Source organism: Choloepus didactylus, chromosome 8 (assembly GCF_015220235.1).
Source record: "Choloepus didactylus isolate mChoDid1 chromosome 8, mChoDid1.pri, whole genome shotgun sequence".
In the NCBI taxonomy this organism is placed as follows: domain Eukaryota; kingdom Metazoa; phylum Chordata; class Mammalia; order Pilosa; family Megalonychidae; genus Choloepus; species Choloepus didactylus.
This window is the reverse complement of record NC_051314.1, coordinates 129,819,999-129,923,635: the sequence shown is the minus strand read 5'-3', so window position 1 is coordinate 129,923,635 and position 103,637 is coordinate 129,819,999. Positions and strand designations below refer to the sequence as shown.

The 103,637-nt window shown below is 44.5% G+C and overlaps 2 protein-coding genes across 9 annotated transcripts; both read left to right on the top strand.

Moving 5' to 3' along the window:
* The first annotated feature begins 24,411 nt into the window (after positions 1 to 24,411).
* SLC6A13 (solute carrier family 6 member 13) lies at positions 24,412 to 71,424 on the top strand. Of its 2 annotated transcripts, none has more exons than XM_037845687.1 (15): positions 24,412 to 24,434; positions 26,862 to 27,068; positions 48,129 to 48,263; positions 51,056 to 51,196; positions 54,951 to 55,035; positions 55,735 to 55,867; positions 57,312 to 57,446; positions 64,346 to 64,449; positions 65,392 to 65,516; positions 67,830 to 67,942; positions 68,211 to 68,348; positions 69,058 to 69,160; positions 69,641 to 69,741; positions 70,721 to 70,891; positions 71,175 to 71,424. In XM_037845687.1, the coding sequence occupies exons 2-15, from the start codon at positions 26,867 to 26,869 to the stop codon at positions 71,295 to 71,297; spliced, it is 1,809 nt and encodes a 602-aa protein (XP_037701615.1). In that variant the 5' UTR covers positions 24,412 to 24,434; positions 26,862 to 26,866; the 3' UTR covers positions 71,298 to 71,424. The 2 variants fall into 2 exon arrangements, with proteins under 2 accessions (XP_037701615.1, XP_037701616.1); XM_037845688.1 differs by lacking the exon at positions 24,412 to 24,434 and having other exon boundaries at positions 26,898 to 26,991; positions 27,024 to 27,068.
* A 5,426-nt stretch (positions 71,425 to 76,850) lies between these two features.
* Positions 76,851 to 102,557, top strand: SLC6A12 (solute carrier family 6 member 12). Of its 7 annotated transcripts, none has more exons than XM_037845682.1 (16): positions 76,851 to 77,240; positions 79,132 to 79,215; positions 81,174 to 81,446; positions 85,253 to 85,411; positions 88,353 to 88,493; positions 89,413 to 89,500; positions 90,569 to 90,701; positions 91,993 to 92,127; positions 93,492 to 93,595; positions 93,992 to 94,116; positions 94,477 to 94,589; positions 95,066 to 95,203; positions 96,075 to 96,177; positions 99,033 to 99,133; positions 99,620 to 99,790; positions 101,252 to 102,557. In XM_037845682.1, exons 3-16 carry the CDS (start codon positions 81,233 to 81,235, stop codon positions 101,390 to 101,392), a joined length of 1,866 nt encoding a protein of 621 aa, XP_037701610.1. In that variant the 5' UTR covers positions 76,851 to 77,240; positions 79,132 to 79,215; positions 81,174 to 81,232; the 3' UTR covers positions 101,393 to 102,557. The 7 variants fall into 7 exon arrangements, with proteins under 7 accessions (XP_037701610.1, XP_037701608.1, XP_037701611.1 ...); XM_037845680.1 differs by having other exon boundaries at positions 76,851 to 77,310; XM_037845683.1 differs by lacking the exon at positions 79,132 to 79,215.
* Positions 102,558 to 103,637: the final 1,080 nt, after the last annotated feature.

Genomic DNA, 103,637 nt, shown 5'->3' with positions numbered 1-103,637 from the left:
TTTCCTTCCTTCTACTAACTTTGGGTTAAGTTGCTCTTGTTCTAGTTTATTTAGGTGTGAATTAGGTCATTGATTTGTGATCTTTCTTCTTTTTTAATTTAGGCATTTAGAACTATAAATTTCCATCTGAGTACTGCCTTTACTACATTCCGTAAGTTCTGGTATGTTGTTTTTTTGTTTGTTTCCATTTGTCTCAAGATATTGCCTAATTCCTGATTTCCCTTGTGATTTCTTCTTTGATACTTTGATTGTTTAATACTATATTGTTTAATTTCCACATATTTGCAAAATTTCCAGTTTTCCTTCTGTTATTGATTTATAGCTTTATTCCATTGCATTCCAAGAATATAACTTTATGATTTCAATATTTTAAAATTAATATTTTATTTGTGGCCTAACATATGGTCTATCCTAGAAAATGTCCCATGTGCACAGAAGAATAATGAGTAATCTACTGTTACTAGGTGGAGTGTTCTATATTTGTCCATTAGGTGTAATTGGTTAATAGTATTGTTCAACTCATCTATTTCCTTTTTTTTTTTTTAATTAAATTCAGTTTTATTGAAATATAATCACATACCATACAATCATCCATGGTGTACAATCAGCTGTTCACAGTACCATCATATAGTTATGCCTTATTTTTGAACAATTTCCCTACATCAGAAAGAATCAGAATAAGAATAAAAAAATAAAAGTAGAAAAGAACAGTCAAATTATCCCCCCCATCCCATCCTATTTTTCATTTAGTTTTTTTTTTCTTCATTTTTTTTATTGAATTTTTTTTTATTGAGATATATTCACATACCACGCAGTCATACAAAACAAATCGTACTTTCAATTGTTTACAGTACCATTACATAGTTGTACATTCATCACCTAAATCAATCCCTGACACCTTCATTAGCACACACACAAAAATAACAAGAATAATAATTAGAGTGAAAAAGAGCAATTGAAGTAAAAAAGAACACTGGGTACCTTTGTCTGTTTGTTTCCTTCCCCTATTTTTCTACTCATCCATCCATAAACTAGACAAAGTGGAGTGTGGTCCTTATGGCTTTCCCAATCCCACTGACACCCCTCATAAGCTACATTTTTATACAACTGTCTTCGAGATTCATGGGTTCTGGGTTGTAGTTTGATAGTTTCAGGTATCCACCACCAGCTACCCCAATTCTTTAGAACCTAAAAAGGGTTGTCTAAAGTGTGCATAAGAGTGCCCACCAGAGTGACCTCTCGGCTCCTTTTGGAATCTCTCTGCCACTGAAGCTTATTTCATTTCCTTTCACATCCCCCTTTTGGTCAAGAAGATGTTCTCCGTCCCACGATGCCGGGTCTACATTCCTCCCCGGGAGTCATATTCCACGTTGCCAGGGAGATTCACTCCCCTGGGTGTCTGACCCACGTAGGGGGGAGGGCAGTGATTTCACCTTTCAAGTTGGCTTACCCAGAGAGAGAGGGCCACATCTGAGCAACAAAAAGGCATTCAGGAGGAGACTCTTAGGCACAAATATAGGGAGGCCTAGCCTCTCCTTTGCAGCAACCGTCTTCCCAAGGGTAAAACTTACGGTAGAGGGCTCAACCCATCAAACCACCAGTCCCCTATGTCTGTGGTCATGTTAGCAACCATGGAGGTGGGGTAGGCGAATACCCCTGCATTCTCCACAGGCTCCTCAAGGGGGCACTACATCATTTTTTTTCCTTGTTTTTCTTTCTTTCTTTTTTTTTTTTTTTAACATTCCCTTCTTTTTTAAATCAACTGTATGAAAAAAAAAAGTTAAAAAGAAAACAAACATACAATAAAAGAACATTTCAAAGAGACCATAACAAGGGAGTAAGAAAAAGACAACTAACCTAAGATAACTGCTTAACTTCCAACATGTTCCTACTTTACCCCAAGAAAGTTACATAATATAGCAACCTTTCTGTGAACTTGTTCCTACTATATCCATCAGAAATTAACAGACCATAGTCATTTCTGGGCATCCCCAGAACGTTAAATAGCTTATCTGTTCTTCTTGGAATATTGTTCCCCCTTCCTTAATTGCTCTCTACTGCTAGTTCCCCTACATTCTACATTATAAACCATTTGTTTTACATTTTTCAAAGTTCACATTAGTGGTAGCATATAATATTTCTCTTTTTGTGCCTGGCTTATTTCACTCAGCATTATGTCTTCAAGGTTCATCCATGTTGTCATATGTTTCACGAGATCGTTCCTTCTTACTGCCGCGTAGTATTCCATCGTGTGTATATACCACATTTTATTTATCCACTCATCTGTTGAAGGACATTTGGGTTGTTTCCATCTCTTGGCAATTGTGAATAATGTTGCTATGAACACTGGCGTGCAGATATCTGTTCATGTCACTGCTTTCCGATCTTCCGGGTATATACCGAGAAGTGCAATCGCTGGATCGAATGGTAATTCTATATCTAGTTTTCTAAGGAACTGCCAGACTGACTTCCAGAGTGGCTGAACCATTATACAGTCCCACCAACAATGAATAAGAGTTCCAATTTCTCCACATCCCCTCCAGCATTTGTAGTTTCCTGTTTGTTTAATGGCAGCCATTCTAACCGGTGTTAGATGGTATCTCATTGTGGTTTTAATTTGCATCTCTCTAATAGCTAGTGAAGCTGAACATTTTTTCATGTGTTTCTTGGCCATTTGTATTTCCTCTTCAGAGAACTGTCTTTTCATATCTTTTCCCATTTTATAATTGGGCTGGCTGTACTATTGTCATTGAGTTGTAGGATTTCTTTGTATATGCAAGATATCAGTCTTTTGTCAGATACATGGTTTCCAAAAATTTTTTCCCATTGAGTTGGCTGCCTCTTTACCTTTTTGAGAAATTCCTTTGAGGTGCAGAAACTTCTAAGCTTGAGGAGTTCCCATTTATCTATTTTCTCTTTTGTTGCTTGTGCTTTGGGTGTAAAGTCTAGGAAGTGGCCGCCTAATACAAGGTCTTGAAGATGTTTTCCTACATTATCTTCTAGGAGTTTTATGGTACTTTCTTTTATATTGAGCTCTTTGGTCCATTTTGAGTTAATTTTTGTGTAGGGGGTGAGGTAGGGGTCCTCTTTCATTCTTTTGGATATGGATATCCAACTCTCCCAGCCCCATTTGTTGAAAAGACCATTATGACTCAGTTCAGTGACTTTGGGGGCCTTATCAAAGATCAGTCGGCCATAGATCTGAGGGTCTATCTCTGAATTCTCAATTCGATTCCATTGATCTATATGTCTATCTTTGTGCCAGTACCATGCTGTTTTGGCAACTGTGGCTTTATAATAAGCTTCAAAGTCAGGGAGTGTAAGTCCTCCCACTTCGTTTTTCTTTTTTAGAGTGTCTTTAGCAATTCGAGGCATCTTCCCTTTCCAAATAAATTTGATAACTAGCTTTTCCAAGTCTGCAAAGTAGGTTGTTGGAATTTTGATTGGGATTGCATTGAATCTGTAGATGAGTTTGGGTAGAATTGACATCTTAATGACATTTAGCCTTCCTATCCATGAACATGGAATATTTTTCCATCTTTTAAGGTCCCCTTCTATTTCTTTTAGTAGAGTTATGTAGTTTTCTTTGTATAGGTCTTTTACATCTTTGGTTAAGTTTATTCCTAGGTACTTGATTTTTTTAGTTGCTATTGAAAATGGTATCTTTTTCTTGAGTGTCTCTTCAGTTTGTTCATTTCTAGCATATAGAAACATTACTGATTTATGTGCATTAATCTTGTATCCCGCTACTTTGCTAAATTTGTTTATTAGCTCTAGTAGCTGTATCGTCGATTTCTCAGGGTTTTCTAGATATAAGATCATATCGTCTGCAAACAATGACAGTTTTACTTCTTCTTTTCCAATTTGGATGCCTTTTATTTCTTTGTCTTGCCGGATTGCCCTGGCTAGCACTTCCAGCACAATGTTGAATAACAGTGGTGACAGCGGGCATCCTTGTCTTGTTCCTGATCTTAGAGGGAAGGCTTTCAGTCTCTCACCATTGAGTACTATGCTGGCTGTGGGTTTTTCATATATGCTCTTTATCATGTTGAGGAAGTTTCCTTCAGTTCCTACCTTTTGAAGTGTTTTTATCAAAAACGGATGTTGGATTTTGTCAAATGCTTTTTCAGCATCTATTGAGATGATCAATTGATTTTTCCCTTTCGAGTTTTTAATGTGTTGTAATACATTGATTGATTTTCTTATGTTGAACCATCCTTGCATGCCTGGAATGAACCCCACTTGGTCATGGTGTATGATTTTTTTAATGTGTCTTTGGATTCGATTTGCAAGTATTTTGTTGAGGATTTTTGCATCTATATTCATTAGGGAGATTGGCCGGTAGTTTTCCTTTTTTGTAGCATCTTTGTCTGGTTTTGGTATTAGATTGATGTTAGCTTCATAAAATGAGTTAGGTAGTGTTCCATTTTCTTCAATGTTTTGAAAGAGTTTGAGTAAGATTGGTGTCAGTTCTTTCTGGAAAGTTTGGTAGAATTCCCCTGTGAAGCCATCTGGCCCTGGGCATTTATTTGTGGGAAGATTTTTGATGACTGATTGGATCTCTTTGCTTGTGATGGGTTGGTTGAGGTCTTCTATTTCTTCTCTGGTCCATCTAGGTTGTTCATATGTTTCCAGGAAATTGTCCATTTCTTCTACATTGTCCAGTTTGTTGCCATACAGTTGTTCATAATATCCTCTTATAATTTTTTTAATTTCTTCAGGATCTGCAGTTATGTCACCTTTTTCATTCATTATTTTGTTTATATGGGTCTTCTCTCTTTTTGATTTTGTCAGTCTAGCTAGGGGCTTGTCAATCTTGTTGATCTTCTCAAAGAACCAACTTTTGGTAATATTTATCCTCTCTATTGTTTTTTTGTTCTCTATGTCATTTATTTCTGCTTTAATCCTTGTTATTTCTTTTCTTCTACTTGGTTTAGGATTGGTTTGCTGTTCATTTTCTAGCTTCTTCAGTTGATCCATTAGTTCTTTGATTTTGGCTCTTTCTTCCTTTTTAATATATGCGTTTAGTGCTATAAATTTCCCCCTTAGCACTGCTTTTGCTGCATCCCATAGGTGTTGGTATGTTGTGTTCTCATTTTCATTCGTCTCTATATATTTAGCAATTTCTCTTGCTATTTCTTCTTTAACCCACTGATTGTTTAGGAGTGTGTTGTTTAACCTCCAGGTATTTGTGAATTTTCTAAGTCTCTGATGGTTATTGACTTCTAATTGTATTCCATTGTGGTCAGAGAATGTGCTTTGAATAATTTCAATCTTTTTAAATTTATTGAGGCTTGTTTTATGTCCCAGCATATGATCTATTCTGGAGAAAGTTCCGTGAGCACTAGAAAAGTATGTGTATCCTGGTGATTTGGGATGTAATGTCCTGTATATGTCTGTTAAATCTAATTCATTTATCAGATTGTTTAGGTTTTCAATTTCCTTATTGGTCTTCTGTCTGGTTGATCTATCTATAGGAGAGAGTGATGTGTTGAAGTCTCCCACAATTATTGTTGAAACATCAATTGCTTCCTTTAGTTTTGTCAGTGTTTCTCTCATGTATTTTGTGGCACCTTGATTGGGTGCATAGACATTTATGATTGTTATTTCTTCTTGCTGAATTGCCCCTTTTATTAGTATGTAGTGGCCTTCTTTGTCTCTCAAAACATCCCTGCATTTGAAGTCTATTTTATCTGAGATTAATATTGCTACACCTGCTTTCTTTTGGCTGTAGCTTGCATGAAATATTTTTTTCCATCCTTTCACTTTCAGTTTCTTAGTGTCCCTATGTCTAAGATGAGTCTCTTGTATGCAGCATATTGATGGTTCATTTTTTTTGATCCATTCTGTGAATCTATATCTTTTAATTGGGGAGTTTAATCCATTTACATTCAACGTTATAACTGTGAAGGCATTTCTTGAATCGGCCATCTTATCCTTTGGTTTATGTTTGCCATATTTTTCCCCTCTGTCTATTAATATCCTTTATTGTACCCATACCGAACCTCTTTAGTACTGAACCTTTCTCCAAGTCTCTCTGTCCTGTCTTTGTTTCTCTGTCTGTAGGGCTCCCTTTAGTATCTCCAGTAGGGCAGGTCTCTTGTTAGCAAATTCTCTCAGCATTTGTTTGTCTGTGAAAAATTTAAGCTCTCCCTCAAATTTGAAGGAGAGCTTTGCTGGATAAAGTATTCTTGGCTGGAAATTTTTCTCACTCAGAATTTAAAATATATCATGCCACTGCCTTTTTGCCTCCATGGTGGCTGCTGAGTAGTCACTACTTAGTCTTATGCTGTTTCCTTTGTATGTGGTGAATTGCTTTTCTCTTGCTGCTTTCAGAACTTGCTCCTTCTCTTCTGTGTTTGACAGTGTGATCAGTATATGTCTCAGAGTGGGTTTATTTGGATTTATTCTATTTGGAGTTCGCTGAGCATTTATGATTTGTGTATTTATGTTGTTTAGAAGATTTGGGAAGTTTTCCCCAACAATTTCTTTGAATACTCTTCCTAGACCTTTACCCTTTTCTTCCCCTTCTGGGACACCAATGAGTCTTATATTCGGACGTTTCATATTATCTATCATATCCCTGAGGTCCATTTCGATTTTTTCAATTTTTTTCCCCATTCTTTCTTTTATGCTTTCATTTTCCATTCTGTCATCTTCCAGGTCACTGATTCGTTGTTCAACTTCCTCTAGTCTTGTACTATGAGTGTCCAGAATCTTTTTAATTTGGTCAACAGTTTCTTTAATTTCCATAAGATCATCCATTTTTTTATTTAGTCTTGCAATGTCTTCTTTATGCTCTTCTAGAGTCTTCTTGATTTCCTTTATATCCCGTACTATGGTCTCATTGTTCATCTTTAGTTCTTTGAGTAGCTGCTCTAGGTGCTGTGTCTCTTCTGATCTTTTGATTTGGGTGCTTGGGCTTGGGTTATCCATGTCGTCTGGTTTTTTCATATGCTTTATAATTTTCTGTTGTTTTTGGCCTCGTGGCATTTGCTGAACTTGATAGGGTTCTTTTAGGGTTTGTAGACCTACTGAAGTCCTTATCTCTAATTTATCCGATCTACAGCTTCGTGGAGTACACTTTCTCTAACTAACCAGCAGGTGGCGTCCACGAGCCACCTGTTCTTCACAAGCCAGTTCTCCCCTGCTTAGCCTTTTTTTTTGAGTGGGGGAGTGAGTCTTGTGGGGCCCAATTGGTGTACCAAGCTTGCGTGTGTAGTTGGTGTTGCCTGCCCTGTATGTGGGGCGTGTTTCTGGGCAGTCAGGGAGGGGGGGTGGCGCTAACAATCAAATCTCCCTGGTGATCCTAGGGTTTTAAAGCTGCTGCAATAGTCTAATCCTTCAGTTCAGTCCTGCCACAGTTTGTCTCTGCCACTGACCCACAAGTCCTTGGTATTGGCGTATGGCTCCTGAGACTTGCAAGTGGGCCCCTCTTCCAGGTTGTGCACCCCGGGTCCTCTGTTGAGGGATGACTGTGCTATGTCACAGGTGAGTGCCGTCCCCCCAGGGCAGTTCTGGGCTGCTGGGCTGTGTAGGGAGGCTCCCAGTCTGCTCAAATGATGGCTGAATGGGGCTTTGTTAATTCACACTGCTCCACCTTCCCAACTCTGGGACAATCAGCTGAGGTTGCAGGGAAGGCTAATGTCCACGCCCAGTTTTGTGGTGTGTGCCTGTTATTTGAAGCACTTCTGTCACACTGGGTTGTCTGGGGCAGCTCTGGGCTATGGGGCTGGCGATGGGCAGGAGTGTTTCCTGTCCACCAGGATGGTGGCTGTGAGCGGACACCCCCCTTTTCTTGGGAAGTTGTGGTGTTTAGTGAATTTTCTCAGCCACTGAATTATTGCCTTTTGTCTCAGAGCTCTCTTAGTTCTGCTCTTGACTTGACGTGCCCAAATTGAAAGTCTCTGAAGCTTTCTGTATTGGGCTTCTTAGAGTAATTGTTTTAGAAAAAGAAAAAAGGATTAAAAAAAAAAAAAAAAAGGGCCCTCCTCAGAGATCTAATGGGTTATTGAAATGCTAATAGACAAAGCAACCAGGGTCATTAAGGAAAGGTCCACAGGGCAGAGAGATCGGCTTTTCTTCGGGATTTGCATATGCGCCTTAGGGCCTGAGCTCCGCCCTTCCCCCTTTCTGTGTTCACCAGAACTCCAAAAATCCTCTGCTTTTATATTTGGAGTTCGTGTTGTTTTTTTTTTTCTATGCCTGTCTCCTCTCTGCTGGGCTGGCTGCTCTCAGATTCTCTAGTGTCTGGTCTCAGTCTATCTATGGTTGGAGTCTGGATCAGTAGAATGAGTTTCCGATAAGAGCAGCCACTGCAGTTCTCCCTTCTCCTTCCCGGAGCTGACAGCCCCTCCTCCCACGGGACTGAGCCTGGCAGGGAGGGGCACGGGTCCCCTGGCCGCAAAAACTTACAGATTTCGCTGATCTCAGCAGTTCGACATTTTCATGAGTGTTGTATGAAGTATGCCCAAAGTCAGATTGCTCTGTGGTGTCCAGTCCACGCAGTTCCTGGCTTTCTACCTACTTTCCTGGAGGAGTAACTAAAACATACAGCTCACCAGTCCGCCATCTTGCCCCGCCTCCTCATCTATTTCCTTTTTATCTTCTCTTTAGATGTTCTGTTAATTATTGAAAGTGGTATACTGAAGTTTCCAACTATTATTGTTGAACTATGTATTTCTCCTTTCAGTTCTGTCAATTTTTGCTTCATATATTTTAAGGCTCTGTTGTGAGGTGCATACATGTTTATAATCATTATAGCTTCCTGCTGGATTAACCCTTTTAACAATATACAGTATTCTTCTTTGTCTCTTATAATCTTTTTTTACATAAGCTCTATTTTCTCTGATAATAATTTAGCCATTCCCACTCTTTTTTGATTGCTGTATGTATGGACTATTTTTTTTCTACCCTTTTTCTTTCAACTTCTTTGTACTTAAAGTGAGTCTCCCATAGACAGCATGTAGATGGATCATGTTTTTAATCCAATCTGCCAGCATCTGGCTTTTCCTAATGAAAGTTAGTCCATTGACTTTTTTTAAAATTAAATTCAGTTTTATGGAGATATATTCACATACCATACAATCATCCATGGTGTACAATCAACTGTTCATAGTACCATCATATAGTTGTACATTCATCATCCCAATCTATTTTTGAACATTTTCCATGCACCAGAAAGAATAAGAATAAAAAATCAAAGTAAAAAAGAATACCCAAATCACCCCCCCATCCCACTCCATTTTTTTCATTTTGTTTTTGTCCCCATTTTTCTACTCATCCATCCATACATTGGATAAAGGGAGTGCAATCCACAAGGTTTTCACAATCACACTGTCACCTTGTAAGCTACATTGTTATACAATCATCTTCAAGAGTCAAGGCTACTGGGTTGGAATTTGATAGTTTCAGTTATTTACTTCTAGCTATTCCAATACATTAAAACCCAAAAAGAGTTATCTATATAGAGCATGAGAATGTCCACCAGAGTTACCTCTTGACTCCATTTGGAATCTCTCAGCCAGTGAAACTTTATTTCATTTTGCATCCCCCTTTTGGTCAAGAAGATGTTCTCAATTGAAGATGATCTCAATCCCATGATGCTGGATCCAAATTTCATCCCTGGAAGTCATATCCTGCATTGCCAGGGAGATTTACACCCCTGGGAGTCAGATCCCACATGGTGGGGGGAAGGCAGTGAGTTCACCTGCCAAGTTAGCTTAGGTATAGAGAGAGGGCCACATCTGAGCAACAAAGAGGCACTCAGGGGGAGACTCTTATGTACAGTTATAAGCAGGTCTGGACTCTCCTTTGCAGTAACAAGTTTCATAAGGGCAAGCCTCAAGATTGAGTGCTCGGCATACCAAACTGTCAGTCCTCAACATTTATGAGAACATTAAAGTAATAACAGAAGAAAGAATTTACTTTTGTCATTCATTCAGCTGTTTGTTTTCTTATGTTTTGTCTGTGGTTTGTTCCTTTATTATTCCATTAGTACCTTTGCTTATATTTAGTTTTTTTTTTTTTGTAGTGCACCATTTGATTCCCTTCTTCTTTCCTTTTATCTATATTTATGTTATTCTTTGTAATTATAATTAACATCTTAAACTAATAACAACCTAGTTTACTAGTACCAACCTAGTTTCAGTAATATACAAACTCTCTACTCCTCTCCTATATATCTCCTTCTCTCCTCCTTTATATTGTTATTCTCTCAGACTGCATCTTTATGTATCATATGCCCATTAGCATTGATTTTTAAAATGTCATTTTACACATTTGCCTGTTAAGTCGTATGGGGGGGCAGTTACAAGGGAGCAGTTATAAGTCCAAAGTATAATATTACAGGATTCTCTATTGACCTTTTTGTTTACCTTTACCAATATTCTTTATTTCTTCTTATGGCTTTGAGTTTCTGTCTAGTGTCCTTTTATTTCAGCCTAAGGGACTCCCTTTAACATTTCTTATAGGGCGGATCTGGTAATGAACTTTTCCAGCTTTTATTTGTCTGTAAATGTCTTAATTTCTCCATTTTTGAAAGATAATTTTACCAGATATAGAATTCTTGGTTGACTTTTTATTTTCTTTGAGGATTTCCAATATGCCTTCTAGCCTCCATGGTTTTTAATGAGAAATCCACTGTTTATCTTATTGGGGATTCCTTGTATGTAACAAGTTGTTCTGTCTGCTTTCAAAATCCTCTCTTTGTCATTGGATTTTGACAATTTCACTCTAATGTGTTTTTTTTTTTCATTTTTATTGAGATTGTTCAGATACCATACAATTATCCAAAGATCCAAAGTGTACAATCACTTGCCCCTGGGTACCCTCATACAGCTGTGCATCCATCACACTTAATTTTTGTTCAATTTTTAGAAACTTTTCATTACTCCAGACAAGAAATAAAGTGAAAGATGAAAAAAGAAAAAAAGAAAAGGAAACTCTAAACCTCCCCTATCCCTAACCAACCCCCCTCAATTGTTGACTCCTAGTATTGATATAGTACGTTTGTTACTGTTTAGGAAAAAATGTTGAAATACTACTAACTGTAGTATATAGTTTGTAATAGGTATATAGTTCTTCCCTATATGCCCCTCTATTATTAACTTCTAATTGTATTGTCATACATTTGTTCTGGTTCATGAAGTGATTTCTAGTATTTGTACAGTTGATCATGGACATTGCCCACCATAGGATTCAGTTTTATACATTTCCATCTTTTGACCTCCAACTTTCCTTCTGGTGACATATATGACTCTGAGCTTCCCCTTTCCACCTCATTCACACACCATTCGGTGCTGTTAGTTATTCTCACATCTTGCTACCAACACCCCTGTTCATTTCCAAACATTTAAGTTCATCCTAATTGAACATTCTGCTCATACTAAGCAAGAGCATCTACATTTCTTCCACAAAGCAGGAGGGAGAGTCAAAGAAGGTAGAGAGGCAAAAGGAAGAGGAAACAAAAAAATGACAGCTAGGAAGCAGCAAAAGGAAAAATAACCTTAAATCAAAGTAGAATAAAGAATCAGACAATACCACCAATGTCAAGTGTCTAACATGCCTCCCCTATCCCCCCCTCTTATCTGCATTCACCTTGGTATATCACCTTTGTTACATTAAAGGAAGCAAAATACAATGATTCTATTAGTTACAGTCTCTAGTTTATGCTGATTGCATCCCTCCCCCAATGCCTCCCCATTTTTAACACCTTGCAAGGTTGACATTTGCTTGCTCTCCCTCGTAAAAGAACATATTTGTACATTTTATCACAATTTTTGAATACTCTAGATTTCACCAAGTTACACAGTCCCAGTCATTATCTTTCCTCCTTTCTTGTGGTGTCTCACATGCTCCCCATCTTCCTCTCTCAACCGTATTCATAGTTACCTTTGTTCAGTGTACTTACATTGTTGTGCTACCATCTCCCAAAATTGTGTTCCAAACCACACACTCCTGTCTTCTATCACCCTGTAGTGCTCCCTTTAGTATTTCCTGTAGGGCAGGTGTCTTGTTCACAAAGTCTCTCATTGTCTGTTTGTCAGAAAATATTTTGAGCTCCCCCTCATATTTGAAGGACAGCTTTGCTGGATACAGGATTCTTGGTTGGTGGTTTTTCTCTTTCAGTATCTTAAATATATCACACCACTTCCTTCTTGCCTCCATGGTTTCTGCTGAGAGATCCGCACATAGTCTTATTAAGCTTCCTTTGTATGTAATGGATCGCTTTTCTCTTGCTGCTTTCAGGATTCTCTTTGTCTTTGACATTTGATAATCTGATTATTAAGTGTCTTGGCGTAGGCCTATTCATATCTCTTCTGTTTGGAGTACGCTGAGCTTCTTGGATCTGTAATTTTATGTCTTTCATAAGAGATGGGAAATTTTCATTAATTATTTCCTCTATTATTGCTTCTGCTCCTTTCCCTTCTCTTCTCCTTCTGGGACACCAATGATATGTACATTATTGTACTTTGTTTCATCCTTGAGTTCCCGGAGACGTTGCTCATATTTTTTCATTCTTTTCTCCATCTGCTCCTTTGCGTGTAGGCTTTCAGGTGTTTTGTTCTCCAGTTCCTGAGTGTTTTCTTCTGCCTCTTGAGATCTGCTGTTGTATGTTTCCATTGTGTCTTTCATCTCTTGTGTTGTGCCTTTCATTTCCATAGATTCTACTAGTAGGTTTTTTGAACTTTTGATTTCTGCCGTATAGATGTCCAGTGCTTCCTTTACAGCCTCTATCTCTTTTGCAATATCTTCTCTAAACTTTTTGAATTGATTTAGCATTAGTTGTTTAAATTCCTGTATCTCAGTTGAAATGTACGTTTGTTCCTTTGACTGGGCCATAACTTTGTTTTTCTTAGTGTAGGTTGTAATTTTCTGTTGTCTAGGCATGGTTTCCTTGGTTATCCAAATCAGGTTTTCCCAGACCAGAACAGGTTCAGGTCCCAGAGGGAAGAAATATTCAGTATCTGGTTTCCCTGAGGGTGTGTCTTAGAAAATTGCTCCACCCTTTGATGCCTCGGGTCACTGTGCTTTTCTGCCCAGCAGGTGATGTCTGTTAGCCTGTAATTCTTGACTGGTGTGAGGAGGTATGGCCCTGTTCCCCCAGGCTCTGGGGTCTGGTTCTGAATGGAAAGGGCCCCACCCCTTTCCTCCTAGAGAAGACAGACCCCTCAGGTGGAGGTCATTAGCATTTCAATGGTCTCCCTCTCTGCTTGTGGTGTCTCCACCCTTCCCAGAGTCACAGCCCTGGAAACTGAAAATAACTGGGGCTTTCTCCACTGAGCCAAAAAAGAAACAGATAGTCCCCTTCAGACTCAGTCCGAGGCAACCCTCCGGCTCTCCCAGGTCAGTCGTCACCCAAAGCCTCTGTCTGTTTTTTGGGGCTGCATACCTGTAGTGAGCAGTTCACACTCGCTACTTAAAACCCCAGTTGGAGCTCAGCTGAGCTGTATTCGCTTGCTGGGAGAGAGCTTCTCTGTGGCACCACACAGCTCTGCAGCTCGGGCTATGGGGGAGGGGGTCTCCCGACCTGGTTCCACAGGTTTTACTTACAGATTTTATGCTGTGTTCTCGGGCATTCCTCCCAATTCAGGTTGGTGTATGATGAATGGATGGTCTCGTTTGTCCCCCCGCAGTTATTCTGGATTATTTACTAGTTGTTTCTGGTTTTTTGTAGTTGTTCCCAGGGGGACTACTTAGCTTCCACTCCTCTCTATGCCGCCATCTTGCCCGAGTCCTCTAATGTGTTTTGATGTGGATCTTTTATAGTCCCTCTTGCTTGTAGCTTGTTGAGATTCCTGGATGGGTATATTCATGTCTTTCATCAAATTTGGGAAGTTTTTAGACATTATTTCTTCAAATACATTTTCTGCCCCTTTATCACTCTTGTCCTTCTGGGACTCCAATGATGCCTATGTTGGTATGCTTGATAGTGTCCCATAATTTCCTCAGCTCTGTTCATTGTTCATTTTTTTTTTCTTTTCTGTACCTCACACTGGATAATTTCAGATGTCTTGTCTTCAAGTTCACTGATCCTTTCTTCTGCCTGTTCAAATGTGGTGTTGAATCCATCTAATGAGTTTTTCATTTCAATTTCTGTACTTTGCAGCTCCAAAATTCCTGTTTGCTTCTATATATATAAAATTCCTATCTCTTTATATTGTTCAGAAGATGTTTTCCTAATTTTCTTTAATTCTTTGTATATGGATTCCTTTAGCTCATTGAACATATTTAAAACACTTAATTTAAAGTCTTTGACTAATTGCTCTGATATATGAGTTTCCTCAGATTGGTTTCTGGCAAATATTTTTCCCTGTGAATGGCCCATACTTTTCTGTTTCTTTGTTGTGTAATTTGCTGTCAAGTACTGGAAATTCTGAATTTTATGTTGTTATTACTCTGGAAATCTGGTTCTCTATGCCTCTGGGATTTCTAGGTTGTTTTTTTTGTTTAAGTTTTTTTTTTTTTTTTATGTTCATCTGTTTGTTTGTTGTTGTTGTTGAGGGCTACAGCCATCAATCTATAACTTTTTCAAACTATTTTTTTTCTCCCAAATGGGAATGGAAACAGAAAGAAGAAAAAAATAGGATCTACCTCTTTAAGACTCCTCTGATGCTTTTCCCTGAAGGTGGTTGGTACAATGCACCCTCAGACCCTACGTCCAGCAGTATGAAGTAGCTGATCAAAAGCAATGAGTGACAATCAGACCACACACAGACTTTGGAGGACTAGGTCCTTGTAGCCCACCCTGGCAGTAGCAAGCAGGACCAGGAGCCCAGGCTGGAGTCCCCACTGCTGTCTACCATGCAGCTGGGAGTTGAGGGCTTGAGGATGGTAGCTGCTCTTGGAGGGTGAAATTCACCAGTATTTATGCAATTTACAACTCTCTTTTTCCAGCTCTTCCTTGGATGCTGTGCAGTGTTCCACTAGATTTCAGTATTTCAAAATAGTTAATTCAGACAGCTCCTGCCAGCTCAATAGTTGTTTTGGTGGAGGGACTGATTCCTGGACCTTCCTACTCTACCATCTTCCCACAATCCTTTCAAAATGATCTGGGTTTACCCTCTTATATTTTACACATAAAAAATAAAGGCCTAGAAAGGTAAAATGGATCATCCCAGGTTATGTGGCTGATTAGGGTCGGGTCGAAGACCAGAATCTTGGAGTTCTGCCTCCTAGGTTATCCATTTTTTTCCATCACATTAAAATTTGCTCTGGCCTCATTTTCTACTTACACCCTTTCTTTCTGCCTTATTTTCCCCACTTCATAGGTCACCTTGCAGAATTCTATGGAAGGCCACCACCCTATTCCAATAGTAGCTTCTTCCTCAGGCTTGCTAGTGTTATGTGACATCCTCTCAATCGCTGAATTTCTTGATTGTTGGAAACCAAGAACTAACTCAGCAATGCAGCACCATTGTTGAAATAAACATAAAACTAGTCAGTCAACAGAAATATAGTGTGGAGGAACCATAAGGACCCCAACTTAGCAAGAATGTTGAGAACCTGGAGTGCATCCAGAGGAGAGCAATGAAAACAATGGGTGGGGTGAGAAATAAGAATAGGAGAGATAAAAGGACTTGTGATTATTTATCTTGGAGATGAGAAGGCTTTGAAAAAGAGCTTCAAATATAAAATCAGCTGTTGTACATATTCCCTGAGGGTAGAATGAGAAATGAGCTAACAGCAGCAAGAGGATTTAGGCTACAGAGGTTCTCAAGTTTGACTGACCATAGAGTCATCCAGGGACCTCTAAAAGAAAAACCCGACATCCAAGCCACACCTCAGAGCAATTAAATTGGAATCTTTAGGGGTGAGAACCAAGCATCAGGGTTTTTGTTTTTGTTTTATGCTTCCCATTTTATTCTAATGGCAACTGTGTCAATTTGGATGTATTATGGCCCCCAAAACACCATTATCTTTGATGCAGTCTTGTGGGGGCTGATCTCTGATTGCATAATTTCCACGGAGGTGTTACCCCATCCATTCAGGGTGGGTCTGAATTAAATCACTGGAGCCATATAAAAAGCTGACAAACAGAAGGACCTCAGAGCAACTGAGAGTGACGTTTTGAAGAGGAGCTTCAGCTAAGAAAGGACAGAATGCCCCAAGGCAACATTTTGGAGAATGCCATTTTAAAATGCAACCTGGGAGCAAGCGGACGCCAGCCACATGCCTTCCCAGCTAACAGAAGTTTTCCAGAAGCCAATGGCCATTCTTCAGTGAAGGTACCCAATTGTTGATGGACACTTTATGGCCTTAAGACTGTAACTTTGTAACCAAATAAACCACCTTTATAAAAGCCAATCCATTTCTGGCAGCATTAGCAAACCAGAACAGCAACCAAGGTTGGCAACCATTGTGTTAAGTGTGATAACAAAAGCTTCTTAATTGCTGATGATTATATGATTTGGGAAGGGACACTGTGTGGGGTGTGCAATCTTCCTATCTTGGACACTCTTATCTTCCTGGGGTATTTAGGATAGACTCTTCTGGAGATAGGATTTGATGTAGTAACCTTCTTCAGATGCAGTGGTTCTCAACCCTGTCTGTGCATCAGGATCACCTGTGGGGCTTTAGAAAACCTTAGATGTCTAGGCCCCAACCCAGACATACTGAATCAAGATCTCCTAGGTGAGGTCCAGACTTGTGTAAATTTATATAGCTCCATAGGTGATTCTGATGCACGATGTTGAGAATCACTTTCTAGGGAAGAATCACATGTTCCTAATTTCCTTGTTGAGCTGCACTCATTAACATCCACTATGTGAAAGACATTGTGAGTTTTGATAGCATTCACTTTGCTTTGAAAATGTCATGAACTGTATACCTGGGGAGAAATGCATATTCACCTACTTCCCTCCTTTCCCAATATACACACCTATATGCTAAACTGAGGTAGAAGCTTGACACCAATCAATCTGCAAATACATATTAAACATCTACCTACTATGTGCTCAGCAGTATAGTATTCTTGGGAATAGCGAAAAGAAGTTATTTTTTCCCTTAAGGAGTTCACAAACTCCTGCACTGGAACCTATTATAGAAAAACATAAGATGGAATAACTGTTTTGTTTGATGGTACAGACTAGTTGCCACAGAATTTCAGTTGAGAGGGAGGTCAGCAAGGGCTGAAATAACTGGAGACAACTCCATGGAACGTATGGGATTTGGGCTGGGTCTCAGAGAGTAGGCAGGATTTGGAAAGAGAATAAATGAATGAGGACATGTCAAGTGAGGCGGCACAAACAGGACATCTTTTGGGGACTTTGGGAACAGTTTGCATAGAGCAGAGGACTCTGTTGGTCAATAGAGGAAAGTAAACTTGAGCAGGTGGATGGGGCCAGATCATCATGTGCATGGCCATCAGCCATAATTTAAAACTTAATGAAGCAAACAAACTGCTAGGACAGATGAGATATTAGTGTAAAAGAAGGGTTAACAACACCCTTTTAAGGACGAGATGCCCTTATAATTTTTTCTTTCGTAGTTGATGTGCCAGGCCCACTGAAACAGGGTTTCCTTCGGACTTTGTGATTTCTGATTCAGAAAATTCCACATTTTAGTTTTTTTGGAAGAATTGGTAGGAAAATGGTCAAATCTAGTCTAGAAAAAAATTTTAATGGAGGGATTTAAGGGTAAAATATAATAAGACTGAGGAAAGTTCGGATTGAGATTAGTTTGAAAGACAGGGAATATTGGGAATGGGAAGTGAAAACCCACAGCCAAGGCCTTGAGAATAAGTGTAGGTTCCTTCCTCTCCCCACCTTCCATTATCTCAGTTTTATCTCAGTGCACTTCTCTGTTTGAGTGTGTGTGGATATTATGGGTAAGAAAGAGAGAAGAAGACCCTGACAGCTAGAAACTGGACTGACACTGCCACTTAGGCGTCAGTGTTGCTAGGGGGTGACCTGACACTTACAGCTGGGCCTTGGTGTTCTTCTGTTGAACATAAACAATTCTACACACCAACATCAGATGAGGCCACTGTGTGTTCATGATAGATAAAGACAAAAACATCATGAACATTGTCTAAACCACAAAAATGACCAAACATCCCCCTATCCTGGCTAATATGAGCGACTGCTGCTTCTTCATGAATCACAGCTTTTATCTTCACTTCATTCTTCCTGCCTTCTAGGAAGGATTCTTTAAGAGACCCAGATATACAGACACAGACACACACACACACACACACACACACAGACACACACACACACACAAAACAAAGCAACAACAAAACAAACAACAAAAAAGAAGCCCAATCATAGCATTACCTGACAGCATCCAATCCAAAGCAAAGCCCTGCTTTCTGAACCCTCCTTAAAATCACCTAACACAAACTCATCCTACAATAAACCCCTTTTTAACACCCTCTTGCTGAGAAGGCCCATGGTTTCCCAGGGTTGACATTCTCCCTTGTTGCAATGAGCAATAAACTCAGCTTATTTATAGGTGGGTTCCTGGTGGTCTTTTATTGGAGGGCATTAGTACAACAAGTTTGAGTGGGCCCTGTATATTATTTTATTTATTTTTTTATTTTTTTCTGTGTTGGAGACCAGGATAGATGAGTACTATAGAGAGATGCTCCTTTCCGTGTCTCCTCACCCTCTCTGGACTGGGAAAAGCATCATCACTCAGATAGCATCTTGCATTCCACATCAGTCAGCTAAAGCTAAGTGATCAAGCCATCAGTATATAAATTTTGTCCCTCATATCACAATTAAGCTCCAGGGGTGGTGCTTAAAAATGTTTAAGGACAAAAGACTGTCCAAAGCCTGAAGTAGCTCTCTTTACATGTTGTCACTCTGCCATATCTCCCACCCTGTTTCTGAGCTATATGTCAAGGTATGGGAACTATGTTGAGGATTTCTTCTTTTACTCACAGCTCACTAACTGTTAATCAGCCCAGTGTTTCCTGCTGAGATTAGTTACAGAAATGTTGCACATTCTCCTCTCTCTGTACTCTGAGTCAGACAAGAAATCAGGGATACGGGGGTTGGAAGGACTTGGTTGCAATTGGGAAAGGACTACAATTAATTTCCTGGAATTAAAAAGAAAGGTATGATTTTTTTCCCTTGATACTACGGAAGAGGGCAGAGTAGTCAGGGAGGATTATAGAACATATTGGGATAGAAAAGAGAAACTTCTACTTATATTTTAAACATATTTCTCAGGTCTGATGAAATTTTCAGTGAAAGCAAATTTTTCTTGTCAATTTCATTACTCACCTGGCTCCTAAGAAAGGTGTTTAATCCCATCAGCCAGCAAGAGCCAAAATAAGTACCATACTGGAGTTTCCTTTTCCTGTTTATTTATTTATTTATTTATTTATTTATTTTTAGCCCCTTCTTCCTTTCCTGGAGTTAAAGTATAGCATGGTGGTTATAAATAACGGACTTTAGAATCCTACAAGCCTGAATTCAAATCCTGGCTCTACTATTTAGTAGTTATATGACCTTGAGCAAGACATTTAATTCTCTTCAAGCCTCTGTTTTCTCAAATTTAAATGGTTGTAATAGTAATCCCTGTTTCATAGGGCTATTCTGAGGATAAAATGAGTTGGTGCATGTATAGCACTTAGGACAGTGCCAGGCACATTGTAAAAGCCCAGTAAATGTTAGTAATGGTGAGGGTTGATGTTACTAATATTCTTTGCCATCGGTTTTATTTCTTTAAGACCGTAGGCTCATAGAATTTAGGCTAATTACCCTATTTAAAATCAAGCACAGCGCAAGAGAATAGTCACCAGCGCTGGTGGAAATGTAAAATGATGCAGCCACTCTGGAAAGCAATATGGTGGCTCCTCAACAAGTTAAATATAGAATTACCATACATATCCAAGGAAAGAGAAAACAGAGTCACTAACAAGATACTTTGTACACCAATATATATGGCAGCATTCACAATAGCCAAAAGCTGGAAACAACCCAAGCATCCATCAACAAATGAATGGATTAAAAAAATATATATATATGGTACATACACTCAGAATATTATTCAGCCATAAGAAGAAAAAATGAAGTTATGAGACATGTTGCATCATGGAAGAATCTTGAAAACATGCTCAGTGAAATAAGTAAGTCGCATAAGGCAAAAATTACAAGATTATCATTTAGATGAAAGAGAAAATTTGCAGTGATAGAAAGTAGATTAGAGGTTACCAGGGGAGGGAGGAATGGGGGCTGTCTGTAAAAAAACTTTTTTAAAAATTAAAATAAAACATGGGGAAAAACTATTTACAAAGATATGGGCAGGTTTGGGAAATCAACAAGGAACAGTACAGCCCCCAGTGCCAGTCCCACTGTGCCTGGAGGGTCAAGCGGAAGGAACGAGCAGAACCTGGAGAGAGTAGCTGTCTAGCAAGGGCTGCTTGAAAGGGGAGAACTGTGGCCTCCAGTTGAGGGCTCAGCCACCCTGTGGAGGTCTTGGGGTGGGGTGCAATAGGGGAGATAAATGGGTAAATACCTCTACCTCTCCCTTCTCCCATCCTCTGATCTTCTGAGGGTGCCTCCTCATTGGGAAAATCAGAAGTCAGAGGGCAAGTTGATGCTTTTGAGGCACACAGTAAGTTGGAAAGTGGATCTGGAGGGGCATTTAAATACTGTCCAGCACATTACGACTACGAATATTTATTTCACAATACTGCTCAAAAAAAAGCCACCAAAATTTTCAGTGACACCTCTAGTTCCTAAGTACAATATCCCAGAGCTTTTCATAGCAGGGTCAAGCTCCTGAACTGTGGAATAATCAAGGAGAAAACCATAATTAAAAAAAAAAACAACTTTTTATTTTAAACTAGTTTTGGACTTACAGAAAATTTGCATAGTTCAGAGAGTTTCCATATACCCCTCACCCAGTTTCCTCTAATGTAACATCTTCTGAAATCCTTGTGGAGTTGTCAGAACCAGGAAATTAACATTGGGACAATACTGTTGAACTAAACTAAAGACCTTATTCAAATATCACCAGTTTTACACTGACATCCTTTTTATGTACAGGATCCTATCCAGGATCCCATGTTGCATTTAGCTGTTATTTCCTTAGTCTCTAGCAGTTCCTTAGTCTTCCCTTGTTTTTCATTACCTTGGTACTTTTGAAGATCAATTATTTTGTCGAATGCCCCTCACTTTAGGTTTTTCTGATGTTTTTTCTCGTGATTGAACTCCTTATTTGACAAGAATACCATAGAAGTAATATTGAGTTCTTCTTAGCACTTCATATCACATCCATATCATGATATGGATATTGATATATCTTATTACTGTCTTATTACTGGTGATACTGACCTTGATCACTTGGTTGAGGTGGTGTCTGCCTTTACTGTAAAGTTACTATCTTTCCCTCTGTAGTTAATATATATCTTGGAGGAGAAACTTTGAGACTATTTAACTAGTCCTCAAACTTTCCTCCCTAGTGTAAAATTTTAGCTTTCATTGGATTTGTCTGCAACAGTTATTACTGTGGTGTTAACCTCACGGTGACTTTTTATTTCTCTCTTTCCTTCTACATTTATTAACTGGAGTTCTACTATAAGGAAGAGCTGTCCTTGCTCCCCCATTTATTTATTTAATTGATTATTTATACCAGCCTAGACTCATAAATGTATTTTATTCTTTGGGTTATAATCCAATACTGTCCTTATTTATTTTGCTAAAAATGTTCCAGCTTTAGAAAGCCATAATTTGTTGTCTAGTTTATTCCACTTGCTCCTTTCTTCACGTTCAGTGTGATATTTGAAAAGGGACTGAAAAGTCAACAGGTTCCTCATCCCTGTGGTTAAACAGAACTGTGCCTGTTAATTAAAAATATCCAGAGAAGAACCCACCACTTCCTTTACCAACCCATTCCAGTGTTGAAACTGATGTTACTTAGAGATGTTCTTTTGAAATGAATTGTGCTACTTTTAAAATTTATTTCTTCTTGTTCTGCTCCTGGTAGAGGAGAAAATTGGATGGGAGAATTAATCATGGCATATTGGCATTTAAATATGTTCAGGGTTAATTTAATGCAAACCAAGACCTCCTTGGCTTGCTTCTTTGTGGTTCACTTTGTTTTCCACATCCTGTTTGGGGGAGCACAGCCTGCAGTTATCCTCATTAGCAATCTCTAATTAGTCTTAAAACTTATGCAACTTCTTGAGTAAGAACTCTTTTTATATTGATTCTGTTCCAACTTTCTTGACTTTGTACCCAGGAGACCAAAAGATGATAGTGACATGTAGGTAGATGCAAGATCAAGTCTTGTCTGATTTGTGCTGAACCCCAGATTGGCAGTTGTGAGGAACTGTCACGAACACCCATCTACCAGTGGTTCTCAACCTTTTTTTACCCTTAGTCAACTACACAGGGCAAAAGACCCACCATATCCATTTCCACTTTATGGAGAAAAAAAAAAAAAGATAACAAAGATTTGGAGAGGAATAAAAAAATAATCAAAATGGTAATATTGCAGCAAATACTTAAAAAAAATTCAACAAGTAAAACCAAACATTCCTTAATACAAGAGCAGCAGCTCAAAATCAACTCAGAATAACCCGGATGATGCCCTGATGACTGAGAGTCTTTCCTGAAAACTGAGGATTCAAACTGTTGAATTGGAGTTCTCACTAAAAGTCAAAACTTACAATGCTTAGTAGCTCACTTAGTAGGCTGGTGGTAAGTTCCCCTCAATGGTAAGTAAAAATGGAAGCCAATGGCACTGCATTTGAAGATGGGCTTTTTTTGCATGAGTTTGCAGCCCCTCTCAGAAGGCCCTCTCAGTCTATTGCTTTAAGACCATTAGTTAAACTATCAGGTGGATGGTTAGAAGGGGAGAAGGAAAGGGGCAGCCAAGACATAAGGTTAATAATTTCCATGACGCTCCCTAGATGCAACATGATGTGCTTCCATGCCTTAGAGGCCAGGGAAGGATGAGAAACAGAAAGTACCTTGGAATCTCTAATTTACCTTCCTTTCCACTGCTATCTGTCCTTTCAGGCACATTTCTATTGCCTCAATCAGTCATCCACTCCCTCCCACTCATTCTTACAGTCTGGCCGGAGCCCACCTTTGCTCAGGGGTCTCTCGATCCCAACCCTTTCAAGACTTCCCTGCTCACTGTGAAGAATTCCTTAAGGATCAATAGCTACCTTTGGAAGGCTTGCTAGGGATTCAGCACTTTACATATATATATATATATACACACATACGTGTGTGTGTGTGTGTGTATATATATACACACACACACACACGTATATATATATACGTATATATATGCAGATATGTGTGTGTGTGTGTATATATATATATATATATATATATATATATACTTCTTATCTCTTGAAACTTCCCACAAACTTGCAAGTTAAGTAATAGTCTCCCCATTTTGTGGATGAGAAAACAAGACTCTCAGAGTTGAATACCTTGTTCAGTCACAAGCTAGAATGTGATAGAAGTAGGACTCAGTCCCTGGATTTTCTGGCTTCAAAGCCCAAGCAGTTTTCCACTGCACTTCAGCAAGTGGCTGAGCTGAGACTTTGACCCGGGTCCTGTAAGCTGAAGGAATGACCCTCTGCTCTCCACAGCCGCCCAGTGGGCTGTTCCTAAAAGCTGAGCTTGCCTCATGGTCTCTGCCTCCTCTTCACTTACGCAAACAAGTGTTAGGGTTTTGCTCTGTTTTAAACCCTAGCAGTTCTTTTCTTTACTGGTTTAAGAAAAATGTAAAAGTAATTCTAGCACATTATTTAATAATTCAAACAATCCTGCAGGTTAAAAAGCAGCAAGTGAAAAATCTCCCTTCCTGCCACCTCCTGACCCCAATCTTACTGTCCAAATGTAGCTACTATTAGCCATCTAGTAAATATTTTTTCAGACTTTTTCTATATGTATATAAATAGGTGTGTGTGTTTAAGAAGTTTTTCTGACTCCCTGGAGTTCTGTAACCTGTGTATGTTTATTCTAAATCATTGTTGCCTATTTCAGATAGTAAACTACAAAAGAGTGAAGTAGATGTACTTTGAAATTAATCTGCACAGTACCTGACCAAAGAAACACCTATTCTTGATGGATTTATAGGAGTATTTGAGTTGGAGAAAGGGGTGGCAGGAAGGATCTCTGGAGAGAGACCCTAGCGTCCGCAAGAGGAGCAAGCACGTGAGCTCAGGGAAGACAGTGTGATGTTAATAAGCTCACAAGCAACTGGCCTGACCGCCAGGGTGTCCGCACCCTGCCCAGGCTGTGAGATCACTCATGTGTGGCTTGTCTGGTGGCCGAGGGGCGGGGGGAACCAGGGAGGCGGGAGCAGGAGGGCGGAATGTGGGCTGGGCCAAGTTTAGAATTACAAGTGCAGCAGAGGCGTTCTGGAACCACACTTTAAATAGCCAGCACCTCCCCCTTCCCCCTTAGATAATTCTTCTCCCCCCTGACTGGACCTCTGGCAGCAACTTCACCAAGGTTGGTAACATTTTCTCCTTTTTTTTCTCCCCTGTTTCTGGGTCTCAGACTGCAGGTTGGTGGGTTCCATAGTACCTAAACCAAAGGATTTTTTTATCTACTCCTAGAAAATACAGTCTTGACATTGATGTGTGCATATGAAAAGTCTGTATGCTATTTTCCTAACATTGTGTTTTCTTTGACTTTTTGGAACTATGGTGACTGTTGACTTAAGGACAATATGATTTGGAGAAAAAGAACCCTAGATTGAGAGGAAAGACATTTGGGTTTAATTCCCAAAAAAATGAGGGTTCCCTTCTCTGAAATGAGACAGGACTGGAGAGGACTGAAGGGAAATAAACGTTCGAGTTTCTAATATTCTAAGTGTGCTCATATACACAACCTCATTTAATCCTTATTTCACAGTATATACCATCATTCCCACTTTTACAGATGAGCAAAGCTCAGAGTCATTAATTAGCTTCCCTGAAGTCAGGAGTGGTATGGGACTAAGCTAAGATTTGAACCCAGGCTCTGTGACTCTCCAGCTCATATCTTTTCTGCACCATGCTAGCTCTGAGAAGCAACTATAATGAGGCTAAGGAAACCAGGAAAGGGCTGCTGTTTCTCCAAGGGTCTGAGAAGATGAAGAAGTAAAAGGAACTGACTATCCACCATTGGAAAATGGTAAGGGGAGGTCTAGAACCAGCACAAGACTTTAGACAACCGTCTCAAAAGGACAGAGAAACTCTCTTGGGTTTCTTTTTCTTAGCTCTCAAACAGACTTTGCAGCCCATTCCCCAATTTAGTAAATAAGTTAAGGTGCCTGTGGTTCCCTGACTTTCTCTCTGGGATTCTAAATCCCTTGTGTAGCCTTACTGGAAACGCAGAGCCAAAGTAAATTCTGTGTGGCCAGATGGGGCTCCGGCTGAGAAACTTCTGTTAACATGAACTCTTCCTGAGTTGTAGAAAAAAGTCCACCTGCCCACTTCTCCGGAAAAGAAGGCATTGTGTAAAATCAGGGAGAGGCATTACAAGATACTTCTATCAGACATGCTGATGAACCTAGGCAGCCAGTGTGATCAAAGTGAGGTGACTGAAAGAGCGGGGACAGAGCAGGTTCAAATCCTGGCTCTGAAATTTACTAGCTATATAGCAGCAGTCATGCTATTCAAACCCTCTGAGCTGCAACTTCCATATTTATAAAGTGGAAGCACTGCTACTTATCTCTCAGGGTTGTCATGAGGGTTGAAAGAAACAAATGTATGTAAAGTATGTATACAGTAGTTGCTCACTAAATGTGGGCCATGTCCAGTCTTACCCTCAATCCCAAGAGGAGTCCAGAAGGATTTGGGACTGGGGCTTTTTACCCTTTTATATTGTCTTCTCATGCTGTAACAGATTCCTATGTTTGTCATCAGCAAAAGATGAAAAAGAGCCCTTCGTTCATCATTCTCTTATGTTGATTTCAGAGAGAGATAAAGGGAGTATACCTGGAAAGATCTGCTCACTTTATTCAGATTCCCTGGTCCCACTCACCTTTTCTCATTCATTTGGAGGGATTTTTTAAAAACTGGCTTTTATTTTCATGTTACAAAAATAAAACACATTCTTTGAAGAAAATACAGATTAGGAAAATATTCTCATTTTCCAACGACTGAGAGAGATATTTTTGGTGAATATCCTAATCTTCCAATGCATAAAGTATAAACACTATATAAAATATTTTACAAGCATGCTCTTATCATATGTACTGTTTTACAGCTGTTTTCACTTCATATATTGTGAACCCCTTTTTGTTTAAATTTTTTCTGCAACACAACTTTCGATGATTATACAATAGCCCATTATATGTATGTGCCGTAATTTATTAACCTATCTACCATTGCTGAACATTTATGTACTTTCTAATTTTTTGCTGTTATAAACAATGTTTGGATGAACATCCTCATTGCAAAATATTTACCACAGTCACAGTTATTTCCTTAGGGTAAATTCCTACAAAGGGAAATTGCTGGCTTTAGGGATATGTGAAAATTCCCTCCTTTCTACTATCCCCAGCATACTGAGTAGAGAACTGGAAGCACACGCTCACCCAGACAAGGCTAGTTGTAGGGTGGCAGGGACAAAATGACAACCCAAGGCTATGTAAATTCCTCCATGTCCACAAGCTACAACCTAAGAGAACCTGTGCAGTGGAAGCAATATATATACTTCCATATCAATGCTTTCTTCCCAAAACAGGAAAGGAATATATATTCTCAGCAGCTGTCACCCCAATTTTTACCAGTAAGAGATGCTAAGGAAACCATGAGCCTACAGCCCAGGGAGGAGGAATTCACCCTCTTCCAGTGCATTTACTCTTCTGGGAATTTGTTGGTGAAGGGAGGGGAGGTCTTTCCTTCCTGGGTTCCCAGGAAGTAAAAGAGCATCCTGCTTGTTTTCCAGGTGGGATGGATAGCAGGGTCTCGGGTACAGCCAGTAATGCAGAGACAAAACCAGTGTACTCAGTCATGGAGAAGGCAGAGGAAGATGGCACCTTGGAGCGGGGGCACTGGAACAACAAGATGGAGTTTGTGCTCTCGGTGGCCGGGGAGATCATCGGCCTAGGCAACGTCTGGAGGTTTCCCTATCTCTGCTACAAAAATGGGGGAGGTGAGAGCAGCTGCCCCACCCCAGCTACCCCTGGAAGGAGTGTCATCCTTACCTCCTGCACCACTGCCCCTCTGGGGAGTCCCATAGATGCACAGAATGCTGAAGCTGGAAGGACCCCTAAAGATCACTGAGGACACTCTGCAGGTGACTGAAGCCTAGAAAAATTAAGCGACTTTCCTAGGCTCTGTCTGTTACAGCATGACATCACAGAAATGTGAGTCCAGGCCTTGGAACGAGTTGACTCAGGCTTTGGATTCTGGCTCTTTCTTTCTGCTTACTCTCTGAGTCATCTTGGGCAAGTTAGTAAACCCTCCGAGCCTTAATTGCTGCTCCTGTAAATTGGGATAACACCTGCCTTTCCGGGTTGTTGTAAGGATTAGAGATTATGTGTGTAAGTGCTTAATAAATGGCAGCTGTGCTGCTGCTGCTGCTGCTGCCAAACTGTTCTGTGGTCTTGAGACTCCCTAGCCTTGTCCTGCTGGCACCATGACATTCCCTAAGCCATCCGCTCCTTCACCCCACCAGATCATATCCTTTGACACTAGTGACTCGCCCTTTAAAAATTTCCCACTGCAAATGCATGTGGGGGCAGGAAGCATTGACCATAGCTCTGAACTGTATCTTCACTAGCTTCTCACGCCCCTACATTCTAGCCCTGGGGTCACTCTGCTACCCATTCCCACAGCAGGTGTAATTTTACTACCAACCGCCCCACTGTCAGAGAATCCCATTTCTCTGTGGGAAGTCCCAGGTGGCTTCCTGGACACTGAGGAAGGGATCTGGCTGACCAGTGGGTTAGGAGGATCGTCTCATAACTGAATAGAGCTGACAGGAGCCTCCCTGGTGTGGTACATGGTGAGGCTGTGGCCTGGGCTGGAGGGAGGGGGACTGACTGCTGGGGAAAACGCTGAGAAGAGTGGTAATTTCGTGGGTCATGGAAGTAGAAGGTCCTCCAATATGACATGTACCTTTTGCAGGGGAGTCAAAGGCCTCCAGACTCATGAAGCTCAAGTCTCACTATCATTCTATAGCCAATGGTTTTGGAGAGAGAGAAAGCATTTAACACACAGTGGAGGGGGAGAGAAGGGAAAGAACTCCAAGAGAGATGCTCTGGGCCCATAGAGCCTTGCTGCCAGGTTTGTGGCCATTGGGGATGGGTCCTGGGTTTGGAGGTTAACTTTTTTTTCCCCCAGAGGGATGGGAATGGGCTGATGTGTCCTTCCTTCCAAGGAATTTCTGGCCAGTGGCCTGAAATCACAGGACTTTATTCAGCCTGTATTGTGTGGGAACAAGGGAAGTCTTCCATTGCTTTCCTAGCCCTGAAGACGGGGCTGGTCCTGCATGAATCTGGAGGCCTAAGTCAGACAAGGGGACTCTTATCTGGAACCAAGTACCCAGCTTAGCTCCTCACATGGCTGGAAGATTAGGAGGTGAGCAGCTTTCCCCAAGCCTCTCCGGAATTGAGTAAAGCTTTGCCTGGGAATTAGTGGGAATGGCATGAAGAGGTGGGAGAAAGGAATTTCCACGTCTGTGTAAGACCACTGGGCTAAACAAGGGGAAATAGAGGGGGAAGTGACAGGAGCAGCTGGGGGATCTGTGGTTTACCCTGTTTCATTTCTCTGGCAATGTTTGGCTCCCAGCTCTGCCCCAGGGCTCTGTGGCAAGTTTGTGTGGGCCTGGGAATGTGCTAACTATGTCTTGGATGGAAATGCAGGCCCAAATGCAAGGTCTATAGCCCTCGGTGTTTCACATGGGTGCCTGTGGGGGAGTTGGCAGCAGTAGGGTGGCTCCTGTGGCTCCTTCCTCCCTGGATAGGGCCTGCCTTCCAGCATGCTGATCCCAATGGATAGTTGAGACTCTTTTAGGGGTCCTGAAATCCAGTCAGTTTCTCTTTATTTAACCTTACTCCACCATCCACACTCTCTTCCCTTCATCAAGCACAGGGCCTTAGAACCTCTCCTCTGTTCCTGATGGAGGACAGAAGCTGAAAGGGAGTGTCCTGAGGGGCTTCAGAGCTTGAGGCTGATGCCCAGGTAGGCTGTGAAGGGCAGGAGCCCCCAGGGCCTCTGAGTGGATTAATGGAAGGGAGGGAGACCGACCCAAGGACATGTATGGCCAGTGGAGGAACACAGACCTGTCGATATTTTCTGGTTTTTGGTGTTCCCAGTTCAACCTTTCTGTCATCAATTAACTCCCCTCACCTCCCAAGCAAAACAAGCTCCTACAGAGAATGGGCTGTAGCATTTCATCATGTTATCTCCCCTGAATCTGTCAAAGGAGAAACTAATGCTTCTGTTCTGAGAGGACACTTAGTTGCTGGTTTGGGGAAGGAGGGTAGGGAGAATGGAGATAATTTAGTCTGGTTCAAACCCTTTCCTCTTGGTTTAGTTGATTTTATTTAAACCCATGTTTCTCAGATTGGGGCTTGGGTTCCCAGGGGCTGATTGGGATGCTCTGTGAACAAGCCCTAGAGAAGGAAGCTGGGGTGTCGCAGGGTGCACCCAGCTCAAGTGACGTGATGGCACTCTATCAGGTGGCTTCTGGGCCCTTCGCTAACTTCCACGCTTCATACAGTCACACAGCCACTTTTGCGCTTGCAGGGAGATGAGCTAGGGACTTTACTTATTCAGTGGGGAGGTCAGGGATAAAAACATCCCCAAAGTTTAAGAGATATTTTCTCTGGTTCCTTCCAGATTTAATATTTGGTAAATCCAATTTGAAGTGAGTTCCAGAACAGAGAAGAGACTCAGGCAAGAATATGATAGAAGAACAGGCAAACAAATAGTTAAACCAGTAGTTGAAAACCAGGGAAGCCAAGAAGGTGGCATAAAGAAGCCCATCTAAAATCAGAAGCAACAGGTAGGCTTTTTAGGGAGATGAATGGGAGGGGCGTCTGCCTCAGTCATCCACTAGTAAACAGCCTCCCTGCTGTCCGGGACCTGAGGCCTATCTGTCAAGCACCTGCCTCATCCTAATGGCTTTCTGGAGACTCCAATCTCAGTAAGTTTACCCCAGTATGCAGCCAGCCAAGACTGGACCCTGACTGTGTCATTCAAAACAAGTACTTCCTGAGCACCTACCATATGCCTATTTATAAACAAACAGATCAATTCCCTGACTTTGTGGGGCTTATATTCTAGAGGAGGGAGCCAGGCAATAAACAATAAGCATACTAAATAAGTAAAGTATAAGTAGTATATCAGAAGTTAAGGAATGCTACAGAAAAAGAACAAGCAGAGCTGGGTAAAGGATGTGGGTGGGCAGTGGTTGCCATTTTAAAAACAGTGGTCAGGGTGGGCCTCATTGAGAACATTTGAGCAAAGGCTTGATGGGAGTGAGGAAGTTGGCCATGAGGATATTTGGGGCGGAGTTGGGGAAGTGCCCAAGGCAGAGGAAACAACTGGTTGAATGATCCTAATCAGGAGGCTGGTTGGCTTGTTGGAGGAGCAGCAAGGAGGCCAGTGAGCCTGGAGCAGTGAGTGAATAAGAGAAACAGACGAGTTCCAAGGCTTGCAGAAATCTAGGCAGGCAGTGAAGGTTGCTTATACTACAATGGTAGCAGTGGAGGGGATGAGAAGATGTTGTACATCTTACCTGGGAACTCCAGTCCCAGGAATTCTGGGTGCTGAGGAACTCAGGCTGCTGGAAGCCAGGGTCCAGGAGTGTGGAGAGCGCCCAGCTGAAGGCCCAGATTCTGAAGACTCCACAATCTGGATGTTCAGGTAGAGTCAACAGTTATGAGAGAAAGAAGGGAGACAAAGATGACTCCCAGGATTTTTAGCCTGAGATGGAGAAGACCATAAATGGAAACTCAGGGGCTGTATTTTTGGGATATTGTGTTTCAGATAATCTATTCGATATCCAAGTGGAGATGTCAGCTAGGCTGTAGAACACATGAGTTTGGAATTTGTAAGAGAGATCTGGGCTTGAGATGTAAATTTGAGGGTCATTAGCATTTCGATGGTATAAGGAAAGACAGCAAAGCTATTAAAGGGTCTTAGAGAAGAGCAGGAGCCAGTAAAGGAGACAGAAAAGGAGAAACCAGAAAAGTAGGATGAAAACCACGAGAAAGAAGTGTTCTGGAAGTCAAGCAAAGAAATTATATCAGGGAGAGGGAGAAGGGATAGCTTAATTACATCAGATGCTGCAGATAGGTTAAGAAAGTTAAGATATAAGAATTGGTTGCTGAGTTTAGCAATGGAGGTCATTGGTAACTTTGATAGAACTAATCCCAGTGGAGTGCCAGGGTCAAAGACTGATTGGAGTTCAAGATTTAAGATTGGGTTTAAAATAGTGGTGGCAGGGGTATGGGGAGAAGAATTTTTAAATAGTAAACATGGGGTGATTTGGGCAAAATGCAGGAGTGAGTGAACTCCCTTTCTTCTTTCTGTGTTCTCACTCCAGGGTGGAAATATGCCAGCAAGGGCTAGAGTCATAATAGAGTGTCCAGTATGTCCAGTGTGGTGGGGATGGCTCCCCTGAGCTGGCAGAGTTGCTGAAGAAGCTGCACAGTTGAACTGTTTCCCCAGCCTCACCCTCAGCTCCCTGGAGAAAAAAGCAAATATGGTCTTCCACCAGGGCCTGTCCAGCAAAACTTGGCCATGGGGATGAGGACAGTCTGGATAACCCAAGAGGAATTATATGGGGAGAAGGTGGCAAGAGAGGGTTTTGGCAATATGCCTCAACTCTGCAAGAGGGAATTTAAATCACTTGCCTGCTAATCTCAGGCCAGACAAAAACAGATTGTTGCCAGCCATTTTATTTCCAAGGCCAGGTTGCTGAAAACCAGGGGCAGAGGTCACCTGTCCTAAGAGCCTTGGGCTTTTGCTAGTCTCAGAACACAAGTTAGAGCCCACCTTGTATGAGGACAGTTACCTCCTTCTTCTCTGCCCAGCTCTGACCCCTCCTCTCTTCTGATCTTCAGTTCCCAAGCAGCTGGGACTTCAGCTGAGAACTTGCCAGCTTCCAGGACCCCCTGGCTGCCAGCAGACTGAGTTCCAGTAAACAAAATACCAGGGAGCACCCAAGAGAGGCCACAACAGAAGGTTCCACAGCTGGACCTCTCAGAAATTGGGATCCTAATGGGGAAGGGCAGAAACAAAGTTAACCTCACAGAGAGAGACAGAGACAGAGAGAAAATGGGGATTCCAATGCAAAGAGGATTAAATGGCATATGGTATCAAGGAAAACTGTAGCCTTAATGTTATTGGTAGATACTAAGAGAAACAAGAAAAACTTTTCTTTTCTTTGTATAAAAGTATTAGTTATTTTAGTAGTATGTGACAATTTGTTGCCACTTTTAGTTAATTACTCAATGCCCAGTATTTGTCAGGTTAACATTGATTATAGCATTTAACCATGTATATTCACTCTTTTGTTGCTTATGTGGAATAATTGTCAGTTGATAACTTTAAAATTGGCTGGAACACACCAGAGTTTGTTCCTTTTGGGAAGGGTGGCCAACAGAATGATTCCTCTCTAGGATGGGACTGTGGTCTCTCCCATCTCGTGGGGAAGACTACCAGAATGTTTTAAAACTTGGAGAAGGAGTCTGGCATGGGGACATGGAGCAGATAACTGTGAACCCCACCCTCATTCCGCCATCCCCAACTCCAGGACTTACTCCGTCTTTTTAGAGTGAATCTTAGAATCAGTTTGTCAATTTCTACAAAAAAAAAAAAAGAAAAGAAAAAGCCTGCTGGGATTTTGATGGGTGTATCGAATTTACAGATCAAATTGGAAGATTGGGTGGTGATTTGGGCTTGGGTGGGGAAAGAGGCTGGTGAGCCACAGAACTCCCTGTCCAGCACCTGGGTCCCTCTTGGGCTCCATTCCACCCTTGACCCCGGTGGCTCTGCCTGGCAGGTGTGGACCTTGTCCCTTGTGGCAGGCTGTGTAGGTGCCCGAAGAGGCAGAGGAGGAGGGGAGCAGAGCTGACCATGGGACCCGCCACAGTTAAACATTGGCTTGGTTTATTGGGGAAGAGCAGGCAGCATAAAGATGGGAGGGGCTTGGGCTGGGCTGATAACTCATTCTGGAATGTTTGTAGCTCTCAACAGTGACTGTTCATATCAGCTACTGGGTTCTCTCTGCCCTAATTTCCCACCCCCCTGTCCAACAAGTCTTGGATTGATTTATGGACATACTAGGCTGAATTGTCTATGACTTGCATTTCTTTGCCTTGAAGTAATCAACTGCTCCCCTCAGTGTCTCAATTATGGATATATAGGTTAAAGGCTAAAGGTTTGGAAGGTGAAGAACTGGAAAATGCTATTCCCCCATTAACTATTGTTTTTAACAGCTTTATTAAAGGATACTTGACTTACAATAAGCTGCACATATTTAAAAGTGTACGATTTGATAAGTTTAAAAAGTTTAAAAAGTTTAAAAAGTGTACGATTTGATAAGTTTTGACACATGCAAGATAATGAACATATCCATCATTACCCAATGTTTCCTCCTTTCCCTTACTAATCCCTTCCTCCCCACTCTACTCCCCCATCCCAAGGCAACCAGTGACCTATTTTCTATCACTATACATTAGTTGCACTTCTTAGAATTTTATATAAATGGAATCATGCAATGTGTACTCTTTATCTGACTTCTTTCACTCAGCATAATTTTTTTTTAAATTCACCCATATTTTTTGCATGTGTTAGTAGCTCATTCTTTGTTTTGGTCCAGTAGTATTCCATTGTGTGGATATACCACAGTTTGTTTATACATTCCCCCATTAAGGGACATATGGGTTGTTTCCAGGTTTTGGGTATTACAAGTAAAACCTCCATGAACATCTGTGTACAAGCCTTTGTATGACCATAAGCTTTCATTTCTGTTGGGTATATACCTTGGAGTAGAAGGACTAGAGGGCATGGTAGGTGCACTTCTAACTTCTTAAGGACAGCTAAACAGCTCTCCTAAGCTGTTGTACCATTTTGTATTCCTACCAGCGGTGTATGAGAGTGCCATCTCCTTCACATCCTTGCCAATACTTGGCTGGTCTTTTTAATTTAAGTTTTTCTAATCGGTATATAGAATTATCTCTTTGTGGTTTTAATCTGCATTTCCCTAGTGACAAATGATGTTGAGCATCTTTTTCATGTGCTTATTTGTTATCTCAATATCTTCTTTGATGAAATGTCTGTTCAAATCTTTTGCCAATTTTAAAAGTTAGGTTGTTTTCTTATGCTACGCATTTTGCAAATATTTTTCCCTGTCTATTTTTTGTCTTTTCCTTTCCTTAACAGTGTCTTTTGAAGAGCAGAAGTTTTAAATTTTAATGAAGTTCAGTTTTTCAGTTTGTTCTTTTATGAATTGTGTTTTTGATATCATATACTTTGCTTAAGTAAGGTCACAAAGATTTTCTCCTTTATTTTTCTAGAAGTTTTATAGTTTTAGGTTTTGCATTTAAATCTATGATCAATTATGAGTTAATTTTTGTATATAGTGCAAGGTATGGATCATCGTTCTTTTTCTTTTTTTCACGTATCGATGTCCATTTGTTCCAGCACCATTTGTTAAAAGAACTCTTCTTTATCCAATGAATTGTCTTTCTACCTTTGTCAAAAATCAGTTGTCCATATATGTGTGGGCCTATTGCTGGATTCTATTCTACCCATTGATTTATTTGTTTATTTCTTCACCAATACCACATTTTCTTGATTACTGTAGCTTTATAATAAATTTTGAAATCAAACAGTGTTAAGCCTAAAACTTAGTTCTTTTCTAAAGTTTTTGGCTCTTTTAGGTCCTTTGTGTTTTCATATGAATTTTAGAATCAGTTTGTCAATTTCTACAAAAAAAATAAAAAGCCTACTGGAGAATATGACTCCCAGGGATGAATCTGGACCCGGCATCATGAGATTGAGAACATCTTCTTGACCAAAAGGGGGATGCGAAATGAAACGAAATAAAGCTTCAGTGGCTGAGAGATTTCAAATGGAGTCGAGAGATCACTCTGGTGGACATTCTTATGCACTATATAGATAACACTTTTTAGGTTTTAATGTATTGGAATAGCTAGAAGTAAATACCTGAAACTGTCAAAGTCCAACCCAGTAGCCTTGACTCTTGAAAACAATTGTATAACAATGTAGCTTATGAGGGGGGACAGTGTTAATGTGAAAACCTTGTAGATCTCACTCCCTTCATCCAGTGTATGGATGGATGAGTAGAAAAATGGGGACAAAAACTAAATGAAAAATAGGGCGGGATGGGGAGGATGATTTGGGTGTTTTTTTTTTACATTTATTTTTATTCTTATTCTGATTATTTCTGGAGTAATGAAAATGTTCAAAAATAGATTGGGGTGATGAATGCATAAATATATGATGGTACTGTGAACAGCTGATTGTACACCATGGATGATTGTATGGTATGTGAATATATCTCAATAAAACTGAATTTAATTAAGAAAAAAAAAAGCCTGGTGGTGTTTTGATGGTTTGTATTGAATATACAGATCAATGTGGGAAGAATTGACATCTTAATACTATTGAGTCTTCTGATCATAAACATGCTCTGTCTCTCCATTTATTTAAATCTTATTTAATTTCTCTCAGCAATGTTTTGCAGTTGTGAGTGTACATATCTTTCACATCCTTAGTCAGATTTATTCCTAAGTATTTCATATTTTTAAATACTATTGTGAATTGTGTTGTTTTTAAAACTTCAATATCTGATTGTTGCTAGTATGCAGTAGCTTCATAGAATGATTTGATAAGCATTTCCTCGTTTTTAATTTTCTGGAAGAGTTTGTACAGAATTGGTATTAGTTACTCTTTAAATGTTTGGTAGAATTCACCATTGAAATCATTTGGGCCTGGAGTTTTCTTTGTGGGACAACCAACAATAAAATTTCTTTAATAGATATAGAGCTATTCAAGCTATTTATTTATTCTTGAGTGAGCTTTGGTAGTTTGTGGTTTTCAAAGAATTTGGCATAAAGTTTCTCATAATATTTCCTTATTATCCTTTTAATATCTGTAGAATCTATAATGGTGATACTTCTCTTGTGATATTGGTAATTTGTGTCTTCTCTCTTTTTTCCTAATCAGTTTGGCTAGAGGTTTATCAATTTTATTGATTGATTTTCTCTGTTGTTTTTCTGTTTCCTTTTTCATTGATTCCCACTCTGAACTTTATTATTTCCTTTGGCTTACTTTGGGATTCATTTGCTCTTATTTTTCTCATTTCCTAAGGTGGAAGTTAAGGTAATTCATTTGACACTTTTCTTCTTTTATAATAATAGATGTTTAGTGCTATCAGTCTCCCCCTAAGTACAGCTTTAGCAACATCCCACACACTGTAATATGTTGTGTTTTCATTTCACTCAGTTCAAAATACTTTTTAACTTCCTGTGATGGTTAGGTTCATGTGTCAACTTGGCCAGGTGGTACCCAGGCGTCTGGTCAAGCAAGCACTGGCCTAACCATTATTGCAAGGACATTTGTGGCAGGTTAATAAACCAGGAGGCTGGTTTATTAAATCATCAGTCAGTTGGCTGCAGCTGTGACTGATTACATCAATGAAGGGCATGTCTTTCACAGTAAGAGAATGCAAGCAGCTGGATTTAATCCAATCAGTTGAAGACTTTTAAGTGAGACAGATAGAGGACCTTCACCACTTCTTCGGCTGACCAGCAAAGCGTTTCCTAAGGAGCTTGTCAAAGTTGCCAGTTTGCTGCCTGAGGAGTTCATCAAATATCTTTATTGGAGTTACCAGTCTGCTGCCTACCCTACGGAATTTGGACTTGTGCATACCCACAGTTGCGTGAGACACTTTTATAAATCTTATATTTATGGATATCCCTTGTTGTTTCTGTTTCCCTAGAGAACCCTAACTAATACACTTCCCTTTTGATTTCTTCTTTGACCTATGGGTTATTTAATTTGGGAATTTCCCAAATATCTTTCTGTTATTGATTTATAATTTAGTCAGAGAACAACATTTTGAAACTTGAGATTTGTTTTATGGCCCAGCATATGGTATATCTTGGTAAATATTCCATGTGTACTTGAAAAGAATGTGTATTCTGTTGTTGTTGGATAGAGTGTCCTATAAATGTCAAGTAGGTCAAGTTGGTTGATTTAGTTGTTCAAATCTTTTTTATCCTTACTGATTTTCTGCCTATTTGTTCTATAAATTACAGAGAGAAAGATATTGAAATCTTTTACTGTAATTAGGATTTTATCTATTTATCTTTGCAATTCTATCAATTTTTGCTTCATATATTTTTTCTCTTTGTAAAATTTTAAACAGTTTTATTCACACACCATACATTCCTTCCTAAGTAAACAATCAAAGGTTCCCAGTGTAATCACATAATTATGCATTCACCACCACAATCTATATGAGGATATTTCCATTTATTCTGCAATGAAAGAGGAAGAGGAGAAAAAAAGAAGAAAGAAAAAAAGAAAAATTTAAAAAATGATGACTAAAAAAAAGAAAAAATAAAATAAAAATACAATACAGTACAATAAAAAAGTCAGACAACAACACCAATGCCAAGAATCCCATACCCCTCTCTTATATCACCCCTTATAGACATTTAACTTTGCTATATTGTCTTCATTACAATAAGTGGAAGCATATTACAATGTTACTGTTAACTGTAGACTCTAGTTTACATTGATTGTATTTTTTCCCAATACCATCCAATTTTCAACACCTTGCAAAATTGACATTCATTTGTTCTCCCTCATGCAAACAATTCTTATATTTGTATATTTAATCACAATCATTGACCACTCTAAGTTTCACTAAGTTATACAATCCCAGTCTTTCTCTTCTGTCTTTCCTTCTGGTGTCCTACATGCCCCAACCTTCCTCTTTCAACCATACTCACAGTCATCTTTGTTCAGTGTACTTACAATATTGTGTTACCATCACACAGTATTCTTTTTTAATACATTTTTATTGTGAACTTTAACTTATGTACCTAACAGTGATAACTTTCAAAGTATGATTCAACAAGTAGTTAGCAGATTTCAAAGAATGTTATGGTTACAGTTCCACAATTTCGGTTATTTTCATTATTGTAAAATATAGCATATATACAGAAAGGTGTCAACTTTCAAAATATGGCTCAACAAGCAGTTATATAGGTAATTTCAAAGAACGTTATGGGTTACAGTTCCACAGTTTCAGTTCTTTCCTTATTGTGAAATATAGGATATATATAGAAAGGTGCTAACTTCCAAAACACAATTCAACAAATAGCTATAGAGCAAATTTCAAAGAATGTTTTAGTTACCATTCCACCATTTCAGTTATTTCCTTCTAGCTACTCTAATACCCCAGCATCTAATATATATATGTTTTATATAAAGTTCCAGTGTTCTTAATCCTTTATTAAATCCTATCTTGTCTGTTGCTATCCCCTTCCTCTCGTTTAATCACTTTCTTGATCTTTAGGGGTTTTTAGGCAGTGACTACCCTGACTTTTTCATATTGAAAGGGGGTGTCAACACAAGACAAATCTGGTTATATTCTTAAATATAAGAGGCTGTTGCTGACCAAAAGGGGGATGTGAAAGGAAATGAAATAAGCTTCAGTGGCAGAGAGATTCCAAAACGAGCCGAGAGATCACTCTGGTGGGCACTCTTACGCACACTTTAGACAACCTTTTTTAGGTTCTAAAGAATTGGGGTAGCTGGTGGTGGATACCTGAAACTATTAAACTACAACCCAGAACCCATGAATCTCGAAGACAGTTGTATAAAAATGTAGCTTATGAGGGGTGACAGTGGGATTGGGAATGCCATAAGGACCAAACTCCACTTTGTCTAGTTTATGGATCGATGTGTAGAAAAGTAGGGGAAGCAAACAAACAGACAAAGGTACCTAGTGTTCTTTTTTACTTCAATTGCTCTTTTTCACTCTAATTATTATTCTTGTTATTTTTGTGTGTGTGCTAATGAAGGTGTCAGGGATTGATTTAGGTGATGAATGTACAACTATGTAATGGTACTGTAAACAATCGAAAGTACAATTTGTTTTGTATGACTGCGTGGTATGTGAATATATCTCAATAAAATGATGATAAAAAAAAAAAAAAAAAAAAAAAAAAAAAAAAAAAAAAAAAAAAAAAAAAAAAAAGAGGCTGTTGCCTCTGGGTTTTAGGACCTGTCTGGCATAGGAACGCTCTGGTGGATTTAAGTTTCTAAGAGATAAACTTGGTGAGAGAATCTTTATAGGGACCTAAGTATTTTGGAACTACTGTTGGTAAGAGCATGGCATACTGTGGCCATTTGGGATATCTACCTGGAGCTTACATAGGAGAAACCTCCAGGATTGCCTTTCGACTCTATTCGAGATCTCTTAGCCACTGTAACCTTATTTTGTTACCTTTCTTTTCCCCCTTTTAGTCAAGTAGACATTTTCAATCCCTTGATGCCAGGGCCAGGCTCACTCCTGGGAGATTCATTCCCCTGGGAGTCATGTCCCACATGGTGGGGTGGTTATTGAATTTATTTGCTGAGTTGGGCTCAGAGACTGAGGCCGCATCTGAGCAACAAAAGTCTGGAGGTGAGTCTTAGGCATAATTGTAGGAAAACTTAGCTTCTCATTTATAGCCCTAAGTTTCACAAGAGCAAGCCTCAAATCAAAGGCCTGATTTATTAAGTAGTGGGTTCCTAATTTCACATAGCATATATTCTGTCCCAAGACAAATGGTTTCCCACATTATTTTCACTTAGTTGTACAATCATTGTCACTCCCAATTTTAAACAATTATCATAATATGAAACATCCCAGAGCCTCTTATCAGCCACTAATTATTCATCCTTAGTATTAATGTAGTGCTGGTAAGATATCCCTATTAAATATTGTTTTGGCTTGCTAATGCTGCTAGAATGCAAAACATCAGAAATGGATTGGCTTCCATACAGGGGGTTTATTTGGTTACACAGTTACAGTCTTAAGGCCATAAAGTGTCTAAGGTAATGCATTAACAATCATGGGAGGATGGGCAATGGCATCCAGAAAACTTCTGTTAGCTGGGAAGCCATGTGGCTGGCATCTGCTCCAAGTTCAGGTTTCAAAATGGCTTTCTCCTAGGACATTCCTCTCTAGGCCACAGCTCCACTTCAAAATGTCACTCTTAGTTGCTCTTGGTATGTTTGTCCTCTCTTAGCTTCTCCGGAGCAAGAGTCAGCTTTCAACGGCCATCTTCAAACTGTCTCTCATCTGCAGCTACTCTCTCAGCTTCTGTGCATTCTTCAAAGTGTCCCTCTTGGCTGTAGCAAACTTGCTCCTTCTGTCTGAACTTATATAGTGCTCTAGTAAACTAATCAAGGGCTACGCTGAATGGATGGGGCCACACCACCATGGAAATGTTCTAATCAGAGTTATCACCTATAGTTGGGTGGATTGCATCTCCATGGAAACACTCAAAGAATTACAATCTAATCAACATTAATATGTCTGCCCACACAAGATTGCATCAAAGATAATGGCATTTTGGGGGACATAATACATTCAAACTGGCACAAATATAGTCTATGATACATAATGGGTAGTTTTTCCATATATATCAACTCTATTGTTAAGTCTTTGTACCAGTATCATACATTTCACGGAGTTCACATTAGTGGTAACATACAATATCTCTCTGTTTGTGTCTGGCTTATTTCACTTCGCATTATGTCTTCAAGGTTCATCCTTGTTGTCATATGTTTCAAGACCTTGTTCCTTCTTCCTACTGTGTAGTATTCCATCATATGTATACACCACATTTTGTTTATCCACTCATCTGTTGAAGGACACTTGGATTGTTTCCAACTCTTGGCAGTTGTGAACAATGCTGCTATGAATATGTGTGCAAATGTCTGTTTGTGTGCCTGCTGTCAAATCTTCTGGGTGTATACCAAGAAGTGAAATTGCCAGATTGTAGGGTAACTCGATATCTAGTTTTCTGAAGAACTGCCAAACTGTCTTCCACAGCAGCTGTATTATTATACAGTCTCACCAGCAATGAATAGGAGTTCCAATTTCTCCACATCCTCTCCAGTTTTTGTAGTTTCCTGTTTGTTTAATGGCAGCCATTCTTATTGGTGTGAAATGATATCTCATTGTGGTCTTGCTTTGCAGTTCCCCAATAGCTAGTGAATATGAACATTTTTAAATATGTTTTTAAGCCATTTGTATTTCCTCTTTGGAGAAATGTCTTTTCATATCTTGCCCATTTTATAATTGGACTGTTTGTACTCTTGTCATTGAGTTGTAGGATTTCTTTATATATGCAAGATATCAGTCTCTTATCAGATACATGGTTTCCAAATATTTTCTCCCATTGCATTGGCTGCCTCTTCACTTTTTTGACCAATTCCTGTGAGGTACAGAAGGTTTTGACTTTGAGGAGTTCCCATTTATCTATTTTTTTTCATTTCCCATGCTTTGGGTATAAGGTCCAAGAAGCTACCTCCCAATATTAGGTCTTGAAAATGTTTTCCCTACATTATCTACCCTCTTTCTATCTCCTGGTATCTTCATTTCTACACTCTTCTCCAAACCTCTCTCTCCTGTCTTTTCCTACCTGTCTGTAGCACTCCCTTTAGTATTTCTTGTAGAAGAGGTCTCTTGTTCATGAACTCTCTCAGTGTCTGTTTATGTGTAAATATTTTTAACTCTCCCTCATTTTGAAAGACAGTTTTGCTGGATATAAGAATCTTGGTTGGCAGTTTTTCTCTTTCAGTATCTTGAATGTATCATACCACTGCCTTCTTGCCTCCATGATTTCTGCTGAGAGATCTGCATTTAGTCTTATTGATCTTCCATTTTATGGTGGTGGATTGCTTTTCTCTTGTTGCTTTCAGAATTCTCTCTTTGTCTTTGGCATTTGAAAATCTGATTAGTAAGTCTCTTGAAGTAGATCTATTTGCATCAATCCTGTTTGGGGTACACTGTGCTTCTTGGACCTGTAATTTTATGTCTTTCATAAGAGTTGGGAAATTTTCATTGATTATTTCCTCTATTATTCTTTCTGCCCCTTTTACCTTCTCTTTTCCTTTTGGGATATCTATAACATGTGTGCTTCATGTTTTCATTCATTTTCCTGAGACACTGCTCATATTTTTCTATTCTTTTCTCTATCTGTTCTTTGTGTGTAAGATTTCAGATGTCCTGTCCTCTAGTTCACCTATCTTCTGCCTCTCCAAGTCTGCTGTTGTATGTCTCCATTGTGTTTTTCATCTCTTTTATTGTGCCTTTCATTCCCATAAGTTATGCCACTTGTTTTTTCAAGCTTACGAATTCTTCCTTATGGTCACCCAGTGTCTTCTTCTTTATATCCTTCATCTCACTTGTCACATTTTCTTTCAATTTGTTGATTTGATTTAGGAGATTTGTTTGAACACCTTTAATTAGTTGTTTTAACTCCTGAATCTCAGTTGAAGTGTTATTTTGTTCCTTTGTCTGGGCCATATCTCTGTGTTTCCCAGTGTGGCTCATGATTTTTTACTGTCTAGGAATCTGACTTTCTTGATTGGTTTATTCTGGAGGTTGTTTTCTCTCTTTGCCTAGGGTTTTCTTGTTGGTTGTCTTTGATCTCTATCTTATCTTTGTTTCTCTCACTGGTCAGTTGTCATATTGGCTCTGCCCCACCCCCAGTCTCACCCCCCAAATCAGGTGCCTACTGTGGTCTGCCACAGGGATTGGGAGGTAGGCACTGGACACCCCAGCAAGTTCACTATGTGTGGTAATACAAATCTACTGACTTCCTGTGGTGCTCTGTTTTTCACTGGCCAGCAAGTTCTGGGTTGTTTTAGAACACTGCTTCTGTATTTCTCAGCCAAAACAGGGCTGAGTTTCCATACAGGGCATGTAGACCAGCTCCTGTGGTCCTAAGAAAGGGTCTGGAGCATCTTTTTAAAAGTGTTTTAATTTCCTTACACCTTCTGGACTGTCCAGCAGATGGTGCTGTTTGTAACTTAATCATCCTCAGAAGCTACTTGGCCTCTGAGCACAGGCTGCATCTACAGAGTTGAGCTGAAATTGAGTGAGTGTACTCTCACTTTGTCAGCCAAAATCTGGCTCAATGTGGGGCTCCACCTGTGACAGAGGACTCCTCATCTGACCCAGTCATCCTAAAGACAAGGAAACAGTCACCAGCTGCTGCTTCCCTCAAGGGTAGGAGAAGGGCTTTCAGACCCAGGGTTGGAAACACAGTCTCTGTCTATATTTTCTCAGTCTCTTTGTTCCTCACTGACCTGGGCCTTGAGATGTACTCCCCTGTCCCCCAGGTCTTCAAACAGTGGGGATAGGTCTCATTGCTGTGAGAGATTTTATAGTCTGTGTCTGTGGTGGGAGGGGCCCTGTCTGCTGATTCTGTGCCTTTCCCACACTGAGACAGAGTGGGGAGGGGGAGAGGATCAGCTGGCCTGGGACAGAAGATTCCTACCTGATATTTCTTCTCTTTCTTCAATTCAGCATTTGCAGGATCCTTCACCAGTCTGTATCCTTCTCCAGAGTTTCAAACAATTCAGAATTGTCCCTTTATTTTTTTGAATCTCTGGAGAGAAGTTTTCAGTAACTGTTTATGTTGCCATGTTGATGTCATTACTCTGCTTCATATATTTTGAAGCTCTGTTGTTAGACGCATAAACATTTAGGATTGTTATATCCTCTTGTTGAAATGACTCATTTATCATTTTGAAATGACTTTTTATCCCTGGTAGTATTCTTTGCTCTGAAATCTACTTTGATACTAAGTATTCACTTAGATTCTTTTGAATATTATTAGCATAGTGTATCTTTTTCCATCCTTTTACTTTTAACCTATTTGTGTCTTTATATTTGAAGTGCATTTCTTTTAGACAGCATATGGTTGAACATTGCTTTTTATCTTTCTGTTTTTAGCCTACCTGACAATCTCTGCCTTTTAATTGGGTATTTCAACCATTTACATTTAATGCAGTCAGTTATCCATACAGTCAAATTGGAATCTAATATCTTATTATTTTTTCCTATTTTTCCTATCATATTTTTGTTCCCCTTCTTTTTCTGCCTTCTTTTGGGTTAAGTGGATTTTTTAAATTATTCCATTGTTGGCTTTGTTGGCTTTGTTCTTTTGTTGGCTTATTAGCCATAACTCTTTGTTATATTATTTTAGTGGTTGTTTTAGGTTTTATAGTATACATTTTTAACTTATCACAGTTTACCTTTAAGTGATATTATACCACTTCACAGATAAGAATCTTACAATAGTATAGTTCCATTTCTCTTCTCCTGACCTTTGTACTCTTGTTGTTATACATTTTACTTTTTCATATGTACATGTGTTAACATTAAATTATTATTATATTTGTTTAACCAGTCAGTTATCTTTTAAAGGTATTTGAATAATAAGAAAAACTCTTATATATTTACCTATGTAGTTACCATTTCTAGTGTTCTTCATTCCTTTGCATAGATCCATATTTCTATCTGGTATCATCATTTCCCTCTGCCTAAAGAATCCACTGGTGCTGAATTTTTTCTGGTTTTGTATGTCTTAAAAAGTTTTTAGTTCACTTTAATTTTTGAACAATATTTTTGTTAGTTATAGGTTGCCAGTTTTTTCCTTCAGTACTTTAACAAATGTGCTCCACTGTCACTGTCTTCTCGCTTGCATCATTTCCAATGAGAAATTTAATATCATCCTTATCTTTGTTCTTCTGTACATAATATGCCTTTTTTCTCTGGTTACTTTTAAGATTTCTGCTTAAAAACTTTTTATCCCTAGTTTTCTTCATTTTTCTTGTCTTGGGGCTTGTTAAGATCTGGATCTGTGGATTTATAGTTTTCATCACATTTGGAAAATTTTCAGCCATTATTTCTTCAAATGTTTTTTATAACCTCCTCCTCCATTTGTTTCTGCTTCGAGGACTCCAGTTACAAGTATATTAGACTGCTTGAAGTTGTCCCACAGCTCACTGACTCTTTGTTCTTTTGTTTAAATTCTCTTTTCTCTGTGTGTTTTGTTTTGAATAGTTTCTACTGCTATGGTTCAAGTTCACCTATCTTTTCTTCTACTATTTCTAATCTATCATTAATCCCATCCCATTTTTCATTTCACACATTGTAGTTATCATCTCTAGAAGTTTTATTTGAGTCTTTTAAAATATCTTCTATGTCTTTATATAACTTTCTGAACATATGGAATGCAGTTATAATAACCACTTTAATGTCCTCATCTGCTAATTCTAACACAGTGTCAGTTGTTGGTCATTTTCAATTGATTGATTTATCTTTTCATTGTGAGTCAGAGTTTCCTGCTTCTTTGCATACCTGGTCATTTTTAATTGGATGCCACATCTTTTGATTTTTGCCGTATTGGTTGTGGGATTTTTTTTTTTAATAGTTATTGTTCTCTTCAGGTTTTTATTTCTGAAACCATTTTTAATTCATTTTTATTGAGATATATTCACATACCATGCAGTCATACAAAGCATACATTCAGTTGTTCACAGTACCATTATATAGTTGTGCATTCATCACCAAAATTAATTTTTGAACATTTTCATTACCACACACACAAAAATAATAAGAACAAAAATTAAAGTGAAAAGAACAATTAAAGTAAAAAAGAACACTGGGTGCTTTTTTTTTTTTGTCCCCATTTTTCTATTCATCCATCCGTACACTGGACAAAGGGGAGTGTGGTCCATATGGCTTTCCCAATCGCATTGTCACCCCTCATAAGCTACATTCTTATACAATTGTCTTCAAGATCCATGGGTTCAGGATTGTAGTTGGATAGTTTGAGGTATTTACTGCTAGCTATTCCAATTCATTAGAATCTAAAAAGGGTTGTCTATATTGTGTGTAAGAGTGCCCACCAGAGTGACCTCTCGGCTCCTTTTGGAATCTCTCTGCCACTGAAGCTTATTTCATTTCCTTTCATATCCCCCTTTTGGTCAAGAAGGTGTTCTCCATCTCATGATGCTAGGTCTAGATTCCTCCCCAGGAGTCATATTCCATGTTGCCAGGGAGATTTACTCCCCTGGGTATCAGATCCCTTGTAGGGGGGAGGGCAGTGATTTTTACCTGCCAAGTTGGCTTAGATAGAGAGAGAGAGGGCCGCATCTAAGCAACAAAGAAGCATTTGGGAGGAGGCTCTTAGACACAATTATAGGCAGGCCTAGCCTCTCCTTTCCAGCCACAGTCTTGCCAAGGGCAAGTCCTGTGGTAGAGGGCTCAACCCATCAAACCACCAGTCCCCTATGTCTGTGAGCACAACAGCAACCATCAACGTGGGGAAGCCCAACACCCCTGCATTCTCCACCAGCTCCTCAAGGGGGCTCTGCATATTTTTTTCATTTTTTTTTTTAAATTAACACTTTTTTAAAAAATTAACTATGTCAAAAAAAAATTTTTTTATAACATACAATAAAAAAACCTTTCAAACAAACCATAACAAGGGAGTAAGAAAAAGACTACTAACCTAAAATAACTACTTTACTTCCAACATGTTCCTACTCTACTCCAAGAAAATAACCTAATATAGCAACATTTCTGTGAACTTGTTCCTACCATACCCACCAGAAATTAACAAACCATTGTCATTCCTGGGCATTCCCAGAATGTTAATTTAACATAAGCTACTGTTTATCTGTTCTTATTGGGTTATTGTTCCCCCTTCCTTAATTGCTCTCTATTGCTAGTTCCCCTACATTCTACATTATAAACCATTTATTTTACATTTTTCAATGTTCACATTAGTGGTAGCATATAATATTTCTCTTTTTGTGCCCGGTTTATTTTACTCAGCATTATGTCTTCAAGGCTCATCCATGTTGTCATATGTTTCACGACATTGTTCCTTCTTACTGCTGCATAGTATTCCATCATGTGTATATACCACATTTTATTTATCCATTCATCTTTTGAAGGATATTTGTGTTGTTTCCATCTCTTGGCAATTGTGAATAATGCTGCTATGAACATTGGCGTGCAGGTATCTGTTCGTGTCACTGCTTTCAGATCTTCCGGGTATATACCGAGAAGTGCAATTGCTGGATCGAAGGGTAACTCAATATCTAGTTTTCTAAGGAGCTGCCAGTCTGACTTCCAGTATGGCTGAACCATTATACAGTCAGTTGTGGGATATTTTTATATTTCTATAAGTTGTCCTGAGCTTTGTTCTGGGACCAGTGAAGTTACTTGATCCTTTTGAGTCTTTCTTTTAAGATTTGTCCTGTTAGGCAGAACCAGAGTGGTGCTCAGTCTTGGACTAATTATTTCCCACAATTGAGGAAATACCCTGTACTCTACCCATTGCATTGTGAATCTTGAGGTTATCCAATTTGGGTGGTGGGAAAGGCATACTTCCCAGTCCTGTGTGGGCATCGGCACCATAACTCAATCTTTTGTGGTGGTTCTTTCCCTTGCCTCAGGTATTTTCCTCACATGTATGTACTAACCCGTACTCAGCTGAGTGCTTGAGGGGCACCCTCTGCAGATGTCTGGAATTCCCTCTCTGTGAAGTTCTATCCTTTCTGGTGCTCTAGCCTATGAACTTCTCTGCCCCCTTAGCCAACAGATGAAGGCCCATGGTGGAGAAACTGCCAGTATTTCTGGCATCAGTAGACTTATCGCAGCCAATGACTGTGAAAACAGAAGCATAAAAGATTTCTAAGGGGAAATTTTGTTTCAGCCTGCTAGAAATCCCCATCTGACATTAAGAATAATCACTTCCTTGAAAAGAATTATAGACTGTGGGCTGTGTTCATGCTTCTGGATATCCATTATTCAATGATCCATTATTCAGCTTGCTATTGGCACAGTTATGTGTTATTTAGGCAATAACTGATGTTTGGTAGGGAGCAAACTTTGGTAGGTATAGACTGAAACTTCACAGTGAAAAAGGCATGGGACTGAATAGGTCCTAGGTAACCTGAAAACTCTTAATCCCTGCTATGGTTCCAGATATCCAGACAGATGTCCCCTGCAGTTTTGCATGTCCCCAACCCCCGGGATTCTGATTGGCAGTGGTAATGGTGTGGTAAAGGGAAAAGGTGAGTGTGGGTCATGAGAAGGATAGTTCCTGGTAATGGAAAACCTATTTTCTACCCACAGGTGCCTTCTTCATCCCCTACCTCATCTTCCTCTTTACCTGTGGCATTCCTGTCTTCCTTTTGGAGACAGCACTGGGTCAGTACACTAGCCAGGGAGGTGTCACAGCCTGGAGGAAGATCTGCCCCATCTTTGAGGGTGAGTAGTTCTGTGACTGAATGGTGGTTATAAACCTTATTTGGAATGACTAGCAGGAGATGAGCACCTGAGATTGAGATAAGACTTGTGTCTCTATGCTGAACCCTCTGGTTGTGGGCTACATAATCACCTGGTCCATCAGGAGATGAGGAGAAGTTATGGGGCAAAAAGCTTTAGGTTAAATATGTAATGTGCAAAGCTACTTTAGTATTATTTTAAAAATATATAACAATATTTTATATTTTTCAAAACATAAGTCATCAATTATAAAATATTTTAGAAGAGAATTTTAAATGAGAAAAAAGATTTCATTAATAGTTCTACCATCTTAACACAATAATTATTTGAAGGTTTGGATGTTTTGTTTCAATCTCTCTCTCTCTCTCTCTCTCTCTCTCTCTATATATATATATATATATATATATATATATACACACACATATATATATACACACATATACATGCACATACAGTTTTCTTTAACTTTTTAAAAACTTTTTATTTTGAAATAATTCCAAACTTACAAGGACAGTTGCAAAAATAATATAAACCCCATACGGAGAACTCCAATATACCCACCCCCAAAAATACTCAGACCCATCAATTTTAACATTTTGCCACCTTTGCCCTTTCTTTCTTTTCTTCCTCCCTCCCTTCCTTCTTTCCTTCCTTCTTTCCTTTCTCTCTCTCTCTTTCATCCATCTATCTGTCTCTATCTATGTCTCTATCTATGTCTCTATCTATCTATCCATCTATCATCACCTATCCTCTAAACATTTGAGAGCAGGTTACACACGTTATATTCCTTGAAATGTAGTACTTTCATGTACATTTCTTACTAACAAGGATATTCACTTATGTAATCACCTTAAGTGAAGTTATGAAGTTCAAGAAATTTAACATTGATATAAAGCTTACAGTCTATATTCTAATTTTTTCTTATGTCCTTCTTTAACTTTTTGTTTTGAAATAATTATAGATACAGGGAAAGTTCAAAAATAATACATAGGGGTCCCGTGTACACTTCACTCAGTTTTCCCCAATCCTAACATCTTGCATGACCATAGTACAATATCAAAACCTGGTCATTGACATTGGTACAAGCCACAGAACTAATTCAGAATTCAGCGGTTTTCCTTGCACTCTTTTGTGTGTGTGTATAATTCTGTGTAATGTTATTACATGTGTAGATTTGTATAACTACCACCACAATCAAGGTACAGAACTGTTCCATTATCGCAAAGATTTCCCTCTAGCCTCTCCTTTATAGTCACACTCACCTCTTTCCCCTCTCCCCTACCCCTAATTCCTGGCAATCACTAATCTGTTTTCTATATAATTTTGTCATTTCAAGAATGTTATATAAATGAAATCATACTCTATCCAACCTTTTAAAAATTGTGGTATCATATATATATAACAAAGTTTGCCATTTTAACCATTTTTAAGTGTGCAATTCAGTGGCATTACTTACCTTTACAGTGTTGTGCAATGATTGCTTCCATCAGTATGTAATCTTTTGAACATAATGACCTTGAGATCCATCCAGATTGTTGTGTGTATAAATAGTTCTTGGCTTTTTATTCCATGGTATGGATATACTACAGTTTGTTTAACCATTCACTCATCGAAGGACACTGGGTTGTTTCCAGTTTTTGGTATTTTATTTCAATATTTCTTTCTTTACCTGTATAATTTATATATCTATTAATATAGAATATGCACAGTTTATGTTCTCGGTTTTTCAGTTTATGTTATTTTCCATATTCTATGCAATAAGCATTTCATGATTACATAAAATTCCGTCAGGTGGATATAACTTAATTTACTCAGCAGGGCCTTGTTATTGGGCTTTGGCTTGCTTTCAATTACTTGTAAAGTTTTAAAATTCTACTATCATTTTTATTTATTCAGATACTTTTTCTTCATTTTTTGGAATGACTTCTTTGGGATACGTTCTCAGGATTAGGATCACTGGGTCAAATGGTATCATGTTAATGTCTATTGATCTGAGTTATCTGATCGTCCTGTGGGAGAGTAATGCTGACTCACAGTGTCTTTTTCTCATGCCTTCAACAACTCTGGGTTATATCAGAGGTTCTCAAACTTGTCTGCACATCAGAATCATCTTGGGAGCTTCAAACACCTTCTGTTGCCTGTGCCCCACACCCAAAAATTGTGATTTGATTGGTCAGGTCTGGCCTGGACTTTGGAAATTTTAATACCCCTAGGCAATATGCAGACAAATTTGGTAACCACTGTGTTACATCTGCCGTAAAAAATTTTGCTAGGGTTGTAGATGCAGATTGATACATCACTGTTGTTTCATTTTGCACACCTACAATTATTAGGGAGGATGAACATTTTTTAAGGATGTTCACTTACTATATTTTCTCCTATGTGAATTGTCTGTTCCGGTTCCTAACTTGTGTTTAGATAATTTCAGGACACATTAACTATTGGTGTCTTGGAGTTTGTCTTGCACATTTTTTTAAAAAAAGCAGTAAACTTTCAGAACCTAATAAAGATGCAAGTGCGCAGGAAGCAGGAGCGGTATAGCAGAAGACAGAGAGAAGAGGTCCCTTTCCTACTTGGGAAGAACTGTTGTAACATGAGCAGCCCACTCCTGGGGGCTGCAGAGGGAGAGGAGAGAGCCAGGAGCCTAGGCCCAGCACTTCTTGCTGTAGAACATTGACAGTGGATCACAAAGCTCTCTCTGAGATGGGAATTGCCAGTGTGTGAGCAGTCTGCCCACTGTTCCTAGCCCAACTATGCAGTTTTTTCCCCTACAGGCATTGGCTATGCCTCCCAGGTGATTGTCATGCTCCTCAACTTCTATTACATCATTGTCCTGGCCTGGGCCCTCTTCTACCTCTTTAGCAGCTTCACCACCAACCTTCCCTGGGGAAGCTGCCACCACGAGTGGAACACAGGTAAGGCCATCTCCAGAGTCCACCTCCTCTTCCTGCTCTGCCACATTAATCAGGAATGGGATTGTCCCCGTATCCCAAGCAACTTAATCCCCAATCTTAACTCAGGACACAGTATAAACCTGCCAGGTAGACCATGGAGAGGTGATTGTAACAAACTCAATCAAGGGTTAGAGTTAGAATTCACCAGCATTTCTTTTAAAAGAAATGTTCAATTCATGTATTGTACAAATAGAACTGACTTCTTTTTACTTAGAATAGCCATTTATTTCAATTTGAAATCTGCTTTGTTTGATATATGTATATATTGTTTATTGATTTGTTTCTTATGTCTTCTTACTGATTCTATTTTAGGTCTTTCAAAAAATCACAATTCATCTGGATGTAATAATTTGTTTTGTGAGTCATCAACATAATTCATATAGCAATTGATTTTCTCCTCTGTGACTCTCCTAAGAGCTACCTATGGCAATAGAGCCACTGAATCTAATGTATTGAAAGTAACATTAAAATAAAAACATCTAGGGCAATGCTATCCAAAAGAACTTTCTGTGATGAGAGAAACGCTCTCTGCTCTATTCAGTTCGGTAGCCACTAGCCACATGCAGCTATTGAGCACTTGAAATGTGGCTAGTGCACCCAAGGAAGTGAATTTTTAAATTTTAGTTCATTTTAATTAATTTAAATTTAAAGAGCCACATGTGACTAGTAGCTATCCTGTGGGACAGTGACGTTGAAGAGTACATTGAACATTGTTCCATTTGGATTCTCAGCACTACATCTTGCTTCCATTGTCCATAGATCTTTCAGTGCCTATCAGTGAGGCCCTACCCTTTAGAACTTGGATGTTGCCATATCCGTTCTCTCTTGCTCAGATAAGTTACTCAGTTCTGAACTGGAGTTTGAACCTTTAACATGCCAGGGAACATTTCTGAAACGTTTAGCATGGTATTCTAGGCCCTTACGACCTGGCCCCTGCTCATTCCTCCCACTTCATATTTTACCCCTCTTGCCCTCCTCCATCCCACGCTCATCTTTCAAATGGAGAGTTAAATCTTGGAGAGACCCTCTCCAGACACTCTAGATTGCTTTAGATTTTACTCACATTCATCTGGAAGTACCTGCTCTGAAGCCTGGTCCTACCATGACACTTACTCAACTTTGTGTATATTCATTGGTCTGATTCCCACCCCCCCACCCCCATCAGCAAGATCTTGAGGGGAAAATGTGTCTGTCTCTCTATAGCCTTTGTGCTTAGCACAGGGTCAGCTACATCCTGAGCACCCAAAAAATATTTGTTGAATGGATCAAGTTTAAAAATCAGTTTTATTCTATCATTTTCTTTACGGATATCTGTGTATGTTTGTGTGTGTATGAATATGTATGTATACATTATATCTGTGTGCACTGAAATCAGCCTTGACAACTAGCTTGTCAGATGGTGAAGATTTTATTCAGATCTCAGTGAAGTTTTGTTTGTAAAGACTTTGGGGATTTGGGGTGGCCCAGAGGCTTTTGCTTTAGGGCCTTGTTAGGCCTATGTGCCTTGGGTTGACTGGGAGTCTCTGAGACAATTCTGAGGCAAATTCAATACCTGAGTCTTTTGCTAGTGACATTTTTGACATCTCTCCTAGTGAGTCTGGTTTTGCTTAGAGCCTAGAATCTTGAATGGAGTAGGATATCCTCTCTTGTCATGGTGAAGTAATGCTTTCTCAGGTGTGGGGCAGCTTCAAGGAAAATGGCTTAATGAAAAGAATGCTTCACTGGTGTTCAGTTATTCAACAGATAGTTATCGAATTCCTCCTATATTCCAGGCTCTGTTCCCCACCCTCATGGAGCTTACATTCTAGTAGGGGGAGATAGACCATAAACAAAATAAATGAATAAGAAGTTTCATGTTAGAAGTTGATCAGTTGTTATGGAGAAAAATAAAACTGGGAGGGGGGTTTGGAAGTTTTAGGGGTGGGGATTGTAATTTTAAATAGGGTGATCAGGAAAGGCTGTACTGAGAAGGTGATATTTGAGTAATGGTCTGAAGGAGGGAAGGGAATGAGCCATTCAGACAGCAGGGGGACGAATGTCCTAGGTAGGAGGACACCAAGTTCAAAGGCCCTGAGGTGGGGCCATGCCTAAAGTATCCACGGAACAGCAAGGGGGCCGGCGTGGCTGGAGCGTGGAGAGTAGAGGGAGAGCTGTAGGAGATGAGGTCAGGGTGATGGGGGACACCTTGGATAGGGCCCTGGAGAGACTTTGTTTTTTTTTTTTCTGAGTGGGATAGGTAACCCACTGGAGGGTTTTGAGCTGGGGCATGATATAAAGTGACTTAAGTTGTAACAGAGTCACCCTGGATGCAGTCTTAAGAATAAAGTAGGGAGGCAAGAGTAGAAACTGAGGCCAGTTAGGAGCCATGAATGATGGTGACCCTGCATCAGGGAGGTAGATGGTAGAGATAATGACAAGGGTTGGACTCTAGATATTTTGAAGATAGGACCTTGTTTTAGTTTCTCAGCTGCTAAAACATAACCCTACAACAGGTTGGCTAAAATAATGGGAATTTATTGGCTTAAGGTTTTGAGGCTAGGAGAAGTCTAGAATCGAGGCCTCAGCAAGGCGATGTTTTCTCCCCAAAGACGGTGGCATTCTGGGGCTGGCTTCTGGTGATCCTTGGTCTTTGGCTTTTCTGTCACATGGTAATGCACATGGTGGCATCTTCTCCTTTTTCTTCTGGGTTCCACTGACATCCAGCTTCTGGCTGCTCCCTATGACTTTCTCCCTCTTTGTTTGAGTTTCATTTTGCTTATAAGGAACTCCAGTAATCTAAATTAAAGCTCAGCCTGATTCAGTTGGGCCACACCTTAACTGAAGTAACATCTTGAAGAGATCTTATTTATAATGGATCCACACCCACCACAATGTGGACCAAGACCACAGACATGTCCAAACTGGGGTACACAACTCAATCCGCCAAACAACTCAATCCACTGCATACCTACATAGTTTGCTGACCTGGACTGTAGCCCTCTCTTAGTTATTTAGAACTAATGACAAGCCATTTCTAAGAAGATTCATTTACTTCATGTATATGATGAGTAAACATTATCATTTTAATACCTCCCAGGATTATAGTATGAATAAAATGTAAAAAAGAATGGAAACAGTCGTGAAACTCCAAAACGATGTACAAATAATTGAGCCACCATTTACTGAACATTTTCCTTTCTTTTTTTCACTTAATCTTCCTATTAGTCCTATAAGATGGACATTATTATTATTCTCTACATTTTAGGGATGAGGGAAGCAAAGCTTTGAGAGCAGAGCTGTAACTTACCCAAGGCCATGCAATTGAGAACTGGAGGGTTAGGATTCAAACCAGAGCTTTCTGACCTTGTACCTGTGTACTTAGCAGCTATCCACTCTATCACTTCCCTAGAAAGCATTCTCCTTATTCATCAAAAGTTGTGAATTTATGCAGGACAGTTACCTAGAAGTATTCCTATACTTTGAAGCAGATGGCACGCAGAACGTCTTTTCTAATGCCGTCTGATCATGCTTAAATAAGAACATGTACCCAAGCATTTATAAACCCATAAAAGTGTGTGGGAGACAGGGAGGTCGGTGTGTTGAGGTTAAGATGCTTTGTCCAGCAACTTCAGTCTGGTTCCTTCCACCCTTCTAAATTTTCAACCCACTCTCTCTAGCCATGCCTAATGTTGGCTAATGATCTTTCTCTTTCTTCCTTCCCTGGGGCCATGAGTAGAATACTGTGTGGAGTTCCAGAGGACCAATGGCTCCCTGAATGTGACTTCTGAGAATGCCACCTCCCCTGTCATCGAGTTCTGGGAGTAAGTGAGACCCTCTCCCCCTCCCCAGGTGGGTCCTGTATTCCAAAGAAGGGCATGGGGCTGGATTCATACAGCAGTGACTCTAAACAGACAGCAAGGGAAGGACTTTTGTTTGTTTCTTGGTAGCTCTGTCACCTAATTGTTTTTTTTTGTTTGTTTGTTTGTTTTCCTGGTGTGCCTATATTTGTGGTTATTGCATCTCTGGTCTCAGAGATGAGAATTTTGCAACTCTTCTAGGCTTTGCCTGCCCTTTCCTCCCACACATGCCCACCCCCATGTTAGGTGGTGCACATTTGTATATCATAACCACACTCCCAACTGCCCTTCTCTCTTCAACTGCAGATGCATTGCCTCCTAACCCCCAGACACTGATACCTACCCAGGGCTTGATTCCTCATATCAAAGCCTCCCAAAACCCTGGTTGAGAAAATGCGCTTTGCACCTCCTTCCCCAGGTTAAATTAGCACCCAGCATCCCAGAGCCAACTTACCTGGGAAAAGTTTATATTTGCCACCCTCTATATCTTCATCTCTGGGCAAAGGAGAGCCTCATGGATCTGAGATTGAATAGCTGAGAAACTTTCTGCAGAAGCCTGGAGTGCACCTTCTCTGCCGAGGCCTGGCTCTGTGACCCAAAACATGAGCTACAAAACTAAGGCTGGCAGCAAAAGTGGAGCCAGGCTCTACCCTCTCTCTCCAGGAGGCGGGTCCTGAAGATCTCCGATGGCATCCAGCACCTGGGGGCCCTGCGCTGGGAGCTGGTCCTGTGCCTCCTGCTCGCCTGGGTCATCTGTTACTTCTGCATCTGGAAGGGGGTCAAGTCCACAGGCAAGGTGAGGGGTTCCAGCTCCTGACCCTCCCATCCCAGGTCTTCCGATTCCCTCAGGGGCCTTGATCACCCAGGAATGGCCTAGTCTGGGGTAGGAGGGGATGGCCCAGCAAGGACTTTATGTGGCTCCCATCCTTGATTCAGTGCCTCTTCTAGATTCAATCCCGTGTACTTCCGGTATTTTGGTAAATGAAACGGAAGAGAGAAAGGCAGGAAGGGCACCTCCAGAGGAATCTGATCTTGGAATATACCATATCGGGGGCACATTGCAAATTTGCACAGTTATTACTCCCTATTTTATGCAACTGAGGAAAAAGAACTCTATTGAAGACTGTTAATCTCAAAATGATCCTGATACAGCTCCAGCCTTTTGGGGAACTTTTTTTTTTTTTAAAAAAAATTCAGTTTTATTGAGATATATTCACATACCATACAGTCATTCACAGTGTACAATCAGGTGTTCACAGGACCATCATATAGCTGTGCATTCATCACCACAATAAATTTTGAACATTTTTCTTACTCCAAATAAAAATAATAATAAAAGTAAAAAAGAACACCCAAAGCATTCCATCCCCCCTTCCCACCCTATTTTTCATTTAATTTTTGTCTCCATTTTTGCACTCATCTGTCCATACACACTGGATAAAGGGAGTGTGAGCCACGAAGTTTTCACAATCACACGGTCACACCATGTAAGCTACATAGTTACAATCGTCTTCAAGAATCAAGGCTACTTGATTGCAGTTTGACAGTTTGAGGTATTTACTTCTAGCTATTCCTATACACTAAAAACTAAAAAAGGATATCTAAATAGCGCATAAGAATGCCCTCCAGAGTGACTTCTCGACTCCATGTGAAATCTCTCTGAGACTTAATTTTGTTTCATTTTGCTTCCCCCTTTTGGTCAAGAAGTTTCTCAATCTTTTGGGGGACTCTTTGCCTCAGAGTGCATGCAGTGTTAGAGGGCATGCTGAGTTCTTCTGGGCTCTCGCCCTGGAGGCCTCTAACAAGGCTTCCCTTCTAATCTAGCTGCCTGGTTGTGCTAAGCTCCAAAACTCTGTGAGGACAGGGATCCTGTGTCACAGATCTTCCCATACCTGACATCCCCTCACCCCCTTCCCCCCAACACAACTCCAAGCACAGTTGATGAGAGAAGCCTAAGTTCATTTAGTCACTCAACAAATATTTACCGAACGCGAGTGTCAGGGAGTAGGGTGAGTGCTTTAAGCCGGAGGGAAGGAAGAAGGAAGGGAGAGGGGAGGTTGTGGCTGCATGACATGGGAGGGAACTGAGCCAGTGCGGTTTGGGTGCGAGGGGAGGAGTGCGGGAAAGGAACTCCCTTGACCTCGCTCGGAGTGGAGCCTCCTGCCTCAGAGGCTCCCTTAGGTCTCAGCCTGCTCCCTCCTAGCTCACAATTCCTCCTCTCTTATCTGCCCCGTGGCCAGGTGGTGTACTTCACGGCCACATTCCCTTACCTCATGCTGGTGGTCCTGTTGATTCGAGGGGTGACACTGCCGGGGGCAGCACAAGGAATTCAGTTTTACCTGTACCCAAACCTCACGCGTCTGTGGGATCCCCAGGTAAGAAGCCACGACAGGGGCATCAGGAGGCTCCGACAGGAGCTTGAGCCACAGACCTTCCCTGTGCTCCCATGGGAATCCATGCTCCAGGCCTGACCCAGGGCTTCCAGGGTGTGTGTGTGTTGGGGGGTGGGAGTGAGGCTAACATCTGTTAGCAGCTGTTTCTGGTCATCAGGTGTCTGAGGCTGCCCCTTGGTTCCTCACTGCCAGGGAGCTCGGAGAGACTTAAGGCCCTAGTAATATTTCTCAGGGGCTGCAGAAAATCCCTAGCAGCCATTTCCCACCAAGTACCCTTCCCCTTTCTGCGTTTTTCTCCTAGCAATCTCATTTCCTATAGGACCTCCTCTCTATTTCTTACCCCTTTACCTGCCACCCTCTGGTTCCTTCCCTCTGTTCCTGTGACTCATTCCTAGGCCCCAGTCCCCAGCCCCTCCCTGACCAGCTGGGCTGGTGTTAAGTTTCTTGTCAGTTGCCAAGAGGCTCCAGTCCCTTTCCCTCCCCTCCCAGCCCTTCCTTCAAGGTCCCTCCACCACAGCCAGCTTCTTTAGGCCAGGGGCGGGACGGGGCAGGTGGCCCTGTGGCTTGCTGACCGCAAGGGTTTGGAAAGCGAGTCCTGAAATAAGAAGCCACTGCCTCTGATGGGTTTCTTGTGTTCTCCTCTTTGGCAGCCATTTTGAAAGCTGGCAAAGCCAGGAGGTGTGGAGGGCCGCAGGGGAGCGTGGGTAAGCGCCACCCCAGAGCCCCTACAATTTGTTACCAGTATGTCCCTGCCTCTTTCTCCTTGGGACAAAGTCCTCCTCCCCGGGGAATGTGTGTACAATTTAGAGACTCTCCTTTTGCTTGTTGGAGCAGGTGCCCTGTGTCAACGAAAGGGACCCTGAGAAGACTCGAGGGTGGGAGGATCCTGACACACAGGACGGCTTTTCAAACATTTAAAATAGTAAGGCACCAGTAAATTCACTGAAATTGCTGAGCAGGTGCAACAGGACCGGGTAGGGCATGGCATGTAATTGCACAGTTCCACCTGAGGCCCTGGAACTCCGTTTACACAGAGGCAGTGGCTCCCCCTTGTGCCGAATTTGGGGTGATCCAGAAGCTGAATTGTTCCCAGTCTCCCAGCCACCCCTGGACAGTTACGGGTCCTTCCATGCTGAGTCCACTGGGATTGCTGAGGCTCAGAAGCAGACAGACCACTTCCCATTGACACAGAAGGCTTGAGTCCTGAGTGACTCTCGATGATCCTCTAGGGGAATAAAATCTCCCCCTTCCCCCTCCCATTTCTGAGACATAACAGAGAAGCTGATTGTTGCTGCTTCATTTCCATGGGGCACAAGGGCTGCAGTCAGATTTTGGAGCCAAACTATAAAACTCTTAACTGTTGAAGCCCGAAGGACCCCAAAGATCATCTAGTGCAACTTCAGCATTGCACAGATGAGCAAACTGAGGCCCAAGGTTATGCAGCAACTAAGTGGCAGGCCAAACCAGTTGTATTTTAATTTCATGAGTCATAAACCCTTTGATTTATCTGGAACCAAAGGGTTGTGATGGAGAATAGGTGGCAAGGAGGAGGTTGTGGAGATGGTCCAGTTGAGGGAAAGCTTTGAAGGTCAGGGTGAAGAGTGTGGCTTTGATCCCCTATGTAAGAGGGAGCCCTTGTGGTTCTGGAGCTGCAGAGGTATGAAACAGTGGCTAACCCACAAAGTTCACCTTTATGTAGAGGTAGGATAGAGAGTGAGTGGAAGCGCTCAGGCAGGGAGACAGGCAGGGAGGCTGCAAGAGAAAAAGGAGAGAGGTCCAGTATTCCCAGAACCTATTAATGGTGCCCATGATCAATGCTGTGTTTGTCTGTGCTGACGACCTCTTTACAGCAATCAAGTATGAGTGCTCACTATGTGCCTGGCATTTAAGAGGTTTACATGTGTTATTTCAGCTAATCTTCACAGCAGATCAGTGAGGTATCCTCATTTTACAGATAAGGAAATTAAGGTCTAGAGAGCTTAAAGAATTTTCCATCCTCATACCTGCAATTGGAACCCAAGTCAGACTGATGACAAATCTCACATACTTTATGATCTGCAATTGAAGGCAAGGGCCCTCTCTACTCATCTTCATTTTTCTCACAGCTCATTCATTCAGCAAGCATTTATTGAGCATCTATTATGTGTCAGGTCTGTTCTAGGTGCTGTGTTTGATACATAACAGCTACCCAGTAAGTAAGACAAATGTGGACCAGATAGCCTTCAATTCTGAGAGTTAATGAAGCCATAATTCTGTGTCTGAGTGGATGCAGGGAGTCAAGAAAAGACTTCTCGTTTTTATCTTCATTCCAGAATGCCATCCTTCCAACCCCAGCCACTGTAGGCTGTGCAGAGAACACTTGTCTTCTGAGTGCTTTGGGGCCTTGGGGAGGGAGATACCCCAAGAGCCTGAAGTCTAGCTTTGGAACAGCCTTAGTAGCTACCGGGCCTGGCCCCATGCTGAAGCGAGGCCTTTGTTTTTCATGAACAGAACAGCACCTGCAGGGTGGGCTGCCCCTGCCAAAGCCCTAATTGAATCTAGTTGGCACTCCCCAGGAAGTGCGATCATCCCAACTGGCATTTGCCTGGCACTTGAGAAAGGTGCAAAATTCCTGCTGGCCAACACAAAGAGCAGAAGCAAGCTCTCTCTGCCAAGCACTCAGTCTGGAAACTGGAAGCCAGGCAGAGATGATGCTGTGTTTTTCTTCTTTCCCCCTCTTCCTCTGCCAGGCTTGCTGTGTGTTGGGAAGGTTGCTATCAGTCCTGGCATTCCCCAGGAATGGCCATGGTGACCCAGGGCTCTACCGTGTACTGTGTGCTTTCTTAGGGCCACTTGTTTCTTTGTCTTGCCCTGCCATTGCTGACTCCATGTCTAGTCTACTGCTCTTTGGTAGACTGATAGGGGCAAGGGGGTGGGGGTGTCCAAAAAGACCCCGTCAGACCCTATGCTAAGCAATTCTAATGAAGGGTTTGTTTAGAGAGGAGTTTGAAACCATTGGTGAAAATGAGTCTTTTAATTCTGGTAATAGTACACTGAAATCCATGTCACCTCATTACCATTGAAAGGTGAGTTACTTTTTAAAAACAACAACAGCAAATAGCAACACTAGCTAATGTCTAATATGTGCTTATACTTTGTCAGGCAATTTGCTGAGGGCTTTACCCATTAACCTCACACTAAACCTGTGAGTTAGGCTTTATCCTCTTTTTACAGATGAAGGAACTGAAGCTTAGAAAGTTTAAGAAATTTGCTCAAAGCCACAAAACTAGCATATGGGGGAGCTTGGGCTTCATTCTAAGTAGTTTTTGGTTTGCTGTCTTAATCTTTTGATATACTTTTCCCAAAGGATATGAATTATTTGAGAATTTTAAGGGCTGTTTTTTTTTAATTTTTCCAGAATTATTCCAGAAGGTGAGATAGGAAATTAATGTTTATTTGTGTTAGGCATCTCACACACATTATTTTATTTTTTATACCTATTTTTCTGATGAGAAAAGAGGTTCAGAAAGGTTATATGATTTGCCTAAGATCATAAAGCTCATAATTAATAAAGTTAGGAACTGAACCCAGATCAATTTGCCTCCAAAGCCCATACTTTTTCCTTTATACATTACTGCCTTCCCAAAAATGCTAGATACGAATAATCCTGGGGCTCAAGGTTGATAGTGCGTTTTGGAGAGGTCTCTCTGTTCCTCTATCACCCAACAAAGACTTCTGTTTTCACTTATATTCCATTAAGTGTTTTTCACATTTGTTTTATTCTTGGTCTTCTGTCCCTGCCAAAGGCATGGTTGGAGCTTTGTTCTAGAAACTAGGGCCCCCAGAATGGGCAGAGTGGGTCGCCTGTGCTGGAGAACAGAACAGTTTGTTCCCCTGGTTCTCCAGCCCTCCTTCTGACCCCTGTCCTTTCCCCCATCCCAGCGGGTCGTCAGGCAGCAGCTGTGCAGAGAGCTGGGCTTGCCAAGCTCCCAGTGAGGGGGCTCTGGTCAAAGGCAACACATCTGACCTTTGAACTCTGAACTCTCAGCCCTCCTGCTGCATTTTCTTCTGTTTTCAAAATATTAATTTCTCCCCCCAGCTCAGCCTTAGTCTGTCCCCACCTAGGGCGAGGTGAACAGCCAAATCACGATTTCTCTTATTATTTTCTCCCAAGCCCAGGTTCACAAAACATCATAATCACAGGACTTGTGCCCCCTGCTTGCACGTGGACAGCTACAGCGTGGCTCAGAGAGCACTCAGGCTTTCTTTGGTAACTTGTGGACAATCTGCACCCTGTGCTCTCTTTGGCATAGGAGTGAACAACCGAGGCTCAAGGCCATATCCCGGAAGACCTGTTTGGGTGAGATCACTGGATCTCATGACAGGGAAGTACCTGTGAGCTCCCGAGCAGGAAGCCTCTCTCCCTAGCCCTTTCATCTCTGACCCTGGGCACCCTGCTGTACAAACTCAGAGCCTTTTGCTGCAAGATCCTGCTCTTGAAGCTGCCAATAACCTAATGGGCGAGGCAGGAAGGAAACAGAAAGACCTCCATGCTCAGTTTTCCTGAGGTGACTATCCTCACCATATCTGCGGAGCAGACTTTTAGAAGAGAAAAGGATTTTAAACATCTTGCAGGAGCAAACAGACTGTCCAAAGCATCTCCTCAAACTTGTTCCATTCCCCACTCAGCAGCCTCACGTGGAATTTTGTAAGCACTCACGTTTCCTGTCCTCAGGTTCTTTCCATGCATCCCTACCCTTTCTTTCTCTAACTCTGAAATGAATCCCCACCCCCTTTTCCTTTCCCATTATAGTTTGTTCTTAAGTTAAAAAAAAACATGTCCCTTGGAGCTTCTGACCTTCCATGCCACGTCCTTGCTAGCCCCAGCCCCTTCGGAATTCTCCTCTGTGCTGCTTGCTTCTGGCCTCTTTTCCCTTGTGGCAACTCCTGCTCTGCATAGGACCAACACCTCAAGGTTGGGAATCATGGTGAACAGAGGAGAGAGAAGGCTAGAAATATTGCCCCTTTCATCATCTCCCCCTGCTCTGTCCCGTTCCTGCAGCAGTGGGAGCAAGTGCCCTGGAATCTCCCTTATGTCCGTTCCCAGGAGCAGCAGGACAGGGACCCCACACCTGGCTGGTCGCTAGGACCACCCAGGCAGCTCTGAAAGTAATGGTGATTGCTGGGTTCTTCCTAAGGCCTAGAGAGTCAGAGTGTCAATCAGGGAGGTCTGCTGAGTAATCAATGTGATTCTGAGACAGTCGGTGTGCCACGGGGACCTGGGACCCTCTACAATGCTGAGGAAAATGGGCACTTTGGTAGGGGTGATGCAATAAGAGCCTGAAAGAGTTAGGGAAGGTGAGGGTGGTGATGATAGCTAGGGAGACAGGAAAGGACAGTGAGGGACTGAGGGGCTTTGGATAGAAAGAAACTGTTTTCGTTTACTTGGCTGCCAAAGCAAGTACCGTGCAATGGGTTGGCTTCAACAATGGGAATTTATTGGCTCGTGGTTTTGAGGCTAAAAGAAGGTCCAAGTCAAGGTGTCATAAGGCAATGCTTTCTTCCTGAAGACTGGTGTTCTGGGGCTGGCTGATGACAATCCTTGGTCCTTGGTCACATGGCAAGGCACAGGGTAGCCTGTCTTGGCCTCTCTGTTCTCTTCCGGCTTCCATTGGATTTCAGCTTCTTGCTCCCGTGGTTTTTTCCTTCTCTGTCTGAAGTCCAGTAACAGGATTAAGACCCATCCCGAGTGATGTGGGCCACACCTTAACTGAAATAACCTCATCAAAAGGTCCCACTTACAATGGGTTCATGCCCACAGGAATGGATTAAGTTTAAGCACATGTTTTTCTGGGGTACATACAGTTCCAACCACCACAGAAGCCAAGGCGGTGGTATATGTGGGAATTGGAGGCCTGGTATTAGCACAAGGAAAGATGAAGGACTAGAGGGTTTTGTGGAAAACATTTGGGGGCTACTGGGACAGGGCTAGGCTAAAGACAAAGAATGGGTCTTCCAATGAACTTTCCATTAGGAACACAGAAATGTCAGGAGCACTTGCCATGGTGATGCCTGAGGCATGGCTGGGTGCCCCCTGTCGTGCTCACATCCTCTGAAGGCAGGAGGTACCTGGGGGAGGGTCTGAAGCCACAGGACCCCACTTCCTGCTGATCTACAGGATTGCTTAGCTCTGTTTGCCTTGATGGTCTCTGCCTTTGGGATGTTATTTTAGCTGTTATATCTAAACCATAATACACACAGGCTGGGCCAGCCAGCTGAGATAATAGCAGGAACAACAACACCCTGTGTTTAGCTGGAGAGTTATTTTCCCCCCAAGGAGTACAAAGCCCTTTCAAGATGTATTTCTGGTCATCCTCTTGACTTTTTGTGAGCTGGGGATTACTCTCCCTGTTTTTCAGACAGAGGGGTCAGAAGCATGCGGGTCAAAGCTACATGGCGGCTAGTGTTAAGGACTCATTCCCCCAGAGAGGCTGTCCCTGGGTTCCTTCCAAATTGGTCGTGCTGCCATGAGAGCCTGGGATGGGAGAAAGTGGGGAATTTGGAGCAGAACCTAGGGCTCCATTGCCATTATCAAAAACTTGACACCAGACCTAGCTTTGTTCTAGAGCACCCTCCCACCCTCCTACACCCCAGGTGGGTCCTTTAGTCTTCCCTTTGGAATGCCTAATGCCTATTCCATCCTGGTAGTGCCCATGAAACTTCATCTAGGGGCCCAGGAACTAGAGCCCCTGTGGGAGGGGCAGCAGGGTGGGCTGAGAATAGGTTTCTCGCCATCCATCCCTAGCCAGTGCCTGGCTTAGCCATGTGCCCACATCCTCCCACAGAGGCCCAGATGGCCTGGCCTTCCAAGAGGTCAGCTTTCTTGCCTTTTCCCTTGGTAGGTGTGGATGGACGCGGGCACCCAGATCTTCTTCTCCTTCGCCATCTGTCTGGGGTGCCTGACGGCCCTGGGCAGCTACAACAAGTACCACAACAACTGCTACAGGTGATCAGGGGAGTGGGGCCTGAGCCACAAGCCTGCCCCTCATCACTGTCCCTCCAGCCAAGTGCTGGACCAGTGGCGGTTTGCAGGAGTACACCACCTCATGGAATTTGTCTCCCTGCCTTCATCCCATTTTCCAACACCCCAATACTACCAGGAGCCAATTACAGGGCGGACAGAGGAATTGTTTCTGCAAGGGTGGCATGTTTGTGGTTGGCTGAGACAGCAGAGGTCCAGCCAGCTGGGTGATTTAGAGGTCATTGGGCTCAGGGGTACTCAGTAAGCAAGCCTGAGAAGTAAGTAAAGTTACCCAGATGAGTCTCAGGCTTGCCTGCTTTGGAAATCTGCCCCAGGAAACACTGAATCCTCACCCATTTTCACGTCCCTTCTATATACATGTATCAGCCCTATGCCACATCCCCTCACCCCCATTGGCCCCTCCTGCCTGCCTGGTTCATGCCCAGAGGATTCAATCCAAGTTTAATATTAGCTAAAAAAAATCATAGCCTGCCGTTCAAAATCAAATCTAGGTGACGAAGAATTACCTTGTCGTTTGAGATTATCCATGCCCAGCTCCCCCCTCACAGGTGTCACAAATTGAATTAAGCCAGAGTAGTAGCCTCCTGAAAGGTAAGGCGGCAATATTGTGGAGTGGGGAGGCCGCGTGGCAGTTCGCAGTTTTTAGATTGTTTTACTTCTTTACAGCCTCATTCTTTTAGGACTGCCTTGATTTATTCCGAATTTGAGCTAGTGGGGGTGGGGGGTGGGGGGCAGAAACAGCTCTTGGAGTGGCTGTCTTAATGCCGGTCTCTGTGATGGGCTGGGCAGGTGTCTGCCCGGAGGGGCTGTGCTCCCCTGCCCCACCCCGGGGTTCCCATGGACTCCCAGGAGGGACAACGACACATGGGCAGCCCCTTCCTGACCCTGCCTCTTTCTATCCCCCAGGGACTGCATTGCCCTCTGCTTCCTCAACAGCGGCACCAGCTTTGTGGCGGGGTTTGCCATCTTCTCCATCCTGGGCTTTATGTCCCGGGAGCAGGGCGTGCCCATTTCTGAGGTGGCTGAGTCAGGTGAGTGTTGGGGGTGCTGAGGGCAGGGTGTTCTGTGAGCCTTGTTTGAACTTTGGCCAACCAGGATCCAGAGGCATTTTTACCCTCATTTCCACTGTGGGGGGGCTGTGGCTGCCTTTCAGTGGATGCGTGCTGGGAAGAGGCATTAGGGCAGGGTTTAAACAGTCATCCCGGATTCAAGGGGTAAATGGTATTCCACAAAAAACTTCCCGTCCCCTCCTGGCCTCCAGTTCCTTACCCTGGAGACAATCAGTGCTATCAGTTTCCTGCGTATCCTTCCAGAAATAGTTTAGGTATATCTGAGAAATACTTATATACCTACTGTTCCAGTTTGCTAATGCTGTCGGAATGCAAAACACCAGAAATGGATTGGCTTTTATAAAGGGGGTTTATTTGGTTCCACAGTTACAGTCTTAAGGCCATGAAGTGTCCAAGGTAACACATAAGCAATCGGGTACCTTCACTGGAGGATGGCCAATGGTGTCCAGAAAACCTCTGTTAGCTGGGAAGGCACATGGCTGGCATCTGCTCCAAGTTCTGGTTTCAAAATGGCTTTTTCCCAGGACGTTCCTCTCTAGGCTGCAGTTCCTCAAAAAAGTCACTCTTAATTGCTCTTGGGGTGTTTGTCCTCTCTCAGCTTCTCTAGAGCAAGAGTCTGCTTTCAAAAGCTGTCTTCAAACTGTCTCTCATCTGCAGCTACTCTCAGCTTCTGTGCATTCTTCAAAGTGTCCCTCTTGGCTGTAGCTCCTCTTCAAAATGTCACTGTCAGCTGCACTGAGTTCCTTCTGTTTGTCAGCTCATTTACATGGCTCCAGTGATTTAATTTAGACCCACCCTGAATGGGTGGGGTTACACCTCCATGGAAATTATCCAGTCAGAGTCATCACCCACAGTTGGGTGGGGCGCATCTCCATGCAAACTACCTAATGCAAACTTTCCAGCTTATTATGTCTGACCCACAAGATTGCACCAAAGAATATGGCTTTTTCTGGGGGACATGATACATTCAAACCGGCACACATACATTCATACGTACACACACTTTTCTATTTATGACCCCTTTTCTCTTCTTACTAAATAATAACATATTACATAGTGTTCTACATCTTGCCTTGTTTTGTTCACTTTAAAATGTATCTCAGAGATAAGTTTATATCAGCACATGAAGAGTTCCCTCCCTTTTAAATGACTGTCTTTCTACCACACAGTGGGCTTCTTGCCTTTTTTTTAAATAAAATCAACAACTGTTTCCTATTTTGGTAAACTGTCAAATGTTTCTCTTTCTCCTTCCCTATTCTTGCAGACCACCCACTTTCACTCTAACTACAAGATAATTTTTTATCATAGCATTCACAAGCACACACTTATTACACAGACTGCCAAGCCCTAGGCAATTGACAGCACTGATTCTTACTAACAATGCTAACATTGAACTTTGATTACGCACTGTGCCTGGCACCATGCTAAGTGTTTATGTGGCAGGTGCTGGTGTGGTCCCTTGACACCAGTGTGGGGACTGGGCTTGGAGAGGTGAGTGCCCTGTCCAAGGCTCCACAGTGAGGCTCTGATTTTTCTAAGGAGCTTCCTGTGGATGAGCCCAGGCATTGACATGTGAATTTGTTCTTGCCATTTGAGTCCGTTGAGAGGAACATTCATTTGTTTGATAGGATGAGTCAGTGGTACCAGTGCACTCATTATAGGGTGACAGAAAAAGCTCCAGAGGCAGAGGGGGCAAACTGGTGGCCCCAGGCCCCTTCCGGCCTGGGAGGGAGTTACTTTGGTACCATCTACACTTTGGTACTATTTACTTTACAAAAAACAACAACATGGTTGCCTTTAGCTAGGGCACAGTTACTCCTGTTTTTATCAGGCCGTACCATGTCCTCCTGTTTTGCACTGGGTCAGCCTGCCTGCCTCCTGAGCTCTTTTGAAATCTGAAACTGGCTTGGAACAATAGATCTGGAGAGTAAAACATGAGGAATTGGGAGTAGGACTTAGAGAAACGAGGATGATAAAATACCATCTTTCTGTATTCCAAAGCCCCTTCACATCCCATGATCTCTAGGTTCTGTTCCTGCCAAGGAGAATAGAGTGGGTGGTACCTTGGAAATTTGGGGCCCAGACAGAGGTTTGGGTGGCTTTTCCCAGGTGAGGATGGTGGTGGTGATGGTAACTTTGGGGTGAGGTTTCCCCTAGCTCCTATTATTCCACGGTCCCCCCACCCCCCACCACCTGCCCTGGGAAGCCTAGTTGTTGCACATGGCCTGGATCTGGCCCAGGCACTGGGCCGTGTTCCTCTGTTCCTTGCTGTAGGCCCAGGCCTGGCTTTCATCGCCTACCCCCGGGCTGTAGTGATGCTGCCCTTCTCTCCTCTGTGGGCCTGCTGCTTTTTCTTCATGGTTGTTCTCCTGGGACTGGATAGTCAGGTACCAACAGGTGGCCACTCAGAGCCCGAGGGATGAGCAGGTCAGGGTGTGGGCTGGAGGAGGGGCAGCCATGGGAGCCAGGTTGAGCTTTATGCCCAGAAGTGGATGCCCTTCCAAGGGAAGAGGAGCCTTGAGGGATAGATCCTGACCTAATCATGCAAGGACAGCTCTGGGGGCCTGAGATGGGGAGGACTGGCCATGGGAGAAAGAAGCCACAGCTTCTTTTGGGAGTTCTCTTTCCCTTCAATTCTTTTGCCCTCTCATCCAGTTTGTGTGCGTAGAAAGCCTGGTGACAGCGCTGGTGGACATGTACCCCCACGTATTCCGCAAGAAGAACCGGAGAGAGGTGCTCATCTTTGGAGTGTCAGCCATCTCCTTCCTTGTCGGGCTGGTCATGCTCACAGAGGTGAGTGTCCAGGAGGCTGGAAGTGGGGGGCACAGTGCAAAGGAGGAGTCAGGTGGAGCAGACCACATGGTTGCAGGCCACGGGGCTGGGCCTTCCAGGCTTCAGGGCACCAGACTCCTTTTTTTCCAAAAGGCACAAAGTATGCCAGTCCCTCCTCTGGCCTTTGTGCATCAGCAACCTACTCTACACTAAGAGGTGGGGAAAGGATGGCCAGAGAAGTCACAGGTTAGGAAGAACTGCCTTTCTGGCAAGGTCCCGTGATTTCCCAGGCAGCTGAACCAAGTTCTGTGGACGAACTTCAAGAGAAAAATGGACCCCTGGGAATGGGCGACATACTGTGTGATGTCTTGGGGGGAGAAGGATGGAGATGAAGTTTGTCAGCTTGACAATAACAATGACAGCCCCTATCCTGATCCCTTGCCAAAAAGTACACACTATGTCTTGGGCTTCTGGGGTCAACTCCAAAACATTCTCAGGGATAATCTAACAATAGCTGTCATTTCATCTATCTTCCATCCAAAAACAATAATAAAAAGTAATTATTGTTGTCTCCTATCTGTCTGGTGCTTTCTGTCCTACAGGCTACATTGTCTAATGCAATCCTCACCAACTCTGCTCTGTGCCCCAAGGGTCTGAGGATAGAGGGCATGGGGGTAAATCTATCTGCTTTCTCTGGATAAATTTCTTTTCTTTTGTCCCTTCCTACCAGGGTGGCATGTACGTGTTTCAGCTCTTTGACTACTATGCAGCCAGTGGCATGTGCCTTCTATTTGTGGCCATCTTTGAGTCCATCTGTGTAGCATGGGTATATGGTGAGTGTCTCCCCCACCTCCTGCCCCAGGATTCTCCTACAATCCAGAGCTCTTAGAAGAGAGACATCTACTGCTAAAGCTACTTTTTCCTTGCACTCTTCCCCTATCCAACCTCAAAAATCTTGAGAATCCTATATTGCTGCCACTAGAAAGTCCTTCCAGAGGTTGCCTGGCCTACCCTGCTGGTTATGAACTGGCCGATACTACCCCAAATAGGCCCATATCCTGTCCTATCCAAACCTTTTCAGCCTTTAACAGCCTTGATAATGAGGAAGTTACTACCTTTGCCTAAGTCAACTTCCTGCTGCCATTCATGCCTATGAATTCCAGGGAGGAGTCCTCTCCCAGCAGTGATTTGAAAGATGACCATGTCTTCTGTTTATTGGGTTCACGTGTCTTGGTCTGTGAGGCCTCCATTCTGATGCTTTGGATGCTAAAGAATGTCCCTTCTCCCCTTGCTTCCTCTCCTCTCCATGGTAGGAGCTGGGCGCTTCTATGACAACATTGAAGACATGATTGGGTACAGGCCATGGCCTCTTATCAAATATTGTTGGATCTTCCTCACACCAGCTGTGTGCACAGTAAGACAATCCCCAGGGAATAAAGCCAAATGAAGGGAGAAAGAGATGGTGGCAGCAGCAGGGTGGAGAGGCCATTAGACCTAGAAGGCACTTCCCCTTGGGGACTGGAAATCATCCTAGATTTTCATTCATCCTCCTGTTGGATTCTAGAAAATGACAGCAAGATAGATCCTTCCTTTCCATGTCACAGAAGGATAAAATGAAGGATAAATCTGTCAGACAGTTTGCTCAACACCACAGTGTGAGACATATGTCACAGGCAGGACTGAAATCCAAGTGCACTGGCCGCTCGTGATGCTATTAAAAACCACAGCAATAATAAGAGCAGCAGCTGTTGAGCACGGACAGTCCCAGGTACAAAGGGCTTGGCAGGTAGTAACTCGCTGCATCCTCACGAGAGCCCCATGAGGTCAGGATTGCCATTGTGCCCATTTTACAAATGAAACTGAAGCCCAAAGACATTGAGGCATTTCCCCAAGCCAGAAAGAGGCACAGGGCTACAATTCAAACCCACACAACCTGGCTCCAGAATCTGAACCTTTAACTACTATGTGCAAGTTCCACTCATTTTATCTCTTTATGTCAGCAGTTCCCCCTGAACCCTCACTGTGTGCCGGGTATAAATAGAGGTATTTTGGGCCAGGGGGTGGAGGGAAGGAGGCATGATCCCTGCTATTGACACACCCACAGGGAGACTTAGCATCTCCCACCGCCACCCCACCCAGCACGCACATGATCATGTCCCCACTGGGGATCAACCATATATAGAGGTGCCCAGGGAGGCTGAAGTGACAGGGCATGTACCCTGGAAATTCCTCCCAGGGAAAGAGAATTTTGAGCAGAATGTGGATGGAGATTTGAGTCAGATTGGCCCAGAAGAGCCCAGAGGCTAATCCAGCCTTAGATTAGATCTCTGCTAGGCCAGCTCTTCCAGGTGGAGGGCACCGTCACCCCCTTCCTTTTCTGCTCCCACCCCCAGGCCACCTTCCTCTTCTCCCTGGTCAAGTACACGCCACTGACCTACAACAAGAAGTACACGTACCCGTGGTGGGGCGATGGCCTGGGCTGGCTCCTGGCTCTGTCTTCCATGGTCTGCATTCCTGTCTGGAGCGTCTATAAACTCAGCACCCTCAAGGGCTCCTTCAGAGAGGTAGGAAGTGAGTAGGAAGCAAAGAGTGGGGAGGAACCCTGTTGGATAAGGTGGGGTCCCTTTGATGGTAGGCAGGCTGCCTGCCGGGGTAGAGCCTGGTGTGGATATCGAGGAGGGATAGAGTACTTAGAAGACTCAGACAGAGACTGGTAACTCCAAGAGACAGGCCGGGATTATAGGGTCAGTGCCCAGAGGTTTGGAGGCAGCAGACACTGGGCAAGAGGGAAGCTGACGTAGCTGCCTCCCACTCCACCTCAGGACAGCCCCTCTCCTCCCCTTCCAGAGACTGCACCAGCTTGTGTGCCCAGCCAAGGACCTGCCCCAACAGGATGCAGCAGCAGCCGCCACCCCTGCTACACCTAGGACCTCACTTCTCAGACTCACAGAACTGGAGTCTCACTGCTAGGGGGCAGGCCCTGGGGTGGAGCCCACGAGCCTGGCTTTGGGGACAGCTGCAGAGGGGAGAGGGCAGAAGTAGCCCCACTGTGTTTCCCTGCCCTCTACCTGGGGTGGATAAGACCACAACAGATATTTCAAAATCTGCCTTCTAAGCCGGGGGCCCTCTCATTCCAACTAGCCTGTTCCAGGGGTAGCTTGAACAGATCTGAAACACCAGCATCAAGGGCATCTGTCTGAGATGGGCCTTGGGCAGCTGGGTAAGGGCCAGCGGGTGGGGTGAGAGCTTTGGCAGCCTCTAGGCCCTCTGACCCTTCATTTCATTAAATCCATGTTCTTCCTCCTGACAGCTAGCAGATCTGCCTGGTTTCTTTCCTCGGCTTTGCTTCCTTGACTACCTACCCCTTTAAAGCTGTGGCTTTGGGTTCCTGCCTCCTCCCCACCTCTCCTTCCCAATTAGAGGCCCCCTGTGGACCACGAAGCAGAGGTGGTTGCTATGGGGAGAAGGGTGACAGGCCAAGCTGAGTGTCTCCATCATCAGACACCTCTCTCCATGCTTCCTCTAGGGCCCATCCCTTCACCTTCACTCTGTGGAATAAGAAAGGAAAATGGGGGAGGAAGGAAGGAGGAGACTTGAGCCCCAGCTAGAGAACAGGAAGAGGGAAGACTGCTCGGGCTTCTTCCTGTCTGGGTTTCCCTGGCCGCGTCGTTGCCTGCCCCTGCTTGCTAAGATTGTGCCTACGCGGGCGGACCCGGGGCCTGGGGCTGGGGGCAGAGAGAGGGACGGGAGGTGACTGCAGCCCCTGGGCTGGGTCAGCAGAGGGACTCCGCATCCCCAGGAGCACCTGGCTCTTCCTCCTGTCTGGAAGAGGCTGAGATGCTGGGTGCCGTGGCCACCAGACGTGGCCACGAGGGGGCGGCACTGCCACGACACAGCTCCGCCGCCAGGGCCCGAGCTGCAGGGAGGAGCCGTAGGTGAGGCTGCAAGACATCTGGGTGGAGGGAGAGTCTGTCCTCCCTCGGGGTCACTGGGCACGGCCTCGGCCCCAGAGTATCCCGTGGCTGTGTCTCGGCAGCCTTACCTCTGAGCTGGGGGTGTGGATCCCTGTGTGTTGGTGTGTGTGTGTAAGTGTAAAAGCTGCACCTCTCTTGAACAGGTATAGGCTTAGGCGTTTGCCTGCATCATCCTCTGTTCAGGTGGTTCTTCTTCCAGTGCTGTTGGGGTGGGTGAGAGAGTGTCCTGTGATGCTTAGGTCTAAGGGCTTCTTAGGTTTTTACATGTTGGTGCGAAAATGCACAAAAATCGTTGCCAGTCTTCAAGTTTCAATGTTTGTTGTTATTGTTGGAAGGGTTTATAAAAGTTACTGATGGCAGCCCTACTGTGTGTGACCCTGGCTGAGCCTTCCTGGAGCATGATGGTTGGGTTTTCTCCAAGTGTGCCAGGCTCAATCGTGGTCCTAAGATGGGAGAAAGAAATCTGCTGGGGGAGAAGCGTGCTGAAATGCCAGGCACCACGTGCTTGCCAGCTCCATCCGTTTGAGAATATTTCCTGAAAACCTACTTTGTGACGCTGTGCTATGCTCATGACAATGTTGAGCAAAAACTGATGGTGATTTCTTAAACAACAAATTGAAACAAGTTCTATGAAAGAAAAGAATGAGGTGCTAGGAGAAGGAATAATGAGTCAGGGAGGAAACTGATGATTTGATGGTCTGGGAAGGCCTTTCTGAGGATGTCATATTGGTCTCTCTATCCATCCAAGTTGCAAGAAGCTGCTGAGCCCAGGACGTTCGATACTGGCTATCCCATTCCCGGTTGGAAGATTCATTGGTGATGCAGCATGGTTGGGAAATAACCATTGGCATGAGACTCAGGAGATATGGGTTCTAGCCTTGACCTAGCTTCAATTGCTAGGAAGTTATCTGGAACTCAGGTTCTTCATTTTTCAGATGGAGATAATATTGTGCACCTGCCTACAGACAGGTTTGTTGCTGGATTCAAGTGAGGCTCTGGTTGTGAGAGCCTTTTCAGACATTTGGTGCCAAACAATATGAGGTCAATTAAACCAGCTGGGGGTAGGAGTGGACGAGGCTGAGGGGTTGCTGCTCTAACCACCCAGGTGGGGCTGATAAGTGGAGATGCGAGTGAAACGCTGTCAGCCCACATCAGGGTCAGACTTGGGAAAGGGAGCAAGGTACCTGGATTGGCTTTAGCAGAGGGAATTAAAGGGATGTTGTGGGAGTTGCTGAACCATCTGCTTTCCCTGCCTGGAAGGGCAGATGTGAATCCTGCAGTTCTCAGGGGAAGGCGTTCAGAAGGAATGGTGCCCTCTCTTGTCCACAGGCCATGCCTGTTGGAGAAGAAAGGCAGGGGGGGAGTGCTTTGGGGCAAGTGATAGCTGAAAGGAGGCAGCAGACCACAGATAACTGTGGAAAGTTACAAACTGCAGCCCATGGGGGTGGAGAAGCAACTTATTAGGCACTGATATGACCCAGCTGCTTGGGGTCCAGGCCTCCATGTGTGCCCATGTGCACACACAGCCAGGCCTCAGAGACACGCAGGTGCATGCACACACACACACACATAGTCCTCCATTTATCTGGGCACATGTGCACACATGCAGAGACACCAGAGGCAGCTCAGCCTACTCCTTTAGCCATCTGGGTTTGACCCTGACCCTCTTACTTGCTGTGTGACCTTGGGCAAGTCAACCTCCCTGATTCTTTGCTTTCTCCTCTATAAAATGGGAATGATAATTTTTACATCATAGAGTGTGCTGGGAGAGCAGCCCTGAGGACATATTCATGCAAATCCCCTGTTTCCCATGGCCATGACCCCACCCCATTGGGCTGACAGTGAAGCAGAAAAGCCCAGGAAGAGCTCAGAGACATCCTTGCTGATCACTTCCTTCCCCAGCCCTAGCTATCAGGCTGCCTTGGGCCCCAGATCAAGCTAAGCACTTTTGCTAGGAGGCAGAGGAGAGGTAGCCCTAAAATAACTCTACATCCTCTGGCTTGAGATCCTGATCAGCACGGCAGTATTGTCCAAGAAAAGCAGGTGTGGCCTGAGACCTCCAAGTCCTAGTCTATCCCCTTCCAGAAAAGGGAAGCCTGAGACAATTTGTTCACCATAAGCTACATATTCATCTCTCCATTCATCTGTCTGTCCATCCATCCATCTGTCCATCCATTGTTCGTCCATCTGTCCAATGAACATTGAATGTCTACTCCAAGCCAGCTGAAGGCAGAAACAAAGAATTACAAAATGGGGTCCCTGCCCTTTAGACATTCATGTCTGGAAAACAGTATGAGGTAGTGGAACAAGCACAGAGTTTTGGAGTCAGGAGACCCACCACTTACTAGCTATATGGGACAAATCACTTAGCTTCTATTTGCCCCAGTTTTCTTTCAAGGTTCTTGTGAGGATTAAATGAGGTAACATATAAAGCATCTTGTCTGAGTTAGATGTTCAGGAAATAGGTTCCGTCCCAGGCCCTCTGAATACATGTATGGGGTTAGAAGTTGAGGGTGGTGAGGAAGACATTCTCTGGGGTCCCAGGATCCTTGCTGCAGCAAGCTAATGGATTCAGTTAACCATACTTCATCCTGACTTGGGACCCTCCTGGTGTGGAAACAGCCCAATCTCAGCAAGGCTTTCCAGGCAATACAGGTATTCCTGCCTTTGCAAAGATGACAGTCTCTGGTCTCCAGGAGTTTACCAATTGGCCTGAAAAACTAGTGGGAGCTGGGGACTGTGGGGATTAGGGTGGGCTTGAGTAAGGGAAGCTCCAAGTTGAGATGCTGAGACTAAGGCCAGAGGTAGTCAGATAAGGACAGGGAGGGCCTGGGCAGCTCCTTTTTGGAAAAATCAAACTCCACTCCCTGGGCCAAGTCAAATAGGGTAGCTGTCCTCCTACAAGGTGAAGGAGAGGTGACAGCACTTGCTGGACCATGTGCAACTTGAGGGCAAGGCCTGTGTCTTGTTCACCACTGTATCCCAGGTCCTAGCATAAAGCCTGACACATTGCAGGCACTGCATAATTTTTTTGAATGAATGAATGAATGAATGAAGAAAATTTGCCCTCTTGCCCAACCTAATTTCTCTCTCTTTTATGGAGAGACTGGCCATTTTATTCTGGAATAGCTGCAGCTAGTTAATCTCATAAACCTTGGTGTCCCTCTATAAGATGCTCTATGGGGAACACTTGGCAGAATCCCCATTCAGGAACAGGGCAGACACAGCCACGTGGGTCCACACAGTCCCGGTGGAGGTTGCAAGAGTGTGAATTCTGCCTGGGGCTACTCTGACAGAGCTGACCCCCAGCTCAGCTTCTGGGTTCACAGAGGCAAAGGGTCTGATGGGGAACCCCACAAAGAGATGCCAAAAGAGGTCTGAGTAACCTTGAATGGGGGTGCTTGTGGAAAATTACAGGCTGAGTTTCTCACTTCACACCCCAGCTCTGCTGGGGAAGTTCTAAAATACAAAGGGGAAGCACACGTAAAGGGAAATTTCCCTCCCCCACCCCCAACTTCCTCTGTGTCCACAGCACCTAGAGTGGAAGCACCTTCATTGTCTGGATGGGGGTACTGGCTGTTCTGAATGAATGGCAGTGAGGTAGGTCCTATGCCCAGTACCCTGAGGACGTGCTTGGGGACAGTGTCGGAGCTCTGGTTCTGGGGACGCTCCCTGGCACATGGCAAAGGGCACACATACTCAATAAATACCAGTTCACACTGAGAGCTGCAAGGCTTTACACTCAAGTCCTAGCTGTTTGCCTGAGTGCTGAGAGCTGACCAGAGCAGATTCCTGCTTCCCATGACCAGAACTGCACCATCCCACAACAAATACCAACTCCCCTTAAGCCCCTACGATATCTTAAGCAATTTTCTATGTTATCTTTAACCTTCACAGCAACCTTTCAAAGTAGGTCTTGTCTAGCTTTTGCAGACTGGGAAACTGAGACTCAGATCCCTGCCTAGCTCTCACAACTAGTAAATGACAGTGGAAGGGTTCAAACTCAGGTCTGTCTGACTGCAAACCCATGTCCATTCTATATTATGCTTCTAAAGATATGATCCAGGTGCCGTCCATAGGAAAATCCCAAGGAAAAAGGTAGCAGTTGTGAAAGACCCAGAGTCTTGCCTTGAAGCCACAGGCAGGTACTTGATGGAAAACTCCAGTGCATGATTCACCCGCCTCCTGCCCTCGCCAGGGAGGGCAGCTCCCCCTCCCCGAGGTTCTCAGATTCCACCCGGGGAGTTGGTGGGTTCTGATCTGCTACTCTGGTAAGAGAGGTCTGCACCTCGCCCCACATATCCCCCATCTCTTCTTCCCTCAGGAGGAGATGGTAATATATGGGATGGGGGGGGGGTGTAAGGTGAAAAGGGGAAGGGGAAAGGGGTGAGGAGTAAGAGGAGGGGAGTGAGGTTGGGACGTGAGGCTCTGAGCCACCTCCAGGGTCCAAGGGAACAGCTCAGTGCACTGTGGGGGTATCTTGGGACGGTGCCCACTGGAAGAGCACCGGTCCACAGGGAGCTGGGGGCCACGGTGGGAGTGGGATGGGGGTGGGGGAGACTGGGGACTGACAAGTTGACTTCCTGAGGCTGAGGCTGGATGTTGTAATCCTGGTTCACAAACTTTTGGCCTCAGTCCCTCCTGTGGCTTTTGATATTCCTCCGTCCCTTCACTTCCCAATACACTCGTGCGCGCGTGCACACACACACACATGCACGCACACAAACACAAACACACACGTCGTGTTCTGGCTGGGAGTCCCAGGACGACTCAGATGGGATTCTGAGCTGGAGGAACAAGAGGAGGAGAGGAAGTGGAGGCCAATTTTCTTTTCAGTTCTTGACCCTCTCGGCAGTCTTCTAAGTGGCTTCCCCGGGACTGTCCTGGGGGCCTGAGGCACAGAGTCAAGCTACCACGGCGGCCAGGATTTGGGACCAAGGTGAGCAAGAAGTGGAGGGGCTGGATCTGTCTTCCCGGTCTCTGAGAGCTGCCCTGGAGGGGCTGGAGAGGTAAGATCTGGGAGGCAAGAGTTTGCAGAAATGTGAGTGTCTATGGTGGGTAGTAGGGGCAGGGGTATGCAATAAACTGAGCAGAGGAAAATTCTGATGTCTGGCACTCTTAGGACAAGGGGTGTCACACCAGCTCCCCACTGCAATCAATATCTGAGTTATTCAGAGATCAGCCGGAGTAGCAGGAAAGTCCATGGAGGGGGAGCTGACCCCAGGGAGTAGGCAGCAGCAGTGAGGTGGGGAGTGAGGGCTGGGGTCCTGACTGAGAGGGAGCGGTGAGGAAGAGTGGACAGGAGAAACCACGTGGGGCATTCCTGAAGGCTCAGGATTTGCATTTACATCATAGGTGAGCAAGCTCCTGCCACCCCCCCCCCCACCAGCTGAGCACCCCCAGTCAGGAGTCAGTGTCCCCCAGAAGGAGGAAGCCGCCCTGGCTCTGGGCTGGTGGGGAGGCATGGGTGTGCTTGGGTCCAGGGGGGTCAATTAGGGGGCTAAGGGAAGGCACGGGCAGCGGCCAGCTGAGCCAGGCAGCCCACGGGGTGTAAAGGACTCTGGACGGGAGTTGGGTTTTGGTGCCATGCACACAGGTATGTGTGTGCAGAGGGACGTGACGGGGACAGGCACCAGTGTGTGTGCAGGAATGGGAGATGGTATGTGGGTGTGGGCCGAGGCAGGGGCTGGGGCTTCCCCTGTCAGGACATCCCTTGTCAGTCCTATGCCAGACAGTCAAAGCGGACTGAGCTGGGACTGCAGCAACACGTGGGAGCAGCATTTCTACACTTTTCTGCTCCTCTGCTAGACCCTGGCCAGTCCTCCCATCTGACGGCATTGGCCAGTTCCTGAAAACAGTTGACTTTCCCGTCTCTGGAAGATTTCCTCACTGGGCAGCACTGAGCCCAGTGTGGGTGTTGGTTTCCTTGTTTCTGGAGGGCAGTGATGTGTGGTCAGGTCTGTCCCATGCCCCCCAGGCCCTTCCCCACTTAGCAAAGCAGGTCGGCAGGGTAGGGAGGTGATGCCGGGGCCAGAGAGGTGACAGAGGACCCTTAGACCCTCGGGCAGAGGGAGATCATCAGAAGTCATCTTGACTGTAAAGAAGACTGTTGTTAAACCATTCCTAGGCAAAAGGGCTCTGGGTAGATGGGCTCAGTGGGGGTGGGGTGAGGGTGGGGAGCACTGAGCTTTTGGCTTTGAAAAGCCACCCAAAAAAAGAGAGCTCTATACAGCTTGTTTTCATTTCTAATGTCCTATAGGACATTTCTTCCCCAAGTCTAACTTAAATCTCTCTTGCTATAATTTAAGCCTGTTTCCCCTTGGCTTACTATGGCTCTGGGCCAGCTTTCTGTTTTTACTTACTCTTGCTTTCATTTTGCCATTCCGGTTTTTCATTCTTACCAATAAATTATGCTCCTCCCAACTACACTTTTTTTTTTTTAACATGTCACATTAGTGTCAGTTTAACTGCTCATTTTCTCTTTTCGCTCCTCCACCATACCTGATACTACCCAATTCCTGGGCCCAAACTGGGTTCTGTCCCCACCCTTCTTGATTCTTCTCTTTGACCCTCTTCCTGCCTCTTTTCCAGCAAGTGTCCCCTCCTCCAACTGTTGAGAACACCTTGGCCCTGAAATAGCTGCCTCTGGGCTGGACCAGTAAGGCCTGTATCCTGACCACCCCCTTGGGGATCCTTGGGTTTGGGGCTCACCCTGAGCTCAGCTACCCTATGACTTGGCAAGCAAAAGCAATTCTCTCTCCTTGTATTTTATGGATCTCATTTTTGTCTCCCTACTATCTCTTTTGAGTGGGGGTCATTCTCTCTTCCAGGAGACTTAAAGCCCAGAGAGGAGGTGTGACTTGCTTAAGGTCACACAGCAAGTTAGAGACCCAGCTCCATCACTTACTGTCTTGGTAAGTTTATTCAAACCATTCAAACATAGTTTTACTGAGCACCTGCTAAGTGCCAGGTATTGTTCCTTAATCTCTCTAAGCTCCATCTTCTCATTTAGAAAATGGAGCTAGTAGTAATACCTACTGCAAAGACTGTTATAAGGGTGACATTTAATAAGGTATGTGATGGTTTGTATGTTTTCAGCACAGTGCTTACTTGAATGTTTTATTATTATTATTATTATTATTATTATTATTATTATTATGGCCAGATCGGGACTAGAACTTGGGTTTCCTGTCTGATGTTTTTTTGTCTATGGTTTTGAATTCATTGATTAATTCATTCATTCATTTCTTTGATGATGATTCAAGGGCCATTCCTCAGGTTGCCCCAGCCCCAATTCTGTAGCAATGTCAAATTTGGGGCTCATTTTTTCCCTTGGAGCCAAGCTCCCCTGTTCTTTCAGCCTGAAGCTCTTGTTCTTAAAGCCCTCATGGGGTCTGTGGGCTCCCTCCAAACCTGGGACTCTCTTCCCTCTCCTTCCCCCCTTCTATCCTAGGCTGGAGGCCTTTGATCCCCACTCGGTGCCTCTCTCCTCATCTTCCCTCCTGGGCTGAGCCTGCAGTAGAGGTCCCTGTTGTAGGTCCCAATACCCAAATTTGACTCAGACGTGCTTTTCCATTCCTGAGATAACCTGCACCCTCCAAGTCACCTTCAAAAATTTCCATAACCTCAGATGGCTCCTGCCCACGCCTTTCTAACTAACTTGGGCTTGGGCTGTTGCCTGGGCCAAAAGGACCAACAAATAAACATAGACTCTTCCTTAATAAAAAGAATCCCTTGTGCTTCTCTAGAGCTCCAGAGGAGCAGGGAGCGCTTGCGAGCCTCTGGTCACCTTAATTCCCCCAACACCCTTTGGAGGAGCTTCCTATGGCAGTCAGGGGCACCTCCTCCTGGCAGCTCTTGGGAAATAAAAGCAGATGTGGCCTCAGGGTGCAATTTTTTTGCGTGTGGGGGAAGGAAAGGAAGGCAGACACGGAATAGCAATGCAGCATGATAGGGTTGTAATTTATCTCCTGGCAATTGACAATTGGACAAATGGGTTCTGCTCTTGAGAGGGACTGAGAGTAAAGATGAGAGTGGACCATGTCATTTCCTGGCAGCCTGGGGAGCTTTGAGTTCTTGGGGAAGGCAGAGAGTTGGGAAAGGGCAATGACCTGCCATCATGGGCAGCCACTGCCAGGCCTCCCTCTGCTATGGGGATAACCAGCGCCCACGGGGGAATCACTCTGGTGACCGCTGGGTCTGGCACTGGGCCTCCCCAGCTGGTCGCAGGGCCAAGATGAAAAAGAAGTGGGTTCCTTTGAAAGCCTGCGCTTGGCCCCGGCACCCCTTCTGGGCCTCACTGGCCTTGTTCAGAGTTTCCACCTTCTTCCCCCCAAAATCAGATGCCCAGAGCTAGCTGGCTCCCATGTTTACCCTGAGGAAATCGAATGTCCTGGCACAGGGATGAGCACACAACTGGTCAGGGGAGGGCCGTGCAGTCACTCAGCCACACCTGCCCTTTGACCCCCGACACCCCTGGAAGCCTTTGATCCTTTCTGGCCTGGAAGCCAGAGGCTGGGCTGGTGCTGCTCACCGTGACACCAAGTAGCTGCGACAGGTGGGCCCACTGGGTTTGTGCCTGGGAGTAAAGTGGAAAGGGACTTAAATAAAAAGGCCCAAAGCAGAGTTTTAATACCAATTCTGTTCCCAAATTGTCTTGGGCAAGTCACTTGTCTCTCGGGCCCTAGATTTTCTCATCTGGGGAGATTAAGACTTGCTGTCCATTTGCTCTCTTGGTCATAAGGGGATATAAAAGTTGTTGAGAATTTGGGAAGAAAAGCAACATTCCCATAACAAAGATGCTGGTAGAGAAAGCAGGGATGGTAGAGGCATGAGCTGGGGTTTTACAGCTCGTTCCTTCTCCTCCCACCAGGCTTCACCTCTCTCACCATCCTGCCCCAGCCCGGCGGCCTCCCAGTCCACTCCGTGGCTATGGATGGAAAAGTGGCAGTTGAGGAGAATGGGCCTCCTGTGGTCTCCTGTGTCCCTGAGGAGGGAGAGAAGTTGGACCAGGAAGGCGAGGAGCAGGTGAAGGAGCGGGGCCAATGGACCAACAAGATGGAGTTTGTGCTGTCAGTGGCCGGGGAGATCATTGGGCTGGGCAATGTCTGGAGGTTTCCCTATCTCTGCTACAAAAACGGAGGTGGTGAGTTCACTTTGAGGTAGGCGTGGTGGGGAGAGCCGTGCCCTCAGGGCTGGGGCCCTCCGGCCTGGGCAGTGTGGCGAATGGAAGGAGGTCTGGAGTGGAGCAAGAGGACTTGAGTTTGAGTTCCAGCTCCACCACTAGCCTCAGTTTCCCCCTCTGTGAAATGGGGATGATGCCTCACAGGGCTGCAGTGAAGATTAAATGACTTTTTAATAAGCTCCTTTGTCAAACTGTCAAAAACAAATGTCAGTTGTTGTTAGGATTCATTCATTCAGAAGAGAACATGTTCTAATGGAGGGAGATGGATTATGGACAAATAATTATGGCAATTGGTGGTGAGTGGAGTGATAAGTAAAGTAGGGAAGAGGGATAGGGGTGGAAGGGGAAAGGGGTTTGAAATGTGGAACAGGGTGACTAGGAAAGATCTCACTGAGAAAGTGACATTTGAGCAAAGGCCTGAAAGAGGTGAAGGAACATGTCTCGTGGATGGAGATCAAGGGAAAAAGCATTCCCACTGAGGGGACAGCAAAAGTGCAAAGGCTCTGGGGTGAAAGTGCAACCGGCCTGTCCGAGGACAAGCCAGGAGCCAGGTGTGGCTGGAGTGGAAGGAGGGAATGGTGGTGGATAATAGTGGAGATAGAGAGGCAGCGGAACTCAGAGCTCACAGGCTTTGGATCTAGTGAGATGGGAGCCAGTGAAGGATTTTGATGAGAGGAGTGATATTATTTTTTCTGGTTTTTTAACATTTAAAGAAGCATAATTTTATTGTTTTTCAGCACTGGTTGTAAAAATTAGCAGGGTCATGGTGGAGAGAGGCCAGATTCATTTTTTTTAAGTGTGCAATTCAATGTTTACTAGTATATTCACAGAGCTGTACAGCAATAACCACAAACAATTTTAGAACATTTTCATCACCTCAAAAAGAAACCCTGTACCCTGTAGCAGTCCCTCCCTTTTCCCCTCCCTTCAGCTCCTGCCAACCACTGATCTACTTTCAGTTTCTATAAATTTGCCTATTCTGGACATTCTGTATAAGTGGAATCCTACAATATGTGGTCTTTTGTAACTGGCCAGATTCAGTTAATGCCTTTTGAAAATACCTTTATTCTTCTTCAGAAATGATATATGTTTATTGTAAGTCTTAGAAAAATTCCAGAAAGGTAAAGAGGAGAAACATTCCCATCTAGAGACAACTATTGTTTAATCATTCTAGACACTATATTTAATTTGACAAATATTTACTGAGCATATTTACACAGCATACTGCTGTGGATTTTAAAACCGATAGCTATTACTACAAACTGCTTGAACCGAGGACTCCAGAGAGATGGAAATGGGGTTTCTCAGGTAGGTCAGGGCCATGGAGCCAAGAACAGGAGTGGAAGAAGGTGCAGGAGGTTAGGAGTTGCAGGAAGAAGTGGTGGAAGTGGTGACTTATTCCTTTGTCCCAGGCCACAATGTTATGGACATATAGAATGTTGGAGCCAGGGCTAAAGATGATCGAGCCCACCCCCACCCCCGTTTAATGGAGGAGAATACAGAGGCCCTGCGACGTGCCCACGATGCAGCTGGTTAGTGGCAGGAAGGCCCTGGAGTCCACTTCTCAGGGGTCCCGATCAGGGCTTGCCAGTCTCCGGAGGTCTAGGAAAGGGTAGTAACGAAGGCCCAGGAAATAGTTTCATTATTTCAAACAAACTAATAATGGGTTTATGTGGGAACACGACCTCACAGGCTAACCCAAATGTCAGCTCTTGCTTTAAGCTAGAATTGTACTAATCCATTGTGGTAATAGGGTTTATCGCAAGTGGACCATAAGCCCTGATTGGCAGTTAAACATGATTTTTATTAATGCATGCAGAGAAATTAATTGGTTATTAGCTAATAAACACAGTTCTATAGGGAAAAATCTTTCCAAAAAAGGAAAAAATAATAGAGGTCTTCAGTTAAGAAAAAGAGGGGAACCACTAAACTAGACCATCCTTAAGAAATGGTGTACCCCAGAAGAAAATTTTATGAAATTGAGGAAAAGATTGATTGTCCAGATTGTTAGTGGTTCAGGAAGAAGCACTTGGCAGAGCTGAGAGGGGTAATTTAGAGTGGGGATGGGGATTTTAAACTAACCGCAAGCCCAAATCACCCTGTCTTCAAAGATCCTTGTGAGATATCATCAGGCCACTTGTATCCAGTGTGTGTGCAGACACTAAGAGAACTGTGAGACAGGTTACCCTCCCAAACCAAGCGTTGCCTTGAGGAGAGGGCGTTTGCACCTTAGTGTGTTGGAAAGCCAGGGAGAAAGCCAAGGACAGAGGATGCCCCTAAATGCGACCAGGCTCGGGCCTGGCACTGCCCTTTCAGGGTGGACCACCTACCCACACCCAGCACCAAGCCTGGTGGACCACCTGCCCACACCCAGCACCAAGCCTCCTGAGGTCACCCATCCCCCGTGGGGCAGGAGTCCATAGTCCAAGGGCAGAACTGAAGCCACCTCCTTTATCAGAGGGTAAGAGCACACAGCTGGTGGGAAGGAGCCTCATGGGCCATGCCCCATCAGCTTCCGGTCAAATGTTCCCAAGGGCATCCAGCCACATCCCCTTCTAGTAGACACTGCCCCCAGCCTAGTCCCTGCAACTACCAAGCAACTCAAACCCAAGTCAGTGGGGTTTATGCCCTAGTACATCCAGGCATTACCCAGGCTGCAAAGGCAAAAACAGAGTTGAAAAGGACTTCAGGTTCATGTGGGAGTTGAAAAAATGGTTATCAAATAATACATAATAGAAATAGATTCGTGTGTGTGTATAAAAGACTCTGGAAATAAATACAATGCTTTTTCCTTTCTGTCCCTTTGTGATTTCTATTTTTCCTACAAAATAACATGGATTACTTGAGAGGCATTAGAGATGGCCTCAGTTGTCATAGCCCTTGGTTTAGAAGGTTAACCTGTCCCAAACCCTCAATTTTTTCACACCTTTAAACTGTCCTCAGTTTTCTTGTTTGTAAAATGCCGATAATAACAGTACCTACCCCATGGGAGGTTGTTTTTTGAGGATTTTGATATTGGTAAAGCACTTAGAAGAGTCTATGATGCACAGTAAGCACCTAATAAATACTAACTAACCCATCGGCCCCACAGATAAACTTCCCAGGTGAGGCATGTTTAGTGGCACCTCCTGAAGTGCACCCCCTGAGCTCGGGGTTGTCTTCAGATTCCATTCTCAGGCACCTTGCTGGATGTCTCTGGAAGCCTGGCCTCTCATTGGGGTGTAGATCTATGCCTGATCACACAGCTGTCTGAAACCCCAGTCTCCAAGAATCTGCCTTGAACAAAAGGAAGGATGTTCTCTGCTGGGAGCTCAATTCAGAACAGAGCCTCGTGGAGGGAAAAAGAACCCTCTGAAAGTATTAGAGGGAAAATAATTTTTCCAATGTGTTTTTGTATGTTTTTCTCTAAAATGTACCAAACATGACAATTTAATAAGCAAGTAAAATTATACTCAGCACACGTTTTGGTTCTAAGAATAATAAATTGACTACATTTGTAAAGCACACCAGGAAAATAAACTGCATATTTTAAGATTTCCACCTATACTTCGATCCATTTCCCTTCAGAGGTCCTTGCCATCCTGCATAGGGTTCAGAACCAGAAATTTGCCACCTGTACCTGCCTAACCCCCTGACAGCTTGCAGATAGGAGGAAGGCTCGGACCTTGCAAGATTAAGGACTTGGGTGGTGGAGAGGACAGGTCCCCAGGAGAGGGGCCCAGGGCTGAAAGGACAGAGGCTGAGGAGCAGGTGGGGGCGTGGCTCAGCCCCTACCTCTCCCCTCTCCGCAGGAGCCTTCTTCATCCCCTACTTCATCTTCTTCCTCACCTGCGGCATCCCAGTATTCTTCCTGGAGGTGGCGCTGGGCCAGTACACCAGCCAAGGAAGCGTCACAGCCTGGAGGAAGATCTGCCCCCTCTTCCAGGGTGAGTGTTCTCCCTCCCCGTCCTTCCCGCAGCTGCCCCTCCATCCGTGGGGCCAGCTCTTCCCTCCCTCCCTCCACTGTCCCTCACCCTCCCTGCCCGTTCACTGCCGCTCTCACCCTTGGCTGGGTGCTGTAGGGGAAACAAGGAAGTACCATCAGAGTGAATCCAGGCTTGTGGGGCCAAAGCTTATACACCTGGGGTGGGGGGCACTCTTCAGGAAAACCATGCTGTACACAATTACAAATCCAAACTTAGTTGCAGAGCCTTGGAAGTGGTCCTTACAAGTGAGGAACCCTGAGCTTAATCTTTACCAGCTTCATGGAAAATGTGTTTCTGAGTATAGGGCCCTAGACGGATCTCCAAAGTATACAATAATTGTAATGATAGTGGCTAACCTCTGGTGAGCCCTACTATGCGTTGGGGCATATGCTAAACACTTTACATGAGTTTTCTCATCTAATCCTCCAATAACTCTATTAACCTCATTTTTGTAGAGAGGAAAATGAGGTCATTTCCTAAGGATTTGAACCCAGGAGCTGAAGGTCCATGCCCTTTACTCTCGACTATATTAGGGGTAGCTTCTGCTTTTCCTCTCTGGATTTGTCAGCACCGCTGTGAGTTGCTTGAGGCGTTCTTCCCCCACCCCTCTTTTGTTGACTGGGCCAGTCCCCAGGGTGGGCAGTGGGAAATACAATGGTTTTTCTTGTCCCTGAGAGGTTCCTAACATTTTTGAAATGGAACGAGAACACTTCCCTTCAGCCCAGTCCTTGAGGGAGTCCCAGGGAGCCCCAGGTCATCTGGGGTTTCCCCAGACAGGGGGCTGAATGGAAGTGGGCATGGTGGGGGACACATAGGCTCCAGAACAGGCTGGGATCCCAACCACCGAATAGGGAAAACGCAAGGCTGGTCTGGGGCTGATGCTTGGAGCCCTGGGGTTCGGCTGATGTCGTGGGGGCATCCAAGTGACCCCTGCAGGCGAGGCCATGAGAGGATGGGGCCAGAGAGGACAGGGTGAAGCTGGACCCACCCATGTTTCTCCTCAGAGTTCTAGGTCCTGCAGGAGTGCTGGGCCTCAGCCAGAACACACAGTTGCCCATGTCCTGCTCTGGACCCCAGCTGCAGCGGAATGTCCCACCCAGCGGGACTTCTCCCCAGGTCTCAGCAAGCTTGTGGGCCGGCACTGGCCTCCCTGGGACACATGTACTAAGTATCTCACCCGGTGCCCAATGGCAGGGTGAGCAAACAAACAGGCATTCCAGGGGGTGGGGGAAGGGAGGGCTGCTCTTTCCGCCTTTTCCAAGGTGAGGAGATCCCCAAGGTCTGGGATCTCTGGCAGAGGCTCACTCAGGGGAGAGCACCCAGGTTGGTGGTGGGGGTCTCAGGCTGCTTACTACCTGCATAATGGCCCCCACCCAGCCCACCCAGGGGCACACAAGAAACACCCCTTGCTCAGCCACACCGTTCCTCCTCAGCTTAAACAGTCACAGGCTTACAGCCCCACGTTATCCCTGCTCTCAGATAGGGAGGCTGTCCTCTCCTCCCCATCACCACCAGACACGATCGCCCCCTCCCCCCATCCCTCCCAGCCCCCCAACCGCCCCCGCGCTGTTTGGGCAGGCAGGGCACGGCGCGTTCCGGCCCGCACAGTGGACGCTTGTTCGTGTGTTTGTGTGTTTCTCTGGGTCTGTGTGTGCGCTCTAAATATGCCGCCTGCGCCCCGCCTGCTCCCTGGGGACCCCCCTGGCTCTCGGCGGCCGCGGCCACCCACCTGCCAAGGCCCGGCCCGCGGCTGCCCCGCCCCGCCGAGCCCCTCGCCACCAACACTCCGGGGCGCCCGCCCGGACGGGCCCCGACGCTCCGCAGAGACCCAAACCCGAGACAGCCCTGCCTGTCCCCAGTCGAGGGGCGCGAGCGTGCAGGTCACCAGATTAAAACCATCCCGCGGGCTCTCCCTGCAAACCGGTGGTTTTGTTTACAGTCAGCATTGGGTTTTCGACAAGCCCTCAGGCTGGAGGTTGTTCTTGAACAGTCAGACCAACGTTAAATAATTATTGAGCGTCCACTACCCAGGACCGAGAGATGGATGCGGCAGCGCCTCAGCGTCCCTCCCCGCTCGCCCCCACCCCACCCAAGCACTCAGTATAAACTGGGGAGGGGGCGGGGCGGCTGTAGCCTGAGGGGCGGGCGCACCAGACCCCGTAAGGTCTAGCTTTCACACACGTTACTTTTAAAATAACTGCGGAAAAGATTCCACTTTTGTAGAACATTGAGTGGGGAAGGGGGGGCTGTCACCCCAAATTCGTTTCTGCTAAGGTGACAGGGCGTACACAGCTAACCACGAGGTTTCCTGATGAATGTTAAAATAGAAGCGCCATTTGACACCTCTTTTGACACTCCTGCTCTTTGTTCTGCTCGTGAGATGACATTTGATGCTGCCCAGGCTCCAGGTTCCTTGGCGGCAGGGCCACTTCTCTCTTCCTTGCTGCTTTCTTCTTGTTTTTGCTTTTACACTGAGACTGATTTCCTACCAGTTTTCCCCAACTTACTCCTTTAATCTTCCTGACTCTATTTATTTTACAATCAATACATGGTTGTAGTAGAGACATTAGAAAATGAAGATAGGCAGAAAGAAAGACATATTGGGGTCAACTGAGATCCTGTCACCTAGAGAACCACTTGTTAACTCTTTGGAAAATACACATGCAAAAATATATTATAAAAATGGGATAATGCATGGAGTGTTCTGTAACCAGCTCTTCTCCTTTAGAAATATGCTGTCAATGACTTCCCATGCCAATAAGCAAACCCTGGTGGTTCTGTTTGTGTGGTACCTAATACCTTTCTAGGCACAAGAGGCAGTTCTGTGTGGCTATTTTTGCTAACACTGATCTCTTGGTTTCCCTCATCTCTCCCCACCTGCCCCTCCTGCCCCCTTCTGAAGGCATTGGTCTGGCGTCTGTGGTCATTGAGTCCTATTTGAATGTCTACTACATCATCATCCTCGCCTGGGCCCTCTTCTACCTGTTCAGCTCCTTCACCTCTGAGCTGCCCTGGACAACCTGTAGCAATTCCTGGAACACAGGTACCCATTGTTTCAGCCCTATGAGATGGCGCCTCTCCCTAGGCCTCAGCCCATGGTAGCTGGCAATGGTCAAACAATGGACTGCATGGCCGAACTTGCCCCAAAGCCTAGCCAGGTGGTGCCTGGGGCCACTGTGCTGCTGATCCTTCTGTGGGGCCTTTGGGCAGCCACCAGGAGGTGGTTGTGAGAACCCAGAGGAACTGTGAATGTGAATACAATTGCAAGTAATCCTCGCCTACTCACTCATTCATTCAGCAACAATTTATTGAGCACCTACTATGTGCTAAGCACTGTGCCAGGTGCTGGAGATTCAAGGGCGAGCAAGAGCAACACAGGCCCTGCCCTCACCAAGCTTACAGTCTGATGGTAGAAATAGACAAATGGACAAAGCAATTAGCAATTGTGATGGATTAAAGCAACAGAGGGCAGTAATGACAGATCAATGAGAGAGAGACACAAATTGGAAGGTTGTGGGAGATGGCTGCTCCAAGGAGGTGCTGAATGAGGCCTGAGGGTGAGCAGCATTCCAGGCAGGGCCAGGGCAGGCACAAGGCCTCAGTCTTTTGGTGTGTAGAATGGACAGCCAGGGATATCAGTGGAGAAGATAGAAGGTAGCTGTCCTTACGAGCCATCTGCCTGGGGCAGGTTGGGCCGTAAGTCTCAGTTGTGTCATGGGTTGGAGCAGTGGTCCGAGATGCAGCAAGTTCAGTGGGGACAAGAGCAGTGGAGGCCACGTGGGACAAGGAGCTGGTCTCCTGAATCCCTGACCCTCTGGAAAGCGGGGGCCCAAAGGAAGCTCCCAGGACTAGGAATTTTGGGGACCACCAGGCTGCAAGGCCAGAGCTCAGGGAGGACAAGGGTTGAGGCATCCCTGCCCATCTCATCCCTCACTGATACGTACCCCATCTTGTCTCAACAGAGCGCTGCATGGACTTTCTGAACCACTCGGGAGCTGGCACGGTGGCCCACACCGAGAACTTCTCCTCGCCTGTCATGGAATTCTGGGAGTAGGTGCTGGGACTGTGGGTCACATGCCTGGGGGCCCCAAGCAGAGGGAGTCTGGATGTCTGAGCCTGGGACTCTGCATGCATGCTTTCCAGCACTTACTCCCACCCCAACCACCACTGAGGGATGAGGGACCCTTGCATCTCTACTCACATTTGTCCACCTACACCCCCACACCAACCCAGAACCCACAAGTCCACCTAGTCTCACAAATTTCTCCATCCATGTCCACCTGTACATTCGCACACCTTCACATCCACTCCCCCATCTACCTACACCCACACCTGTCAGGTGGTGTACTGCAAACAGCATGGACTGGCTCAGGAGAACCCATTGTGCCTGTCTCTTCCCAACCCCATGTTCAGTGGCAGCTTGAAACTGGACAAGGTGGGAGAATTTATATCACAGAAATGGGCAGACCCAACACTCACACTTCACCTGTTCCCCCACACCTTCATGTCCATCCACACCCACACACGTCCACATAAATTCTCACGAGTCTACCTAGACCATCACGCTTGCCTAAAAGCCACCCACATCCACCGACACACACACATCTCTGCCTGCGCCCTCACGTCCATACCCAGCCACCCACGTCTCCAACACTCACACATGCCCTCCTTACACTCTGTCATACACACACACACACTCACTTCCATCATACCCATACACATCTTTAAAATAATAACACACATTAGCCCCTCCATTTGAATGTGCTCATCAACCTGCACATAAAAGCCCATTCCCCATACACTCATTCGTACTTCCCCAACCCACCCCACACACTCTCTCTCTTTCTCTATCTCTCTGTACAACAGAGAGAACTAGATGAGTTAGAAAGACCCAGAGCACCTGTGAGTGTACGGTGACTTAGCTTCTAACAGCCAGGGGCATACAGAGCACAGGTGGGAATGTGGTGTGGCCACGGGGGAGAGTTAAGGGCTGGGGCAGGGGCATCCCTGGACTGTGAGAGCCGTGGGGTCAGCTCGAGGAATCAGGAGACCTGGTGATGGAAGCAAGTTGTCTCCTATAGCCTTTCACCCCATTATTTATTTTCTCCATCCCACCAGGAGACGGGTCCTGGGCATCACCTCGGGCATCCATGACCTGGGGGCCCTGCGCTGGGAGCTGGCCCTGTGCCTCCTGCTCGCCTGGGTCATCTGTTACTTCTGCATCTGGAAGGGGGTCAAGTCCACAGGCAAGGTGAGGGGTTCCAGCTGCTGGCAAGCTTTCTGTGGCCCCCAGTGCCCCTGGGGAAATTTGCAGGGGTCCCTCTGGAGAACTGAAAGAAAGAGTGGTTTCAGAAAGATGCAGGTGAGAACAGGGGCCATAGCAGGAAGGCAGAGTTTAGCACTACACAAGGTAGATCTTTCTTTTTTAATAGGACTTGTAAAAACCTGTTTAAATGAGTAATATGCAGAGAAACATACAAGTCACACATTCCCACTGTCAGAGTTAATCACTGTACAAGCCATCAGTGTTGGTGGCAGGCTGAATCTGCTAATCCCTATTGCCTTCTGGTTTCTTTTATATGTACATCTATTCTGCAGGCATATTACCCAATTAAGGCCAAATACTCCTATGACTTACTTTTTCTATTTAACAACATATCAAGACCATTTCGTGTATGAACTAGCAAACAGAACTGTCTCTGAGGTGATGAGTTTCCTGTCATTGAAGGGATTCAAGTCAAGGGTGGCTTGTTGTGAAGAGATCATTCAGATTTGAGCACTATTTCCTACCCAGAGAATCTGAGACTGATGCTTCGTGCATTTTAAAGCTGGGCTGGGCAGAGTGTTGACTTCTCTTAACAGCCATGCGTCTGGGCTAGCAGCCCACACCCCCTTTCCTGGATTGTGCTAAGAAGAATGACAACAACAGTAATAGTGATAAAAATAGCCATAGTACTAATAATAGCAACAGATGGTGCCGCCCCCTTGGATAAGGAGCTGTGCTTGGTTGGGGGCAGAGGGGAGCACCCTTTGAGTATCTCCAGAATGCCAGAATACCAGTGTTTGCCAGAGCTCAGGCCACATCCACTCCCCCATCATTCAAGCCTGGAAAAGTACAGTCCCCACAGATCACTGTGCAGATGCGGCCACCCTCTGGGGGCACCCCACCCTCACCAGGGAGCGTGGGGAGAACAGCCAGAACAGGGGACTAAAGGAGACTAGATTCTGGATTTTAAAGTAGTCTTGCAAATGTGATGGGCTGGAAACTCGTACCCTCTCCCCTTCCTCCCTCCACCCCCTGGCTGATGCATATCTTGCACTTGGCTCCACTGGGAGCCTGGACTCCCTGGAATGTTTGAAGGAAGGCGTGGAAAGTTCCCCATACTCACCCCCCTCGATGACTCTAAGAGGGTGTCAGAGGCTGTGAGCTGAGTGTTACCCGTGCTCCCTGGGGCAGGAGCCGGGAGGACCGCTGGAGACTCCCTGTCAACCCCTGGCTGCTGTGTCCTCACCGGGAGTGACTTTGGCCTGCTTCCCCCCAGGTTGTTTATTTCACAGCCACGTTCCCCTACCTGATGCTCATCATCCTGCTGGTCCGAGGCATCACCCTTCCCGGAGCCTACGAGGGCATCATCTATTACCTGAAGCCAGATTTGCTTCGCCTCAAGGACCCCCAGGTGGGTACACGCTGGGACTGCTTCCCCAGATGCCAGGCCCCGCCCCCCACCCTGAGACCTGTACTTCGGAAAATCTTTTATTGCTTTTCCCTTGGTTTAAAAGCAGTAGATGCCCACTGGAGAAAAATTAGATAACATAGAAGAAAATTATGAGAAAGGAACTAAAAATCTCTTGTAATCCCACCACTCAGATATAATCTCTGCTAGTAGTTCAGTGTATTTCCTTCCAAACTTTTTTCCTAGTGTGTGTGTGTATGTGTGTGTTTGTGGTGTGAAAAAGAGAGAGATTTAATTATACGTAGCAAGACAGTTTTATATCCTTTTTTGTATAAATTATATAATAAGCATTTCTGTGTTGTTAAATTCATCTGTTTATTTCATCTTTAACAATTAGATAATATTTCCTCCATCCATCATTCATTCATTCAACAAAAGTGTATTGAGGACCCAGGGAGTGCCAGGAACTGTTCTAGTACCTGAGATAGGGCAGTGGGGCAAACAGACCCCATCCCTGCCGTCTTGGTTCACACCTGGTGACTATGTCATCCCTTACTTAACTCGTCCCCCATTCTTGGATGTTTAGGTGATGTATGTTTTTCACTGTTGTCAGTAACCTGTATTGAACACCTCATATATAAATCTTTGACCATGTCTCTGATTATTTCCCACAGCAGTTAGAAGTGGGATTACTAAATCAAGAGTATGCACATTTTAAGGTGCTTGAACTGTCTTGACTTTAGAGAAATGTAGATTCTCACCATCAGTGTTTGACGTACTCTTCTTTCTGCAGAACCTTGCTAGATCTGATTATAATTTAGTTTAATCTTGATAATTCGATAGGTCACAATAGTATCATTTTGTTGTTTTAACTTTATTTTTTGACTACTGGCAAGGTTGGAGCTTTTCCTACATATTTATTGTCCATTTGTATTTCCTCCTCTAGGACTCATCTGATGACATTCTTTGCTCATTTATTTTTTTCTTTTGGAGTCATTGTGGTCTTTTCTTTATGTTTTAATGCATCAGCCCCTTTGCCCCCAGGTCATAGCTGCCTGGGGCAGTATACTACTATACTAGTTGCATGAGTGGTGACTGTCCCTGGGGTATAGCCATAGGTTGCAGACTCAGGCTTGAGAAATTCAAGTTTACCGACTTGAATTTGGTGCTTATTAAGTGCCTACAGAACCAAATTAAAACAGGTCTCTGCCCTGAGGGGATCACTTTCTAGAGGGGAGGACAGCATGGTCATGGAGAGTTGGGGTGTAGGTGTGTGATGGTATATCTGGGTCTCTGGTCACCCCATCCTCGGGCTCCTGGCCCTGGGGGCTCTCCCCCACCCTTCACCTTCTTGGGGTCTCATGTAGGTGTGGATGGATGCGGGCACCCAGATCTTCTTCTCCTTTGCCATCTGCCAGGGGTGCCTGACGGCCCTGGGCAGCTACAATAAGTACCACAACAACTGCTACAGGTGAGCCGGGGGCTGCGGGCGGCTCTGCCTCTATGAACTGAGGAGATGGGAGGGCCAGGGGTGGGCTCTGGAGCAAGACCCACGACCTCGGGGCCTAGGCCTGTCTTGTTTATTATCAGGGTGTTACCAGGTGCAACAGACAGACGTTCTCGGTTGGTTTCCCAGACTGAACTTCTTTCTCCCTCCCTTTTCTCTCTTACTTTGTTCTCCTTACATTCTGATGCCTGATCTTTGTCTTTTTCTTTCGTTGTCTCTGTCTTCCACTTCTCTGCTCCCCGTGCTTCTCTTTTTCCCTTCCTTGCCTCTCCTCCCATGATTGATTTCCTCCTCTCTTCCTCTTTTCTGTTTCTCTCCTTTCCCCCTTCCTGGTTCCCCTGCCTCTGTGCCACCCCCCAGGGACTGTATTGCCCTCTGCTTCCTGAACAGCGGCACCAGCTTCGTGGCAGGCTTTGTGGTCTTCTCCATCCTGGGCTTTATGTCCCAAGAGCAGGGTGTGCCCATTTCTGAGGTGGCCGAGTCAGGTAGGTGCCTCGCTCTGTCTGGGACCAGGGGAAGGAGGGTCAGAGAGCCCGGAGCCCTGGGCAGAAAAGCAGAGCCTCACGAGCTGGGTTGTGTGGACCTGTGAGCATCTGGAGCTGCTCAAAGCAGAGGCTCCATAAACATGTGCAGGAGGCGGTGGGGAGGGAGAGAGGGACGGCTGGATGGGTGGATGAATAGATGAATGACTGGTATGCTCTCCAGAACAATGGATGGAATTACTGTGCCCTCTCGAGGCATCCTCCACCCCTCACCCCACACACACACCCAGTGCTTGGGGAGAGGGCTTTGGCTGAGGGTAGCAAGTGCCCTGGAGCCCACCTGATTGTGCCGTGTGCTGGCAGGTCCTGGCCTGGCCTTCATCGCATTCCCCAAGGCCGTGACTATGATGCCCTTATCCCAGCTCTGGTCCTGCCTTTTCTTCATCATGCTCATATTCCTAGGCCTGGACAGCCAGGTATGCACCCCAGCCCAGCCCTGCACTGCCCTGGGTACCCTCTTACCAGCTTCTGCATTTTCTGGCATGATTTTCCCCCTTCTACTCCCTTCCCCTGTCCTAAATGCCCTTTCCACCATCCAGGGCTGTTTCTTCGGGTTGGTTGGGTGACCCCAGGTTTTGAGACCCTCTTCTAAAGTAGAGCCACTTGCTTTGCTCCCCAGCCTTGACCCTTCCCCATATATGCTCCTCCCAGATGTTCCTCCAGCCTCCTTCCACACCTCCAGTTGCTCAGCTCAAGTCGCCCCAGGTCCAGCCCCACACCCAATCCCCGGGCCCCCCAGTTTCTGCCCTTCACACCCCTGCTTGCACTCCCGCATGTCGGTGGGGGTGAGTGGGGGTGAGAGGAGGCCAAGGCTGTGCTGGGGAGGGCCCGAGGCAGACAGCGAGCAGCTGCCCTCACATCCCGCTCACCCCAACCCCCTCCCGGCCCGCAGTTTGTCTGTGTGGAGTGCCTGGTGACGGCCTCCGTGGACATGTTCCCCAGGCAGCTCCGGAGGAGTGGGCGGCGTGAGCTCCTCATCCTCACCATCGCTGTCGTGTGCTACCTGATAGGGCTCTTGCTGGTCACCGAGGTGAGTGGGGCTGGGGGACTCACTTGGCTGGCCCTGGCCTGACCCCCGACCCTGTTGGCCCCTTGCAGAGCCACAGTGTCCTCTATTGGAAGGGACTGTTGACACCTGCCTTGCCTCCCTCCTGGAGAGGTTGTAGGGACACTTGTTGGGACAAGTGGAATATTCCTGTATTATGTAGGTCTCTTTCCAAATTGCAAGTGACAGAAACCAAATGCAAACTGGCTTAAGCAGAAAGGGGAATTTATTGGGACAGGTAACTGGAAAGTCTAGAGATAGTTTGGTTTCAGTCATAGTTGGATCCAATTGCTTTAATGATGTTGCCAGGAATGCCCCTCTATTTTCTGGCTCACTTTTCCCCTGGTAACTTCATTCTTAGGCAGATTTTCCTCCTGTGCTAAGAAGGCTGCTGCAGCTCCAGGCTTTGCTTCTATCCTCTAACCCACCCAGAGGAAAGAGAGGGACAGCCTTTTTCCTGAAAGTGCCAGCAGGCATCCAGGCCACAACATTAAGGCCTGGAGCAGGGAGAGATGGACACCCCAATCAAAAGAAGCATACCAAGAGTCAGTGGCTTCCCCCAAAAGAGGAGGTGGTGTCAGTTTCCAAAAGATGGGAGGCTGGACTGGCCAAAACAAATGTCAGCCACAATGTCCTGATTTCCTTGCAGGTATCAGAAATTGTTGTCTTGATGTTGAACAAGGGACCTGAGGGCACGGCCAAGCAGGGCAAACTCTTTAGATGCAAGGAGTGACCTCGTGTGGGCTAGGCAGGATGGCACCCCCATGGGTGTTTTGCCATCTCGTTGAGGGTCAGAGAGAGTCTCCTGCCCTCCACCCACCCACCCAAGGCCTCAGCTCCACTCCTTTCTCTGCAGGGTGGGATGTATATCTTCCAGCTGTTTGATTATTATTCATGCAGTGGCATATGCCTGCTCTTCCTTGCAATGTTTGAAGTGATCTGCATCAGCTGGGTGTATGGTAAGTGGGGCAGGGGCATAAGGTGAGAAGGGGGTGGGAGAAGGACCTCCGAGGCCCACGATGAGAGCCGGGATGCCCCAGGCCTCTGGTTTCCACCTGTCTTTGTACTGCGCTTCTGGTCTTGTTACTGAGAAGTTTATCCGTCACTTAGAGTGCAGTGCAATGATCAAAGTTGGAATAATGACAAGAAAGATTTCCTTGAATAGTGAGAGTAGTGATGATAAAAGACAATATAAAGTTTTCTTGATACAGAGGATGTCAGAGACCCTTCACTGGTGGCATCCTAGTCACGAAGGGCTTCAGGGTCACTTAGTCTGATCATCCACAAGTTCCTGCATCCCCTTTCCAACAGTTATGTTAGCACCCAGACTTTGCTTGAATACCTCCACTGACAGGGAGCTCATTCCTATGTTTTTTGTTAGCCTTTTCCATTATAGTTGTCATGCCTCTGTTTCTTTCTTTCTTCCTTCTTTTCTTCCTTCACTCCCTCCTTCTTTCCTTTCTTATTTTAAAAAAGTTTTTGCAATAATGTATTTATAACATAAAATTTCCCATTCTAACCGTTTTTCAAGCATACAGCTCAGTGGCATTAATTACATTTACAATGTTGTGCTACATCACCTCCATTCATAACCAAAGCTTTTTCATCCCCCCAAACAGATACTCTGTATCCATTAAGCAAAAACTTCCTTTTCTCCTCTCCTCTCAGCCTCTGGTAACCTTTATCTACTTTCTGTCTACTTTCTAAGCCTTCCAATTTGGTGTCCTTTCCTCTCCTTTCCTCCTATCTTCTCACCTCAAGCATGTGATATCTTCCTGATTTTCCTCTTCTCTTTGTCAAAACTTGTTTTCAAAGAGGATCTCATGAACTCAATCACAGTGAAGTGTAAATGGCTGATAAGCCTTAAAGTCACACCTCCCAGCAATATCTGGGTTTCAACTGGGGTTAAATTTAGAAGCCAAAGGAATGACTCTTTAGTGATAGGATTTCATGCATCAGAATAATTATTCTAATTATTTTGTATTAAGTGTAATTTGTCCTTTTGTGTCTGACTTATTTCTCTTAGCATAATGTTTTCAGGGTTCATGCATGTTGTAGCATGTGTCAGAACTTTATTCCTTTTTATGGCTGAATAATATTCCATTGTAAGTATCTGCCACATTTTGTTGATCCATTCATCAGTTGACGGACATTTAGGATGTGTTCACCTTTTGGCTATTGTGAGTAATGTAGCTAGGGACATTTCTTGTACAGGTATCTGTTCGAGTCCCTGTTTTCATTTCATTTCATGTGGTAATTCTATGTTTACCTTTCTGAGTACCTGAAAAACTTTTCCACAGTGGCTGCACCATTTTACATTCCCACTAGCAAGGTATGAGGGTTCCAATGTCTCCACATCTTCAACAACACTCGTTATAGCCCATATTTTTATTATATCTATCTTAGTGGGTGTGAAGCATTTCTTTCTTAGACTGAGCAGAATTCTGCCTTCCATTAACTTCCACCAACATCAAACCAACAGTGTTTGCCTTTTCAGTGCTGAGATAATGAACAAGTGGTGTTGGATGCCAAGATAAGCCTGATAACTATAGGGGGAAGAAGCCTTTACTAATTGAGCCTCTACTATGCACCAGGCACTGTGCTGCTTGTGTCCCATGCTATCTACACTCCACACATGGCCCTTTACAGGGGGGAAGGTGGGTTCAGAGAGGTTAGTTAGGTCTATTGCCTAAGCTCACACAGCTAGTAAGTGGAGGAGCTGTCATTGTACCCCAGGTCCACTTCACCAGGTTGGGGGAACATGGTGCCAGTGTCACAAGGACCAGGGCAGAGAGGATAAGTTGGTGGCACATACCAGGGCCTCAGAGAAGCCATAAGTAGGAAAGTTTTGATTTTGTATTCTAAGCCTTCCAATTTGGTGTCCTTTCCTCTCCTTTCCTCCTATCTTCTCACCTCAAGCATGTGATATCTTCCTGATTTTCCTCTTCTCTTTGTCAAAACTTGTTTTCAAAGAGGATCTCATGAACTCAATCACAGTGAAGTGTAAATGGCTGATAAGCCTTAAAGTCACACCTCCCAGCAATATCTGGGTTTCAACTGGGGTTAAATTTAGAAGCCAAAGGAATGACTCTTTAGTGATAGGATTTCATGCATCAGTGACCAGTGGGGCGTTATTTGGTGGGGGTCTTAGAGGGGCCCTCCAAGTGTCTTTACCAATCAGTGGCTCTTTACCTCTTGAAAGAGAGGTTCAGAATGACAAATGTGGAAACCTAAGGACCTTAAACAAAACAAAACAACCAAAACAAAACAAAACCAGCCAGCATTTTCACAAACATGAGTCAACCCTCTTACCAAGCTTTATCAGAAACTCAGAGGTGGTTCTTCTAGAGTCTAGAATCTCGATCTTTTTTCTCTTCTTTGCTCTCTAGCCCTGTGTGAGTTTAGTGTGATTTGCCTGAGCAGCAGAACCCTTGCTGTGTTGCTGTTTTGACCTGAAATCCAATTCATCTCTGCTGCTCAGATCAACAACAAGCATTTGGGTAGCCCTGGAGCCCCATGTTTGGCTCTTGCCACTCCTCTGTGGTTAGGATCTTGGTTCTTAGACAGGGGGACAGCAGATTATGCTATGTTAAGTGACTCTCTCCAGTGCACACAGCCTGGTGGTGGCAGCCCTTGCTCCCTTACCACTCCCTTGCCCTGTGACTGGGGTGCCAGGGACCCATTTCATTCCCTGTGCCCTGTTTCAGTGTCCCATCACAAGCTGGGGGTGAGGAGGGGAGCACAAAGCCAGATGAGTCCTTCCCAAATACCCACAAAGCTGTTCTTGCTCTCCTCCCCGACCTCGCCTGGTCAGGGGCGGACCGTTTCTATGACAACATCGAGGACATGATTGGGTACCGGCCATGGCCCCTGGTGAAGATCTCCTGGCTCTTCCTGACCCCTGGGCTTTGCCTGGTAAGTGCCCACCCAGTTAGCCCTTCATTCTCTGCTGTCCCCAGAAGACCTGGGGAGGTGAGGAAAAGAAGCCTGAGTCATGGGCTCTTGCCTGCGAGTCCAGTCTACCTAGGGATCCTGGTGCGTTCCCTTTTATGTGTTTGTTCTCCCTGCCCTTCTCCTCAGAGCCATCTCATCTATCTGTTTTGCAACCATCATCTTTCTAGTTCCTGCTCCTTCCTATTCTCGTGGTTCCTCACCCCATCTGCCTCATTTCCCAATCATTGGCCTCTTTCTGTCAGTCTGCTCTGAGCCCCTCCATCTCCCCTCCTTCCCTTCACATCTCTTCATGCCTCAGTCCTTGCCACGGTGATGCTGCAGCCAATGATTTGCAAGGACTTTTATCATCCCACCACATAGATGTCCACGGTGTAATTAATTTGTCCTGTCACTGGATATTTAAGTAGCTGAGGAAAGAGTTTATTGGCTGCCCCTTCCTCTTCCCAGGCCACTTTCTTCTTCTCCCTGAGCAAGTACACACCGCTCAAATACAACAACATCTATGTGTACCCTCCGTGGGGATACTCCATTGGCTGGTTCTTGGCTCTCTCCTCCATGGTTTGCGTTCCACTCTTCATCATCATCACCCTCCTGAAGACCCACGGTTCCTTCAAGAAGGTCAGTGGCCAGGGAAGGTACCACCAAGAGAGGTTGGATTCAGGGAGGGAATCCTAGCTGGGGCACAGACCCTGCGTGTGGGCAGCCCTTTGGCATCATGGATTCTTAAAAGAGAAGGGTCTTTAGGGACCAGTTCAATGGCTTCATTTTCTGAGATGTTCAAAGTCCTAGAGTTCTAGACTTGCCAAACTGGAAGGGACCCAGAGATCACCTGAGCAGGCTAACCTTGGGAAAACTGTCAAGGGGCTCAGGGGAAAACTAAATCACAAACAAGAACATGAAAGTATCCAGACACAGAAGGTTTGTAGATCACAGATTCCTTGCTCTTGGGAAACTGAGAACGGGCCATTCATGGTTTACTCCATGCACGTGTTCTGACTCGTTTTCTTATCTTCACTCTGGGTGAGGAACCATATGCAAAAGTCTCCCTGTTTAGAGTTTGGGGCATGCCTTCCTGGTGAGGGCTGTAGTCAGTGTCCCACAAAGACATTACACCTATAGAAATCTATCTGGTTACAGTAACAGAAAACCCAACCTGCAATGGTTTAAGCAAATAGACTTTTTTCCCTCACACATCAGCAGTCTGTATCTGAGACCACTGACATTTAGTTCGACTACTTAAAGAGGTCATCAGGGAGTGGATTCTCCCTATATTTCTACACTTCCCCCTTGAGTGTGTTGGCTTTTCAGCATCATGCTTGACCTCACAGTCATAGATGGCTCTCATGATTGCAGTCGTCAAGTCGGCATTCAAGGCTGGAAGAAGTAGGAGATGGGATGGACCCATATCTGTCCTTGGGTTATAAAAGCTTTTCCAAGTGTCCCTAGAAGAATTCTGCTTATGTCCCATTGCCCAGGGGTGGGGGCTGGGAAAGTGAAATTTAGCCTTTTCAGCTTCTACAGTAGAGAGAAAGGAGTTGGGAAAGGATGTTACATTGGCTAATAGTCAATGTCTGCTACATACTCATTCAAATAATAACAACAATGATAGTAATAGCAGCACTATTCATATTAAGAAAAATAATAGATACTTACTGAACACACAGTGGTAATAATAATAATGAGAAGAGCAAAAATGGACACTTACTGAGCCCTTACCGTGTGTGGGCACTGTTCTAAGTGTTTGATGTGAGTTAAGTAATTTGATCTTTACAACAGCTCTGCTAAGTGGATACATTATTATCCTTATTTAAAGATGAGAAAATTGAGGCACAGAGGGTAGAATGTGTTGACTAAGATTACATAAGCAAAGCCAGGATGGAAACCCAGGCAGCTCACACTCTGAATCACCATGCTATTGCCTCTTCTCTCTTCTCAAAATAGTTACTCATTTTTTTCATTCCTACTGCATCAAGCTGCTCCATGCACCTGCCCTGGGCTGGACCCTGGAAGACAGACGTGAGGAAACATCTTTGCCTTCCTCACCACCAGCTCCCACTCATTTGCCTCTTCTCTCCACAGCGCCTGCGACAGCTCATCGCCCCGGATCCCAGCCTGCCCCAGCCCAGGAAGCATCTTCACCTGGATGGTTGTGGCCAGGACTGTGGCCCCTCCCCAACCAAGAAGGGCCTCCTAGCTAGGGAGAAGGAGACCCACTTGTAGGATGTGGTTGGAGACTGGGTTGCTCCTGAACCAGGAACCTGGGTCAGGACTCCCCCTCGTCCCTCCTGGACAGCGTCTGCCTTTGTCCCCCACCACAGTCCTGAGAAACTGAGATGTCTGTGGGCACCCCCAGCCAGAGGCCAGACTCCTCCTCTCCTCTCCTCAGCCTCAGCAGCTTCTTCTGGTGGCTAACGAGGCCACTGCTGGACTATGCACGCTGTGAAGCAATTCCCTGTCGGATCACGCTATCTTATTTATGAAGGGGGATGGTTGTTTTGGAGTCTACCATCTGATCTTAACACATTATACTGTGAGGGAGCTCCCACTGTGGGATGATTCCCTTCGGCATTTATTATATTTGTACCTTGGTGGGAGCGGGTATAGTTCTAATTGGAATACACCCCTTGATCTGATTTGGAGATTCCCATGGAACATACCACATTGGATCTGAGAGTAGGCCAGGGCTGGTGATGGAGGCCCTTCACTGGGATTAACATTCTGAAGATTCCTGGGGAGGGAGCTACAGAAACAGGAGGCAAACCTTCACATGCCATCATCCACTTGAGTTGTTTTGGAAGCACTCTCTCAAGCTGGTACCAGCTCCAGCCCTAGTTCCACACTCTTCTTCTTGCAGTATTGTCATCAACTCATGGAGTGTTGGGATAGAAAGGACTTAGAGATGGTCCCTAGACTTTACAAACACATGGCATGCATGCATTTATTCTCCATGCCTATGCCCAGGGCAGACATTACTAATTGACCACAGATTCTTTCCCAAATCACAGTCCTTCCAAACACAATGCTCCAGGCAGCAACATTTGCCATTCTTGCATTCACCCCTCATTCCATGGACTAGAAAACTGAAGACTGAAAAGACAGCAACTTTTTCAAGTTCTTTCTGCTTCTTAGGGCCAGAGGTAATACTAGGAGACAAGAAGAGGTGGTCTCCTTGCTCTTAGGCCAGTGTTCTTCCATCACACCCTCCAGCCTTGGTTAACAAGCATGTATGGACCATCTCCCTCTGTGTGCTTGTCGTCTTTACCCTGTCCCATGTCTTTTCCATTACCCTGGCTTGGGGTGGAGGGAGGAGGTCCCTTTGTGGCGGGCGAGTGGCTCTCTCCAGATTAGGGTCCCCCTTGGTATTTCCTCTGCCACCCATGCTCATCCGACCAGACTTCCTCCTGAAACTCTTTCCATCTCCCCTTCCCCTGTGGATTCCGTGGACTCTGTTAGAGGCCCCTGGTCTCCCTCAGAGAGAGGGGAATGGGCGTGGGTACTCTTCTTTGCTGCCACCTATCCCTCCCTCCCCGTCCCCACATGTTCCTTCCTTGACCAAATCTCATCAGATCCTTCCCTGGCTGGGGAAGGCTTCCCGGAGGAAGGCAGGTCTTGGGTAAATAAGTTCAGTGTTCTTGTGTTCAGAAGGGAGTGGAGGAGGGGAAGAGGGAGGGAGGTGGGGGAAAGGAGTCTTACTAATTTCAGGACAGTTTCCTGGGGCAGGACCTGGGAGCTGGAAGAAGGAAAGCCACTGGGTGGGTGTTGCCTAGAAGTCACCTGGAGCCATTGCCTGGCAGCCGCAGTAAAAATCAGTGGTCGGACCATGGTGAGTCCTGTCCCCAACAGCTCCCAGGCACCCTGTGAGCATCTCCCATCCTTTGACAAGATCTATAGGGGCTTCTCAGCTTGTGAGAACAAGGACTTGGCACACGGAACAAGCAAGTGATCGGACTCCTGGATTCTTGCAGCCCCCTATGCCTCCCTCTGGACTGTTCCATGCACCTCTGAACTGGTTAGTGGGAAAGAAGGAGACCCAAGAGGAAGGGATGGAGAGGAATTCTGTTTCAGCCAAATTGCTGTCATATAGGAGACATGGGTGTACCCATAGAAAGGGAAGGATGAGGCAGGCATGGTGCTCTCTGCTGCCCCCTGGTGGCCGGGAGAAGCAGCGTCTCATTCCCCGGCCTGGAACCGTCAGACCTCTTAAGCCCCTTGACAAGCAGGAGGAATATCCTCACCGTCTGGGGAGTGAGTAAACAGTTCTCCTTCCCCATGTAAGCTCTTGCCCTCTGGAAGTGAGCACTTCCTTCATCCTCCTCCCCTGAGGGGAGTGGTGGTGGTGATGGGGGCTCACAAAGAGTTTGTGCTTGCTTTGGGGCAGGCTCAGCTGGCCGCGGAGGACGCGCAGCTTCCTGCCTCTTCTCCGGGGTGCACTGTGCTCTGTAAGCCTTGGGACTTTCAACCTGGA

Bases quoted from the DNA above. Each gene is read 5' to 3' on its own strand.
- SLC6A13 (XM_037845687.1), top strand. From the start codon at position 26,867: ATGGATAGCAGGGTCTCGGGTACAGCCAGTAATGCAGAGACAAAACCA. The intron at 27,069-48,128 runs GTGAGAGCAGCT...TTCTACCCACAG, and splicing joins CTGCTACAAAAATGGGGGAG to GTGCCTTCTTCATCCCCTAC. The intron at 51,197-54,950 runs GTAAGGCCATCT...GGCCATGAGTAG, and splicing joins CCACCACGAGTGGAACACAG to AATACTGTGTGGAGTTCCAG.
- SLC6A12 (XM_037845683.1), top strand. From the start codon at position 81,233: ATGGATGGAAAAGTGGCAGTTGAGGAGAATGGGCCTCCTGTGGTCTCC. The intron at 94,117-94,476 runs GTAGGTGCCTCG...GTGTGCTGGCAG, and splicing joins TTCTGAGGTGGCCGAGTCAG to GTCCTGGCCTGGCCTTCATC. The intron at 94,590-95,065 runs GTATGCACCCCA...CCCGGCCCGCAG, and splicing joins TCCTAGGCCTGGACAGCCAG to TTTGTCTGTGTGGAGTGCCT.